Consider the following 125,059-nt stretch of genomic DNA (forward strand, 5'->3'; position numbering starts at 1 on the left):
TAAGTCTCTGTTCTTATTATGTGCAGACCTTATTGCGTCCTGCCACTCTGTTCTGGGTGGGCATGTGTCCTTCTGGGCTCCTGAGCAGCTAAGAGGGGTTAAGAGGGGCTCAGAGAACCAAGTGGACGCTGGCCTTGTTGCAGAACCAGTGGAAATACCTAGCAAGGAATATTGCCGTTATCTGAACAGGAATGGACCTGTCTGACCAGAGGAAATGGACAGGGTCTTTGGGGCTGTAAGCTCAGTCCCGTTCTTTAGATCCATGTCCCTCTTTGCTGATTAAACTGGTTCAGGGGATTATGTGAGTAGGTTTTAGCGATGGTCAGTTTGCCTCACCTGCTCCTCAAGAAGCCAGGCAAGCGTGAGATGGGGGTGAGGCATCCATCCTTGCCCTGTTTGACCTCTCTGCAGTTTTTGATACCATTGACCATGGAGTCCTTCTGGATTGAGTTTGATTGAGGGTGGGCGATAAGAGTGCTGCTCCAGTTCACTTCCTTTCTCCGGGGCTGATTCCAGGTGAGAGTAGTTGGGGAAGAGAGATCTGAGGGACTGCTTCTTCCTCATTATATGTGCTTGTCCTACCAGAGAATGCAGGCTGCATGTCCCAACTATTAGGGAATTAAACTTGGGTCTCAGAAGGCAGACTGTCTTTGGTGTGGCACTCCCATTTTGAGATATTTTACCCACAGAAGTGAGGCAAAGTCCATCCTGTTCAATATTCAAGTCCCTCAGGACCTGGCTGTACCATCAGACCTGGGGGTCCTAGCAGACTGGGGAAATCCTGTGATGCTATTGTCAGGCCTGCAGCCGATTCCTTTTAGGATCTTTGGCCTGCCACACTAATATTCTTTTCTACTATGCTGTTTCATTAGTAGGGAATTGGGAGGGGGAATAGTTAGAAGTAGAATGTATTGTTATCAAAATAAAATTCCTTTCTAGGAAGCCAAGGTCATCTTTTGTTCTCTACCTCTCTGAGCCTGACCGGAACTGGATGGGTGAAACTGCCAGCATGGCAGTGGAATATTGGACCATGTGATGGACTTGTGGGTGTGGAGGCAAGATTGTGAACTTTCAACTGGGTGCGGAAACCCAGGAAGCTTTCAGATTCAGGTTTCTACATATGTGCCAACATGTCTCTCTTAATAAATTGGAACTTTGAGGAATATTCTGCCTTGGACTCTGATTTAATTTTGGATGATATTTGGAACGCTGACAGCTATTTTACTGTGGCTCATATCATTCCCCTTGCTTGGGTGCCATTTTATTGTTTTGAAACATGACTGTTTTTAAATATTTATTGGTTTTTCTTTTTAATTCACTGCTGTATGCCATATTTGTGAGATTTGCAGGCATACAAATATAATAAGCAAATAAATACTCAGGCAGGCCTTGGGAAGAGTCAGTTCTTGGACACATTAGCAGTATAGTTTTCTCCAGGCTCAGTGTTTTTTACAGACAAATCGCATTAACTGGTTTACCTGCAAAGGGTGGACCAAAACAGCTAATTGCATTGACAGCCATCATAAATCCCCATGCAACAGGCATTCTTTCTGCTCCCACCAAATCAAATGTAAGGATAGGTAGGAGAACATAGTTTCCTGCGTCGAAAAATCCCAAAAAGGAGCAAACGACTACAAGAGCGGTAAAAGATGTGCAATGAGGAATAATAAAGTAGACCACACCTGAAAAATAAAACATGAAGGACACAGATTTCAATATGAACCAAATGTATTTATTTACTCTATAATGTAAACTAAGATAAAACAGCACTCATCAGGCTTTGCCACTGCTAATTTCCAATATTTTAGTTCTGCTTACCAAAAATTTTGTTTCTCAAGTATGATAGTAATGCATCTTCTGTGCCTCATATTAAGGAACCTATGCATTGGCTCCAAGTGCCCAAGTGTCTTCTGCTAGAGTGCCATAAAGAAATTACTGTATTTTTCAGAGTATAAGACGCACCAAAGTATGAGACGCACCAAGGTTTTGAAGAGGCAAATTAAAAAAAAAAGTTTTTGCACTCTGCAAACCTCCCAAAAATGGCCCATTTTTCACAAAAACGGGCCTGTTTTTTTTAAAAAGGTCATGAATAGCCCTTAGGAGGCTTGTAGAGTGTTCCTGGGGAGTGGGTCGGGGGCAAAAAATGAGCAAAAAACAGCCCATTTCTTGTGAAAACAGGCCCTTTTTGTCAAAAAAAGGGCATTAGAAAGCTTATAGAGTGCTCCTGGGGGCTGGGAGGGCAGAAATGAGCATAAAATGGCTCATTTTTTGCTCATTTCTGCCCTCCCCAGCCCTCAGGAGCTCTCTGAAAGCCTCCTACAAGCTATGCACGACCATTTTGGTGAAAGGGGTGGGGTTTCAGGAAGCAAAAAATGCTGTATTCAGTGTATAAGACACACCCAGATTTTCAGCCTCTTTTTTGAGGGAAAAGGGTGCATCTTATACTCCAAAAAATACAGTAGGTTCTCCCATGAGAACCCACCTGATGTGTCAGATTCCATTCTCCTAATTCCTAATTTCTACTCATCATGTTCCAGTGAGAACTGGAATTCAAGCCATCACACAAATGGCCTCAAGAAGATTTGGCAATAATTAACTTAAGGCACAGTGTTAACTTGTAGTTGTGCTGATATAACTCATATGTGCAAGAAATGACACTCTAGATGTTTCTAGGTCTAAAACCATAATTTCTCAGGCAAAAAACATTCAGAAGCTTATTGTGAAACTTACCAACAGATAATATGGATGCCTAGTTAACATAAAGTCGGTCGACACTTTCAATATCACAAATTTTTCCAAACAGAAGACAACTAATCATGCTGCTTACTCCAAATCCCACCATAATGTAGGATGCTTTTTCCACAGGAATACCCATATCGTCTGCAAGTTTCATCTGCAAAAAAGAAAATGAAGCACGATTTTTAATATGTCGGGTTTAAAGTATTCTGTTTAGTGAACACTAGTCATAATTAAGCTAACCTAGTAATTAAATATAGCCGCAAATTCAGTTATACTTGTTTAAAGATTTATGCAAATAGTTAGCAAAAAAAAATAATAGATGTAACTGACTGACCATTCAAACATTTCATACTCCTCTCCTGATAAGTCTATCTTCATTGGATACATTAGTGTTGTCCAATTTGGTGCCTCCATAATGCATTGCCAAAAATCAAACTGACAGGGGACTGTGGGATTTAATTCAATATATGAAGGCGGCACCAAATTTAGATCCTTTGGCAATGACACAATGTTTTCTTCAAAAATTATTCCTCAAAAGTAATTGACCAAGTATTATTCAAGTTTTGAAAGTTAGTACAGTCAAGACTGCAGTTGGTGTATCTGACACTATTGAAATAAATATACACTTGTTCTCAGTGGCCACTTACCTATTATGGACAAACGACAATCTTACAGCTACTAAAAATAAATCAACTTGGCCCAAATTAATGTAGCCCTTCTCCAAAATTGAGTTAAGGATTAAAACTGGTAAAAATTGAATGTTTAGCCACATGTCTTAAAATAGTTAGAATTAGCTGATAAATCGGGGTAGTCTGGGTATGTATTTATCCCAATCCTGTATTGGAGGGAGCCCCTTGTGGAGTACTGTGAAGCCGTTACCATGGCAACTCCACTGTGCTGTACAGTAGAAGCCATTTTAAGGCACAACATCTTTACAGAACTTGAATCCAAAAGGCATACATTCACTGTCAAAAGTACTGTGACTTGACACTATAGATATAATATAACACACTCCATTTGTGCGTGACCCGTCAAAAGCGCGTTCCACAAAAGCGCGGTCAACGAAATCGCGTATGTGACGTCATCACAACGCGACGAAAAAGATCGAAAAATTGAAATAAAAATTAAATTACAGCAAGCCGATTCACATAAAGGTAAGGGTTAGGTTAAGGGTTAGGGTTAGGGTTAGGTTAAGGGTTAGGGTTAGGGTTAGAGCGTTAGCGTTACGTTTAGCATTAGGTTAAGGGTTAGTGTTAGGTTTTTCGTTACGTTAAGGGTTAGGTTTAGGGTTAGGTTTAGGGTTAGGTTTGGGGGGGTTAGGGGAAGGTTTTAGCTTTATTTTTACATTTTTCGATCTTTTTCGTCGCGCTGTGATGACGTCACATACGCGCTTTCGTCGACCGTGATTTTGTCGTCCGCGGTTTTGTGGTAGAACCCCATTTGTGCAAATACCATGCACACATACCTACTGCTCATTTAAATGGAGCGTGTGTATGTGCTTGGCTGGTGCTCATGCAAGTGAAGATATGCGTGGACACACACACACACGAGCCGGCCATTACCATGGCCTGGTTGCAAACCCTCAAAGCCCACTAGTGGGTCATGGCCCACAGGTTGGGGACCCTCATTCCAAGCTATAACAGAAAAGCCAAAAAAAAAAAAAGATAATGGCAACTTACCATATGCACAAAAGGTATGTAGAATCCAAATTTTGCTAATCCAAGAGAACTGACCCATATCTCAAAAATACGATCTTTCCATAAAGCTAAATCGACTATAAACCCTCTTAGATAGCAATAGCAATAGCAGTGGACATATACCGCTTCATAGGGCTTTCAGGCCTCTCTAAGCGGTTTACAGAGAGTCAGCATATTGCCCCCAACAATCTGGGTCCTCATTTTACCCACCTCGGAAGGATGGAAGGCTGAGTCAACCCTGAGCCGGTGAGATTTGAACCGCTGAACTGCTGATCTAGCAGTAGCCTGCAGTGCTGCATTTAACCACTGCGCCACCTCGGCTCAAGAGGCGATGTGTTAAATTTTTCAACTACACTTGGATGAGTTCTATCTGTAAAATACAAAGTAAAAAAAAAGAGAAATTATTACTGTGTACGCAATACTGATTAATTTCACCAGAAAGCAATAAATACAACATTTATGTGCAACCCGGATAACATAAAAAGTGCATCACAAATGAGCACAGGACGGATTTGTGTGATGTTTAAGCAATTATTTTGAGGATGATTGCAAAAAATGATTTTATATACCACAAGAACCTCTGTTAACATGTCTTGCTGGACACAGCTGGAGCAGGTATAGGCATTAGAGAGAATGAGTTCCTTGTACACAAAAAGTTTACTTTTATCATGAATAGGAATCACACCGGGATTTTTTTTTCTACCCTGGTGCCTACAATTTCCGAAATGCAGCCAGTATGTTCGGTGGGAAAGGCATAAGGGAATGGCCTAGAAAAACATGAGGAAAAATACCAAGGCAACCATCAAACAAGTGTGGCTTAAGTCCATTCCAAGAAACTAATTTCAGTAATCATCTCAGACACACCCCTTTCTACGTCACACAAAGATAAAATGAGAGCAGAACGAAGCACATTGGGAATTGCAAGAATTTTTTACTGTAGCTCTTTGAATAAAAGTAATTTTAGACCTAAAGTATGTGGCATTGATTTCTAAGTCTAGTCTACTTGGCAAGGCTGACTGGATAACAGGAGCTGCAATTTACTGTATTTTTCAGAGTATAAGACGCACCGGAGTACAAGACACATCAGGTAAATTTTAAAAAAAGTTTTTGCACTCTGAAGACCTCCCAAACCTCCTGCATGCCTCATTTGTGAAAAAGAGCTTCAGAGGCCTGCAAAGTGCTCCTGGGGGCTGGAGGGGATGAGGAAAAAGTGGTCTGTATTTCGCCAAAAGAAAGGGCATGCATAGCCTTTAGGTACTCCTGGGGGCTGGTGGGGTGTAACAAGCAAAAAAGGGCTGTTTTTTTGCCAAAACAGGCCCTTTTGCCACAAAAAGGGCATACATAGCCTTTAGGAGGCCTGCAAAGTGCTCTTGGGGGCTTGGGGGGGGGGACGAGCAAAAAACAGCCTGTTTTTTGCTCATTTTTGCCCACCCCAGCCTCCATTAGCACTTTGCAGGCCTCCCAAACCCTCTGCACGTCCATTTTTGTGAAGGGGCGGGGTTTCAGAGGCCAAAAATGCTGTATTCAGTGTATAAGACACACCCAGATTTTCCCCTTTTTTCGGGGGGGGGGAGGTGCATCTTACATTCTGAAAAATACGGTAACTCAATTTTCCCTAGGTTAAGGAAATTTGTTCTAGATACTTGACACAACTACTTAGTTGCTTTCATTTGCAATTTGCATTCCTGGAAGCAAACAGCATGGGTGATTTAAGAAATGAATTGAGTTGCTTTAGTGCAGTCCTATGCCTCAAGTTCTGGGGTGTTAAACTGAAAACAGTCTTTTTTCCAAGCATGTGTTTACCCAAATCTTAACAGGTTTTACTGAAATGAAAAAGACAAGAAACATGAATTTCAGGAATTAAACTACAATATTTCCCAGAAGAACGGATTTGTCTTTTACCATAAGGCATACTGATAGGGTCTTTCCTAATTAATATGTCCCAGCTTTTCTGTTCCCCAAAGCTGCCCTATAAATTTATTAAATAAAATAAGCAGTCAGTGACAGGTCTCTTTACTGACAATAACTGAGCTAGCCCTTTCCTGAATTCTTATCATCTGAAAACCCAAATTAGATTGGAGACAGAATGATAAATGAGAGGGATGATAAAAGTAATTTTGGACGAATAGATGTTAACAAAAAATCTATAGTGGAATACCTGAGATCTGGGGGTAGGGATGGGATAAGGATCAAACACGCTGACTTCCTTAAGTTCTAGCTATTGCCAGGCCATATGGGTCTGATCTTGCATTTATATTCAGCTTCTTTAAATAGCTTTATCCTAAAGGAAATCAACCCTGACTGTCCTTTAGAAGGACAGATACTGAAGCTGAACCATAAATATTTTAGCCATCAAATAAGAAGAGAGGACCCTGATGCTGGGAAAGACTGAAGGCAAAAGAGAAGGAGACGGCAGAGGATGAGTGTCATTGATGCAGTGGGCATGGTTAGACTCTGGGAGACAGTGGAGAACAGGAGAAGACAGGGAGGTGCGAAATAATCTCTGATAGACAAATGTCACTACAATCATTAATAACCAGAATCTGAATTTAATAAATACATGGTTGTGAACACTTAAGATGTGTCAAGTTCTTATCTACTCACATGTCCAATGCATTTATGACTTACAAGACATACATTTTCTGCTCTGTTCCATATTATTAGCTGCTACATCACATCCACATCCAGATGCAGAAAATTTGAATTAGATATTACAAGACGAGGGAAACTAAACGTCGGAGCAGCCACCTTCTCGGTGGCTGCTCCAACCCTATGGAACGAACTCCCCGTGGAGATTCGTACCCTTACCACCCTCCAGACCTTCCGCATAGCCCTTAAAACCTGGCTGTCCCGACAGGCCTGGGGCTAAAGACTTCAACCCCACCCGAATAGTATGACTGTTGTGCTTTTTTTAACGATGTATTGTCTATGTGTATAACTTGTTTTGTACTTCCCTCCCCCTGAATTGTGAGTCGCCCTGAGTCCCCTCAGGGAAAAGGGCGGCATACAAATAAAGTTAAAATCAAAAATCAAATCAAATAAACTACCTTTTCAAAACAGTCCTAGGATGCATTTGTAATCCATCCTTCCGAGGTCGGTAAAATGAAGACCCAGATTGTTGGGGGCAATATGCTGACTCTGCCAACCGCTAAGAGAGGCTTTTAAAGCACTGTGAAGAGGTATATAAGCCTGGGTGCTAGTGCTATGATTCCATCTATAGTCAATGGTTACATATTACCTTATTAAAGACTTGCCCCAATTTAAATAAAATTAGAAAGGGTCTTTGGAAAACAGTCCATGAAAGGAAGCTGAGATAATGTAGGGTCACATTTTAATTTAAGCAATGCACCATTTGTTGTACCACTCATATAATTTCCATTTGCTGTATTACACTGTCCGTTGGGGCATTCAGTCTACAACCAGCATCCCAAATTGAGATCAAATTGCAAACATGGTTGCAATAGTCCAGTGTTTTTCAACCTTTTTTGTGCAAAGGCACACTTTTTCATGAAAAAAATCACGAGGCACAGCACCATTAGAAAATGTTAAAAATTTTTAACTCTGTGCCTATATTGACTATATATAAAGTAATTTTCCCATGGCACACCTTACACTATGTCACGGCACACTAGTGTGCCGCGGCACAGTGGTTGAAAAACACTGCAATAGTTGTCCTAAATGTTGGATTTACTTTCTTTTTATTCCCATGTTGCTACTTATTTATTGGGGGGGGGGGGGTCAGGGATGTATAGTTGTGTTTTGTCTGAGTAATTGTGTAGGAAAATTCAGAAACCTGAAAAGAACTCTTTGTGTTACTTTGTATCCTTATTTTACCCAATATGGATTCTCTCCCCCCCCACACACACAGGAAAAAGGAGATATTTAATTTAAAATGCCCAAAGCAGATACATACGTTTTTGAAGAGGCCTGTAGGCAAATCCAGCAAAAATACATATGGTTAGAATTGCACTATACACACGCAAACTATCTCTCCTTCCAAAATTCTGAATTAGATAATACTGAAGTCTATTCTGTACGAAAGTTCCTGCAGCCCCTCCAGCCATCACTAATCCAGTGGCAAATGAACGCTTTGTAGTGAAATAAAGGCTAACCATTATCAGGCCTATCAAGAAATAAACAGAAATTTAAAGTAGTTGTTTTATATTGAAGTCCAGTCACATCACCCTCTGTTTTATTTAACATGAAAAAGGTATCTGGGAAAGGAGAAAGCTTAAACATTGCTTTTCATCTGACACAATTAAAAACCATGCTACTATTTCTAATGAGTTTTGTTAGGAATTTAATCTAACAGTTGGGTTGGCAATATATAAATCATGTAGCAATGTTGTAATTGTTTCTTTAAATCATACTGTAAAATGTGATTGGTGGCTGTTTTTCCTCAATCGGCCATACGAGGGAGCCAGAATGACTGCTAGCTCTCTGTTTGTTAGATGCTGGGCTGATCTGATCTGAGTGTCGTGAGCTATTGTAAGTTTTGCAACAGTTAGCAAACGGACTGTTTGTATGATTATGGACTATGTTATTTGGATTATCCCTTAACTGAAAGACATTGATGACGGACTGTCTTATCTGCTTATGTCTTGGACTGTTTGATGGACTCTGATACCTCTATTTCCACGAAAGTAAAAGCCTATTTAAACTGCAGCGTCTCTGTATCAGGGGTGGGTTCCTACCAGTCCTTGCGGACCAGTTGGTCGGTGAACCTGGAAGCAATTAACTTCCGGGAACACCCCCTCTAAGATGCGGCTAGAACTGGCCACCCGCAAAGGACCTCCCCAGACTTGTTTTGTTGAGCACTGGGCGACTGACGGTAGTTTGCGCCGGCCGCTCAAACTAGCACCAGTCGCCCCGTTTTCAGCAAAGCAAGCCCGGGGAGGTCCTTTGTGGGTGGCCAGTCCTAGCCGCTTGCGCCCAGCACTGCAGCTGAGGTGAAGCCACAAAGCCCCCGCTGCCACCAGAATATCTTCTGCCGCCACCTCCTCCTCCTCCAACAGCACGGCCAGATTTGCCGTCCGACTCTGCGGCTGAGGTGAAGCTGCCAAAGCTCCCGCCACCACCCCCACCCATGGCAGTGACACATCCCCCTCCACTCGGAACACCTGAACTGGGCACCGCGTTATCCCGCTCCCCTCCTCCTTCGCCATGCTTTTGAGGAGCCATGAGGCTGCGGGAGCCAGTAAGAAGGCGGCGGAGGTGGTGGGAGCAGGAAAAAAAGGCCTCATGGCTTCTCAAAAGCACGGTGGAGGAGGAGGAGGAGGCGGCAGGGGTAACGCGGGGCCCAGCTCAGGTGCTCCAAGCAGAGGGGGAGGCGTCGCTGCCACAGGTGGGGGTGCTGGCAGGAGCTTTGGCGGCTTCACCTCAGCCACAGCATCGGGCGGCAAATCTGGCAGTGCTGTTGGAGGAGGAGGAAGAGGCGGCAGCAGATATTCCGGTGGTGGCGGGGGCTTTGGGGCTTCACTTCAACCACAGCACTGGGCGCAAGCGGCTAGGAATGGCCACCCACAAAAGGGGCTTACCAAGTTTACCCACCTTCTCCAAGAAACAACTCCATTTCTCTCTTTCTTTATCCCCTACGTTACTTCTTTTTCAGTTTGTACATGTTCCTGGGTGGTGTCTTTTTGCCCACCTAGGAAAATGATTGCGCCTGACATACTATCTCTTCTTAGTTGGTTAGTTGAAACCCACCACTGCTCTGTATGCTGGTTTGTGTGTTCTCCAACACAACTCTCACAACGCTTCGCTGAACGTACTCGCCCTCCCAATGGAAAGCTTACCTAACAAGTTTTCTCATGAAAAAGGGCTGCAAAGCAAAAGCAAAAGCAAAAGCAAAAATATGTTTTCAAAAACAGAAGAAATGTGTGACAAAATTTGATTTTAATGTAAAGCATTACCTGGAGTGTAGGCCAGACTTGATCCCACACCAACAATGATTCCATGTGTGAAAAACAGCATTTTTAACTTTTCATTATATGATGACCACACTAGACCACCTATGGTCACTAGATCTCCAACTATCGCCACTTTTATAGCTCCATACTTCACCAGAAGTTTTCCAGAAACAGGACCAAACATCATAATGAGAGCATAGCTGATAGATCCAATCCAAGCTTAAAAAGACAAATGCATTTAATTAAACATATAAAAAAATATCATAAAAAAAATATTATCAACTCACTTGTATGTTTTACTGATGTAAATGACACTAATTCTTGTGGATTTCAAGAGCATTGACATATAGTTTAAACCATTTGCTTAAAGACTGTTAATAAGCAAGACATAATTATAAACAAAACTGCAGTACAATATATCAAAGCTATGCTGGAAACCTTAATGTAACAATGACCTACCTATCTGCGAGTTACTTGATTCAAAAGTATCAAGAAGGGGCAGCATGTAAACACCAAAGGCACTGTGGAATCCACTGACAAGCAAGCAGTGAGTAGCAGCAGCCGCCACTACAACCCAGCCCCAACCTCCATCCGGAGGGGGTTGTAAAAAAGAGACATCCGACCTGATATCCTCCAAAGTACATGTTCTTCTTAATCTCCGTTTATTGAAGAAATCACGGACTTTCTTCATGACTGGGAACAAAGAATTGTAGAGAAGAAAAAAAGCATTATTAATCTCTCAAATAGAAAAGATTCAGCACACCTGTCCAATAATCAGAATTTTCTTACTAAAGCAGCATGCACATAGGAGCAGTGTTTGCATTACACCATGTCAACAAACATTTCAAACTTGTGGCGGTGCTCAACAAGGGGCACTTGCAATTGGTCTGCAGAGTTCTGGCCATCGCACCGTCTCTGCAGTTACACAATTGAGATCTGGGTTCTTGGCACTTGGTTTGCAATTGCAATGTTGCAGCAAGCTGCTATGGTGCTAGTGCAATTTCTGAAGTTTCCTGCTGACTTTCCAGTAGGAAAGTCAATGGGGAAGCGAGCAGGAAGTTGGAAGTCACTGTCATGTAAGGTCCATGTTTAATGATCCACACAATGGTCTCTTAATGATGAAAACTGGGATCGCCATCCCTAAGCAGCACAGTCACATGAAAATGCACCACTGCATTGCTTACCAATGGCAATTCCAGTCCCAATTGTCTTTATAACCCAAAAAACTATCTGTACTGCCTGCTGGCAAAGCTGACTTGACTATTTATTTACAACTTTTCATAAGTTATCTAAAAGATGTTACAAGTGTCAATTCCTAGAAGCATAATTTCACAATTAATTTTATAAGACTATAAAAGCTATTATATTCATCAGTGAACATTTCACTATCAGAGAAATGCTAGGTATAAGAGGATTTTTTTAACACATGCCTTGTTTTTGCTGATATTGTCAAGTGGAAATCAAGACATTCAGAAAGTTCACATGAGTAATAAAGATTTATTGCAAGCTTAAGCTCTCTACAAATCTGACCCACTAACAGTCAAGGGAAATGAGTAGAAGAGAAGCATTCAAGGTGGGCTGGACTTGCATGTCTTGTGAACATGCAGGGACTCGTAACTTATAACGCATTTGACCCTTCCCTCGGGCTCAGTCTGGTTATCTCCTGCAAATATTTCTGATACCAGACAAATGTTCTTAAATCATACATCGAATCTAACTAAAATATCTTCTACTTCAATTTGCTAACTTTAAATATTTTTAAACTGTAAATTGGTTTTTGATAAAAATAGAGAATATAGTTCTGAGAGAAATCTGTCCCTTAAGAAATCTTCTTTCTGATATTTTCCCCCTGAAACTATGGATCAATATACTTTTAAATATTTTGTACACATATACTCAAGTTAAAGACTGTTGGTTTACCTGAACGGTCGTTCTCAGGGCGCTGCGAGGAGAGTCCAAGTGTGGGTTAACACAGTCTATCTGCTCTAGGACTGAGTGAGTTTTTTCTCTTGGCCACGACTCCCTTTGCCTCCATTATTCAGTTTAAAAAACGAGGAACCACCGAGCAGGAAGCCCGTACAGTCATGTCCAGTCATCACCCTCGCATCCGCGAAGACCCGGAGTGGGATTGAACTCTCCTCACAGCGCCCTGAGAATGACCGTTCAGATAAGCCAACAGTCTTTCTTCAGTGTGCTGCTTGGAGAGTCCAAGCGTAGGACATGCCCAAGCTATAGTGTCCCCGGGTGGGAAGAAACTTGAGTCTCCGGAACATCCACAACCTTCTGTAGAACTTTTCGCCCAAAGGAGGCTTTGGCTGAGGCAAAGGTGTCAATCTTATAGTTCCTGATAAATGCAGTGGGAGAAGCCCACATGGCCGCTCTGCATACGTCGAGAATAGATGCCTGGGTTGCCCAAGCCGCAGAAGTGGCAGCGCTCCTCATCGAACGCGCAGTCACCCGGCTAAGAACAGACCTGCCCTGATGTTCGTAGGCAAGCTTGATGCAGGCCTGCAACCAACGCCCAATGGTGTGGGAAGACGCTTTGTGACCAAGCGACCCCAGATGAATGGCAGGTCCCAGGACGGGTAACGGTGAACAGCTCGGGGGCAGATGTTTGTCGCTTCCTTCAGGAAACTCTTGACCTGCGGGTGTTGGCTCAAGGGCCAGGAGGACCCCTTGATCAGGATGGTAGAAAGGGCCACAACCTGACGCTGGAGAGTGCTGGGGGCCAGACCCCTGTCCAAACCCTCCTGCAGAAAGTCCAGCAGCTGGGGAACAGACACGGACACATCCCTTATGCCTCGTTTCTGGCACCAGGAAGAAAATGCAACCCAGGTCAGCTTGTATATCCTGGTGGTCAAAGGCCTCCTGGAAGCCTGGATAGTGTGAATGACCATGTCCAAGATCTTCTGTCTCCTCAGGAGCTTCCCCTCAAGTGCCAGACGGCTAGTTGCAGCCACTGGAGATCCAGGTGGCGAACCGCCCCCTGGCAGAGGGAGATCTGCTCCTGAGGAATCCTCCACAGTCTCTGCATCGAGAGACCCACTAGATCCGAATACCAAGACCTCCTGGGCCAATGGGGGGTGACCAGGAGGATCTCCGCACCTTCTGCAATGAGCTTGGATACCATGTGCGGAATGAGAGGTAGAGGAGGGAATGCGTACAATAGTCCTGGAGGCCACTTGCACTTCAGTGCATCTGTCCCCTCCATCCACTGAGAACGGTATTGGGAGAAGAATCATGGCAGATGTGTGTTGGCATGTGTGGCAAAGAGGTCCACTTGTGGTTTGCCGAATCTCCTCACAATCTGTTGGAACAGGTCTGGATGCAGCTGCCATTCGGAGTGGTCTATCTGCTGCCTGCTCCTGATTGCTGGACCCTGAGATGTGGTCCGCTCTGATGTATGCCAGGTGGTGTTCTGCCCACCTGCCCAGAAATTCCGCCTCTGACATGAGCTTTTTGGAGTGGGTACTGCCCTGCCTGTTTATGTGAGCCTTCGTGGCCATGTTGTCAATCAGCAAGAGTACATGGTGCCCCGCAACCAGGCTCGAGAACTGCCTTAGGGCGAGGCTGGCGGCCCTCAGCTCCAACCAGTTTATGCTTTGGGAGGCTTCCCTCTGGGTCCACAGTCCTTGTGTGAGTTGGCCCTGACAGTGAGCCCCCCCACCCGAGGAGGCTGGCGTCGGAAGTCACCACAATCCACTCGGGTTCCTTGAAGAGGCACCCCTTCTCGACCGTCGCCGTCCTCCACCAGGCAAGGGACCAGATCACCTTGGGGGAAGGCATCACCCATCTTGAAAAGTTGCTGGTCTTGGCTCTCTGCATCAGCAGGAGAAACCATTGCAGCTCCCTGGCATGGAGATGTGCCCAGGGAACCACCTTCAAACAGGAGATCATGATCCTGAGGAGCTATGACAGCATGACAATCGGCACCAACTTGGATCTCCGACACTGCTGTACTCTGTGTCTGAGGTTCTGCAGGTAGTCTGGAGTGAGAAATACCTGACAGGTGAGAGAGTCTATGACCGTGCCTAGATTTTGGATGCGCGTGGTCGGCTCCAGCTGGCTTTTGGCCAGATTCACTGAGAAGCCGTGTAGACGCAACATGCGAATGGTCAGCTGGACGTCTTGCCTGGCCTGCTCCCAACTTGCGGAGTGAATGATGATGTCATCCAGGTAGCATTCTAGATGAATCGAGTGGTTCCTGAGTTGAGCCGCCACCACCGCTAGGATCTTTGTGAAGGTCCTGGGCATGGACGAGAGGCCGAACAGCAAGGCCCGGTTCTGGTAGTGCCTCCCGTCGTAGAAGAACCTCAGGAACTGTCTGTGAGTTGCGCGTATTGGTACGTGCAGGTAGGGCTCCTTTAGATCTATTGACGTGAGAAGATCTCCCCGCCTGATGCAGTGCAGGATGGAGTGGAGCGACTGCATCTTGAACCTCTTGTACGCCAGATGCTGATTTAGGCGTTTCAGATCCAAGATGGCTCTCCACCACTGTTCCCTCTAAGGTGCGTGGCTGCGCGGCTGCGCACGTGGCAAGAAAACCCGGGGCAGTTGTTTTAACTGCCGCGCAGTGATTTCTGCCAAAGCAAATGTGGGGAAATCCTTTGCGGGCAGCTAGAACTGGCCGTTCGCAAAGGACCTCCACAGACTTGTTTTGATGAGCACGGAGCGACTGATGGTAGTTTGTGCTGGCCGCGGCCGCTCAAACTAGCATCAGTCGCCCCTGTGTTCAGCAAAGCAAGCCCGGGGAGGTCCTTTGTGGGCCGCTAATCCTAGCTGCTTGTGCCCGCGCTGCGGCTGAAGTAACCCCCCAAAGCCCCTGCCGCCACCAGAATATCTGCTGCCTCCTCCTCCTCCTCCTCTAACAGCACCGGATTTGCCGCCCAACGCCGCGGCTGAGATGAAGCCGCCAAAGCTCCCGTCAGCAGCACCCCTGCCTCCCCCTCCATGCGGAGCACCTGAGCTGGCCCACACGTTATCCCTCCCCCTTCCTCCTCTGCCGTGCTTTTGAGGAGCCATGAGGCCACGGGAGTTAGTAGAAAGGCGACGGAGGGGGTGGGAGCAGGAAAAAAGGCCTCCTGGCTTCTGAAAAGCACTGTGGAGGTGAAGGTGGCGGCAGGGGTAACCCAGAGCCCAGCTGAGGTGCTCCGAGCAGAGTGGGAGGCACCGCCATTGCTGCCATGGGTGGGGGTGCCTGCGGGAGCTTTGGAGGCTTCACCTCGGCTGCAGCACCGGCCAGCAAATGTGGTGGTCCTCTTGGAGGAGGAGGGGGAGGCGGCAGCAGTTATTCTGGGGGGGGGCTCGTTGGCATCTTCAGCGGCAGCCCTGCCCCCTGTGAAAAAAACCCGAAGATGGAGCAGATCCATGCAGATGACATCGCCGCAACATGACTGGAGGAGGAATTCTGGGAATTGAAGTCCACAAGTCTTAAGCTGTCAGGTTTGAAGATCCCTGTGTTATTTTTCCCTAAAGGGTTATGGGTGCAAGGATCTTGTAACTTGACAGCTTTAAGACTTGCATGCTTCACTGCCAGAGTTTCTGAGCCAACATGACTGGAGGAGGAATTCTGGGAGTTGAAGTCCACAAATCTTAAAGCTGTCAGGTTTGAAGACCCCTGGGGTTTTTTTTCTAAAGGGTTAGGGGTGCGAGGGTCTTGTAACAACAGCTTTAAGATTTGCGTGCTTCAAAAGCCAGACTTTCTGAGCTAACATTTTGGTTGCTAAGCAGGAGCGTTGTTAAGTGATACTGATATTATATAACACTTTTAATTAAGCGGGTACCTTGAATAAACATAACTTTGAGTTTCAAATAATACTGATTTCGTTGTTGTCTTAGGTGACATTGTTAAAAAAATTCAGGTGCTCAGGCATGAAAATATGCCACTCAAACACTATACTTTTCTGCTCACACTGAAAAAAAATTAGAGGGAACATTGCTCTCCACCCCCCTGAGCTCTTGGGGACTAAGAACAGTATGGAATAGAACCCCTGCCTCTCCTGTTCTTGGGGAACGGGTTCTATGGCCCTGATCTGGAGAAGATGAGCAATTTCCTCCTGCATAAGGGACCTCTTCAGGGGAAACTTTGGGGTCGGGCACCGGATGAATGTCCTTTGTGGAAAAGAGAGAAATTCTAACACCAGGCCCTTCCTGATCGTGTTGAGGACCCAAGAGTCTGTGGTGATCTCCTCCCACATATCGGCGTATAACTGTAGCCGACCCCCTATGCGAGGACCCCTGTGATGGTCACTTGCCCTTACGGAACTGGCGGGAGTTGTTCCCACCACAGTACGGCTTCCAAAAGGAATGTTGCTGCTGCTGCCTGCCGTGTGACCCAAAGGAACCCATGTTCTGATTACTATCCCCACCCTGGGAATAGGGTCTCTGGTAGGTGGAAGAAGTGGACGGCTGGTTGGCGTCTGGAGCCCGAAAGGACTGCTTCCGAAGGGAACCAGAACCCTTGCGCTCGCCCTTCTTCAAGGTGGCCGGGAGAATCTTACGTTTGTCTTTCGTCTCGATGACAAACTTGTCCAGGAGCTCCCCAAAAAGCAAGCTTCCATTTGGCCTTCATGTCGGCTTGCCAGTGACGAAGCCACAGCAGCCGCCGTGAAGTGACATTGATGCCAATGCTCTAGAGGCAAATTTTGCGGTGTTCAATGAGGCATCTGCTGAGTATTCCACAGCCGTAATGATCTTGCTGAGGCCATGCTTCCACCGGGATCCCCCGGCGGGAGGCCTAGCCCTCAGTTGTCTGAGCCAAAAGATGATGAAGAAAGAGGCCGAGGTGGATGCCCTGATAGTCCAGGTGGCCGCCTGGTGCGTCTTATGGCAGGCCTTCTCAGAACATTTATCCTCCGCCTTTAGACCTTCCAGGAGGTCTGCTGGCAGGTTCAAGGTCGATGTTAAGGAAACCACTGGCGCATCCACCTCGGTCAGTTTCAGCACATCCTCCATTTTACCCTCCATGGAATAAAGGGATTTATCCGCTCCGCTAGGATTGGGCAAGGTACCAGGCTGAAGCCACTCTCTGGACTACGTCCCAAAACAGATCTGGAACTGGAATTAGCTCCTGAGTGGGAGCAGTCTCCTTGAACAGACCTTCCTTGGGATCCTTGGTAGAGGAGGATGCAGCAGCTGTAACCTTAGGGGTAGAACCTAAGTCAGTAGCCGCCTTGGCCTTATGCAATATGGACCTAAACAATGTTGGTTTGAACAATCCTGTAAAGGCTGGCTTGTCAGGAGGCAAATCCTCATCCTCTGACAATTCAAAACTTCCAGCCTCCCCCCATCCTAAGACCGACTCCTCTGTGGCGACCGAAGTGCCCGGAGAGGCTGGAGCCTGAGCCTGAGCGGAACTCGAGGTTCACTTAGACCTGGGGGTCCCAGATGCCCCCGCTTCCCTGTGCTTAATGCCTTCAGCGATCCCTTGGGATATGGCAATGGAGATGACCTCCTTCATCTCTGCAGACAAGGCCGAACCTTTGTCCTCCCTAGGCCGAGGCCTAGCTGGACCAGGCCCGCCCTGATGCCTCTCTGAGCTGGACCTCTCCTCAGCAGGGAGACCTTGGAAGGGCCCCAGCTCCTCCCTGACAGAGGAGCTAGGGGAATCGGGGTAACCCCAGGATGCCTCTGGGGAATCACCCCCAGATCTTTCGTCTATCAGGGAAGGGGACCTGCTGCCCTGGAAGGAGTGGGAGTCCTGCATTTCCCCATGCCACGGGGGCGAGCCCACCTCGTGGCTCATGTTCACCAGAGACCCTTGTGGTTATGGGGCCTTAACCTCAACAGCCCCCCCTGGTTGGGAACCTTCCCTGGCCCTGTCACCAGTCCCAGAAGTCCCCAGGGAGGCTTCTCTCCTTTACTTCCTACAGGCGCCCTTCCCTCCTTTACTTCCCTTGGTTTGAGGGGATAGCTTGCTGCGTTTAGCGGAGGGCCCTGCCTGCACCTCCTGTGCCTCCTTGCCATCGTCTGCCATGATGTTCTACGCAGACAGGAACTTTCACTGCAGCAGCTGGGCACTGGGCACCCTGCCAGCCGGCAAAGGTGTGCCCGCAGACCAAACGGGGAGGATAGGGCCACCCAAAGGCCAGATTCCCTCCTCCTGCCTCCCTCGGAGACTCCGAGCAGTGGGGAACAGGAAGGCAGGCCTGGCCGGTGCCCTGGACAAGGCCCGCTTTCCTGGCGGTGGTCTGCAGCTGAGGGGCTTAACAAGATCCTCTTCCTTGGTCCGACGGCACACAACTGCTCCCTCCGTCCACGAAGCTCAACCAAAATGGCGGCCGATATGTGCGTAGCTGCAAGCAAAAGCATGCAAACTACAAAAATGGCCACCGCCTTTCCCAGCCAAGAAGAACACCGCCGCTCTCGCCGGAGTGCTCAAGCTCACCGTGCGAGCTCACGAAGGCCCAGTGGGGATCAGCGCCATCCAGGAAGCTTCCCAATGTCCCCTTGCTGACCAGCCCTCGCCGGACAAGCGACCTCTCGTTCCTGCCCACATGTGACCAGCAGGTGAAGAAACGGCCCGGAGCCCTCTCAGCACATAAACTACCTGTAAGTCGATCTTCCGATCCTCATAGAACACCTGAAACAAAAAACTGAAGCAAAACTTTAATCTCAACTAAATGCAACCAATTTAGACTATATAGCTAACGTGGGGAGTCCAGTTATCTGTTCTAGGACTGGAGCGCTCCCCAGAACAGTCCAAACAGGCGGACTGAGTTTCTTAAACTGAATAATGGAGGCAAAGGGAGGCATGGCCAAGAGCAAAAACTCACTCAGTCCTAGGGCAGATAGACTGTGTTAACCCATGCTTGGACTCTCCAAGCAGCGCACTGGAGAAAAAATAGGGTTATTGTTTTAGTATATCAAGGCACTTACCTGGCTCAGCTTATTTACATAAAAAAATATTTAACTATTTTATATAGAAAATCTGTACAAGGTGGAAAAATACAAAAATTATGAAATCATTCTAGTGTAAATATTGGTTCCTGCTTTTTCTTAAAATTCTTCTTGCCTAAAAGCAGATATGAAAAATTATTGAGGGAATAGATTTTATTAAAAACACACAAACACATTCATTATCATGTTGTCTTACAATTTAGAAAGATGCAGCAATTTTATGCCCATTTAAAGTGGAAAAAGTATGGCTGTGCAGGCTTCTGAAAATAAAGAAATGCCCTAGAATACGCCAAGGATTAAAGGGGCACTAATGCTGCATTGGTTTGCAAGTCCTTAAAACAGCTACACTTTATTCTGGAATCAATCATACAGCTTCTGCACAAAAATGCATTTCATTTGAAGAAGTGCAGAGTTGCCTGCCTTCAAAAATCTGCGTAGTATTTTTAAAAGAAACGTAGCAGTTTACTGTTTATTTAAAACCAAAATGGGCAACTATCTGAACATAAACTACATTTAACACGTGGTCTAATTTTATACAACCCCCAACATGTGTTATTTTCCTTTCTTTCCTTTTCCAAGTAATTCATGGAAAACAAAGAGTACCAGCAGGTTGAAACTAGGATGCCTGTCACAGATTGTGGTGTTTATATTGTTCTCTGTTTCATGTCCTGCACAGCTTAGTATTTCCAAAGAGGTATTCAAATTCTTTTCTCTACCCATATTCCTCACCCACACAATATTCATAATTTCAGGCATGCCCCTATACAAGCCTGCAAGCAATCATTATTACTACAAAGCAAATTGACAGTCCTACCACCTTTACACCAAAGTTAGCATTTGAATTTTTGAACATTCCAACTGCTGTTGAACAATAAAATCATAGTCACATTCTCTGATTTAATGCATAGAATAATAAGGTTGGAAACGACCTTGAATATCTTTTAGCCCAACCTCCTGTTCAAGGCAGAACTTAATTTACCTAATTAATACATTTTGTAGGTGCCCAAAAGCATCTTGTTTCAGTTTTTTGAATATGCTACCAGTTTAAAAGTATCATGGAAATCATCAATGGAAACCATTTCTTTCCCTTTCTAATCAAAGTGTAGAAATGTCTAATAATCGTTAACAATGTTAACAAACCAAAGGTCCTTTTACCAAAGGCATTGGGACTTCGCTTTTCATATCTCATCCAAGAGGCTTCTTCAGTTCGGACCATGGATGAGAAGCGAAAGATCTTCAAGGGAAAAACAAAATGCAGCTGCCTTTTGAAAAAGCCCCTTTGGGCTAACCATGACCTGGATGGCCGAGAATCTCCAAAGCCATTAAGCGTTAACAACAGGATTTCTTAAATAACACATGCTTAAATCAGTGTTTCCCAAACTTGGCAACTTGAAGATGTCCGGACTTCAATCTTCAAGTTGCCAAGTTTGGGAAACACTGGCTTAAATAATGCCAAAAGCTCTGTGGCCAATCAGTTCAAAGTTGAGTTTCTCAATAAATGTGCTTCGGCAGGATGAATCCAGTGGTCGTACCAAGTCCAATTCAGTTCAGTCCCCGTTCCTGTTCCCATATACCTACTGTGTGCCTATCTTAATACCTCTTTCTTTTCGTTATACCCTACGATAACACCACCGCTAGTCTCCTCCTTTTGCGCTATTCCGTATTTCTCCTTGTCCCAACAGTTAGGCTAGCTAGACGACGGAGGGTGTCCCCGTTATTATGGGATACACAGCCCTCCAGCGCCTCCTTTGAAGAAGCTCGGGTCTCCCACGCTTCAATTTTACACTCCCTTCTCCGAGCCCAGCCTTCAAATGCCGCAGCGGAGGACGCTTAAGAGAAAAAAACAAACCACGGCTCCTGTTTTTATTCAAAAGCAATGACGTCAACTTTTAGAACGCTCGCTAGAAAAGTTGGTTGGAGGGGGGGGGGGCGGAGGGCAGGAGAGCGTCGAACTTAAGCCGCGCCGCAGTTCCATAACGGAGGCGGAAAGAAGAAAAAACGACCACCGTCCATAACAGGATTTCCCAACCGTGGCAACTTTGAAGATGTCTGGACTTTAACTCCCAGAATTCCCCAGCCAGCCAGCTGATGGTGTAGACCAGTGTTTCTCAACCTTAGCAACTTGAAGATGTCTGGACTTCAACTCCCAGAATTCCCCAGCCAGCGAATGCTGGCTGGGGAATTCTGGGAGTTGAAGTCCGGACATCTTCAAGTTCCCAAGGTTGAGAAACACTGGTGTAGACAGCTGGCTGGCTGGGGAATTCTGGGAGTTAAAGTCCAGACATCTTCAAGTTGCCAAGGTTGGGAAACACAGATCTATATGGAGATTCTCAGTCATGGTTGTCCCAAAGGAGCTTTTTTTTCAAGAGGCAACTGGATTTTCTGGGGGGGGGGGGGGTGTTTCTCCTTTCCTTTGAAGACTTTCACTTCTCATCCAAGAAATGAGCTGAAGGAACTTCTTGGATGACAAGCGAAATGTCTTCAAAGAAAATAACAACAACCAGAAAGTCCAGTTGCCTCTTGAAAAGCAGCCACCATTCTCCAATGAGGGTTTTGTGGAGGCAGCTTATAATTCACTAGCTTGGCTTCAGTGGCATCCCAGGCGTGAAAAGCTGTTGGAAGGGCGAAATAACTGTGAATGGGAAATAGCCGGAGGTTTTGAAAGCTGCCTTTCAATGTTGAGCCTGAGTGAAATTGCAAGGTCGGAGTGAACTCGGTTGTAAAATCTGTCTTTCTAGGCGTTGCTGCTGCTAGTACCATATCAAGCCTGTCATAAGAATGATGGTGTAGACACCCAGCCGGAGGTTAGCACGAACCTGACAAATGGTCAAAGTGGGACATAAAATAAAGTTCTTACTAGCAATAATATTCCACAAGAGTAATTTTTAGTTCCATTTCTGGAGAGCCACCAAGATATTTAAAGTCATAAACAGTCATCAACTACTATTTCTCAGTCGCCCCCTCCCCCACATTTCTATTCTTGCAGTGGGGATAATCATGAACTATATTGCAAAGCTGTGGGTAAATTGTTTACTTTTATCTGGAGCTTCTTGGGATGATAGAAATAGACAACGACAAAGCAATTTCTTAAGTGCACACAGTGCCTTTATACAAAGCCCAACAAAATCTTTTTGAGAGGCTGCTTTGTACAGTCACAGTTGTGCTGAATGCCTCTTTCCCTTTCACCACCATGTAAGCAGTGCAAATGCTGCAGGTATACAGGAGGTTCTCAACTTACAGCAGTTCATTTAGTGACCGAAGTTACAGTGGCACGCAAAAAAGTGACATGACCATTTTCCACACTTACGACTTGCAGCATCAACATGGTCATGTGATTTACATGGATACCTGACAGCTGGTTTAGATTTATGACAGTTGCTGTGTCCCGGCATCATGCGATCCATCCTTTTGCGACCTTCTGACAAGCAAAATCAATGGGGAAGCCAGCTTCACTTAACAACCATGTTACTAATTTAACAACTGCAGTGATTTACTGCAGGAAAAGTAGTAAAATCAGGCAAAACTTACTTAACAGATTTTTCACTTTACAAACACAGTTGAGCCCCGAATTTATGTTGCTAAGTTTAGGGCTACCTATACATGTGTAGCCAAGAAGCCCCCTCTGTAGATAATCAGCTTGTCAATTGAGAAATATGTCCTAATTATGTGCAAGTATTTGGTAGCACTTGTGGCAGATTGGCCGAAATGTGCTCAAACTGATCCAATCTTATCATTTACAGAAAACACTGCATGTGACATGGTGGGCAGGCTGGACTCAATTCTACATTTTCTCTGTATTACTGAAAAGGTGTTATGTGAGTGTCTTTGTTCACCAAAGCCATGATGGGCAACTGAGATCAATATTTGTGGGCCCAACTGTGATATACAGAAGGCTTTATACAATATAGGATGTAGGAAGAGTAAATGATAAATGGCATGGATTAACATATGGAATGGAAAAAAGAAGGGGGAAGGATGTAATGTTTCTGATTGAAAGTGGTCTGATCTTGTGGAGCAGAGTTGATGTGGTGGCATGGTGGTTAGAATGCAGTATTTGCAGGCTCTACTTCTGCTGATTGCCGGCTGCCAACAGTTCGGCAGTTTGATCCTGACCGGCTCAAGGTTGACTCAGCCTTTCATCCTTCCGTGGTCAGTAAAATGAGGACCCAGATTGTTGGGGGCAATATGCTGACTCTGTAAAGTGCTTAGAGAGGGCTGTAAAGCATTGTATATAAGTCTAAACGCTATTGCTATTATTAAACTGATTCCCTGACAGCTTACAGAAGGCAGTAATAATTTAACAACAGTTAAAGCATCTACAGTAACCTATAATCCATACATTTGAAAACTCTAATGAAGATATAGACTTAATATATAAGTGTGTGCTTTGCGCAAAAGTAACCAATGATGATCTTTATACTACAGGTGTCAAACTTGCAGCATCACATGGTCATCATGTGACATTTTGCGATGTTTCCCTCTTCTTGGAGCTGGGTGGGCGTGGCCTGTGTGTGATGCATTTGTCCCGCAGGCCGCCAGTTTGACACCCATCTTATACATATATGTAGTTGCATTATAAGTCACATTGTCTCATACTCAAGATGCAATCCTGTGTTGTGTGCAGTACTCAAAATATGTCCCACTGAACTAAGTAGGACATTTTATCAGGTGAATTGATATAGTACAACTTTAGTATTCCCTAGGAAGCTTGGACCACAGCTTCAGGGACACTTCATTCTCAACATGTGACCTGGAGCATATAGAAAATGCAGTGCAATACCAGAAAAACTTTAAAAGCTTTAAAAATTTCAGTGATGTAATTATATCACTACATGTAATTATGGAACTAGCTTAGGGCCTTTCAAATACCACTGGCTTAGTACTTGGTATTAACTGAGCCACTATAATCACAGCTTATGGCTTGATAGGAAAAGTGAATTTGGCCACAGAATGCAATGGAAACTTCTGACTTCATACTGAACTTCAGTAGATCCATCTTTTCCTAATACTTAATACCTAATGAAAGTATGCTGTATAAAACTCGATTATTTTTTGTGAGTCCTTTGCAGTTATTCTTCTCATATTTACCATCTAACTACAATAAATAGTAGTTTAGGTAGGAATAGATCTTTGAAAGTTCTATTTATAAAAGGAGAAAATGGAATGAAAACACAATGTCTGCAAATCTCAACACATTTTTTTTGTTTTAAGCTAAGTAGGGACTCTTGTTAAACAGTATTTATCCCACTTGACTCCAACCCACCAAAGCCCATCACAACACTAGTAACAGTTGCATGGACGTCAGCAACCGTAGTTGTATTAATTCATGAAAAACTATATAAATTCATTGTTGGTTTCACCAACTAAAGTGGCAAAAAAGTACACGCAAGTGTTACCTTCTGTAGAACTCAGTCTACCACAGAAACAAGATTTGGAGGGGAGGGGAGCCCAAAATTTAAATTTTCACAATGTTTCCACCATAAGTGCTTGTATGGAAAGGAATCACTTTGTTATTTAATATACTCAACAAGTAGAAAGCAGACTGAAACTAAAGCAGCCTTTCCTACTAATACCTTCCTCAACTGCTTGGCTATAATTCATATGAATTACAAATATCATGGCCTAACAAGCCAGTGGTGGAAGGCAACCTTAAAAATAAACTGCAAATCACAACCAATTTCAGTTTACTGATAGTAATTGGAATAATTTTAATAAAAAAAAAATACTTCAAAAGTTGTCAGTTTTTATTAAGGTGCACTAAGATGCTCAAAAAAATGGCCAAGGATTAATATAACTAAATCACAGATAATATATTGCTGAGTATCAATTAAAATTCTTGTACAAAGCTTATTAGTAAACACTGTATTTCTATATGTATTTAAACATAAGCATAGCCATATATGATATACAGACCACTTAGGTTTTATAACTTAAGGTGTCTAGAAGCAGGCTAAAGAAGGTTCATACTCAGCATTAAAAGACAAGGATGTGTGTGTTCCTTGTGCATTGATTTTACATCCTTTTTCGAGCCAGTTATACCACCTATTCCATATCTTGTGGTACTGTTTCCTCTCTATCTCTTAGTTCCATCGTAAACATAATGAAAAGAGATGGCATATAATTAGAAAGCAATAGAAATGGAAATATTGTATATAGATGTATATATTGTAAAAATGAGAAAATATGAAACAAAGAATATATATAAGATAATAGAATGGAAAATGGTAAACCCGAAATCAGAAAAAAGAAATACCGATAACGGAAAGCTGTAAAAATATAATTGTGATTTTAATGTTTAGAAAATGTCAAATAATACTTAAAAAAATAAAAGACAAGGATCACAAAGAGAATATTGAAAATTGAGGATCCCCTTGGCATAAACCAAATATTCTGTAACTGTGGAACCTCTCACTCACTCACTCACACACACATACACACACAATATAATTCACAGTAAGGACACTGGGGCTAATCTAAACAGCCCTGGGTTACAGGTACTCCTCAACATATAACCATTCATTTAGTCACCGTTTGAACGGCACTGAAAATGTGACTTCTTTCCAAAGAAAACATCTTGTTCAGCACTAGCCACAAATGACTGGGGATTATGGGCATTGGAATCCAATGAATCTGGGCAGCATCAGATTTTGAGAAGTTAAATCGCCGTTCTAAACTTAACGGAATTGAAAACATTGATACAAGCATCCTGGTTGGTTCAACCGAAAGTCAGCCAATCATATCCTCTGGGTAACAGGGTGGGAGGTTAGATGGCTCCCCGGTATAATCCAACAGGTCTCCGCTTGACTCATGACGTGCTACTGCAAAGGACTCCATATGTCTCCAGAAACAGTTTTTCAACCATGCATCCTTCGATGTGGCATGAAATGATACAGCTCTGGAAAGCTTTGGTACTACATTCCACTGAATTTAGCTTTTCAAACAATTTTTCTCAACTCTCGGGTTCAGATTTTTAAGTCTGCAAAACATTTCATTTCCCTTTTTTAAATACATTCAATGCATTCAACCTCCCAGCCACATATGTAGTTAGCTGTTACATCATAACTAAATAAGTTGATCACCATTGGAGAGAGACAGCTATAGCTCTTTCTCACTTTCTTCTTTCCTAGGGTGTACACCCGGCTCGCCAAGGCCCGGATTCTAGACTCCAGGATTGGATCCTCATGCTGGATTTCTTTGTTCTCCTTCTGCACTTTGGCAATTTTCTCCATGGTTTTACAGAGATTCTCCAGAGAACATAGACCCAGTCCTGGCATGGGGCGGGTTGCTGGCTGTTGTGCCTAGAAAATGAACATCTTGCAGAATAGAGCCGAGGTGGCGCAGTGGTTAGGGTGCAGTACTGCAGGCCACTTTAGCTGACTGTGATCTGCAGCTCAGCGGTTCAAATCTCACCGGCTCAAGGTTGACTCGGACTGTGGGGACAAGTTGCTGACTCAATTTGCTAAAAATTTGTAAACCGCTTAGAGAGGGCTGAAAGCCCTATGAAGCAGTATATAAGTCAAATAAATAAATAAATAAATAAATAAATAAATAAATAAATAAATAAATAGTAGAATCAGGATGCTCAGCCTTGGTCTTGCCGTAATGCTGTCTTCTTCTCCCGCTGATTTGAGGGCTTCCTCTGGACCAGTGAGGGGACTGCCATCTTTGTCGTGATCTACAGAGTATCCCCTCTGTCTTTGTCACCTCTTCAGGGTGATGTCGGTCCCATAGGACCTCCTGGGAGGTAGAATTCAGCATGATTTCATTGAGCCCTGCTAATCCACACTGCCGCCGCGACATCAGCTGCCCCTCCAACACATGACCCTTGTTCTCATTTACCCTCTGTCTTGGTACTGGCACCCTACCAACTTCCAGCTCACCTTACGCTTCATGCCTGATGGCCCGTCTGAGAGCTGCCCAATGCCTGGTCCATTAAACTGTCAGAGTCAATGGTGGACAGCATGGTGTGATCACTCTTGTTTCCTGGAAAGATGAAAGAGCTTGAAGAAATCCACTTTTTTAGGAACAATAGAAATCACCGTACTTTCAAATCTAGGCTATTTGTAAAGCTAGTCAATTTTAGGGAAAAATCAGTGGAATTGATTGAATGTGGCTTCTAGATGGCAATCAAAGCCAAGAAATGGGGGAGCTATGGTCAGCACAGAGTGGCCAGCAGATTATGGTCCTGGAATATTATGACGTGCACCCTGGGAAACAGTTAGCACTGATCCTTCTAGATGCACAAAAAGCTTTTGACAATTTAAATTGGCAGTTTATTATTCGACAATAAAAAATAAGAACTTTGGGGAGAAATTTGTAGGGATGATACAATCAATATACTCTATTCAAACAGCAAGAGTGATAATAAATGGGGAAACAACAGAACAATTTAACATAGCCAAAGGGTGTAAGATAAGGATGCCCTCTTATCACCTTTGTTATTTATTCTATCCTTAGAAGTACTATATTACTGGGACACATTAGACAAGAACAAGAAATAAAAGGCTTACAAATAAAAAAGGAAGAATAAAAAGTGCAAGCATTTGCAGATGATTTAGTATTTATCTTAGAGGAACCATTGGAAACAGGACCCAAACTAGTTCAGGAAATAGAACAATTTGGCAAAGTGGTCGGGCTTAAAATAAACAAGGATAAGACAAAGATAATAACTAAAAATCTTACCAATAAACAGAAAAGAGAACTAGAGTGAAAAATGGATAAGCAGATAACCAAGATAGTCAAATACCTGGGAATCTGGGTGATGGCAAAATGCTCATCGATTAAAGAGGATAATTACAATAAGATACTTCATCAAATAAAAATGGACTTCGACAATTGGAAAAAAACCTCTTCATTAAACAGAAGAATAGCCACAATTAAAATGAATGAATATATTACCAAAAATTCTACTTCTATTTCAAACTATACCGATAAAATGAGGGGTTTAATTTTTGTAGAAGCACAGGATAAGCAGGTGAAACATTCCCTGATTTCATTCAAACAATTTGCAAAGCCATTCTTGTGGTAGAGAAGTCAAACAGAAGTGGTTGAACAAGCAGAGATCAGCTCATTGATTGTTTATAGAAAACCAGCATACTTACCAGGTTCTAGGATGCGGACTTGGCACTCCAGTATTTGACATATATGGTGAATTTCCAGGTTGGCTTTTTGAAGTTTGGCAAATTTCTCCATGAGTCTGGAGTGGTTCTCCAGGTAGTGTAGTCCTGGTCCTTGCATGGGGCAGGATGCTGGCTGCTGTGCCTAGAAAATGAATATCATGCAGAATTCTGGAATCAGGACGCTCTCCAGAAATAATATTTTTTCTGGCCCTCACATAACGTGCGGGAAAACCAATTAAACTATCCAACATCTTCAACGTCTCCAGAGATGGGAAACTCACAGCCTTATTTAGTAGACTCTTGCCCTGTTGGAAAAGCCAACCTCTTAGTTGGTGGACCGTGGTCTTCTTGGACAGCTCTCACCATTAGAAAGATTTCCTTATGTTTAAACCAAGTCTAGGTAAGCTGCAACCTATACCAGATTACTATTACAGCTACAGTGACGTGCGGTGAGGTTTATGGCTGGTGAGGCACTGATGTCACACACACACACACACACACACACACACACACACACACACACAGAGGCAGATGTCACACACGGGCCCTTCAAAGACTAAACATTTTTTTTTTTACTGGTGGGGAATTAAAACTCCCCTTTTCCTCAATGGGAAATCATATTCAGACAAAGAAAATTATTAAAATTATCCTTTCCTTTCTGAAGCCTGGCTCTTTCTCTGCACCTATATTGGGAGGGGGGGAATAGGGGAAATGCAAGCGGTGAGGCCAGCCTGCCCCCTTCTTGTCTCCCACCCCCCCTTCCCAACGGGACAAGAAGGCGGAGGGCTGGTCTTGCAAACGGGGATCAGCGCACTCGCCGCCTCCCCCTCCCCTGGGAGGAGCTCTGCAGCGGGACAGACGAACGGAGGGGGAGATCGCCCCTTCCTACTCCGCGCCCCCAAACCCCATCTTCCCTGGCCTGCACCCCTGCGCTGGAAAGGCGAGCAAAACGTGCAACTCGATGCTATGCCATGCAATGCAAGCGATGCAATGCAATGAAACGCAACGCGCCCAGGCTCCTTTGGGTTCGGGGGTAATCTGAATAGAGGGAGCGGGGGATCCCCGGGGTGGAGGCCTCCCAGTGCAACGGTCTTCCGCAGCTCCGGAGCGAACCTTCGCCTTCCCCACCCACGATTGCAAGGCTGGAGGCCTCGGCAGCAGCCACCCCCACCCCCAGCCGGCCAACCCTCGCCCGTACCGTCAGCAGCGGGACCTGCGTAGTTCCTCTCCTCCCCGGCGCCAACCCTCGCCCGTACCGTCAGCAGCGGGACATGCGCAGTTCCTCTCCTACCCTGCAAGCGCTGGGTGCGAGTGCTGAATGGCCGGTCGGCATGGAAGGCATGCCGGCACTTTAGAGTACCGGCAGGGCTCGGCCGCCATTCAGCGAAACATGTTTAGCTGAATGGCGGCCGAGCTCTAAAGTGCTGGGTGGCCTTCCGGGCCGGCCGGCGTGGAAGGCAAACCGGCACTTTAAAGGCATGTTGGCACTTTAGAGTGCCGGCAGGGCTCGGCCGCCATTCAGCGAAACATGTTTCGCTGAATGGCAGCCGAGCTCTAAAGTGCAGGCATGCCTTCCGGGCCGGCCGGCCATTCAGCTGCTGAATGGCCGGCCGGCCCGGAAGGCATGCCAACACTTTAGAGTGCCGGAAAGGCTTGGCCGCCATTCAGCGAAACACGTCCTGGTTTGTGGCCAGGCGCCATGCTTGCATTTTAAAGTGCATGCCGCCTGGACACAAACCAGGACATGTTTTGCTCTATGGCGCGCCGAGGCCTCATGGCTTAAAAAAATTAAAAAATAAAAATAAAAATAGATGTGCCAGCCCGCGCGCCAGCAGGAAAAAAAACCACACACACACACACACAGAGACACACGCACATACACATAATAAAACAAATTACAATTACATTATAAATAAATTGAATTCCTCCCCTCTGCCCCCTCCCTCTGACCCACATACCTTCCAGCTGCGTCAAAAATGCTAGATTTGGTCTAGCTAGGGCCAGGCAGGCTAGGATAGTTGCTGCAAGAGTCAGCACGTGGATGACTCTGCTTAAATGTTTTAAAATGGCCTCTAAACGAAGTGCCCTCTGCAGGAGGAGGCGGGAGAATCACATGCCTCATTTGCATACAGATTTTTTTTGCTTTTAAACCCTTGGTTAACTCTTAAAAGGCGAAAAATTCCTTATGCAAAGGAGGCCCATAGTTCTCTAGCCTCCTCCTACTAACTGCACTAAGCAGACTCAGAGTCACTGTGACTTAGAGTCTGGGAGCAACTACCTTGGCCTTTTTAATTATTTTAAAAATTGTTTCCCTTTCCTCAGGAGACTGGTGAGGCCCCGCCTCCCCTGCCTCTAGTGACTGCACATCACTGTACAACTATCATTTCTGGTCTTAGTTCCTGTGGTAATGGAAAATAATTCTCGTGCACCTTTTCTGGAGTTTCCTTTTCTGTTCGTGAAGTCGCCTCTGCAGACTGAACGTCTGAATATATATTCTTCTTAAAGAAAAAACAAAATACATACAAATCAAAAGCAAGAAAAAAGAAAACAACTTTCCTCCATTTCATCAAGCATGTCGTTTGGTTACAAGTTTTTGTGCATCAATTCTTAAGATTAAAAATAAAATCACTGATTATCCATTAAATGTAACTAAATATTTCACTGTCGTTGAGCATTATGTGTTCAAATTACTATTAATATTCTTTCATTTGTAACAATCCTTATTTCCTTTAATTCATAATTATCAAGTAACAATAAGTCTTTAAAGTATTATACTATCGCCTTTCTCTAAAGAGAAAAAACAGAGATTATATCCCACTCTTATGCATTGGGATCATTATTGTTGTTTATATATATTGTGTGAATAGTCCTCTATAGCATAACAAGAAAAAACTTTCATAACAATAAATATAACTTTCTATTACTACATAAGTAAACAGTTTCATTCCCAGGTTTTTTTTATCTAACCATTGGTAAAACAGTCCCATACTTTATAAAATTGCTCATCCCCTCGTTCTCTAATTTCAAATGTAAGCTTACTCATTTCGGCACATTCCATTAGCATCAGGAATTTGTGCTAGCATTCCACACATTCCCTGTACACATCAAGTACTTATTGGAGAATCAGAACTCTGCTGCAAACTAGGTCAGCAGAGAAAGAGTCTCTACCTGCAGGGATTTTGAAAGGTGAAGACACGGGGACCCTCTAGCAAGAGGCAATGATGCAAGGCACCTTCACAGGTGGAATTCAAGAGCATTTCCCATACGAATCTAACCCAGTGGGAGGAGAGATTGAGTAGTCCCAGAGGGAAGACACAGCTAATAATGATCCTTGGCTCTCTGACCATGCCCATCACCAGGAATGCCCCTGCAAAGCCCCTCCATTTCCAGTCCCCACTGTCCCTACTCCACCAGAGCAGTTTCAGAAGACTCCTTGGGTCAACTTGATCCAAGTGGCATCTTCCCAACACTCACCTCTTCTTTTGTTTTCTCCTCCTTGAGGATGCTGCCAACCGAGGTTCCTTGACTGCATCCTCTGGAGTCCTCATCCTGAACCCCTTCAACATTCACTGGATTCCCGCCCTGCAATAAGACATGATTTATTGAACAAGCCATTAATGGCCGATTTGCATAATGGTAACCAACCTAAGTAATGTAGAAATTAGAGTATAGCCTCTTAAGAAGATAACTAAGCAGAAGAGAGCATTTCTATAGAAAAAAGGGACTTGAAATATTCTAGTTTGCAGCCATTTAGGACAGTGGAATTTATCAGTAGTGTCCGAATAGCAAATTTAAACCCAATGCTTTACAAGTATATTAGAAGATGCAGTACTTATTGTAGAATCAAAAACCTCTTTAAATTTGAGAATCAAAAGCAATCTTTGCTATAACTAAATCTTTGTTATACTCCTGTGGGATTTCATCAACAGGAATATAACAAATAAAGTGACCAGGATTACCCCAGAAACCTGAACTTATTATTTCCTTGCTAACTCAAGCACATGTTTTACTGATGACTAATTAATCATCCTTTTATTCTGCCGCTCCCCCATCCCTCCAAAATACAACCAGAAAGAGGAGGATCTTAGGTGGTGATACATGCAGATGAAAATAAGTTGTTGTAACCCAACAGCTATGCAGAACGGGAACACAATTTCTCCAAATGTAATTTTGGATCAGCCTGGAATTCAGCTCCCCATACCTAAGCTTCATTATCTCTTCAGCATCTTCCTGACTGCCAAAGATTTAGTCACTCCTTGGATCCCTGTGTTGTGTTTTGCTTTAGAGAGGAGCTATTCAAATAAATGCAAATTACTACACTGCTTTGGCAGAGAGATTTCCATTAAGGACCATCCAAGATAGAGATCCCATATCTAAACTGCCAAAATTCAGACAGCCACTAGGGAGCTGTGGGGCAACTCCCTCAGGCTTTCCCCACAGAAGCCTCTGCTATCCTATCCCCTTCTCTCCCTCAGCCTTGCCCCACAGAAGCCTCTGCTATGCCCTTCTCTCCCTCAGGGTTGCCCCACAGAGGCCTCTTCTCTCCCTGAGGCTTGCCCCACAGAAGCCTCTGCTATGCCCTTCTCTCCCTCAGGGTTGCCCCACAGAGGCCTCTTCTCTCCCTGAGGCTTGCCCCACAAAATCCTCTGCTATCCTATCCCCTTCCTCAGGCTTTCCCCACAGAAGCCTCTCCTCTTCTCTCCCTCAGGCTTGCTCCACAGATTCTCTCCCTTGGGCTTGCCCCACAGAATCCTCTCCTCTCCCCTTCTCTCCCTCAAGCTTTTCCCACAAAAGTCTCTGCTATGCCCTTCTCTTCTCAGGGTTTCCCCACAAAAGCCTCTCCTCTCCCCTTCTCTCCCTCAGGCTTTCCCCACAAAAGCCTCTGCTATCCTATCAGGGCTCTTTTTCCCTTTCCCTGTTAAAAAGGCTTCCCTCCCTATCCTTACCTTGGTTTGTTTTTCTATTTTCAGTCAAAACCTTCCTCCTCCTCTCACACTCCCTCCCTCTCTCTCTCCTCGCCAAAACCTTCCTCTTTTCTCTCCCTCCATCCCCCTCCCCACTGCACTTGAAAACCTTTCACTCCTAATCTGGGAAGCTTCTTCAGTTCTAGTTCTGAACTGAAGGAACTTCGGATGAGACGCTAAATGTTTTTAAGTGGGGGGGAGTAAAAGAGCTTTTTGAAATGCACCTTTGAGATGGGAGACAACCATGACTGAGAATCTCCATAGAGAGTCACAATCGCCTGGTTTATTAACCACTAGACCAGGGTTGTCCAAACTTGGGAACTTTTAAGACTTGTGGATTTCAACTCCCAGAATTCCCCAGCCAGCATTGGCTCTCATACCACAGCTATGTATTGATGTGCATAAATATATATTGTTGGTAAACATGTCACTTAGATGGTATCAGGTGAGTCTGTCTTTGTGCAGATGGGAACGATGACTTCTTTCTGTTGAGCAGAGATGACTTAATTGCAAGCTTGCGCCCTAATGAAAGGAGTGCAAAGAAGGAAGAGTCACAAGGCTTCAGGCCAAATGGGCAATCCACACTGTGCCTCCTGTGTAAATAGAATGCAGCTACTTTCAAAGCAACACATGATAAAGCATTCCTGTTGGTGTCAGAATAGCAATAGCAGTAGCAGTTAGACTTATATACCGCTTCATAGGGCTTTCAGCCCTCTCTAAGCGGTTTACAGAGTCAGCATATTGCCCCCAACAACAATCCGGGTCCTCATTTTACCCACCTCGGAAGGATGGAAGGCTGAGTCAACCCTGAGCCGGTGAGATTTGAACAGCCGAACTGCAGAACTGCAGTCAGCTGAAGTAGCCTGCAGTGCTGCATTTAACCACTGCGCCACCTTGGCTCCTGGTGTCAGAAGTGCCATTGTCTCTCCTATTCATTATAAAGCACACCATTCCTCATTCACAGCCCCCCCCCCCCAGGGACAAGGGGGCTGTCCAGGAGCAGCCTGGGAATCCTGCCATGTAATACATGCATCATAAAGCAGTAAGTCAGTCAACTTATTTACTTACTTACTCAACTTCAGAAGCCTCCTGTTCTTAACTGGGATTATTGAAGTGCCACCTTTATAACCAGCTGAGGTTCCTTCTTGTAGACTTGTATTCCAAGTGTGGCCTTACCAAGGCATTATAAAGTGGGTACTAGCACTTCATGTGATCTTGAGTCTATCTCTTTGTTATTGTAGCTTAGAACTGGGTTGGCTTTTTTGGCAGCTGCAGCACATTACTGGTTCCTATTTAAATGAGTTTTATTTCTTTATTTATTCCGTCAAGCATGTATTAGATAACATCTATAACTATAAACATGATTTGGAAAACATGAAATGGATACGAATAAAAGGGGACATTAGGACAGGGGCGGTAGGCACATTGGTGTACTTATACATGCCCCTTTCAGACATTTTGGGAATGGGGTGAGGTCAACAGTAGACAGTCTAAGGTTAAAGTTTTGGGGGTTTGGGGAAGAAACCACAGAGTCAGGTAGTGCATTCCAGGTGTTGACCACTCTGTTGCTGAAGTCACATTTTCTGCAATCGAGTTTGAAGCGGTTTACCTTAAGTTTGTATCTATTGTGTGCTCATGTGTTGTTGTGGTTGAAGCTGAAATAATCATTGACAGGTAGGACATTATAGCAGATAATTTTATACACTTAGGTCAAACCAAAGGTGGCGTAGTTCTAAGTTGTCTAAGCCCAAAATTTCAAACTGGTTGCATAAGGTATTCTGTTGCGAGCAGAGGACTCCAAGATCCCTCTCACAGTTACTACCTTGGAGCGAGGTACCACACTGTACCTGTACATTTTGTTTTTCTTGCCTAAAGGTAGAACTTTCCTTTTTTCACTACTGAATTTCATTTTATTAGATAGCAACCAACATTCAAGTCTGCCAAGATCCTTCTCTATTTTGAGCCTGTCTCCTGAAATGTTGGCTATTCCTGCCAGCTTGGTGTCGTCTGCAAATTTGAAGAGTTCCCCATCTATTCCCTCATCCAATTCATTGATGAAGATGTTGAAGAATACTTGGCCTAAAACAGGTGGCTTTCAAAGTACACATCCCCTTCAGAAGACTTTTTCTTGGTACCTTGGGAGTCCTTGGCATAATAGTGGAGGGGGTAATACAAAGATAATTTTCACTGGACAGAACTCGTTCTGTCTCCTGAAACTGCCAGTCTCAATGCGAATTCTCCTACAATCATCAGCGTGGAACTCCCATTCCTGGGAGTGCTGCAAAGCCACGTTTATTCCAGTTTGTCAATCATGTCCTTAAGTAGACAAGGTGACTTGAGCCCCTGGTATCTTCTAGGTCGTGTCACCAACCTTTTGGACCTCAGTGACCACTAAATTCATAATTTTAAATCCCATGGACCATTAATATGATCTGCCTAATGACTGGCTGGGTGGACATGGCTAGGTGGTCATGTGATTGGGTGGGTGTGGCCAACTCACTTCAAGGGGCCCCTCGCAAGACTACTCAATCCTCCCCACCCAGCCACTCCCCTCCCTGCCCGGGCTCCTTAGGGCCCCAACAGGAAGCAATTGTTGGAGCTAAGCAGCCACCATGAGAAAGAGTTGGCAAAACAGCTGGCACACTTCAAATTCTGACCGAGAAGGAGGTTCAGCAGAAACACCTCACTGAGGACTACAAACATAGGCTTTCCAAACAGAGGGAAGACCTGTGGGAGTGCAAGGCCAGGTACTGGCACCTGGAGGCTCACTGGGCTGAGATGATCAGCCAGTTCCAGGCCATGATGCAGTCCCACTGGAACGAGGCCCTCTGGCTCTTCGCCACCAGTGGTGCTTCCCTCCAGCCTTCGCCCAAAGCCCCCCACCAGGAGGCTGAAGCAGACCCCAAGTCAGAATTACTGCCCCCTTCCGACCGACACAAAAAGCCTCCGAAGGGGAAGACTCTGCAGCATCACAAGCATTCATTGTACGTATCCGTCCCATGGACTATAGTTTGAGGACCCCCAATTTAGTGCAATATAAAAAAATGCAAATAATTTTTCTGTGGACCACCAACATTTTCTCGTGGACCACCAGTTGGTGACACTGATCTAGATGCACCCTACATTCCAGGATAACCGACATGGTTTGTGATGGGATGAAAGCAGGTGAATGCAATGAATAAAACAAAAAAGATCTGTGTTTATCAGATTACTCCCCAAACTTGTAAACAGTAGAGTATCTAAGAGCATCATTCCAAAACACAAACTAATATGCTGAATGTATATTTAAAAGCAAGTTCTGTGTTGGAGGACCAGGAAGGATACAAAAGCTAAGGAATCTGCTGAAATATTGCAGCCAAGTGCACAATTCTTCTTTGTGACGAGCGCCCTCTACTGGCTAGCTGAATACACTACATTGAAAATGAATGTTCTGCTAACCAACTTTGTGATGCAGTGGAAGTTTTTTTACACTCTTGTTCATTTACAAAGAGCCATAGCATATATAGGTAATCCTCGACTTACAACAGTTCACTTAGTGACTGTTCAAAGTTACAATAGCACTGAAAAGAGCGACTGATAACTGTTTTTCAGAGTTACAACCTTCAAATTCAAATGCTGGGCAACTGACTCATATTTATGGTGGTTACAGTGTCCCCCGGGGTGATATGATCCCCTTTTGTGACCTTCTGAAGAGCCACGTCAATGGGGAAAACCAGATTCACTTAGCAACCGCCTTACTAACAAATGTGATGGTTCACTTAACAACTGCGGCAGGAAAAGTTGTAAAATGTGATAGACTCACTTAACAAATGTTTCATTTAGCATCGTAAATCTTAGGCTCGATTCTGGTTGTAACTCGGTAACTACCTATATGTGGCCCTTTCGGGGTTTCCTTTTCTTCAAAATATATACCTTTGCAGTATCCCCTGCAGTTTCACCATATGTAAATAATAAGATTTAATTGTTTTGTCTTGTTTTTAGGCAAAGATGCATATAAAGAGCTGGGACCAGGGGTGAAATTCAGCAGGTTCTGACAGGTTCTGGAGAACCGGTAGCAGAAATTTTGAGTAGTTTGGAGAACCGGCAAATACCACCTCTGTCTGGTCCCAGATTGGGATGGGAATGGGGATTTTGCACTATCCTTCCCCTGGAGTGGGGAGGGAATGGGGATTTTGCAGTATCCTGCCACGCCCACCAAGCCACGCCCACAGAACTGGTCGTTTTTTGCTCATTTATGCCCTCCCCAGCCCCCAGGAGCACTCTGAAAGCCTACTAAAGGCTATGAATGGCCATTTTGGTGAAGGGGGCAGGGTTTCGGGATGCAAAAAATTCTGTATTCAGTGTATAAGACGCACCCAGATTTTCAGCCTCTTTTTTGAGGGAAAACGATGTGTTTTATACTCCAAAAATAGGGTAGGTGGGAGCGAAAAAGAGACCTTGTAGAAAACATTAGGAGTCATAACACCACTCATTGTACATAGTGCAATTGGCACAATGGAAAACCACAATGCGTTTGAACCAGCACAAGAGCAGCTGTTTTCCAAGTATGGTTTTGAATAACTCAATGCCTCTGGAAATGGCATTCGGCCACCGGGAAGAGGAAGGATGGCAACTCTTGTTATGTATTCAATCAAAGGAAATGCAACCTCAACGCCCCATTGAACTCCTATTAAGGAAATGAGAACATCAGAAAGTGAACCTTGCAACTTAGCCTTACACAGGTGAGGTTCTCTCACTATTCAGGCAGGTAACCGAAAACAGCAGCACTTCAATGTGCTGAGCATTGCAACTGGCTAGAATACTTGACTGAAGTCACCTCTCTAATACCCTCCCCCCAAATAAAAAGAAAGCCAGCCACCTCATCACCCCCATACCCTGGGACATACATAAACACAGATAGTTCTTGACTTACGACTTCTCGCTTAGTGACAGTTTGAAGTTACACCAGACTCTCCACCCCCACCCCCCCAAAAAATTTCAAAGTTCTGACAATCACGTGATTGCATTTGGGGTGTTTGGCATGGCAACTGGCCCACATTTATGGTCATTTGCAGAGTCCTGTGGCGACACAACTGCAATGTATGGTGTTTTTTGTCTGTTTGTGTAATCCTCACGGCGTTTAACAGCTGTTTCAAAAAAGGTAAAGGCTGCGGTCATTTGGAGGCTTACTTAATGACTGGCAGAACTTACCATAATTCCTGGGCCTATTATGGCTGGAAGTCAAGGACTATCTTTGTGCAACTCCTTATTCTGCTCACCCTTGCCTCAGGTGATAGGGAAGCAATTACATGTCTGTCTCTCTCTCTCTCAATATCTCATTATATCCATATTAATAAAGAGCGTTCAGATGATCCTGAAGCAGTTATTGCAATAGCTTGCAGCCAAACCTATTTCATTTCATTTCATTTCATTTCATTTCATTTCCTATCTATCTATCTATCTATCTATCTATCTATCTATCTATCTATCTATCTATCTATCTATCTATCATCTATCCACCCACCCACCCACCCACCTATCTACTTATCCGGCTGCGTGTGTATGTTCCAGCAGAACGCTGGAATGGCTCAAGCAATTTCAACTGAACTTGGTATACAGATGACTTACTTTCTAGAAACAGTTACTGTGGGGGTAAGACACCCCTAAAACCTCTTGGGGGGTTTGTTGTGTTAAGATACAGCTTGTTGTGTCTTAAAATGGCTTCTACTGTACTGCCATAAAATGGCTTCTACTGTACAGCACAGTGGAGTTGCCATGGTAAAGGCTTCACAGTACAGGGGGGCTCCCTCTGGTAAGGGGGAAAATCCAACATTAGAAATTACGTTTGGTCCAAACATTTTCTCCCTATCCATAATATTCAGGCAACGCTGATGGGGCATTTACCTGTGCTAGAAATTATAAAAACTCCTTCCTGACTTCAGAAGGACATGGTTGCCAGGACGTAAGGAGCAAAGGCAGGCGTGAGGTGATTGTTTTATCCATCCTTATACATATACATACATATATATATATTATATTTCACATAGAGATCTGGCTTAATATCTTAAAGAGAAGCATCACAGGGAAAGTCAGCATTCGGAGTTGAATCCACGCCATCCAAGACCCAGGGAGATTCCAGTATTCCTTCAGTCTTAAAATTTGCATCATGGGGCAGGGAGTTTGGCAAACTGGGGCAAGACAGAAGTGCTTCCAGCCACAGAGCTGAGTAATTAAGAGAACCCCACCCCCCCATTGCTTCTGGGAGCTGCTGCCACCAAACCAGGATTAATACAAGCACAACAAATCACTTTCCAGAATCCAGGCACTCAGGCCGACTTGGCACAGCGGGAAGCATCATTCCTGAAGCTGTCAAAAGACAAATGTCCACACCAGCAAACATTTGTTTCTTGAAGAATGACTGATGAAACTATGTAGTTGAAAAGAAAAGAAAAGCCTTTTGCCTCTCCCTCCCTCAACGCCTTCCCCAAAGGTCCCTGAAAGGCATTCTGAGTTGCGATGGTGGTCCTTGCTGTCTTTTCCCCAAAACCTCCTTTCCTGCAGATGTCTTTAAAGGGCTGAATCGCGTTTCGCGAGAAGCAACTTTGAATAGATCCCAGGCGGCGTTCCCCTTCAGCCTCCCGAGCTCCGCTATCCTCTTAAGACTGGGAATAGACAGCCAGGATGGTGCCACCCTCTTCTGGGCTCTGGTAGCGCTGGCGGGCGTGTTTCTCGCAGTACATCTCTTCCCCAACCCAGAAATGGCCACGCATCTTCAGGTTGAGCCCACAGTCGGTGCAAACATAGCAAGACGGGTGGCGGTAGCGGTTCTCTTGAATTTTCACAGCTTGATATCTGGGGAAGACAGAGGAGAATCTCGTGAGAAGGACTAGCACAGTGTTGGCAGGCCTTTTCAGCACTGAGTGTTGAAAGGGGAGCATGCGTGCGTGGGGGAGTGCTGGAAATCAGAAGAGCAGTCCCCCTTCTCGCATGCGTATGCTGGGAAGCTGAGCTTCCATTTTCTGGTGTACGAATGTGCACCAGTCACCTAGTTCTCTGGTTTTTGGTGCACATGCGTGCACAAACAGCAGCTTCCCGGTACACGCATATGCGCCAGGGTTTCCAGCACTCCTGCGTGCACAAAGACCAGCTGGCCGGCCAGCATGTGTGCCAGATCACGGAGCAATGGGTGACGGCTGGTGTGTCCGGAGAGATGGCTTTGCATGCCAATTGTGGCACGCCTGCCATAGGTTTGCCATCACAGGACTAGCATCTACAGCAGGGGATGATGAACCTTGGCAAGATTTGTGGACCTCAACTTCCAGAAATTCCCAGCCAGCAATCCACAAGTTGAAGTTCTACCACCAACCAGTCAGTCCTGGAGGAGATTAACCCTGACTGCTCTTTAGAAGGCCAGATCCTGAAGAGGAAACTCAAAGACTTTGGCCACCTCATGAGAAGGAAGGACTCCCTGGAGAAGAGCCTCATGCTGGGAACGATGGAGGGCAAAAGAAGAAGGGGACAGCAGAGAAGGAGGTGGCTGGATGGAGTCACTGAAGCAGCAGGCGTGAGCTTCAATGGACTCCAGAGAATGGTAGAGAGCAGGAAGGCCTGGAGGAATGTTGTCCATGAGGTCCTGATGGGTCGGATATGAATTTGCAACTAACAACAGCAACAACAAGGAGTCCTTTGAAGATCAAAAGAAGAAGGAACAATTGTTCTGAAGGAAAACAGGTTCATCATCATTGCCATTGTTTATTGTTATTTTGGATTGATTTTTATCGCAATTTCCTCCTTGTGAGCTGCCCAGAGTCGCTCATTCAGCAGGCATAGATGTTTAATAAACTAGCTATGGAGATTCCTAATCGTCCAAGTCATGGTTGTCCCAAAGGTTTTTTTTTTATTTCCTCAAAAGACAACTGGACTTTCTTGTGGTTCCCCCCCCTTTTGAAAACGTTCCAAAGAACTGAAGGAGCTTCTTGGATGAAAAGCAAAATGTTTTCAAAGAAAAAAAAAACAAGTCCACTTTTGCAAAATAATTTGTTTAATAAATTATTAATATTAACCCCAAATAGCAATAGCATGTAGACATATACCTCTTCACAGTGCTTTTACAGCACTCTCTAAGTGATTTACAGAGTCAGCTTATTGCCATCAACAATCTGGGTCCTCATTTTACCCACCTCGGAAGGACGGAAGGCTGAGTCAGCTCTGAGCCTGGTAAGATTCTAACTGTCGTAATGCTGGAAGTCGGCAGTGAGCAGAAGTAGCCTGCAGGACTGCACTCTAACCATTGCATGCTCATGGCTCAAAAGCAGATAAGCTGCTCACTGTTTCAAAATAGACCCTTCCCCTTACCAAACCATCCCCAGCTCTTTTCCTTTCTGTGTTTTTTTTTCTTTTTAAATGAAAGTTTCTAGAAATTTAAACTTTCATTTAAAAGAAAGTTTTTCCTTTTTAAATGAAAGTTTCCTGCTAGAAATTCATTACACATTGTCAGGGCATGCTGGCCCTTCACACCCTCTGAAAACAGCTGCTGGATGGCTATAAATAACAAACCCTTTGCCCTGTTGAAGGGTGTAGAGTCAAATCCAATTTCCTGCAACCTGAAATTTTTTTTCATATACACAGGTAATCCTCAAGCTAGGACCACAAATAAGAGACTGGAAAGTTCGTTAAGCGACACGATCGTTAAAGTGAGGTATCCTACGGTTGCAGCTGATGTTGTGACCCTTTTGGATGTGGTCATTAAGTGATACATCACACGACTATGGCTTGCAACCTCCTGCCAGCTTCCCCCTTGCCGATTTGGAAGCCTGTTGGGAAGGTCACAAGGGATGATCATGTGACTGCAGGATGATGCAATGGTCATAGGTGTGAGCCAGTTGGCATGTGCCTGGACTGTGATCCGGGATGTTGTAATGGCCATAGGTAGAGGACAGATCATAAGCCACTTTTTTTCAGTCAAGTCAAAATGTTGAATGGTCACTATGTAAGGATTACCTGCAATGGACCAAGCTAGCATAATGCCCAGCCACAAAGGGCTGTAGTCCAGCCCATCAAATTGTCCCATGTTCTTCTCTTTGCTTACCAGAATAACAGAGCTGGAAGGAACCTTGGAGGTCTTCTAGTCCATGCCCCCACCCAAGCAGAAGTCCCTATAGCATTCAGACAAATGTCTGTCAAATCTCTTCTTAAAAACCTCCAAGGATGAAGCACCCACAACATCTGGAGGCAAGTCAGTCCACTGATTAATTTTTCTCACTGTCAGGAAATTTCTCCTTAATTATAGGTTGCATCTTTCTTTGATAAGAGCCAAGGTGGCGCAGTGGTTAAATGCAGCACTGCAGGCTACTGCTAGATCAGCAGGTCAGCGGTTCAAATCTCACCGGCTCAGGGTTGACTCAGCCTTCCATCCTTCCGAGGTGGGTAAAATGAGGACCCAGATTGTTGGGGGCAATATGCTGACTCTCTGTAAACCGCTTAGAGAGGCCTGAAAGGCCTATGAAGCGGTATATAAGTCTACTGCTATTGCTATTGATAAGGTTCCATCCATTATCTCAAAGGTGTTGTGGTCCGCCACCGGCCTATGGAGCTGGCAGCAGAGTCAGACAGAGAGAAGGTTGGGGAGGAACATGGTCCAGTTCTGGAGTCTGGGGAAGGCTCTGATGAAGGCTCTGCATCGGAGGCAGAGAGGGAGCCAGGGCCATCTGGGAGTTATGTGCTGCCTCCGGAGCCTCCAGAGTCGGACATCAGCAAGGTACAGGAATAGACTCCCTCTGTTCCCAGTCCGTGCATGAGCAGAACTGCCAGAAGGCAAGAGCACTTAAGACAAAAGGGATGACCCAGAAGTAAGGCTTGGAGGTGATTGGCTCCTCCCATAGGACATAAAAGATGAGCAAAGGCACATGAGCCTTTGCAGGAAGCAACTTAGTTCATGCTGGTCAGTTTACCTTCTGAAGCTTTGTTTTGACTTTGCTCTGTGTGGCCTTGCAAAGCTAATTGGCAATTAGGTCTTTGGCACCGCTTCAAGGGAGATAAAGGTGGGTGCTTATCAGCCTTATCCCGAAAGACTTTGGCAGACTTCTGTTGGACTCTTTACAAACTATTTGTGACTCATTACAGCTGTGAATGAACATAATTCATAGCCTCTGAAATAAAAAAGGGGTTTGGGGACTAAGTGTGTGCTTTTTACTGTCTCAGGAAGCTAGGACAGAACAAAAGGTGCTTTTTCAAGAGGCAACTGGATTTTCTTGTTTTTCTTTGAAGATGTTTTTGTTTCTCATTCAAGAAGATTCTTGAGAGGTGAAGAAGCTTCTTGGATGAGAAGCAAAACATCTTCAAAGAAAAACCAAGAAAGTCCAGTTGCCCCTTGAAACAGCACTTTTGGGACAACCGTGACCTGGATGACGGAGAATCTCCACAGACATTTCCATCCATTACTTTTTCTCCTGCCTTCAGGGGCTTTGGAGAGTAAGTCGACCCCCCTCTCTTCCATGTGGCAGCTCCTCAAATAGTTGAAATGGAAGGTCTCCCCCTCTATTCCAGTCCCTTTGGTATCAAACCCTATCTTTTTTTTGCAAAGTTTTTAATTTTTCTTATACATACAGTACATACATTTCACAAATATAATTTTCTCATAGATATTGTTAGCGTTATACATTGTCATTTAACATTTATACTTCCATTCTTCCCCTAAAGATATAATCATATATTCGAGAGTCTTACTGCCATCCCATACTTCCATCTTATATTACAACAACGTTACATCTTCTTCCCTCTCTTTCTCCTACCCTCCTTTTTTCTCTCCTTTCTTCTTTCCTCCTCTCCTTTCTCTTTTTCTTTTCTTCCCCTTCCTCTCCCCTACTCCTCCCCTCTTCCTGCCCTCTCTCCTACTCTTACTATCCCCTCCCTTCCTCCTCTCCTTTACCTTTTCTTCTTTCCCTTTCCCTCCCTCCCTTTCTTCTCCTCTCCTCTTCCTTGTCCGTCTCTCTCCTTTCCTTCCTTCCGTTGTTGCATTTTCATATTTTATTCCATCAGTATCAAACCCTACTTAAGGATTAGCCATACTCACGTGATGGGGCTGTCGCATTTCTCACAGGTGTGCAGCTTCTGAGCATTCCCTGTCGTAGCACTGCTAACCGGCTTGTGCAAATTGGGAGAGAGCTGGCTGGGGAAATGGGTGGCCATGCCCTCTGTCAAAGCATCACAGAAGGTACATTAGCAAACAGTAATTAAAAAAAACACATTACTGCTTTTAAAGAATGTACAATCCTATGTAGATCGATCTAGAAATGAAGTGTTTTTTCTTCTCAATGAAAAATCGCATCTGCAGCCTCAAAAAAAATATTTCACTGAATGAATGCTTTCATAGAATCACAGGGCTGGAAGGGACCTTGTAGGTCTTCTAGTCCAACCCCCAGTGTGGTATATATGTTCTTGCACCTTCATGAAGTACCGTATTTTTCAAACTATAAGACACTGGAGTATAAGATGCACCAAGATTGAAGAGGTGAATTTTTTAAAAAAGTTTTTGCACTCTGCAGGCCTCCCAAACCCTCTGTACATCTCATTTTTTGTGAAAAAACAGGCATGCAGAGAGTTTGAAAGGCCTGCAAAGTGCTCTTGGGGGCTGGGGGGGGGGGGGAAGAGGCCAAAAATGAACAAAAAACAGCCCACTTTTTGCAAAAATGGGCCTGTTTTTTGCAAAAAAAAAAACGGCATGATAATGCTTTGGGAGGCTTGTAGAGTGCTCCTGGGAGGTGGGGTGGGGAAATGGGCAAAAACCAGCCCATTTTTCATTCATTTTTGCCTTCCCCAGCCCCCAGGAGCATTTTGCAAGCCTCCCAAACCCTCTGCACAACCATTTTTGTGAAGAGGGCGGGGTTTCAGGAGGCCAAAAATGCTGCATTCAGTGTATAAGACGCACCCAGATTTTCACCCTCTTTTTTGGGGGGGAAGGTGCGTCTTATGCTCCAAAAATACGGTACTTCATATCTGTTCTCCTTTCACTGTCAGTGTTATCAGCTGAAGCAATCTCTGAATGGCCCATTGAGCAGGCCAATATATCTACATAGGTTTAGCAGGGAAATACAATGGTTTATCATTTTCTTGTTTCCTATGAACAAAAAATGGCATCCGTCAGAAACAGCCATGCCCTTACAATCTTAAAACTACCAATTAAAAGTTTGCCAGATGAAAGGTTTCGGCTGATTACTGTAGTCTGTCAACAAAGATTATAGCCCATCCAGAGGCTGACTTAAAAAGCTGCTTTACCTGCCTCTTGAATTTAGGTTTCCTCCCTTATTTGACCACACACAAAAAGAGCAGCAAACTAGATCAGCAATAAAAGGAACAAGATTTGTTCATATTATGATGAAAAAGCAAAAAGTTGTAATTTGATGCTGTTGCTTTCTTTTACTGCAACAGAGAGAATTGGAAGTCAATGCGTCTTTTTCTTTCTCTTTCTTACCTTTCCTTTCTTTTCCTCCCTCTTCTTCCTCACTGCTTTTCTATCTGCTTTTGTATTTCATATCTTACAATATTTTATAACTCAGTAAACAATGTTAAACTGGAAGGAACACGTCTTTTATCTCAGGAGATTATTATGAGGAAGCGATGAATTCTAAAGGCCGATCTATAGCAATAGCAATAGCAGTTAGACTTATATACCGCTTCATAAGCGGTTTACAGAGTCAGCATATTGCCCCCACAGTCTGGGTCCTCATTTCACCCACCCCGGAAGGATGGAAGGCTGAGTCAACCCTGAGCCGGTGAGATTTGAACCACTGAACTGCAGCTAACAGTCAGCTGAAGTAGCCTGCAGTACTGCACCCTAACCACTGCGCCACCTCGGCTCTACCACATGTAATGTTACCAAGTTTCTCATATTTTTCCCCCCAGCTGGTTTCTTCTATCTTATCTCCACCCTCACCTTGTGATTTTGAAAAGAACATGAGAAAACAAGCTCCTTTTACGCTACCTGTCCTATTACAAACATTTTCCATAATCTAATCTTATTTTGCAAGTGTGTGTTTCCATAATTATTACAGCAGAAAACTCTGGATTGGAATAAAGGTAAAGGTTCCCCTCACGCATATGTGCTAGTCATTCCTGACTCCAGGGAGCAGTGCTCATCTCCGTTTCAAAGCCAAAAAGCCAGCGCTGTCCGAAGACGTCTCCGTGGTCATGTGGCCGGCATGACTAAATGCCAAAGGCACACGGAACGCTGTTGCCTTCCCACCAAAGGTGGTTCCTATTTTTCTACTTGCATTTTTACATGCTTTCGAACTGCTAGGTTGGCAGAAGCTGAGACAAGTAACGGGAGCTCACTCTGTTATGTGGTGCTAGGGATTCTAACTGCCGAACTGCCAACCTTTCTGATTGACAAGCTCAGTGTTTTAGCCACTGAGCCACCCTTGGATTGGAATAGGTTTGGATTAAATGGATTGGAATAGATTTGGATGAAAATACAAAACGAATTGTGCCATGTATCTCCCTTCCTTCTATCCCTAGACAAGTGCCCTGTCCATCCTCTGCCTCTTTTACCTTTTTCATCCAATTCCAGAGCCACCTGGAGCAGGCGGAAAGTGCTGGATTGCCGGGGCGCAGCCCTTGTATCACGGTTTTCCTGCATCAGCTTGTACACCTCCGAGTCTCCTTCCAAATGGTGCATATTCGGTTCTGTATCCAAGCTGGAGAGAGACAAAACAGGTAAGGTCAGGCTTAGGATGAAGGAAACAAAAAACCCTCAAGGTTTTCATCCAGGAGGACAGGACAAACTAGTATTTCATCTCTTTACAGTGCCTGAAAGAAGAGGGATGGTTGGGACAGACCAGGGTAGGGGCTGAGCGTAGTCCTAGTAGGCTGCTCTTAAGCTGCAGGTCTCCAGAGGCACAGATGTTATCATGAAGCCACTTCTTTGACAATGGAACTCATGTAGGACTTTTTGTCAGGGTTCCAAATAGCATCCAAAAGTAAATCAGAGTCCCAGTCAAAGTATTGCTCAAAGTTCCCATTTATTAAGAGAGCCATGTTGGCACATCTGGGAAAACCCGAATCTGAAATCTTCCCGTTTTCCCCACCCAATTGAAAGTTCATGAACGTGCCCCACACCCACAAATCCATCATATATGGTCCAATCTTCCAGGCCTGCAGCCATATTCCTTTTGCATCTCCAGTACTTCTGCTGTCTATCTCTTCCAGTACCTCCAGTACATCTTCTGTCTATCTCCTCCAGTATATCCAGTACTTCTGCTGTCTATCTCTTCCAGTACCTCCAGTACCTCCAGTACATCTTCTGTCTATCTCCTCCAGTATATCCAGTACTTCTGCTGTCTACCTCCCCCAGTATATCCAGTACTTCTGCTGTCTATCTCCCCCAGTATATCCAGTACTTCTGCTGTCTATCTCTTCCAGTATCTCCAGTACATCTGCTGTCTATCTACTCCAGTGTATCCAGTACTTCTGCTATCTCCCCCAGTATCTCCAGCACTTCTGCTGTCTATCTCCTCCAGTATCTCCAGTACATCTGCTGTCTATCTCCTCCAGTATATCCAGTACTTCTGCTGTCTATCTCTTCCAGTATCTCCAGTACATCTGCTGTCTATCTCCTCCAGTATATCCAGTACTTCTGCTATCTCCCCCAGTATCTCCAGTACTTCTGCTGTCTATCTCCTCCAGTATCTCCAGTACATCTGCTGTCTATCTCCTCCAGTATATCCAGTACTTCTGCTATCTCCCCCAGTATCTCCAGTACTTCTGCTGTCTATCTCCTCCAGTATCTCCAGTACATCTGCTGTCTATCTACTCCAGTGTATCCAGTACTTCTGCTGTCTATCTCTTCCAGTACCTCCAGTACATCTGCTGTCTATCTACTCCAGTATCTCCAGCACTTCTGCTGTCTATCTCTTCCAGTACCTCCAGTACATCTGCTGTCTATCTCCTCCAGTATATCCAGTACTTCTGCTGTCTATCTCCTCCAGTATCTCCAGTACTTCTGCTCTCTATCTCTTCTAGTACCTCCAAGACTTCTGCTATCTCTTCCTCTCTGGAAACTAGATCCACCACAACCAGCAAAAGAAGTCAGTGAAGATCCAGCACACTCCTTGAGACATGTCAGTGGGATGGCAGCAGAGAGGCTCTCCCATTACCTGAGCCCAAGGAGAAAAGCTTATCTCATCCAGACATGTCCTTCAAAGCTATATGACTCACCAACAGAAAATGGATCCTTTTGTAGGAATGCACGAGTAATGTAGCACCTGCACCACTCACTTCTTCCTGCCAGAACCAGCCTCTGGAGTCTAACCAGATTTAGGAACGCAGCAAATTAACCCTCCCAACAATAGCTAATTTGGTAGCCCTCTCACCCCAATTTTTCTTCTTCCTCTGATCCTCAGAGTTGCTCGGAGTCCGTCTTGCTGTCTCTCCCGTTCTGAAGGAACAGGCAGAACACTCCCTCAACATACAATCTTAGACCTGCCCTGTCTCGACCTTCGTCAGCAGCTCTGACGAAGTGTGATTAACCCTCACACTTCCTGGCCCAATAAGAAGTACAGTAAAGGATGCCTAGAAAGTACATTTTGCAGATCTGGAGGGCTTAGACACAATATAACAGGAAGAGGGCTTCTTAAGAGGAAGGGTACTTTCCCCCAGCACCAAAATGAGTTAGTTAAGTTTACTTTATTCATTAGCCCTTGGGACATATCAAAGTTAATAGCACTTTATAATGCCTTGGTAAGGCCACGCTTGGAATACTGCATCCAATTTTGGTCACCACAGTGTAAAAAAGATGTGGAGACTCTAGAAAGAGGGCAGAGAGAGCAACCAAGATGATTAGGGGACTGGAGGCTAAAACATACAAAGAACAGTTGCTGGAACTGGGTATGTCTAGTTTAATGAAAAAAAGGACTAGGGGAGACATGATAGCAGTCTTCCACTATCTCAGGGGCTGCCCCAAAGAAGAGGGAGTCAAACTATTCTCCAAAGCACCTGAGGTTAGGACAAGAAGCAATGAGTGGAAACTAATCAAGGAGAGAAGCAACCTAGAACTTAAGGAGAAATTTCCTAACAGAACAGTTAATCAGTGGAACAACTTGCCTCCAGAGGTTGTGAATGCTCCAACACTGGAAGTTTTTAAGAAGATATTGGATAACCATTTGTCTGAGGTGGTGTAGGGTTTCCTGCCTAAGCAGGGGGGTTGACTAGAAGACCTCTAAGGTCCCTTCCAACTCTGTTAGTCTATTCTATCCTAAAGTGCAGTTCCAGATACAACTTTTATTACTAAAAATCTGATAAAAACAATTTAAAATGGAATTGGAATAAAATACAGTTTAAACTGAAATTGGAATAAAAGAAAATCATTTAACATATAGATAGATAAATAGGATACGATTGTATTTCGGTATCACCCCTACAATCTTCCCCGATCAGTCCCACAAAATAGGGCAAATACTCCTGGATAGAAAGTTGCATCTTTCCCATATATTGCCCATTTCCAGCAAAAGACACCACGGGAGATCAACTGTTAGCCTCTATGAGAAATTAGCAAAATTTACCAGCTTGGAGATAAACATAATCTCATGTTCCAACTACTTGGTGATTTAGAAACTTATGTTTTTACATCTCTTCTAAAATAACAGTTTGGCTGGTTTTTTGTGTGGGTTTTTTTTTTTGTTTGCTTTCTGGCAGAGGGGAAATCGATCTAAAATGGAAGTCATAATTTCAGAGATAAAATGACTACTCTACCAAAACTGAGGTGGGGGGAGAATTAACTGAGGTACATTTTCTGTTAAGATGGTAGTGGCTTTACTGTAAATTGTTAAGTTTTCTTGAACAATTAAGAGCCAGCAGGTCATAGCTAAGAAAGATCATTAGCAGAACAGAAACAAAGCATGGGGCACAGAGGTGGTATTCAGACGGTTCTGACCAGTTGTGGCAAACCAGTAGCGGAAATTTTGAATAGTTCAGAGAACCGGCAAATACCACCTCTGGCTGGCTCTGCCCCCGATCTATTCACTATCTCCCAAGTCCCAGCTGATTGGCTGGGTCTTCTTCTGTTTCACTGCACAGGAAAACAGGTTAGTGGAGTGGGGATTTTGCAGTAACCTTCCCCTGCCATGCTCACCAAGTCATGCCACGGCCACAGAACCGGCAGTAAAAAAAATTGTATCACACCACTGATGGGGCGCTATCGATGGCTCTCAACTTTTCCTGCGTCTATAAAGACTTTTAGAAGAACGCATTAAAAAGTATAGGTGGAATTGTCATCTTCCTTTTTCCTTTTTAGGATTCTAATTAAAAGAAAACTCATCAATATAATCGTTAGTGCAAACCAGGTGTAAAATGGGGACCACTGTTTCAATGCAACTTCCAGTTATCCACTAGCTCCTGTTTTGTTTTCCATTAATCTTATTAAGATTTTTAAAGAAAGAATAATAAAAGCTATAGGAAGGAAGGAAGGAAGGAAGGAAGGAAAAAAGAACCCACCCCTTTAAGGAAATAAGATTCAGATTCATTGCTGTCTTTTTATTTTGAAATGAAAACACCACAATTCATAAACATTAGGTAACACAAAATGCAGGAAGCTGCCTTATACTGCCAGGCCAATTGTCCCTATGGTGGTGTTTACTCCAATTGGTACCAGCCTTCCAGTTCCTATGTCTTTACTGTCATTGTCTGTGAGCAGGTGTTCAAGTATCCCTGAATAATGGCAGGAGTTGGTTGCCAGTTTTTGTTTTGAATGGGTAGTGAAGACTTGGAAAACCTTTCTCCAGAAAAACTATTGAAAGAAAGAGATGCTATTCCTGCTCTGAAAAATGAGCAATACCCCACAGAACTGCCATTTCTGATCATCTGAAAACATACAATATAGATTTAACTTGAGGAAGCTGAAAAACATCTATTGAAATACAACACACTGGAGCAGCATGGCAGATTGGGGTCCATTAGCTTCAACGAAGAGGCCTCCATCTTGGGATGGATTTATTTGAACTGGGCATATGACAATACTGTTACATGAGTACAGGGGTGGAATTCAGCAGGTTCTGACAAGTCCTGGAGAACCGCTAGCAGAAATTCTGAGTAGTTCAGAGAGCCGGCAAATACCACCTCTGGCTGGGAATGGGCTGGGAATGGAGATTTTGCAATATCCTTCCCCTGCCACACACACCAAGCCACATCCACAGAACTGGTAGTAATTTTTTTTTTATTTCACCACTGAATGACTGTACAAACTGCACTCCCACAATGGCTATGTTCATATATTTGGTTCAAGAGTACGCTACTACGGGTTCGGCCAGGTTCGGGAGAACCGTAGCTAATGTTATGGCCGGTTCGGAGAACGTCCAAATCCCACCCCTGGCTGGCCCCTCCCCTCCCAACATTCTTCACACGGCCCGTTTTGGATGTGAGGTAAATGCAGGGCCTTTGCGGCCCTCCTCTCTCTGAGCCTACGCGGAGGCTCAGGGAGGGGGAAAAACAGGCCTCCCGGAAGGCCTCTAGGGGCAGTTTTCACCCTCCCAGGGGCTCAAGGAAAGCCTCTGGAGTCTGGGGAAGGGGAAAAACGCCCCTCCCCCCATGCAGGAGGCTGACTAGGCCACGCCCACCATAACCACGCCCACTCAGCAACTGAGCAGAGAACCCATTGCTGAAATTTTTGAAGCCCACCCCTGAGTTCAAGGCAGTCACGCCCAAACCCTTGTCAATAGCTCTTTATGCTGCTTCTTGAAGAGACATGTACCAATAATAAAAAAAAGGCGAAAGACACACATGCCCTTCCTTTTATCAATAAGGAAGGAGCCGAAAACACACACAAAGGAAAGGGATGTGGTTTGGCAGTGGAAGTGGTGAAATTGGACAATTCCGATCAAAGTAGAGCTACCTTGATTGAGCAATTTCTGGCTAACAGACTCTTTAATCTACTGGCTAATAAACAGGGCCAAACAAGTTTCCCCTAACCAGGAACCCTACAAAAATATTGGATTCCGACTCTCCAGGTTTCGAAGTATTTCTCACAAGACTACCAGATTCTGTAACAGCTTTGTTCCTTGTGCCATCCATCGGGTAAACTCGCAAGATTCGTTTCTCTCGCCATGTACATGTATACATCTGAACGAGCCTGTGGTGTTTCCCATATACGTATGTGGGTATAAGTATTATTTATTTATTTATTTTGTAATTTTATTTAAAAAAAATTTTTTTGGTCTTTCAATGGCCCCATAATCCCTTGCATCGGGGTGGAATTGAGGCAACTGAATCTATCTTTCCCTTGCTCGTCTCTTCTCTCTCTCCCTCTCCTCTCTCTCTCCCCTCCCTCCACTCTCTCCCTCCCTGTCTCTTTCCCTCCCTCCCTTCTCTCTCCCTCTCTCCGTGGGTGTACACACCTACACTTCTGGTTGCTTTGCAGGTCCAGAATTAATGATGGACACGGAATTCCTGGCACAAACCATCAGAACGATGAGATTCTCCCTAAGACTTTAGAAGGCCGACTACAATCAGGCCAGACAATCAAACTAAATAAATTACTGGTTTGACTCCCGGAATTAAATCAGATCCAGATGCAACTTATCCCCCAACTGCATCTCCTCATAACTTGCTCTGACTTCAATACTAAGTGGAAACCTGGAAAGGGGAAGATCTTCAACCCTTCTTTCTCTCCAGCTCCCTGTACTTATTTCCTCCTCTGGCTCACCATTAAAATGATACCGTTGGGGGGGAAATTAGTTAAAATAATTCATCCGTTTATATTTCTCCCACTCCTCCATGGAAACTTGGAAAGGCAATTTAAGTCCTTTTTAAAAAAAACCTAACTCCTATAGCTATTTTTAAGTAAAGCAAAAAGTGTTGGAAGAACTATAGATAGAGGAGCCTTTGGCAATCTCTAGCATAAGGTAAAGGTAAAGATTCCCCTCACACATATGTACTAGAGGTTCCTGACTCTAGGAGGCGGTGCTCATCTCTGTTTCAAAGCTGAAGAGTCGGTGCTGTGCGAAGACCTCTCTGTAGTCATGACTCAACACCGAAGGCGCACGGAATGCTGTTACCTTCCCACCAAAGGTGGCTCCTATTTTTCTACTTGCATTTTTTACCTGCTTTCGAACTGCTAGGTTGGCAGAAGCTGGGACAAGTAACAGCTCACTCTGTTACCCAGCACTAGGGATTCGAACTGCCAACCTTTCTGATCGACAAGCTCAGCATCTTAGCCACTGAGCCACCGTGTCCCTTAGTCCATATAGTGCATATGTTAAGTAATTATTATGGTCGTTCAATGCTAACCCAGCATCATTTCTATATGGCAAGAGAGAAAAAACTTTCTTGGAGCAAACAAGCTGTAGTATACTGTATTTTGAACACAGATCTCCTAGGCTAAAAGTGTACAAACTTGGCAACTTTAAGACTGGTGGACTTCAACTTCTAGAATTCTCCAGCCAGTCATGAAGTCCATCAGACTTAAAGTTGCCAAGGTTGGAAATCTTTGTCCTACATTCTCCTATTTCATCCATTAGAAAGCATTCAAAGTTACCTGTAACTGCGGTTATAGGAAGATGGACTTCTTTCCTGGTCCTTCCTGATCTCCCAAGGGTTGGAGAAGGAGTATCTACCAGGAGATGGAGAGCCGTTTAATGGAGGCAGCACAGTCACAGGGGACTCCCTGGAATGGGTGAAGTTCCTTTGCTCTTGTATCTGAGGTAGTGGAAAAGAGACAGTGGGATGACATTACATAGAGAAGCCCACTAGGATTGCTAACAAAGACGACTGCCACAATCAATCATAAAATACTTTGCAAATATTAATTTTTATAACACATAGAACTAAACTGATATGTGTGGGTGAGTATGTGTGTGTGTGTGTATCTATATATCTCCATCCATCCATCTGTTCGTCTATCTATCCTCTATCTAGCTAACCATCATCAATCTATCATCTATCATCTATCATCTATCATCTATCATCTATCATCTATCTATCTATCTATCTATCTATCTATCTATCTATCTATCATCCATCCATCCATCCATCCATCTATCCATCTATCTTCCATCTATCATCAACCAATCAATCAATCAATCTATCCATCCATCCATCTATCATCTAGCTAGCTAGCTATCCATCAATCTATATCTATCTATCCTTCCTTCCTTCCTTCCATCTATCTATCTTCCATCTATCATCAATCAATCAATCAATCAATCAATCTATCTATCTATCTATCCTTCCTTCCTTACATCCATCTATCTATCTTCCATCTATCATCTATCTATCTATCTATCTATCTATCTATCTATCTATCTATCTATCTATCTATCTATCTATCTAACTAACTAACTAACTAACTATCATCTATCTAGCTATCCACCATCAATCTATCACTATCTATCTATCTATCTTCCATCTATCATCTATCTGTCTGTCTGTCTATCTATCTAATCTATCATCTATCTAGCTATCCATCATCAATCTATCATCTATCTATAATTTATTATCTATCTATCTATCTATCTATCTATCTATCTATCTATCTATCTATCTATCTATCTATCTATCATCTATCTATCTATCTATCATCTATCTATCGTCTGTCTGTCTGTCTATCTATCTCTATTTTACCTATATAATCTATCTAGCTATCCATCCATCTACTTACTATCTCTCTCTCTCTCTCTCTCTCTCGCCTATTATTTTTATAAATAACTCAAGTCAGCGAACATACGTAACACTCCTTCTCCCTCCTCTTTTCCCCACAACAAAAACAATCCTATGAGGTGAATTAGGCTGACTTTCATGCCTAAGGCAGGACTTGAATTCACAGTTGCTCAACTTGCTACAGCAGAGAAACTCCCCAATTACAGTTATTTAGGTTTTGCAAACTTTCATTATTAAACCTCCGGGGACCAAGCTGTTTGTCTTTTTAGGCTAAACAATGGTGATAAATTCCAATAATATAGGCATAAAGCTTTTAGCTTTATGCCTATATTATTAGGCAGATTTTAGACAGATTGATCCCTGGGCGTTTCAGCAGTCTGTCCTGCAAAAATATACAACAATCTCACAACCCACATTCTCCTAGACCAAGGGTGTCAAACTCGCAGTGAGTGTCATCTCATCACATGATGTACCACAACTTTTTTTCCGCCTTCGCTAAACTGGGGGTGGGGGCAGCATGTGACGCATCTGGTCTAAGGGAAGTGAGTTTGACACCCCTGTCCTAGACCAACGGTAGTGAACCTTTGGTTCAGAATTCTCTCTCCCTCCCTCCCTCCCTCCCTCCCTCTCTCACACACACATACACAGACAAAAGAGAAACAATTCTCTATCTCCCACATATCTTTTTTTTTAAAAAAATAGTTTTTATTAAACATTTTACCTTTAAAAACAGAAAAAAATGCAACAAAAAAGAAAAAACAAGACATACATAGCAATATACAAAATAGTTATGCAGCCTTCTGCATCGGCATACATGTTTAGCCTTTGTAGTTTTCCATTTTACACTGCCTTCCTATCTGTTTTAACCTCTGTAATAATGTAATAACAGTTGTACTAACAATTACGATGATATTAATTGTTCCTATCGCCATATCTAGAACTGCACCACTTAGCTTTGGGTGTTGATGAATGCTGGAATCTCACCCAAAATGTCATGGTGTGTGTCACCTTTGACAGGTAAGTCATGGGTTTGACTTACCTGTCAATCACTCTCCTAGACCCTAATTAAAAAAACGAAAGCTACTAAGGCTAGGTTTAACCAAAAAATCCAAATTCTGCATCAAGAAAAGGCAAGATTTGGCAACCTAAATAAACGATGCGAAGTTAGATAAATAATCACAGAGGGAAGGAAGGAAAATGGGACACTTAAAAGGGATATGAGATAAAATGTCTCATATCATATAAAATGTCCCATTCTCCTCCCCCCCCCCTCCCGCCCCAAACCACAGGAATGCAATCTGGCCAACTGGTTGTTAAGATTTCAGTCAGACTTGTCAGCAACCTTTCAGATAAATCTTCTCAACCAGCCACGGAAGCTAGAAATATGTTTTAACAAAACTTTACAAAACTCTGCAAGACTCAGGAGGCCAACTTGTGTAGCCAATATCTCAGGTTTTTTTGCACCCTTATAAGGGTTAAGTAGACACATAAACACAGATGGTCAAGTTCTATCAAGTCTAAATGTTCCTCATAGAACCAATTCACCCTTATCCTGTAATCCCCTGATAAGCCAAACTCTTTCCTACAGAGTAGAATGCAAGCTTTCTATTGTGAGTAGAATCATCAATCTATCACCTGTCTGTCTGTCTATCATCTATCTATCTATCTATCTATCTATCTATCTATCTATCTATCTATCTATCTATCTATCTATCTATCCATCCATCCATCCACCCACCCACCCACCCACCCACCCACCCATCATCAATCTATCAATCTATCGTCCATCCGTCCATCCGTCCATCCATCCATCCATCCATCCAACCAACCATCCATCCATCCATCCATCCATCCATCCATCCATCCATCCATCCATCCATCCATCCATCATCTATCTATCTATCTATCTATCTATCTATCTATCTATCTATCTATCTATCGTCTATCTATCTATCTTCTATCTAGCTATCCATCATCAATCTATCATCTATTTATCATCTATCTATCTGTCTGTCTTGCCTTTATTATTTTTACAAATAATTCAGTTTCAGTTTCAGTTTTGGTTTATTTGTATGCCGCCCTTCTCCAGGAGGGACTCAGGGTGGCGAACAACTCAAAGGGGAAAGGGAACATAAACAACAGTACACATAATTAAAATACACAAAAATCACACAGCCATACCAGTCAAGAGGGGAGGGGAACTCATCAACCCCAGGCCTGCCGGCACAGCCAGGTTTTGACGGCTTTCCGGAAGGCCTGGAGAGAGGTGGGTGTCCGGATCTCCGCAGGGAGTTCATTCCAAAGGGCCGGAGCAGCTACAGAGAAGGCCCTCCCCCGGGTAGTAGCCAGATGGCATTGGCTGGTGGACGGAACCCAGAGGAGGCCGACCCTGTGTGATCTGACGGGTCTTTGGGAGGTAATTAGCAGCAGGCGGTCTCTCAAGTACCCAGGTCCAATACCATGAAGGGCTTTATAAGTTACGACTAGCACTTTGAAGCATATCCGGAGACCGATCGGTAGCCAGTGCAGCTCGCGGAGGATAGGTGTAACGAGGGTGTACCGAGGTGCACCCACAATCGCTCGCACGGCTGCACTAATAATATTATTAATAAATAACAATTGGGTTGGGGTTTTTTTTGGGGGGGGGGTGGACACGAAACTAACAACCGAAAGAAATTTTTCCTTAAGTTTTATCACAAAACAGAAGGAGAATCTCATCAATGCTGTTTCAAAAGCTATTAAACATTTTTAAACACGTATTTGAGAAAGAGAGGTATTAAAGATACCGGCTTATCCTGGCTTATTATCGATAATTTATTAAGACTAGCCAAAGGGAGAAATCTTGAGAATTCTGTACAGCTCCTACCATTGATCTTACAGGATTTTAACATTAATTGCAAAGACGAGCAATGAAGATGATTAAAGGCCTGGTGGGTAAAACCTATTAAGAATGGTTGGAGGATTTGGGTTTGGCTAGTCTAGAGAAAAGGAGGACATGATAGCGGGATTCCAATATTTGAGGAGCTGCCACAGAGAAGACAGGATCAAGCTATTCTCCAAAGCACCCGAGGGCAGGACAAGAAACAATGGGTGGAAACTAATCAAGGAGAGAAGCAACCTGGAATTCAGGAGAAACTTCCTAACAGTTAGAACAATTACACAATGGAAGAACGTGCTTTCAGAAGTTCTGAATGCTTCATCAGTGGAGGTTTTTAAGAAGAGACTGAACAGTCACTTGTCTGAAATAGTACAGGACAGTGATAGCTGACCTTTTGGTAAAGGTGTGCCAAAATTGTGTATGTGTGTGCTATCACGCACATGCCCATAGCCACACCCACAATTCAATGCACCCTGCCCACCTGTGCATGCCCGCACGACACCTCTCTGTGGGGGAGGGGTTTTTTGCCCTCCCCAGGCTCCAAAGGCTTTCCTGAAGCCTGGGCAGGGTGAAAATGGCTTCCCCCGGCCCTCCGGAAGGCCGAAAATCAACGCCAGAGCTGACAGCTCACGTGGCGGCAGATATGGCTCCATGTGCCACAGGTTCCTCATCACAGGGTATAGGATCTCCTGCTTGAGCAGAGGGCTGGACTAGAAGACCTACAAGGTCCCTTTCAACTCTATTCGGATTCTAATTTTTTTTAGATCGGGTGATGGAAGGCACACAAAGGCTTCAGTAACAACAGCTCTTTATTGCAAGTAAGGTAAACATCTGGCTGAGGAAGGGTCAGACAGCAGCCCCTTTTAAAGGGATCTGTCAGACCCTTTGGCCAATGGGATTAAACCTCTGTTCCCACCGGAACAGAGGACCTTGGTGGAAACCACTGTCAGTGAGGGGGAATATCTAACAAATTTCATAGCCAAAGGCAATCAAGCAAAGAGGGAAGGTTGTCATGTCAGACATATCTTACTCCATTCTTCGTGCAGACGCTTCGAATGCTCTTATTTCATTCTCAGCTCCCTCCCGGCAGAATGCCAAAGGGATGGAAGGGCGTCCACGCAATACCAACTGCTAACTCCTGTGCAAAGATAGTTAACGGTAGCAGAGGGACCCCCACCAGAGCATCACAAAGTCAGCCACAATCAGCCTTCCCATCCATTTCCACAGGCTTTGGAACGGGCACGTTACCTCACCGGAAGAAAATGTGTCCTTTATTGCAAAGGCCTTTGAAGCAAGCTACATTAGATAGTATTATCGGAACAAAGGCAGCTACTTGTGCTAGCTAGGGAGTATTCCAGATTGGCTCCTGAATAGTGCTAAAATTAAACATGTAACCCACACTGAACTCATTTCCTGAAAGGGTGCGTGTAGGGGGGTGGGGGGAGAGACACATTCTTGGATGGCTACTCATCCTTGCCCTGAAGCCCTGGGTGGACCTATCTGATGGCCTGATGGGGCAACATATAGTTCAAAAGTCATCCAGTTGGAGCTCTCAGACAAAGCCAGCTCTTCACCAGAAGAGGGCACTCAAACTTGTTCAGTTTCTCCAGCAAAGATGGGAGTATGGCTAAAACCAAATTAGAAAGAGCTACAGTACCAGCAACAGCGAGGAAAGAACAAAAAGTGAACAGTTTAATCTACTGAGTATGCTAGTAGGAGAAAGTATCTTAGGTAATATTACAGGGTGGGATGGGAGGTGTGTGTGACAACAACTCCTAAGTCGACTTACAACAGTTTAATGACGGCCAAAGTCACTGAAAAAGTGACTTATGACCAGTTTTTTTCACTTATGATTGGAGCCGTCAATCAAAAGTATAGAATCAAGATCACGTGAAGTGTTAATACCACTTTATAAGGCCTTGGTAAGGCCACACTTGGAATCCTGCATTCAGTTTTGGTCGCCACAATGTAGAAAAGATGTGGAGACTCTAGAAAGATTGCAGAGAAGAGCAACAAAGATGATTAGGGGACTGGAGGCTAAAACATATGAAGAACGGTTGCAGGAACTGGCTATGTCTAGTTTAATGAAAAGAAGGACTGAGGGAGACATGATAGCAGTCTTCCAATATCTCAGGGGTTGCCACAAAGAAGAGGGAGTCAAGTTATTCTCCAAAGCGCCTGAGGGCAAAACAAGAAGCAATGGGTGGAAACTAATCAAGGAGAGAAGCAACTTAGAACTGAGGAGAAATTTCCTGACAGTTAGAACAATTAATCAGTGGAACAGCTTGCCTCCAGAAGTTGTGATTGCCCCAACACTGGAGGTCTTTAAGAACATGTTGGATAGCCATTTGTCTGAAACAGTATAGGGTTTCCTGCCTAGGCAGGAGGTTTGACTAAAAGACCTCCAAGGTCTCTTCCAACTCTGCTATTGTATTGTATTCGCAGTCATCCAAGTCTCAGTTGGTCCAAAGGTCCAAACTTGGGAATTTTAAGACTTGTGGACTTCAACTCCTAGAATTCCCCAGCCATCAGCTTCAAAGAAAAATCAGAAAGTCCAGTTGCCTCCTGAAACTCACCTTTGGGACAACCATGACCTGGAGGACTGAGAATCTCTACAGACCTTTCGCTATACAGTTTGGGATGAATGCCCTTGGAATGGCGTGGGAATAGGAATAGATTTTCAAGGGGGAAATTGCAGACTACAGGAATTATTAGCACCACTCAGGTGACCCTGAGGACACAGATAAACCTCCAAGTGCTTTAAGGACCCTCTAAAGCAGGGGTGTCCAAACTTGGGAACTTTAAGACTTGTGGACTTCAACTTCCAGAATTCCCCAGCCAGCCACAAGTCTTAAAGTTCCCAAGTTTGGACATCCCTGCTCTAAAAAGATGCAAATGACCAGCTGTCTGCAAGGAATATAAATCCTTCCATTCCCCACTATCCAGTCAGAGCTGAAGAAGCTTCTTGGCTGAGAAGCGAAATGTCCTCGAAGAACAACCAAGAAAATCCAGTTGCCTCCTGAAAAAAAGCACCTTTGGGTTATGATTGTAGCCGCATCCCTATGGTCACATGATCAAAATTCAGATGCTTGGCAACTGGCTCATATTTATGATGGTTGCAGTGTCCCAAGGTCACCTGATCCTCTTTTGTGACTTTCTGACCGGCAAAATCAATGAGGAAACTAGATGCACTTAACAACTGTGTTACTAACAACTGCGGTGATTTGCTTAAGACCTGCAGCAAGAAAGGTTGTAAAATGGGGCAAAGCAGCTGCCTTTCTTAGCAACACAAATTTTGGGCTTAATTGTGGTTGTAAGTCTTAAATACTATCTGTATTTAAGATGGGAAGCATCAGCTGGAAAGTTGTCTAAAGCTTTGGAGGTATGAACCCTACAAAAGATCCCTTATCATTGTTTGCTGGAGTATTCAAAATCTGGAATTTGGCTGTTGTCCACCCTCCACAATTCCTTTTAGCCCCTATTTCAATCTCCCATCTTCTATAACTATACTAATTTGCCTTTAAAAGGTAACGGTTCCCCTTGCACATATGTGCCAGTTGTTTCCGACTTTAGGGGGCCGTGCTCATCTCCATATCAAAGCCGAAGAGCCAGCGCTGTCCAAAGACGTCTCCATGGTCATGTGGCCAGCATGATTAAAGGCTGAAGATGCATGGAACGCTGTTACCTTCCCACCAAAGGTGGTCCCTATTTTTCTACTTGCATTTTTTACCTTTCAAACTGCTAGGTTGGCAGAAGCTGGGAGAAGTAATGGGAGCTCACTCCGTTATGCGGTGCTAGGGATTCTAACCGCCGAACTGCTGACCTTTCTGATCGACAAGCATCTTAGCCACTGAGCATCTTAGCCACTGAGCCACCGCGTCCCTTTATTGATAATTTGCCTTAGCAATAGGTATAAGCTACTTTCACTCTCTTTTAGAAGTGTATCAAATTGAGCTTTGGTTGGTTGGTCTATTTGTCTGTGTATCAAAAGCAATTTCCCTAAAATGCATCACTGTTAACCAGAGCTGGTAATGGTGAACTCGTTTGCCGAGTTCCCAAAATCCAACTAATATTCCTTGGCCAACTTGGGTGCCACAAGAGATACAAAATCTTTGTATCAAGGTTATCACAAACAGCTATCCTCAAAGCTGTTAGCAAGACTAGCCAATAACAAAGTTCTCCATACTAAACAATCTCAGGTACAATCCCCGGCATCTTCAGGTAGAAATATCAGAGAGGCAAATGATGCAAAAGATCTTTGCTGAAGATCTTGGGAGAATTAGACAGAGAGTCTGACTTTCTACGTTCAATACAGGGAGGAAATTCAGCAGGTTCTGACAGGTTCTGGAGAACCGGTAGCAGTAATTTTGAGTAGTTCATAGAACTGACAAATAACCATCTCTGGCTGGCCCCAGAGTGGGGTGGGAGAAGGAATGGAGATTTTGCAGTATCCTTCCCCTGGAGTGGGGAGGAAATGTGGATTTTACAATATCCTTCCCCTGGAGTGCGGAGGGAATGGAGATTTTGCAGTATCCTTCCCCTGGAGTGGGAAGGAAATGTGGATTTTACAATATCCTTCCTCTGGAGTGCGGAGGGAATGGAGATTTTGCAGCATCCTTCCCCTGCCACGCTCACAGAACCGGTAGTAAAAAGAATTGAATTTCACCACTGGTTCAATACCAATTTTACTCCTACAGGGCAAAGAAAGAATTTCCATTCCTTCTTAAGAGATGCTGTAAAGTTTCAGATTCTACTGTTGAAAATATTACATGGAAAGTAAGCAAGATAAAAATCACTCCCGATTAGGAAAATACCTAATAGCGAAACGAGAGGTAGTTTCACCCATGACTCAACCTTTTCGGAAGTTCTGAATTGCTCGACCAGGAAACAAGAATGCTTTGGTGACTGCTGCTGTGGCTATAGGTTCCTTGGCTTAATTTGTGCCAACTCCACCCATTTCTAGCCAAAAAACAGAGGTGACGCATCATGGCATTGCTTTATCATGACTGAATTATTAGAAGTGGCTCCACATGGAGCTCCCTTTGAAATACATGCAGAAATTTCAAAGGTCCTATAATGCTCTTGACTGGAATTAGTCATGATGCAACTCCCTTAGCTCAGTGTTCACAATTTACTTTGGGTCCAATTCAAAACACTAGTTGGCTTCTAATGGCTTAAAGGTGGGGCTACTGAAAGGATGGCTTCCTCGCCTATAAACTCCTTGGCTCACTAAGATCTGGAAATGTTGGGGCATGTAAGGATGCATAACTATATAAATATAATGATGAGAATAGCTGGGAATCGTAACCAGGTCTACATCTCAGCCAAAAATAGGCTGGGTGTGTGTGTTTTTAAAAATACAATTACTATATATGTATCCTTTTTTCTTTTTAAAAGAGGAGGAAGATATATGTTAAAATTAAATATGTATATTGAAAAGGAATTATAAATACCATCAACATAAAATGGAACTTGCTCAGAGGCTGAAATACACCAAGTAAATGAGATGAAGAGTGTGAAGGAGACGGGAGAGGTAAGGGAAGAAGAGGATGGGAGAGAGGTCGGGGGGGGGGAAGAGGAGGAGAGAAAGGAGGAGTGGAAAGGGGAGAGAGGAGGAGGAGAGAGGAAGGGGAAGTAGAGAAGAGAAGGGCGACAGAGGGAAGAAAGGAGGTAGGGAGGGGGAGGAGAGAGGGAGGAGAAAGTGATGGATAAGGTACAAATACGATGTATGGAGAGCAGAAGAGCCAATAATCGTTTTTGGCAGTTGATAGTAAGACGAACTGATGTAAACATTTAACAATATAATATAATGTTGGTTATGTAATAGTATACATGTGGTTATTTGTTATGAAAATGAAAAAATAAAAAACTTTATAAAAAAAATAGATCCCCTGGAAATGCAGAACTAGCATTGTTTACACAAGACAAAACATCTGGATAGGACTAGGGACACCCCAGAGATCTGACTTAAGGAGGGTTGACAAAACCAGAGGGTTACACACCATTGGCTTGTAGTAGGTGGTTCCTGCTGAGATGTTTTAAAAACATTTCTGAAACTAGCAGAAAATGGCACAATCAGGGTGTTGTTCTCCCCCCCCCCCATGATAACATCTGCTTAATTTCAGCAATGTAATTGGCAAGAGCAGAAAAGAAATGGCTTTGAGGCTGCAATTTTTCCCCTCCCCTCATGTAAACCATTGTATGCTTGAAGAATTCTGATGAATGAGAATTGTCTGCAAGGATTTAGGAGGGAGCCTTTGAGAAGATAATTCTCACTCTCCCTTTTTAAGGCCATAAAGGGCTGCAATAGGTATGTGGAAGAGTCACATTAATGGACTTGTTTGCATAGTATGCAGGATGGAGTCAGGCCTACATTCCTGCCTTGTGTTTTCACTGCTCCCTAATTTGGTTGGCTAACCTTCTCCAAGTCACCAAGGAATTGCAGCCTATTATTATTCTCCCCTTATTCCTTTTAACTGTTAGAAGAGTTTGGATGAAAAAAATGATTTGCTAAATAGGAATCTGATAAGATAAAAGTTCCCCTCTCACATACCCGACTCTAGAGGGCAGTGCTCATCTCCGTTTCAAAGCCGAAGAGCCAGCGCTGTCCAAAGATGTCTCCGTGGTCATGTAGCCGGCATGACTAAACGCCGAAGGAGCACGTAATGCTATTAACTTGCCACCAAAGTAGTCCCTATTTTTCTACTTGCATTTTTTACGTGCTTTTGAACTGCTAGGTGGCAGAAGTTGGGATAAGTAGTGGGAGTTCACTTGGTTACACAGCGCTAAGGATTCGATCCGCCGAAGTTTCTGATAAACAAACTCAACGTCTTATCCACTGAGCCACCACGTCCCTGATAGGGATCTGATAATCTGGTATAAATTCTGTGTTCGAACCATGATCCTGGCTCATATATCTTCTAGGATTGGTTTTTGGACTTGAGTTATCCCCCCAAATCAAAGACCCGTCAATGACAATCACAAAACTTCTATCTCACTTTCTTCAGCGTTTACATTTCTGGGTTTCCTGACCAGCCTGTTCCTCTCCTGGCTCCCAATTTGAGCCGTTCCTTAACTAAATACCACCCCCACCAGCAAATTTGCTTGCCAATAGAAGCCAAGAGCATTGTGATGTGGGCCAGCTGGCAGCAGGCCACATCCATTTTAACTACCCATATCAGCCTCCACAGAGCTCCCACATATGTTTGAGATTCAGCTGGCTGCTGTAGAGGATTTAATCCAGCATCAAACAACAGGGACTGCTGGAGAGGCCTACCAGTGAATGCATAATATTCATGGAAGCTCTAATGGGACACTGACCCTCTCCAGCTTTATGTTAGCCTTGGTAAAGCCGGAAAGGTACACAGAATGACAGTTCTCCATGTATTTTTCGGAGTATAAGACACACCTTTTTACCCCCCAAAAAAGAGAGTGAAAATCTGGGTGCATCTTTTAAAACTGAATACCATCCCCCTTCGCAAAAATGGATGTGCAGAGGGTTTGGGAGGCTTGCAAAGTGCTCCTAGGGCCTGGGGAGGGCAAAAACAAGTGAAAAATGAGCCGTTTTTTCCTCGTTTTTACCTCCTGCAGCCCCCAGGAGCACTCTAGAAGCCTCCCAAAGCCTATGCATGCCCTACTTTTTGTGCCCGCGCATGCCAGAAACTGGAAGGGGAACTGCTCTTCCCGTTTCCGGCACTCCCGTGCGTGCAAATCAGGAAGCTAACCTTCCAGTTTCTGGTGCTGCCCCCTGCGCGTGCATGTCCTCCCGTTTCAGCACTCGGTGCTGAAAAGGTTTGTCAACAATGCTGTATATCCATGATGACAAACCTATGGCATGTGTGCCACAGGTAGCATGCAGAGCCATTTCTTAGGGCACGCGAGGTGTTGCCCTGTCAGCCCAACGCACAAACCGGAAATTCGGGAATGGACTTCCGGGGTGCACCTAGGGCCGCTTTTTGCCCTCCGGAGGCTTCAGGGAGAAAAGCAGTCCAACACGCAAAACGGAAGTCAGAAAATGACCCATTTCCTGCCTCTGGAGAGTTTCAAGGGGGGCGGGGGAGGCTGCTTTCACCCTCCCCAAGCACCTAGAAGCCTCGAGCCTGGGGAGGGCGCAAAATGGATCCATGGTGCCATTGCGTGCCAAAATCAGGGGGAGGGCAGGGTTCACACACGCATTCATGGGAGGAAGGGAACATAGAATTATGGATGTGGGACACACACGCATGACCCCCCTCGTGTCCCCTGCTTTAGGCATGCAATGGCAAAAAGGTTAGCCATTACTACCCTATAACATTCTGGACAAATGGCACTCCAGGCTCTCCTTAAAAATCTTTAGTGATGGAACACGCTCAGCTTCTGGAGGCAATCCCTCTTGTGGATTAATTGTTCTCACTGTCAGGAAATTCCTCCAATTTCTCTTTAATGGTCCTCCATCTGTTACTTCTTATCCTGCCCTCAGATCCTCAGAAAAACAGGTTGATCCCCTCTTCTCTGTGACAACCCCTCAAATATTGGAAGACTGGTATCACGTCACCCCTAATCCTTCTCTTACTTAGTAGACTAGACATACCTACCGTATTTTTCACACTGTAAGATGCACTGGTCAGTGGTGGGTTGCAGGTACTACGCCCTGGTACGGGCGTACCGGAGCCTGCCCGGAGCACTGGATACCGTTCCGGTACAGTGCTCTGGAGGGCCCACCTGCTTGCCCAAGCTCCTTACCGGTCTTTTAAGTCTTCGGCGCTTCTGCTCAGGTGAACGGAGGCTGTGCGATGCTCCGCTGAGCAGCTGGAGCATTGTGGAGGCTCGCGGAGGTGGTAAGACGCATGCTCCCAGGAGCATTCTGCAGGCTTCAGCAGGGCTGGGGGAAGGGAAAAATGCCCCCGTTTTTGCAACATTTCCACACTCTTTTAGGGGGAGAAAGGTGCATCTTATATTCCGCAAAATACGGTAGTTCCCTCAGTTAGGTGGATTTTACATGATGCTTCCTCCTTTTTGACCTGCCATCTTTTAATGCTTTAAGTATATTGGGGGTGCTTTGCCCCTTTCTCTTCCCAACCTCTAGCAGCTTCTTAATCTAAAGACATTTTTTGCTAGACAAATAGTAAATCGTCCTTGGCACTCCCAGCTGCTCCTGCTTAAAAACCTTGGAGACAGAAGGGCGGGGGGAGAAGTCCTTCCTAAATAAAAACAAATGTTTCTGGGAACGTCAGACTGCAGGAGGCTTGATAGAAAGACCCACATCAGCATTGCCTATGATCTTCCTTAGCCCCCCCCCCCCCCCGCCCAAAGAAACAAAGGAATTTGTGAGAATAGACAATTTCAAAAGGGACAGCCTGGTCTAGCCTTCCTCAACTTGATACACTCTGATCTGTTAGGTCAGACATCCCATCAAGCTTTTCCTCTTGAGTGGCCTCCTTTCCTCTCTAGTGAGTACCTCTGATTCTTGACCCCAGAATACCTACCTATCTTACATGCCTATAAAGCTAGCTTCAGATTAACTCAGGGGCGGGATTTAAAAAATTTAGCAAGCGGTTCTCTGCCCAATTACCGTGTGAGCATGGCCTACTCAAGCCTCCTGCACCAAGGCGGGGGAGGGGGGATGTTTTTGCCCTCCCCAGGCTCTGGACGCTTTCCTTGAGCCCTTTGGAGGTGAAAACGGACTTCTGGGAGGCCAGGCTCCGGACAGGCCCTGCACTTATGTGGCATCCAAAACGGGCCGCGTGGAGACTCCTGGGAGGAGCAGAATGGGGTGGGCGGGGCCAGCCAGTCCCTAGAACTACCAGTTCAGCATACCAGATGTAAAATTAACATCCAGTTTGCCCCAACTGGTCTGAAACGGCTGAATCCCACCCCTGGGTTAACTCTCTTTCATCAGTCTTTTACATTTGGTGTGCCCAAATTGCACCGAATCAGCCCACCCCTGTCTGGAATGCACTACCTGGCTGTGGTTTTTTTCCCCAAACCCCCATAACTTTAACCTTAAATTGTCTAGCGTGGACCTCACCCATTCCTAAGAGGTCCCAAAGGGGGTCTGCATAAGCACTCCAGCATGCCTACCAAAGCTGTCCCACTGTCCCCATTTATTCATACCCATTTCCTGTTTATACTTATACCTGTTATCTCGTACATATTTGACAAACTAAATAAATAGATCAGTTCACTCTCCTTATGAAAAAATGTCAGGCGCTTTAGTGGGGAGCAGGACTGGGGGGCTCTTTTGGTGGCCCACGGATGCATCTAACATTTTGGGAGAGTAAAAAGCTTCAAATTAGATGGGGCTTACCCCATAAGCCGTGGGGACTGCTTTCAGTGAGGCTGTGATATGCCTATTTTTGAGAACTGTCATTTTCATTTATTTCTGATCCCCAAATGAGAAAGAAATGCTGCCTCTAATTTCAGTAAACTTGGTTAGAAGACTGCACGGAGAGGAAAAGGCAAGGAATCTGTTCTCCATTCCCCATGTTGGTTTAATATAGGGCCACTCAAGGAAGCAAGTTGGCAATTGATTCAATGCAGTCAAAATAAATCTTCAGCTAAACCCCAAGTCGTGCATGGAATTTTCTGCCACAGAAACAATATGGCTACCGACTTGGAGGTCTAATCCTTTTCTCATTTATTCCCCCCTCTTTTCTTATTAGGTTATTTTTTTTAAGATCGTAAGCCCAACAGTAGGCTTCCTATGTTATATTTTCAACCCTTCTTCAGGCTTTCCTTTGAGCTCAGCCTTTCTTATGGAAGCCTACAGAGATACATAGGAGGATGTAAGATTCATTTAATCCCGGGTTCAACTAAAATCTTGGCCAGGTGATGGCCTTTACCAAGTGACACTTAGTAAACATAAAGTGCTGTGCAGAGGTGGTTCTGACCAATTCTAGAGAACTGGTAGCTGAAAAAAATGTTTCTGAATAAATAAGAACAAATTCAGAAAGGAGGCATGCTTTCCGCCTTGCTACATGGCACAAGTAGTGGGATTCAAAATTTTTTACTACCGGTTCTGTGGGCATGGCTTGGTTGGCATGGCAGGGGAAAATTTCCATTCCCTCCCAAACTCCAGGGGAAGGATACTGCAAAATCCCCATTCCCTCCTGATCAGCTGGGACTGGTCGATGGGGGCGGGGTCAATCAGTGGTGGTATCTGCTGGTTTTCCGAACTACTCAAAATTTCTGCTACCGGTTCTCTAGAACTGGTCAGAACCACCTCTGCACAGCACCTTATGTTTACTAAGTGTCACTTGGTAAAGGCCATCACCTGGCAAAGATTTTAGTTGAACCCAGGACTAAATGAATCTTACATCCTCCTATTATCTCTGTAGGCTTCCATAAGAAAGGCTGAGTGCCAAAGAATGGAGGCCTTTGAACTCTGATGCTGGAAAAGACTCCTTACAGTCCCTTGCACTGCAAGGCAATCCAACCGGTCAGTCCTACAGGAGATCAACCTTGACTCCTCCTGAAGAGGAAACTCAAATACTTTGGCCACCTAATGAGAAGAAAGGACTCACTGGAGAAGAGCCTAATGCTGGGAATGATGGAGGGCAAAAGAAGAAGGGGACGACAGAGAATGAGGTGGCTGGATGGAGTCACCGAAGCAGTCGGCGTGAGCTTCAATGGATTCCAGAGGATGGTAGAGGAGAGGAAGGCCTGGAGGAACGTTGTCCATGGGGTCATGATGGGTCGGACATGACTTCGCAACTAACAACAACAACCTAGGCTTCCAAACTATCTGAATATTATGAGAAAAAAGGACATCTATTCAGTGGTAAAGTTCAATTTTTTTAACTACTGTTTCTGTGGGCGTGGCTTGGTGGGCATTGCAGGAGAAGGATACTGCAAAATCCCCATTCCCTCCCAACTCTGGGGCCAGCCAGAAGTGGTATTTGCCCATTCTCTGAACTACTCAAAATTTCCGCTACCGGTTTTCCAGAACTGGTCAGAACCTGCTGGATTTCTCCCCTGCATCTATAGCAATCTAGAGGAGGTTCTTCCTTGTTCTGGAATTCAAGCTGAACAGAGCGTTCTAGAAGTCACATTAATTCCCGTGGTCCCCCTTTCTGGGAAGCTGCCCTGCTAAGGAATTTTTCTGGGGGAAATAAGATAAAGGAGAGCCGGCCAGGCTCAAGCATCAGCTCATTAGCCTCCAACCTTCAAATCTGAGCCTGCAGCTCAAGGCAACGGCTGGGTTGGAAGAGGTCAACCAAAGCAGGGCCAAGAACTAAAGCAAATAAATATTGGAAGGGAAAGAAAACGATGAGGAGAAAGCAAGACCTTGTAGAGCTGGGATGACTAAGATGCCAGCTGGCAAGCAGTATGTTTTGGGCCAACTTCTCCTCCCAAAAATTTGGGCTTGAAAAACAGTCCCCAGAATATATCAAAAACGCAGACAGACCAGTCCAAGGAGCCAAAGCAAGCAAACAAACAAGAGTTCCAACCCAAAAGAGCAACAGCAGAGGGAAATGCCAGGACACGGGCATGGAGACAAGACCTCAAAGACCATAAGAGGAGAGGCAGAAAGTCCCTCAGGCAGGGCAGAAGCATTCCAGAAGATCACCCTGGAAAGCTGGCTTACAAAACTCAGAAAACCTTCAGTACAACTGCAAGGAGAAAGTGCAGCCACGAAGTTACATCCATATCGTGGAAATAATCACAATGATAATCGTAACTACAAGTCAACCACAACAAAGTTCATTAACTCGTTGTCGTACTCACAAAAAGACATTTCGTGAATTATCTTCTCCCTTTGTGCAGGTAAGAGACCGAAGCTGAGAACGTGCCTAGTCTAAGGCCACCAAAGTAAGTTCACAACCCACATTAAATTCAAAATGGAGCTTCAAAGCTCAGTCCTGCAGCCATGACACCATATCAACTTGCTGTTGTTTTTAGTTGCAAAGTCATGTCCGAACCATCGCGACTCCATGGACAATGTTCCTCCAGGCTTTCCTGTCATCCTCTGGAGTCCATTTAAGCTCACCCTGACTGCTTCGGTGACTCCATCCAGCCACCTCATTCTCTGTTGTCCCCTTCTTCTTTTGCCCTCAATCGTTCCTAGCATTAGGCTCTTCTCCAGGGAGTCCTTTCTTCTCAATAGGTGGCCAAAGGATTTGAGTTTCTTTTTCAGGATCTGCTTCTAAAGAGCAGTCAGGGTTGATCTCCTCTAGGACTGACAGGTTTGATTGCCTTGCAATCCAAGGGACTCGCAGGAGTCTTCTCCAGCACCATCGTTCAAAGACCTCCATTCTTTGGCGCTCAGCCTTCCTTATGGTCCAACTTTCACAGCCATCCATTGCAACTGGGAAAACCACTGTCTTGACTAGACGCACTTTTGTTGGCAGGTTGAAGTCTCTGCTACATCAACTTGTATTCTCATTTAAATATTGTCCCCTAAATCAGGGCTTTCCAACCTTGGCAATTTTAAGACTTGTGGGCTTCAACTGCCAGAATTCTTTGCTGGCTGAGGAACTCTGGGAGTTAAAGTCCACAAGTCTTAAAGTTGCCAAGGTTGGAGACCCCTGCCCTAAATGATCTCCATGTTCCCATTTATGGCCATCGTCTGGCAAAAAGAGAGGGAGAGAGGGAGAGAGGGAGAGGAAGAGAGAGGAGGGAGAGAGAGGAGAGGGGAGGGAGGAAAGGGGGAGGAAGGGAGAGAGAGAGGGAGAGAGGGGAGAAGGGGGAGAGGGGGGGAGGGAGGGAGGGAGGGAGGGAAAGAGCAGCATTACAGAATGAACATTCTTGAGTGCTACCAACTTGCCAAATCCAGATTGAACAACATACAAAAGCATTAAGTCCAACCAGTTTGATGCGTCCTTCAGGGCTCAGGATTACATTGACTAAGGGTGGAGAAAAATGTTGAGTTGAATATTTTTGTTAGATTATAGTTTCACAGGGCAGGGCAATCTCTTTTCCTTCTGACATCTGCTTAAAGCCTTCGGGATGTAAGCAATTGATTTATGGATTGAACTGAACTATTGATTTGAACAAACCCATGGCGTACAATGCAGCTACTGAAACTGCACGAGGGAAGCAGATTTGTTTTAGCGGATTTAAATCTGAATGCTTCATTTCAGGATTACACAATCTCCAATTGTGTCGAACCCTTTTGTTTTATCCCCCAGTGGAGACTGGAACTGATCTTCATCAAACATAAGAAGGGGGTGGGGGTAGGGGGGTAAGAGTGACTGAAAGTTTTCTCGTGGGAAAATGCTTTACACAGCCTAACTACCAAAGTGGTCCTGATTTCCAAGAAATTAATAGCAGATATCCATTTTAAAAGCTTCATGGGCCCCAATCCAGTGAAAAGACGGAATGGGCTGTGATGGTGAACTCATGGCACAGGTGGCACGCAGAGCAGTATCGGTGGGCACGCAAGCTTAGCTCCGGCACACACATGCGCGCACCGGCCAGCTGATTTTCGGGCCTTCTGGGCCCACCAGAAGTAGGGACACAGGCCGTTTTCGACCTCCCCAGGCTGCTCAGAAAGGCTCTGGAGCCTGGGGAGACCAAAAAATGGGTTGTGCAAGGGGGTTGCGCGCACACATGTGCGAGGGGGGGGCAAATAGAATTATGGGGGTGGGCTTGTGTGCATGGGCACGACGCCCCCGTGCTCCCCCTGCTTTTGGCATGTGATGGACTAGGGTGACATGACAACAGTGTTCCAACATTTGTGAGGCTGCCACAAAGAGGGGGGGGCAGTCAATTTCCCCAAGCATCAGAAAAAGCATCAGACAAGAAACAATGGATGGAAACTAAACAAGGAAAGAGCCAACCTAGGACTAAGGAGAAATTTTCTAATGGTGAGAACCATTAGCCAGTGGAACAGCTTGCCTTCAAACATTGCCATAAATGGAGGCTTTTAGCCACTTGTCTGGCCTGGTATGGGGTCTCCTGCTTGAGCAGGGGGTTGGACTAGAAGACCTCAAGGTCTATTTCAATTCGGTCTCCCTGTTCTGGTTATCATAGGAGAAGTTAGCAATTTCCATAGAGATAACTGGATTTTTTATAGAAGTTCTATCATGCTTAATTCTATTAATTATCAGCTGATAACCCAGTGTTGCCTGGATATTTATCTATAGGGGGGAAATGTCTAGACCAAACGCAATTTCTAATGTTGGATTTTCCCCCTTATCAGAGCCCCCCCCCCCTTGTGGAGTACTGTGAAGACTTTACCATGGCAACTCCACTGCGCTGCATGGTAGAAGCCATTTTACGGCAGTACAGTAGAAGCCATTTTACGGCAGTACAGTAGAAGCCATTTTAAAGCACAACAGGCTGTATGTTAGCAGAACACACACACACACACCCAAGGGTTCTTAGGGGTGTCTTACCCCCACAGTATTTGTTTCCAGAGAGTAAGTCATCTGTATACCAAGTTTGGTTGAAATTGCTCGAGGTGTTCCAGAGTTATGCTGGAATACACACACACACACACACACACACACAAAACACATTTATATATATAGAGAGATTACATCCACGGCCACCCTGCCCATATCTGCATCAATATCCTTCAAATCCCATCCCACTAAAAAAAAAAAAGCAGGCCAATATTCCTTCTTACTGAATGAGAAAGAGAACCACAATTATTATTCTTTCCTTTTTAGAAATAAAGTGATTCAGAAATATTTTCAAGCAAAAACAGGGGATGCAGGGATGGCCAATCAAAGGCAATGCGTAATATTTCTGATGACGTAGGGAAATCCTAGTGGACAAGAAAGCAATACAAGATGAGTGGGGCCAGATCATATATGTGGGCAGAAGAATCAATATTTTTCATCTATTTTCCAAGAAGTTTGGTAGGGATGTGTAGGTTGGCTCCAATTTGGAAATGTGCAAAGCCTATTTTAGGATGGTATAGCTATTGTGTAGAATGTGGCCATTCAATTTTTGAGAAGGCTCTGAGAATTGTAAAACTGACAGCAAGGAACCTTGGTCTAGAATCTTTCTTTCTTTTCTTTTTCTTTTATTAGGATTTATAGGCCGCCCTTTTCCCTGAGGGGACTCAGGGCGGCTTACAATCATAGGGAAGGGGGTGAAATGCAAAAACAAACAATATGTGAATAAAATAAAATGATAAAAACACAACTTGCATTCAACACTCAACACTCGGGCGGGGTGAAATTGGAAACCTATCCCCAGGCCTGTTGGGATAGCCAGGTCTTAAGGGCTGTGCGGAAGGCCTGGACGGTGGTGAGGGTGCGTATCTCGACGGGGAGGTCGTTCCACAGGGTCGGAGCTGCAACAGAAAAGGCTCTCCTCCGTGTAGTCGCCAGTCGGCATTGACTGGCGGATGGAATTCGGAGGAGGCCCAGTCTGTGCGATCTAATCGGTCGAAGGGAGGTAATCAGCAGAAGGCGGTCTCTCAAGTACTCAGATCCACTACCATGGAGTGCTTTGAAGGTGGTCATCAACACCCTGAAGCGCACCCGGAGATCAACAGGTAGCCAGTGCAGGGTCACCAACCTTTCAGACCTCAGGGACCACTACATTCATAATTTTAAATCCCGCGGACCACTAATGTGATTTGCCTAATGACCAGATGGGTGGGCGTGGCTAGGTGGTCATGTGACTGGGTGGGCATGGTCAACTTGATGCTGCTCGAATCAGGGGCACCTCGCCAGCCTCTACTCGCCCCTCTCCTACCAGCCACTTCTCACCTGCCCACCCGCCCGAACTTCTTAGGGCCCCAACAGGAAGCAGTTGTTGGAGCTAAGCAGCCACCGTGAGAAAGAGTTAGCAAAACAGCTCAGTTCAAATTGGATCTGACTGAGAAGGAGGCTCAGCACCTCACTGAGGACTACGAACATAGACTTTCCAAGCAGAGGGAAGACCTGCGGGAGTGCAAGGCCAGTACTGGCACCTGGAGGCTCAGTGGGCTGAGATGGTCAGCCAGTTCCAGGCCATGATGCAGTCCCACTGGAACAAGGCCCTCCAGCTCTTTGTCACCAGTGGTGCTTCCCTCCAGCCTTCACCCAAAGCCCCCCACCAGGAGGCTGAAGCAGACCCCAAGTCAGAATTTCTGCCCCCTCCGACCCTCATAAAAAGACCCCAAAGGGGAGACTCTCTGCACCATCCCAGGGGTTGTAGTTTGAAGACCCCTGATTTAGTTCAATATTAAAAAATGCAAATTATTTTTCTACGGACCACCAAAATTTTCTAGCGGACCCCCAGTTGGTGACCGCTGGTCTAGAAGACGACAAACAATTGTTGATGTTCTATTTACAACTATTTACTTCCCTCATGAACTACCTGTGAACTGGTAGGTCTCTTTGGCTGAGGCAATCGTGGATGTACTTGCAAAAGATACTTTTAATAGGCCTCAGGAGGAAGGACTTCACCCTGTCCCTTGTGTAAAAGATGCACGCAGCATCTCCCCAAACTGGTTTGGCCTCCCATGGATCCCACTTGTTGCTTGGAGACATGAGGCAGGAACAAGCATGCGTCCCCAGCCAGCTAGCCAGGTGCGCAGTGGGCCTCAGAGACTTGTGCAGGGTTAGCAGCCAGTTCAAAGCAACAAGATCAACAGCTGAGACATTAAGCCTGAAGGGCCAACAAAGGCTACAGAAGTCCCTTGGCTAGCTGAGGGCAATGGAGTCATGAAGGAGTCATGAGCTGAAGAGATGATAATACAAGTTCTACAAAAAGGAGAAGAGAATCGCAGGTCGGATCAGTGTTAAGTGGAAATAAGTTTCCTCCCCCCCCCCCACCTCTTTGATCACGTTACAAAAATATTAGCTGACTATGCTTCTCTGGGTATATGGCTCCAGTTATGATGGCTCCCTGCTGCTAAAGCTATTTAAGAAGCAAAGAATTCAGCCAAGTCTGTGGATTTAACGGCATTTCTTACAACCTCCCCCTCTACCTTTTCCTTCCATGCTCCTTCTGGTTTTTTCCCAAAGTCAAACCGTTTCCTATAAATCACCTGTGCCACAAATATGCTGTTTTCCAGAACAAAGTGCTCAGAGTAGCTGTGTATGTATGTATCATCCCAAGATTCCAGAATCCCAAAAAGAGTTTGAGCTCACACACTTTTTACCTGTCTGTTGCTTGACTCTTGCTGACTCTGAGGTGAAGTCCCCATTGACTGGAAGCTTTAAAAAAGAGCACAGAAACATGGAAATTGCTTATTATGGATAAGAAATAGGAAGAAGTATGTGCTTAGGGCAGTGTTGCTCAACTTTAGTCATTTTCAGAGGTGTGGACTTCAAGTTCAGATGGCTGTATACACATTAAATAACAATGGAAATCTTAACATTAAATAATGAGATCAAGAGTGAAACTTATAACTAATATGTAGTTTAGAGTTTCTATGTTGACGCCTGATAGCTCACTTTATGACTGCAGCAACTTATGACAGAATTCCAGTCCCAGTGTAGTGTAAGTTGAGGACTACTTTTATAAACGTTAAGTAACAATAGGAATCTTAACATTAAATAATTAGTTCAAGAGTGAAGCTTATAACTAATTTGTACTTCGATGTGAATTGTAATGGTTCTTTTTAAATTTATTTTACACTCAACTTTGGATGAAAAGTTAAATAATTGTATGCCTGTAATTCTCAATGGCAATTAGTATTGATTTTTTTAAAAAAACAATTCATGTTATTTTCAATACTTTAAGCAATACTTTAAAAATAATAGAATCTTAATAATTCTAATCATTTTATGTATACTTCATTTACTATTATTTCTGGAAGTTCTCCATTATCACTGATTCCCCAATTAAACAAATATATTAATTTTCTGCATTTACATCCTGCCTTTTCTTCTGAAAATTGAAGGAGACTTTTTTTAGATATAGGACTGGAAATCTTTCCTTCCCAGTCAAGCAATTCTGTAAAATAGGCTAGATATGGAAGATATGGCTGGCTTAGAATTCCGCAACTCTGGGAGTTGAAGTCCACAAGCGTTAAAGTTGCCAAGGATGGAGAGCCCTGTCTTAATGAGCTCAACTGTCTATTTGAAGATGGTTCTCCTCATTTCTAGTCCAACTTGTTCAAAACTATAAAACAATTCTTCATGAATGCACCTTCAATGAAAAGGATTCATTGTTAATGAAGTGGGGTGCCAGATAACATAATTACATGCACGTTCCTCCTGATCTAAGAAGGTGCATTTTTCATCCTACTAGCTTTGGGTGGATGATTGCCAAAGATTTTGTTCTCCACGTATTTCGACGTTTCTATGGGCAGACTCAACATACGTTTGGTCTGATTCAGTTCCTAAAGATGTAGCCTACCTGCGGCTGTTTATCATAGGCTCCCCTCTGATCTCTGTGGGCAGACTGGGTCTCACTGGGCTGTATGGGCTGCCAGGTCGATACCCAGGAGATGAAGGACTGTAGGGGCTGGTGGGACGTGGGCTGATGGAAGCTGGGCTTGAGTAGGAAGATCTCACTGAATTATGACCATTGTCTCTAGTTCTCACCACATCCTGTTGGAAAAGGCAAATATAATTTAAAAAAAAAACAAGTTGAGAAGAATAGGCTGTTTACAGAAAATCAGAGAGACAACAACACAGTAGGCACAAATTAATACTAGCAATTCTTTTATAGAATCCCAAAATTGGATGACTAAGATCACTCTTCTTCCCTAATAATAAAAAGAGCCAAGAAATTAAAAGACGCTTGCTCCAGGAGAGGAAAGCTATGGCAAATCTAGACAACATACTAAAAAACAGAGTCATTACCCTACCAACAAAAGTGTGTATAGCCAAGGCTATGGTTTTTCCAGTTGCAATGGATGGCTGTGAAGGTTGGACCATAAGAAAGGCTGAGCACCAGAGAATGGAGGCCTTTGAACTATGGTGCTGGAGAAGACTCCTGCGAGTCCCTTGGACTGCAAGGCGATCCAACCGGTCAGTCCTAGAGGAGATCAACCCTGACTGCTCTTTAGAAGGCCAGATCATGACTAGGAGACTCAAATACTTTGGCCATTTAATGAGAAGGAAGGACTCACTGGAGAAGAATCTAATGCTGGGAAAGACTGAGGGCAAAAGAAGAAGGGGATGGCAGAGAAGGAGGTGGTTGGATGGAGTCACCGAAGCAGTCAGCGTGAGCTTCAATGGACTCCAGAGGGTGGTAGAGGACAGGAAGGCCTGGAGGAATGTTCTCCCTGGGGTTGTGATGGGTCGGACACGATTTCTGAACTAAAAATAATAACCCTGACTGGCTTCTTCCCACATATTGTTAACTTCTGAAGAAAAGTCATGGTACCAAAAAGACCAGTGATGTGATTACTACCCAGGCCAGTACTGGTTGTACCCATATAGCTCCTCCCCCACACATAGGCAAAACCAAGTTGCTGTGGGAAGCAGTGTAATTTGTGGCTCTCTTAATGAAGTTGGATTGATTCTCATCCAACCCCATCTAGCAAGCTGGAATGAAAGGAGTCCTTACCTGAAATCGTATGGCCAACATCTCTGGGGAACTTTCGCCATTGGTCTGGCTGGGAGAAAACTGCTGTGACCTTTGATAAGACAAGAGGACAAAGGCAGATAGTTAAGAACAAAAGTATCTTAAGCAATAAGTTGACTGACAGGTTCACCAACCCACTTGCGAAAGAAGGGACCGCTAACAAAAATATTGAAATTGATGAGTTCTGCCAATTTCCCCGTCTAGTTCAAGAGGAGGAGGAGGAGGAGGAGAAGGAGAAGATGAAGAAAAAGAAGACGAAGACGAAGACGAAGACGAAGAAGAAGAAGAGGAAGAAGAAGAAGAACCAACAACAACGTGGTGACTGTGAGGGGTGAGAAGGCATCAGGTCCAAGGCAGACATTGTCAAGGGAAGGGCTCAGACAACAGACCTCTCATTGGAAGCAAGGTCTCCTCCAAGATTGAGAAAGTGTGAAGTCCTTGGTTCTCCTCTGAGCTTCATGAAAGAAGGCAAATATAATTCCTTCCTTCATGAAGATTCAAGATAATGTTCCAAGATTGAATCTGAGTCAGTCACTGGGAACAGAGGTTCACTCTTCTGAGCTAAAGATCATCGGGCCCCTTGTCAGTCAACAGGAGTGCTGGTCCACGTTATCAAGTACTTGGAAGCAGAGGTCTTGGCAGCCCAAGGAAACAACAGCCAATGGCCAGTAATCAACACACCAATCAACAAGTAGGAACACACCACATAAATACGACTCACAGAATAGCCCAAAGCACTTATTCCAGTAGAGACAAGATGGCCTTCAGTAGGAATCCGAAAGCTCAGAAGAGAAAATCTCTCATTCCGGTGACCACCCACATTCAATCTCTCCAAGTTTGGTTGTTTTCTTGTAGACGTCTCACTACCTAACCACTACCCAACTTTCATTACCTAGTTTGGAAATGAAATAACATGGAAGAAAACAGGCAAGCTCAGAGAGCACCAAGGACCTCACAGTGCAAGCCAGAGCTACAAAAATAGTCTCTTCTATTGGGGAAGGAAAAATAATCAGTGCTTTCTTTCTTGGCACAAATAAAGAGGCAACTAAAAGCGGGAGAGCTTGGCCAACATCACTGCCAAAACCGAAAATGGCCTGGAATCTTCTCCTCTGTTTCTCTACCCAGCTTCAGTTTCAGGGGAACTGCCACATCGGAGACCCCTTAGGTATTCTTTCATCTCACATCAGCACCCCACCATAAATAAATAACCCTTCCTGAACCAAGACAGTTTGCCTCTCCCACAGGGTGTTGACTCCAAGCGCTTTCAATGAAGCACAGATGGCACAATTAAGGTCTTCCCTAATAGCTCTTTGCTCCAGCCAAGATGCGACAGAGACGGCTTCTTAACCATGGATTAAAAGAAGGTTCTGTCACTCCCAATTATCTTACATCAGAAGAGATGCTGACTCCGGGCCCCAGAACAAGGGGAGGTTTGGGATACACTCACCGCCCTGTCCCCCTCCCCCCCGACTCTAAAATTGGGAGCAGAGAGTGGGTGAGTGGGACAGAGTGGTTCCTTTTATATTCTCTCAAGAAGAATGCACTTTGATGTAGCTGAGAGCTGGAATTCATTAAGGAGAATGGAATTATGGAGGGGGTGAGCGCAAAAGAACCCAACTGCATTGAGAAGGAGAAGAGGGCAGGCTATAGAGCAGGGGTGTCCAACTCTGGCAACCTTAAGACCTGTGGATTTCAATTCTGACTTCCAACTGCTGAGCTGTCTCTTCTCCTAGCAGAATAGGCTGGGTGTCAAGTCTGCAGCCATCTTTTCCTTTGGATCTTTGGCCTGCCACACTTTCTATTATTCTATTATGCATTTTCTATTGTGGAAAAAAGGGAGGGGGGAATTGTACGGAGTTAGATGCTATGTAGCCATAACAAGGTTCTTTCTAGAAAGCCAAGGTCATCCTTTGTCTTTCCACCTCTTCAACTGACCAGAATTGGATGGGTGGAAGCTACCAGCATGGCAGTGGAAGATTGGACCATGCAATGGTCTTGTGGGTGTGGGGGCAAGATCATGAACTTTCAACTGGGTGAGGAAAACCGGGAAGCTTTCAGATTCGGGTTTTCTCAGATGTGCCAATAGGGCTCTCTTAATAAATTGGAACTTTGAGCAATACTTTGCCTTTTGGATGCTGTTTGGAACCCTGACACTGGGATGACACTTTGCAGACATCATGCTACTCCCGATCCATTTCATGGCAAGTGAGAAAAAGAAGGTAAAAATCTCACTAGCAAAAGCAAGACCTTTAAGTCAACCATCAATAGAGCCTCTACACCAGGAGTGTCAAACTCAAGGCCCGAGGGCCGGATCCAGCCCACAGGGTGCTTAGATCTGGTCCACAGGGCCGCCCTGGAAACAGCAAAGGACCAACCTGTGGCACGTCTGCCAGCAAAAATGGAGCTCAGGAGGGACCCTAACCCTCCCGAGCTCCCTTTTCACTGGCAGAGGCTTGCGGGAGGCTGTCACAGCCGAAAACGGAGCCGATTTTTGCTGGCAGAGCACACAGGCCACAAGAGGCACTCCCAACATGAGTGACATTGAGCTGGCCATGCCTACCCTGCCACGCCTACCTCAGTCCCCCCAAGGTCCAACACAACCGTGATGCGGCCCTCAATGAAACAGAGTTTGACACGCCTGCTCTATGCCAGGTGTCCAAGACTTTTGGATTTCCACTCCCAGAATTCCCCAGCCAACCTTGATCCTTAGTCAAACACTTAGTCCTTAGTCCAGTGTTGACGAACCTTTTCGGCACCGAGTGCCAAAACAGGAGCACATATGCACACACATGCCAGAAACAGGAGGAGGAGCCACTGGGGTGCGTGTGCCTGCGCATGCTGGGAAGATGCTCTTCCAATTTCCAGCATGCACATGCACACCAGCAACTGTTTTTTCATGCCCATGCTCACCAGAAACTGGAAGACCAGGTAGTCAGTGCGCATACGTGTGCCGGGAACCAGAAGATCATCTTCCCAGCATGTGCATACCCACAAGGCAGCTGCTCCTCTGGTTTCCAGCACTGCTGTGCATATGAAGACCAGATGGCCAGCACACCAGAATCCGAAAGAGCAATGGGCAACGGCTCGCATGCACGGAGAGATGGCTCTGCGTGCCACTTCTGGCCTGCATGTGATAGGTTTGCCATCATAGCTTTAGTCTAACACTGTTGATGGGAAAGGGTGTAAGCTAAGCCTAGTAATTGAAGCATTTTCTTGGAGGCGAGTCAGGTTACTACAGTGACTAGGAAGAGAATGGGACAGGGACCAGCAATGCAATTACAGCCTCTTTCACAACATACTTTTTATCAGTCCTGGAGAACGTTCCTTGTGGGGTGTTAGAGGATTCAGACTTTGGCATCTAACACTGCTAGAAATACACAAAGTCACTCTTGCAAATCTGAAGCTCTCGCATTCCTCTTTTCTCCTGTAATTACATTTGAGGAGGGGGGCTCAAAGTGCCCCAAGTGAGGAGGAAGGCGTGGAGGGCAGATTTAGACTAAATGTTGCCAGACGGGAGGTCCGACCTTCGTTAACAGCAAGACTTTATAGCAGCACAATTATACAAAGATGGGCTCAACTTTATATGGGTAAAGGTAAAGGTTCCCCTCGCACATATGCATTAGTCGTTCCCGACTCTAGGAGGCAGTGGTCATCTCCATTTCAAAGCCGAAGAGCCAGCGCTGTCCGAAAAAGTCTCCGTGGTCATGTGGCCGGCATGATTAAATGCCGAAGGCGCATGGAACACTGTTACCTTCCCACCAAAGGTGGTCCCTATTTTTCTACTTGCATTTTTGCATGCTTTCAAACTGTTAGGTTGGCAGAAGCTGGGACAAGTAACGGGAGCTCACTCAGTTATGTGGTGCTAGGGATTCGAACTGCCGACCTTTCTAATCCACAAGTTCAGCGTCTTAGACACTGAACCACCCTTTTTATATGGGAATAACTGACACATCAGGAATGTTATCTCAATTATCATTAGCCTGACAACCCGAACAAGTGGCTAGATAACCATCTATCTGGAAGACTTTAACTGACCGGTTGGACTTGGAATTCCAATTACCAAAATCTATGAAAACAAATAATTCCAAGATCTACACTTTAAAAGGAGATATAATAAAGGGGGAAAATGCTCAGGTTGAACAAGGAAAAGAAACACAAAAAGAGAATGTTTGTTTTTTCTAAGCTTCGCATGTTTATAAAAAGCTATCCATGCCGTGAAAGATATCTCCGAAGGCATGCGATGCACGTAATCCTACAAGAAAAATGAAGACTCCTCCGGCATCTTCAAAACCAACATGTCAGGTGCCAGAAAATTCTTGTTTTTGGAACAAGAGATAATATCACTACCATTTTGAAAAGTGTTTGTCTCATTTGTTTATAGAACTGGCATCCCATCAAATTATAACAGTCTGATCAGTTCATAATACACCACACAATCAGTTCAAGCATGCTTAAGCTTCTTAAAAAAAATAAGAGTAGAAATATAAAAGTTTGGATTAAAAGGCAGAACATAAACAATGTTAAGTGGAATGCACAAAGCCGGATGTTAACCTCCAAAAGCTTGTTTAGAAAAGCCAGATCTGAACGGGGTCTTCGATGACAAGAGAAAGGGACCTCTGGATCTTGGAAGGTAGTACGTTTGTTCCAAAAAATCAGTACAGTAAGAGTCAAGAAGTGCCCCCCCCTCTGAATTTCAGCCTTTCCAAATCTGAAACCCTTCAGATGAACGATGATTACAGCTCATGGAATCTCAACCCACCTGGCTAGGAATTATGGGAAATGTAATCAGAAGAGATTCCAGCTGAGGTTTACACAAACCACAAGGTATAAATGAAGCACTATTTATAACTTCCAGTTGTTATTGCAAAGTCGTGTCTGACGCATCGCGACCCCCTGGACAACGTTCCTGCAGGCCTTCCTGTCCTCTACCACCCTCTGGAGTCCATTGAAGCTCACGCTGACTGCTTCGGTGACTCCATCCAGCCACCTTGTTCTCTGCCATCCCCTTCTTCTTTTGCTCTCAATCATTCCCAGCATGAGGCTCTTCTCCAGGGACTCCTTCCTTCTCATTAGGTGGCCAAAGTATTTGAGTTTCCTCTTCAGGATCTGGCCTTCTAAAGAGCAGTCAGGGTTGATCTCCTCTAGGACTGACCAGTTGGATGGCCTTGCAGTCCAAGGGACTCGCAGGAGTCTTCTTCAGCACCAGAGTTCAAATGTTTACATGGTCAGAAAATAAATTATTTTTTAATCTAAGTGTCTCATACTATATTGCACAAGATATTCCTTTCCAGGTTACAAAACTTACAGCCCTAGAAGAGAGAACTAAGTGAAACCAAAGAATTTGGAACCACCAATCCACTTCCTGTTTCCCTTTAGCCCCCGGTCTTCCTCTGCCTGGAATACACGAGACACACAGTGTGCAGAAATGCAGCATTTTAGTCTGTGACTAGGCATCACCATACTGAAAACAAATTCAATGTTACACCTTAGAAGTCCATTGTCTTTATTACTGACAGTTTTGGGATGATGGGGGAAGTGCTTACCCTTAAATCCTGAATTTGTCTTGTTTTCCATATTGCAATTTTCAACTTGGGAAGAGTTCCCTATCTCCATGACCACCACCATCCTACCAAACCAAAGTCTTCTAGGCCAGTGGTCACTAACTGGTGGTTTGCAGACCACCAGTGGTGCATGAGAAAATTTCAGTGGTGCACAGTAAAGTTATTTCTATTTTTTATATTGCACTAAATACTATTTCTCTATTTTAAAAAATCATATTATTGGTCTGCAGGATTTAAAATTATGAATTTAGTGGTCCCTGAGGTCTGAAAGGTTGGTGAGCCCTGCTCTAGGCAGCCCAAGAGTTTATTGTTAAGTACAAATTTAAATTTTTATCTTGCATTTCAAAGTGGCATTCCATAAGAAGCTGGACAAAAATACCAGGAGCCAAAAGAAGAATACAGCAAAACATGTCAAAAACAGGAGGGAAGTTATTAATGAAATACCAATGTAAATTTTTAAAAAATGGGCTGTCCATCCTGTTAGGAGAAAAGATGTAGCCATGGCCAAGAATTTGATTACATAACTTCCTTTTTTACCCATAATGCAGACGTGACTACTCTAAATGGCAGTTGTTTACTTCATCTATCCCTCACCATATGAGAAGTTATATTGTTTGCTGCTGGTTTTACAATCCTGTTATGGCCTACGTCCAAGATGGAAATCAATGTCACCTAGACCAAATCTCCATACACCCATTGTAGACCCAGCAATAACTAAGATAATATTGGGGGGAGGGGTATGTTGGTGGATAAGATAGATAGATAGATAGATAGATAGATAGATAGATAGATAGATAGATAGATAGATAGATAGATAGATAGATAGATAGATAGATAGATAGAAAGATGTGGGTGGGTGGATGGATGGATGGATGGATGGATGGATATGAGAGAAAGAGAGATTAATACATAATACATAAAGCAGATAGGATTTGTATCTGCCTGCCTGTCTGCCCGCCCGCCCGCCCGCCCGCCCATCCATCCATCCATCCATCCACCCACCCACCCACCCACCCACCCATCCATCTATCCCTGCTAACCTGGGTATCTTTGCCTGCCTGCCTGCTGCCTCTCTCTCTCTCTCTCTTGTATATGTATAAGTATATGTATAAGTATAAGTATATGTATAAGTATATGTATAAGTATATGTATAAGTATATGTATAAGTATATGTATAAGTATATGTATAAGTATATGTATAAGTATATGTATAAGTATATGTATAAGTATATGTATAAGTATATGTATAAGTATATGTATAAGTATATGTATAAGTATATGTATAAGTATATGTATAAGTATATGTATAAGTATATGTATAAGTATATGTATAAGTATATGTATAAGCATAAGCATAAACATAAGCATAAACATAAGCATAAATAAGAACATGATGATAATCTCATTTCATGCCAAACTAAGACAGGGCATATATACCTATTTTAAGAGTAAGACACAAGAAATGTGTTTACAACTTTTTCCCCTGGGTGTCCTCCAGATGTATGAAGGGCCACTGCTTGAAATCTCTCACGTTGAGGAAGGCTATCCTGATGGGAACCAAAGGCATTTTTTTGCTAAAATTGTCTCACAATTAAGCAGGAAAATCCTCAGGGATTAATAGGAGGAAGGAAATATGCTCGCTAACTAGAATAAAGCCCTAAAACGTGCACAATAAATTCCAACCGGGATTTCTGGTATGGAGATTTCTGAAACCAGAAAAATCAGCCTCACCACAGCTGAAGAAGTCAAACCAACTGAACACATGGAGCCAACTTCACAAAGCTGCAGGTGCCCCAGGACAAGGGTTGGGAGCAGGAGACAATCAGCAAGTTCAAAGGAGGAGAGAAGAGGATGAGCTGAAAGCCCCAGGAATGCCAGGAATGTTGCTTGATGAACTGCTCAAGTTCAGTTTGTCAGTTTTGGGATGGTGCCAAGATGCCATTAGGGCTCCCTCGGTCCTCTTGCATCTACCATACAACAGAAGATGGCACGGAGAGAAGGCACAGCAGTGAACTAAGATGGCTGGTTGGTGAAGCTGCTGTGGACCGATGGCCGTAACACACCTAGATTCTCCAACACACACACACACACACACACACACCCCACTCTGGCGCACACATAGATACAGCTGCATACCAAACATGCAAGCCAGAGCACGCAAGGAAAGAGTGCAACAAGATCTTGCCAAAGCTCACACAGCAGGTGCAAAATAAGTACATCTTACCTCTAAAAATTCCAGCAGAAGAGTAAATTGAGTTAGGGAATTCACTAAGCTTCCCTTCACTGATGGGGGTCACCAACCTTTTGGACCTCAGGGACCACTAATTTCATAATTTTAATATGAATTATTGACGGGACGGGGTCCTTCAGGCACTTAGCTTGGCCACCTGTTAGCAGAGAGAAGTGCCCTGGGTCCACTCTAGCTTTGCTGTCCATTGCAGCTAGGAATCTCAAATACGACCAAGAATGAATGTTTGTCTCAGGAGGCCAATATAGCCCAGGCGCTATATTGGCCTCCTGCAAACACCATCTCCCAAGGATCCCAGCTGATACTTTTGTGCGCCGCTCGCTGAAGCGTCTGGACTCCCAAAGAGGGAGGATAGGGCTGGAGTTATTAAACAGGTGACCAAGCTAAGTGCCTGAAGGACCCCATCCCGTCAAGGAGCAGGATTAATTGCTTTGGTGGGCTGTATCCGGTCTAGGGGCCATAGTTTGAGGATCCCTGATTTAGCGCAATATAAAAAAATGCAAAAATGCAAAGACTGCCAAAATTTTCTCACAGACCACTGTTTGGTGACAGATGATCTAGATCATCTGAGGCATTGGACCAAGCTCTACCATAATCCGGTTGAGGGTGTGTGGAAAGAGGATTTCTGAATCATCCCAATAAATGCCACACCCTGGATTGTCTCCTGCTCATAAGGGCATAGTTCATTTCACTCAAACCAGGGTAGAGTAGGTCTTGCCTTTCACTGAAGACAATTGCTTTCTTCACCACCTTACATGATTCTGCCAGTCTTTTCTCCTATCCAAATGCTTGATGCACTACTTCACCAAAGGGTAACCTTCCAATTACATCCAGGACATAGAATAATAGAGTTGGGAGGGACCTCGCAGGTCATCTGGCTCAAGCAGGAAACCCTATACCAGGGATGTCAAACTCAAGGCCCATGGGCCAAATCTAGCCCGCTGGGGGACTTAGATCTGGCCCAAGGTGCTGCCCTGGAAATAGTGAAGGCCCGGCCCTACCGTGCCTCTGCCAGTGAAAATGGAGCTCGGGGGGGGGGGGGGCATGTGTGGCCCTCCTGAGCTCCGTTTTCTCTAGCAGAGAATTGCAGGAGCTCATTTTCCCTGGCAGAGTGCTTGGGCAACATACGCACTGACACAAGTGATGCACACGCTTCACCAAACATGCCTGACGCACGCTGTGCGTGCATGCATGCTTCACAGCAAAACAGCTGAGGTGCAGCAAGCCACTCTGCTGCGCCTATCAGCTGGGCTAAAATACAAGGAAATATAGGTAAGTATAGCCCAGGGGCAGCGGACAGGGGGGCCCACCTGAAGTTCGGAGTGAACTGGTTCACTCGCAGCTGATCTTCGGAGCTACTGGTTCACCCGAACCAGGCCAAACCGGTAGAATGCCACCTCTGATGCCCCCCCCCCAGATCAAACAAAACCCTGATGCAGCCCTCAATGAAGTCGAGTTTGACACCCCTGCCCTAGACCCTTGATGGCAAACCTGTGGCACGTGGAGACCAACTCAGCTCCACCGCGCATGCACCTCCTGCAGGCCAGCTGATTTTTGGGTCTCTGATTTTCAGGAGACATGCATGCATGTGCAGGGCGGTGCACATGCATGCAAGGGAGTGGGGTGTGTGCATGGGGAGGTGCAGCCCCCCGCCGCGCCCCATTTTTGGTTTCAGGAGGCTTCAGAGATTCCTGCTAGGCCCAACACAGGGTACAGTGGGGTCCCATGCAAGTAGAGGGGGAGCACAGGGGGCTGTGTGCATGTGTGGGGGGAGCGTGAAGGGGGTAATGCACACATGCACAGGGGCGCATTGTATCATGCGTGCTGTCGCGCACGCACATGCAAGGAGAAAAAAATTATAGCCATCACTGCCTTAGATCATTTCAGCAAATGGTTGTTTAGACTCGTATGGATCCCCGAATTATTGCAGCTGATGCAAGAGGCCCAGGACAACTCCGATAACAGTCCCAGTCGATGTGACATCTCATGTTGTGTTAATCAGGAGTTCTCCTACCCCACATGTCCTAAAAAGGCCCTGTTAGAAAGAGAGGAAATCTGGGCTCTTCCAGTCCTTTCTCCAAAACAAATATCAATTGCCACCACTGAGACTTTATAGAAGGACGTTTGGTGTCAGCCAGCAGAGCGTTGGCAAGCTGAGTTTGGGTGTTGATTTGGCCTGTGACTCCATAACAGAAAAGGCCTTGCCCAACAGCTTCCCAGAAGAATACACCCTGTCCTGGCGAAAGAGGTTCTCACACATCCTTAAGAGAAGAGAAATAAGTTGCATAAGCCAACAATTAGCGATTCCTGGTTAACTGGGGGGGGGGGGGAGAGAGAAGAGAGGTTAAGGAAGGAGAGGAAATGGGTTCTTTGCTTTTTTATAACTCGGCGCTCACCGTCAACACTATTTCAAGTGTATACACATGGAAACAAGCTAAGCTTTAGGAATGCCATCCCATCCTTTTGTGGAAAAAGGCAGTTCTTCACACAAATATAAAAACCTTGCCAGACCGATCCTCGAATACAGCTCGTCTGCCTGGAATCCACACTGTATATCAGACATTAATGCAATTGAGCAGGTCCAGAGGTATTTCACGACAAGAGTCCACCACTCCTCTGCTCACAACACAATCCCTTATGGCACCAGGCTCGAAATTCTGGCTTGGACAATCTGGAACTATGCCACTTGCGGTCTGATTTAAGCATAGTAGACAAAATTGTCTGCTATAACATCTTTCCTGTCAATGACTTCTTCAGCTTCAACCACAATAACATACGGGCAAAGAATAGATACAAACTCAAGGTAAACCACTCCAAACTCGAGTGCAGAAAATACGACTTCAGCAACAGAGTGGTCAACACCTGGTATGCCCTATCTGACTCCATTGTTACATCCTCAAACCTTCACAGCATCAACCTCAAACTGTCTACCATGGACTTCACCCCACTCCTAAGAGGTCCATAAAGGGGGCGTGCATAAGTGCACCAATGTGCCTACCATCCCTGTCCTGCTGTCCCCATCTATTTGTACTCATTTCCTTCGTTCATGTCCGTGTTTATACTTATACATTATCTCGTACATGTTTGACAAACAAACAAACAAACAAATTAACATATGGAAAGTGCACAAATATTTTCACAATGGACAAAGGACAACTGAAATGAGAAAGGAGACTGGAGACTCAAAAGCAAATCATGTTTTGACGAAGACTTTTCTCCCTCTCTCTTCGCTTTTCTCTCAGTAAAAATCATCCTATATGAACAGCAGAGCTCAGCATTATTCTGGATAAAAATCTACCCATACTGAAATAAACACAGTGTAATAAACAACGCAGAGTGGCACACAACCATTTCAGTGATCGGATTTGGCTTTCTTGGGCACAACCTGTGTGAACAAGTGTGAAAGGCCCAAAACAAAGAAATGCAGATCTTTCATCAAACATGTAAGGACCTTTCCCATCCAACCAACACTTCCCAAGTCCTCAACACCCAACAACAAGAAGAATAAACAAGAGCACAAGCATAGGAACCAGCTGGGTGGAAAAAGTGCCAAAATTGCTTCTCATCCCAGTTAACCCACCCCGGTTCAGCTGCTTGCTGCTTTCCAAACCACCAACAAGCTCTCACAGCCAAAAAGCAGCTTACGAACACGGTGGAAGAAAAAAAAGACACTGTCTGACAAACAACAACACCAAAAAGTCACTGAGACCCAAAAAAGAGTGCAGAGAAGAGCAACAAAGATGATGAACGGTCTGGAGGCTAAATTAGAATAGAATAGCAGAGTTGGAAGGTACCTTAAAGGTCTTCTAGTCCAACCCCCCCCCCCCCCGCCTAGGCAGGAAACCTTGTACCCTTGTATTCAGACAAATGGTTATCCAACATCTTCTTAAAGACTTCCAGTGTTGGGGCATTCACAATTTCTGGAGGCAAGTTGTTCCATTGATTAATTGTTCTGTCAGGAAATTTCTCCTCAGTTCTAAGTTGCTTCTCTCCTTGATTAGTTTCCACCCATTGCTTCTTGTTCTACCCTCAGGTGCTTTGGAGAATAGTTTGACTCCCTTTCTTTGTGGTAACCCCTGAGATACTGGAACACTGCTATCATGTCTCCCCTCATCCTTCTTATCCACTGACATACCCCCCCACCCCAATATTATCTTAGTTATTGCTGGGTCTAAAATGGGTGTATGGAGATTTGGTCTAGGTGACGTTGATTTCCATCTTGGACGTAGGATTGGTGGTATTATTATTATTATTATTATTATTATTATTATTATTATTATTATGTTAATCTTTGGTGAGATTCACAGCCTTTGGGGCTGGTTGGTAGCTCAACAGCTCGAATCCTAACCAAGGACCTAGGAACTCTTAAGGTAACATCGGAGGATAGAAGCTGTTCCAAGTAGGGTGATTTTTTGTAGAATCAGAATGTTCAAGTCTGATAAATTTAGAATATCCAAATAGCGAGGTAGCCCTTTGGGTATTGCTCCAAGGACTCCAATTACAATCGGGACAACACACGATTTCTTTTTCCACAGTCGCTCAACTTCAATTTGCAAGTCCCGGTACTTTGTGATTTTTTTCTTGCTGTTTATCTTCAATTTGTGCATCTCCAGGTACTGCAATGTCAATGAACATATACTTTTTTCTTTTCAACTATTGTTATGTCAGGTGTGTTGTGGGCCAAGTACCTGTAACAATATTATTATTAATTCTCTGCTATGAACATACATTGAAAAGCCTTACAGGATGCATCATGTTCTTGGTTGATTCATCTCCAGAACTTCTGATTCTAGCTATTATTTTTACTTCCAAGGGATATATGTTATTTAATACTACACTTATACGTCTCACATTTTCTTTATGAGCTCAAGACACAACATGGAGGGATTTCACTTCATTTTATTAACACAATGATTATTTAATAAGCTAGACTGAGGGATAAGAAAACTGCTTCCACCATCCCCTCAATTCTAGGATCAGGTGAAGGCCTAAAAAGGATTTCTCCAGTCTGTGTCCAACACCTTGGCCACTAAGAGTCCTTCCAAGCATAGGGAAAAAATGGGCTTTAGGAGGTACTCCTGGCACTTACACAGCTCTACTTGAAATACAAGTATCAACCCTGAAGCTGGCCTGGCTGCAGCCATCTTGGAACTTCAGTGCTGTCAGAAGGGGATTAGAGATAGCTGGGACCGTGTAGTCAAAACAAAATACTCTTGAGAATGAAAGGAAGATGGTGGAAAGAAGAAAGAGGTAAGGAGAGGAGGATGGAAAGGAGAGAAAGAGGAGGAGAGAGGGTAGGAAGGGGAAGAGGAAGAGCAGGAGTAGGAGAAAGGTACAGGAAGAAGGAAGGGAAAGGAGAGGAGGAAGGAAGAAAGTAGAGAAGGGAGGGAGGGAGAAAAGAAAGGGAAAATAAGGTGGTGTTACAACAGGAGGAAGGGATGGTAAACAAAGCAACCCAAACTGTATATTATAACCTATTAAATGAAATAATAAATGTATAAGAATGATAAATGTTAAAACACCTGTAACCAAATGACATGCTGTATGTGATGATGGGGTTTTTTTTGTGTTTTGTTTTTTGTTTTTTCATTGTTGTGTGTATGTGTTGTCTATGTAATAAAAATTAAAAAAATTTATAAAAAAAATAAAAATACTTACTCTTGGAAACCAAGGACATTCTCTGGCCGGAGGAAGGAGGAGTGATGTCACCAGACCAGCGGGCACTGTTTTGATTGGGCCATATGACTGATTGTTTGGGATTGGGGAAAATCTTTCACTTTTAATTAGGTGAAAACCGAGGGATTCTTTAGCGTGAGTTGTCACTAGATACCCTGTTCCCCCAAAATAAGACCTCCCCAAATAATAAGCCCAATTGGGCTTTTGAGCCCATGCGCTAAAAAATCCCTCCCCTGAAAAGAAGCCCTCCCTGAAAATATTGCAACACAGCAGCAACCATGAGGTGACCACGCTCGCTGCCTCCTGCACCTCAAAAATAATAAGACCTCCCTGAAAATAAGGCCAAGTGCTTATTTCGGGGGTCAAAAGAAAATAAGACCCTGTCTTATTTTGGGGGAAATACAGTATGTGCCAATATAATATTTCATATTGCTATTCTTTGAGGAATCTACTTGCCTCAGAGTTTTTGCTCACAATGGATCTATTACTTGGAACCCTGACAACAAGAGAGTTTGTCTCAAGCAACCAAAAACTTCACCTTTACGCTACTACAATTAGCCCAAAACAAAATTCTTTTCTCTTGTGTCTACCTGCATCCAAAAGGACATACAGGTTTCCTGACCATGGTTCAGCCATTGGACAGACCGTGTCCCATCTCCAGGGGTGGGTTCTGGCAGTCACTACTGCCAGTTCACTCGTGGCCACACCGCGCTTGCGCTTGATGTACAAAATTGTTCTGTGCATGCGCAGAAGCATAAAACAAGATGGCGGCACCTATGGCACTGCCCGGAGAACCAGTTTGGAGATGTGGCAGAACTGGGTCATTGCCAGTTCCACCAACCCAGGCCGCCAAACCACTACCGGTTCAGCCAAATCGGTCCGAACCACTGCCCATCTCCTAAGTAAAAATGACGGCAGAGGCACCCTTGAGTTGAGTTGCTCCTGGTGATGATATGGACAAGTTCATCACGGTTTCTCATTTGACAGTACCAAAATACAATACAATACAATACAATAGCAGAGTTGGAAGGGACCTTGGAGGTCTTCTAGTTCAACCCCTTGCCTAGACAGGAAACCCTATACCATTTCAGAAAAATGGCTAGATTAAACAATGACTGTGATTGTAAATTTTAATTGTTGGCACAAAATATTTGTACCCAGATGACACATGGTTTAATGGAAAATGGATTGTTTATTTTAAAATAAAATTTAAAAAATTAGCACCAAAAAAGACTATTAGATCGGTATCAAAGGACATTGCATTCTATTTTTGCACACAGACCTTAAAATACCATTAAGAGCAATCTTCCCTGCAAGACAGTTCACAAACACTCCTTTAATACAATACAATACAATACAACACAACACAACACAATAGCAGAGTTGGAAGGGACCTTGGAGGTCTTCTAGTCCAACCCCCTGCCTAGGCAGGAAACCCTGTACCATTTCAGACAAATGGCTATCCAACATCTTCTTAAAGACTTCCAGTGTTGGGGCATTCACAACTTCTGGAGGCAAGCTGTTCCATTGATTAATTGTTCTGTCAGGAAATTCCTCCTCAGTTCTAAGTTGCTTCTCTCCTTGATTAGTTTCCACCCATTGCTTTTTGTTCTACCTTCAGGTGCTTTGGAGAATAGATTGACTCCCTCTTCTTTGTGGCAACCCCTGAGATATGGGAACACTGCTATCATGTCTCCCCTAGTCCTTTTTTTCATTAAACTAGACCTACCAAGTTCCTGCAACCGTTCTTCATGTTTTAGCCTCTAGTCCCCTAATCATCTTTGTTGCTCTTCTCTGCACTCTTTCTAGAGTCTCCACATCTTTTCTACATTGTGGCGACCAAAACTGAATGCAAATATTCCAAGTGTGGCCTTACCAAGGGCTTATGAAGCAGTATCAACACTTCGGGTGATCTTGATTCTCTCCCTCTGTTGATGCAGCCTAGAACTGTGTTGGCTTTTTTGGCAGCTGCTGCACACGGCTGGCTCCTATTTAAATGGTTGTCCACTAGGACCCCAAGATCCCTCTCACTTCAAAATGATTGAGGCTGGCTTGCCTCCAGGATGTTCTCTCACTTCATTTCCCAATCTAGCCTCCGCCTTTTGAGATTCCTTGGTGTCTCTCATCCAAGAACTAATCAAGCCTGATAGCTCAGTTTCCAAGCCCAGAAAACTTCAGTGAGGTTCTGAAGCCTGCTGAGGCCTGCCTGCCGTTCACTGGATTTCAACCATAGCAATGGGAATCCCAGGGAGATCACAAGCCAAGCTTCTTTTCCATTGGAAATGGCTAATTAATCACACCATAACATCATATTTCACAAATGATACCTCTTAAGGTTGAGTTCTTCCTAAAGTCCCCTGTGAGAAAGAATACCGGAGCACGTAGCTAAGTACCGTATTTTTGGAGTATAAGACGCACTTTCCCCTCCCCCCTCAAAAGAGGGTAAAAAATTGGGCATGTCTTATACAACAGATGTAGCCCCGCCCACCCACCGGCCCCCAGCCTTTGGCCCCCGTGCATTGTGTTTTAGACCTGTTCCAGGCTACAAGGATTGCCACAGTTCTGCCCCCCCCCCCCCGTGCCTTGCACTTTCAGCCTCTGAATTCTATGTTTCAGACCCATTCAAGGATGTGGGGATTGTCAGAGCACATTGCCACCTCCGCAGGCCCATTTTTGGCCTCTGCGCCAGTGGTGGGATTCAATTTTTTTTACTACTGGTTCTGTGGGCGTGGTGTGGTGGGCGTGGCATGACTTGGTGGGCATGGCCTGGTGTGCGTGGCAGGGGAAGGATACTGTAAAATCTCCATTCCCTCCCTACTCCAGGGGAAGGTTACTGCAAAATCCCAATTCCGTCCCGATCAACTGGGATTCGAGAGGCAGAGAATAGGTGGGGGTAGGACCAGCCAGAGGTGGTATTTACTGGTTCTGCAAACTACTCAAAATTTCCACCACCAGTTCTCCAGAACCTGCTGAATACTACCTCTGCTCTGCGCGCCATGTTTTTGGGCGGTGATCGGCAGATGTGCTCACAACCAGCAAACCTATTGCTAAAGTTCACCTCGGGGAACAGCTGGTTGGGGGTATTCTGGGAGGCCGATCCACCCGCCAATCAGCTGCTCATGCTGAATCAGGCTGCGATAATGTGCTGAAGCTGGCCATGCTGTTTGCTAAGGACGCTAGCCAGATGAACACCGATGAATGCTGGTAGGCAGAGGCAGAATTATTTTTTTCTCATTTTCCTCCCCAAAAGCTAAGGTGCGTCTTATATGGGTAGGTGATTTAGTCTTTTACTTCTGATAGACTCACCTGTCCACTTGCAATTGCAGCTTCCCAGAGCTCTGCTTTATCTTGTTCTGTGCCTCCACGTTGAGCATCTCAGAGGTATTCTCCCCATTGATGGAAATGATGACATCTCCAGATCGAAGGTCACCTAGGGCTGCTTTTCCATGCTCTATCACCTGTGTGTAGCACACAAAGCAAAGAAAGCTGCAATTGAAATGTGTTGGTTGGAAACTACATTCCTATTTCCTTAATCACACCAAGGCAGAATCTTAGAATGTAAGGGCATTTCCCAATAGCCCAGGGTTGTGTAACGTTTGCAACTTTATGACATGTGAGCTTCAACTCCCAGGGAATTCTGGGAATAGAAATCCACACATCTTAAAGTCATTAAAGTTGACAATTATTATTATAATCAAGGGAAACAGAAAATTGACACTCTTTTTAAAAAATCAAACATGTCCTTCTTCAGCATCCAAAACTAGGACATCCCTCCTCCAGTATCCAGACAAGGATCTGTACTAAGTATTTCTCAGGATTAATTAGTAGTGTGGGCTAAATTAACTCCTTCAAGAGTCTGTCAATGAGGACTCCATCATCCAAGCTCAATCACCCAAGACTCAATCATCCAATCTTGTTAAGAAAGTTTGGCCCAGTTGCCATAAATCAACCTTTAGATCCCTTTAAGAGTCCCTCCACTGGAACGTATTAATACCTTTGCACAAGGTGCATTTGATTTAAATCAAATCAGTTTAAATCATTTATTTAAATCACTAGTAAAAAGGCTTGATTTAAATCAACTCAAGTTGAATTATAATTTTTAAAGAGCAGCTGTCGTCTCTGTCCCGCAGAGGCTCCTCTGATCCGCTGCTGACTCACCGACAGTCACTATATTGCAGAATACACAGCCTCGTGCTACATCACTAAGCTCCATTTTATGCTGAATAAACTAAATTATTAATGTATGTTAACCGGAAAACTATATTTTAGATAGATTTTTATTCCAAAAGCATTTCATTAAAGTAAATTTGGTAAAATTTTAAAAAAATCTGATTTAAATAGAACAAATCTGATTTAAATTTTTAAAAAATCCATTTTTTAATTTTTTTAAAGAAATCGACTTTTATCCATCCTGACTTTGCAACGCTATATTTCATTATAAATCCTAATTCTTGCTGACCGACTCCCTCCCAAAACATCCAGAACTAAATTTGCAAAGCATAAAACAAGAGTTCCTTTCTGAGAACTACTTATACCTCCTGGCAACATGCATTTTCCCCTCCATGCACATTTTTCTCTCCTCTACATTCCCCAGTAACGTAAGGTGAACCTAGCAGGCCATTGCATTTATATCTGGAACGGAGAATGTGATGCCCATATGTGCATGGCCTCTGGCTTGAAATTCTGTGAGCTATAGCACATCAAGAGGAGACTAGATTGGAATTCACACAAAGCTGTCCTGTTCCTTAATTCAGGGTCCAAGATCAGCCTTCAAGTCAGAAAGGGAAAAATTTAATCGCCAGGTCAAGTAGCCTAGGGTGAATCAGAACTAACTCACTTCTCTCTTCTCTCTCTAACTGCTCTCTTACACACAAAGAGTATTTTGGAGACAACAGTAAGCAGGAAATACAAAAGGTTTTTTTTTTAAAAAAAAAATGTGGTCTCTTCTCTCTTTGCTGGTTTTCTAGACAAATAATTGTGTAAGCAGAAGCAGACTGAAACTTTTATGCAAAACTGCTGGTTAAAATGCAGAGTTTTTGTCCTCCAAACAACTAAGGCACACGGGAAGGAAGGTAGCAGGAAAAGCACAATTTCTCAAATCACCCCAGGTATGTAAAGAAGCCCTTGCCATCCCTAACAGAAAAATGAAAAGGCTACAACCAACCAATTTAGAAAGTTTTTCTTTAACTGCCTTCGTTTAATTTACCAACTCAAGGAAGGGGCAGAAAGAATTAACTTGAGGAATGAGAGAATTACATCCAAGAAAACAGCCAGATAAAGGAAACCTGAGTTTGGGCCAGAACTGCAACCCAAGAAAGCATCTCAGATAAAACCCTCCCTAGTTCTCAGATGGGTGGGGGAGGCACATTCAGACTTACAAGATTACATTATTTTTCCTTATAATAAAAGTAGTACTATCAGGCAGAGTCCGTACAAACCAGAGCAGCAGTGAGAAGGTATCCCAGACCACAGGTGAAATTCAATTTTTTTTTACTACCAGTTCGGTAGGTGTTGCTTGGTGGGCATGGCAGGGGAAGGATACTGCAAAATCCCCATTCCCTAGTTGAATGAAAAGAAGGACTAGGGGAGACATGATAGCAGTCTCCCAATATCTCAGGGGCTGCCACAAAGAAGAAGGAGTCAAACTATTTCCCAAGGCACCTGAGTGTAGAACAAGAAGCAAAGGGTGGAAACTAATAAAGGATAGAAGGAATCTAGAACGAATGAGACAGTTAGAACAATTAATCAGTGGAACAACTTGCCTCCAGAAGTTATGATGCTCCAACACTGGAAGTTTTAAAGAAGATGCTGGATAACCATTTGTCTGAAATATGTAGGGTTTCCTGCCTAAGCAGGGGATTGGACTAGAAGACCTCCAAGGTCCCTTCTAACGGTTCCACCACAAAACCGCGAAGCCCTTATCCGCGCCGACATAAGTGCGGAGGCAAATCCGCGCCGTGCGAAGCACTAAGAAAAACTCAACCCTACCGCGATGACATAACCGCGGAGGGCAAATCCGCGCCTTCCGAAGCACTCAGCACCCTAACCCTAACCCTAACCCTAACCCTAAACCTAACCCTAAAGCAAACCCCTAAACGTAATCCTAACCCTTACCTTAATTTAAATCGGCTTTCTGCCGCTGCGCTGTTTTAAAGCGCCCTTCTGTCGCCGCGCTGTTGTTGCGGCAGTGATGACGCGCAGTGATGACATCACGGCTTTAGCGATACGGTTTTATCACCGCTATTTTGACGAGCGCGGTATTGTCGTGCCACGCCTTCCAACTCTGTTGTTCTGTTCTATTCTGTTCTGTCCCGTTCCATTCTATTCTAATTAGACCAACTAAGGCAGCACATCTACTCTATGGTCCTTTCTCAATCTTTGCTTTGGGGCTGATCAAGGGAGCTTCAAGCAAGATTGAGAAAGAAATATCTGAAACTCCTCTTGCGTGCAGCATATCCACACTTTGAGACCATTCCAGGAGAAGACTTCTCATTTAAACGATGTTGAACAGGATCTGTTCTCTCCATTAGCCCGAAAGGTCACACTTGGCTCAATGCCCAGCTGAGTAGACCTCTCTGACAAGTCTTTGGCCCAACCAAATTTGGAATCCCTGGAGACACAAGAAATGTACAAGCATTCCAGGATGTCCTGCACAAATCCCACAAACACTCAAGTGCAGGAACTGCCAAGCAAGTCAAAGCTCTTCTCGTTCACCTCTCGGTAGGAAATTCCATTTGGAGCTCCTAGCAAAAGAATCTTGTGGGCTGGGGAGAAAATGAAAACCCTGTCTTGGATGAAGGCTCGCTACAGCTTCCAACTGCGATTTCAACCAAAATCTAGGTCTGTGCACAACGACATCACAACATTTGCACTCACTAGTTCTATCATACTTTTGTTTATTTTTGCTTCAACAACATACACGTTTGGTTTACACATCATGATCATTCATAATGCTCTGTATTTAGTTTGGATTTACCGTACTTTTCGGAGTATAAAATAGACCAAGATTTTGAAGAGGTAAATTAAAAAAAAAAAGTTTTTGCACTCTGCAGACCTACCAAGCCCTCTGCATGCCTCATTTTTTTGTGAAAAATGGGACATGCAGAGAGTTTGAGAGGCCTGCAAAGTGCTCCTGGGGGCTGGGGGGCCAAAAACAGTCTATTTTTCGCTAGTTTTTGCCCTCCCCAGCCCCTAGGAGCACTTTGCAGGCCTCCCAAACCCTCTGCACATCCATTTTTGTGAGGGGTGGGTGGGTTTCGGGAGGCCAAAAATGATGTATTCAATGTATAAGACGCATCCAGATTTTCACCCTCTTTTTGGGGGGGGAAAGGTGCATCTTATACTCTGAAAAATACGGTAGATGTAGATGTAGATAGATGTAGATAAATTTATTTATAGGCCGCCCTTTTCCCTGAGGGGACTCAGGGCGGCTTACAACGTATAGGGAAGGGAGTACACACAATGACATATAAAAACAGTACATAATTAAAAGTAGAAGCAACATTCATTCATCATTCGGGAGGGGACGGATTATAGTCTTTAACCCCAGGCCTGACGGGATAGCCAGATCTTGAGGGCTGTGCGGAAGGTCTGGAGGGTGGTAATATGTTGTGTAGGTCCATCCATTAATAGTTGGAAATCATGGCTTCTAGCTTATTGTGATTTGTGACTCCAGTCATGGGGGTCAGAAATAGCATCGTAGTTTATAAACTATAATTCCATGGCTTAGTTGATTATGGGAACCCAGCCAACGGTGGCTTACTTGGCAAATCTGGCTTGAAGAAACCTTAGCTGAGAGTGCTATGCCAAAGCCGAAACAAATATGCCAAACCTGTTCCATTAGTCATAGCACAAGGTGCAAACCAGCAGAGCAATCCATAATGGTGGGGAAGATTAACTCCCAACCGTTGCTGAGATATATAAGAAAAGATGGAACAGCTATAACTTCTCAATCGGAGCATCCTCTAAATGTGCCAGGATTGCAATCTTCAGAATTTTCCAGCAGGAAATTCATGGAACTTCAGTCAAAACACCTGGGAGGCCATAGGTTTGAAGAAGATTGCCCCAAACCTTAGGAGAAACAAGGACTACACTGCAGTAGCAATAGAACAGCACTTAGACTTATATACCGCTTCATGGTGCTTTGCAACCTTCTCTAAGCGGTTTACAGAGTCAGCCTCTTGCCCCCAACAATCTGGGTCCTCATTTTACTGACCTCGGAAGATTGGAAGGCTGAGTCAGCCTTGAGCCTGGTGAGAATCAAACCCCTGGCTGTGGACAGATTTAGATTTAGATTAGATTTAGATTTGTTTTATTTATATGCCGCCCTATTCCGGGAGGGACTCAGGGCGACGAACAACTCAAGGGGGAAAGGGAACACAGAGTACAATACAAGTAGTTAAAATAGCCAAGAATCACACAGCCACACGGTTGAGAGGGGAAGGGAACTCACCAACCCCAGGCCTGCTGGCACAGCCAGGTTTGGATGGCTTTTCGGAAGGCCTGGAGAGAGGTGAGGGTCCGAATCTCTGCGGGGAGTTCATTAGACAGAGTTAGCCTGCAATACTGAATTCTGATCTGGGAAGGAAGGAAGGAAAGAAGGGAGGGAGGGAGGGAGGGAGGGCAATAGCAATAGCACTTAGGATATATATACCACTTCACAGTGCTTTACAGCCCTCTAAGCAGTTTACAGAGTCAGCCTATTTTCCCCAACAATCTGGGTCCTCATTTTACCCACCTCGGAAAGATGGAGGGCTGAATCAACCTTGAGCCAGTCAGAATCGAACTGTCAAACTACTAGCAGTCAGCAGAATTAGCCTGCAATAGTACATTCCAACCACTGCGCCACCATGGCTTTTCTCACCCTTGATAAATTTAAGATATGTGGACCTTCAACTCCTGTAATTTCCCAGCCACCACATTTGTTCACTGGCTGGGGAATCCTGGGAGTTGAAGTCCACACTTCTTAAAGTTGCCAAGGTTAAGAAACATTGGCCTTGAGATAAGAATTATCCTGGCAGGAAACGAAGGGACTTAGCGTGCTATGGCTGGGTCGAAAGCTTCTTACTTCCTTTCAATCTAGGGCAAGTCATAAAAACAGTGTGTGTGTGTGTGTGTGTGTGTGTGTGTGTGTGTGTGTGTGTGTGTGTGTGTGAGCAGAGACAGCAGATATGGAAGATATGAATTTTCAGACAAAAGTGCATCAAGTTTAAGAATAACTCAATGTCTGCTGTGAATCCAGAAAATGAGTAATTCAGTTACACGGCCAGAATTTCCCCATAAAGGATATTTCTCAGAGTTCAAAAGCTAGAATTGTCTACATAATATGGATGGCCAGGAGGAGAACAGTATGGACCATCATCAGAACATTAGAATTCCATCTGTGTCCCAAAGTTACATACTCAGACCAGTGATGGGATTCAAAAAAATTTATTACCGGTTCTGTGGGTATGGCTTGGTGGGCATTGCTTGGTGGCAGGGGAAGGATACTGTAAGATCTCCATTCTCTCCCCACTCCAGGGGAAGGTTACTGCAAAATCCCCATTTCCTCCTGATCAGCTGGGAATTGGGAAGCAAAGAATAGATGGGGGCAGGGCCAGCCAGAGGTGGTATTTGCTGATTCTCCGAACTACTCAAAATTTCCGCTACTGGTTCTCCAGAACTGGTCAGAATCGGCTGAATCCCACCTCTGACTCAGACCCTTTTGATTTTGAAAGTAGGGTTGGTTTGCTTACCTTAGATACGATGATGGGTTTTCGGAAGTCTCTTCCTCCCGTAATCCGGAACCCCCAGGGAGCTGGACCAGTCAGATTCACGCTCACCGACATGGCAGCTCCACTAGAGGCAAGGTGACCACAGCACCCTGCAGGCCTGAAGGAAGAAAAGAAGACATAAGAACTGAAGGCTGGAAAATATTTATGTGAAAAGCATACAATAAAACAGGGGTGTCGAACTCAATTTCATTGAGGACCACATCAGGGCTGTGGTTGACCTCAAGGGGAGCATGGCCAACTGGGTGGGTGTGGCCAACTGGATGGACATGGCCAGACTGACGCCACTCACTGGGCATGGCCAACTGGATGGCCTTGGCCATCTTGACACCATTCCCCAAACTGTTGACCCAATGTTTCCTCTTTGCACTAGGTAGATCAGGCCGAAGCTGCATTGGGTAGACCAGTTGGAAGCAATGTGGGCCAGTCCCTTATATTTTCCAGGACAGTCCCACAGGCCAGATCTGACCAGATCACGGGCCTTGAGTTTGACATCTCCACATTAAAAGAACCGGTCAATCATGAGAGTTGCCTAGGGAAGATCCAGGTGTATTTATATGCCATAGGAGATTCTTTTTTCCATATGTACAATAAGGTACCATCTATTCGAGTGGGGATTGGTACTAGAGTTGAACTGGTGTTGGAGAAGACTCCTGCAAGTCCCTTGGACTGCAAGGTCAGTCCCAGAGGAGATCCACCCTGACTGCTCTTCAGAAGGCCAGATCCTGAAGATAAGACTCAAATACTTTGGCCACCTAATGAGAAGGAAGGACTCCCTGGAGAAGAGCCTCATGCTTGGAAAGATGGAGGACAAAAGTAGAAAGGGATGGCAGAGAATGAGGTGGCTGGATGGAGTCACCGAAGCAGTCGGTGTGAGCTTAAATGGACTCCAGAGGATGGTAGAGGAGAGGAAGGCCTGGAGGAACATTGTCTATGGGATCGCGATGGGTTGGACACGACTTCGCAAGTAACAACAAGAACATTGGAGTTGGGAAACCATCGACCCCCCACAATACATTTTCTCCAAAATCAAAAGGCAGCAGAAGACAGTTTTATTGACAGACGTTACAGATTAATACAACTAGCTCATACATGAGATCAAAGCCCCCACAAATGAGCCAATTGAGCCAAGAGTATTTACCAAAACTGGATCTGGTTTGTAAGTAGGATGAACAAGCTAACCAGAACAAAAAAAGAAGTTCAAATCAGATCAATTTTCCCTGCCAGTTCATTGTATCAAATATTTAAAAAATGCCTTGCAAAAAAACCTTCCATTCTGCTTATAAATCCTTCATTCCCCCCCCCCCACTGCATTTTCTCTTCTGCGATACATTAACTCAATGAACAAAATACTAATTTTGGTAAAAAGGAGGAAGCAACAGGCCAAGAGAATTGGAAGAGTTACAAGCAAGCACTTTCTTTCCTTTAATAATCAGAAAATTACTTTTTAATGTTTTTTAAAATGCGCCACAAATTCTCCGTCCTCTGGAAGCATTAAAATTGTGGGATACAACATATTTTCTTGTGGGGATGAAGTGTTCTAACAATTCAAGAAGAATTTCCCCCATTCCCCCACAGAAAGAAAGAAAGAAAGAAAGAAAGAAAGAAAGAAGAAATCCTTTAGCAGTTTTTTTCTCCAAATAAATGTTGAAACAAGCTTCTTTGAAAGCATTCTCTAGCCCCATGATGGTGAATCTATAGCACACGTGCCAGAGGTGGCACACAGGGACCTCTCTGTGGCCAAGCGCCGTCACCAACTGCTCTTCTGATTTCCAGCATGCACATTGCCAGCTGGTCTTTGCACTCTGGAGCACTGGAAAACATCCTCAAAATGTTTTCTGGAGCCTGAAAATGGTCTGAAAACAGCTCGAAAAACGCCCTGAAAATGGCCCTGAAAATGGCCTGAAAACAGGCATGCCCGCGCCGGCCAGCTGGTCTTCGGGTTTCTGTTGCCCAGTCGTGTGCAAAGACCAGCTGGCTGGCGCACATGTGCGTACTGGAAACCTGAAGGCCAGCTGGCCGGTGCGCGTATGTGTTTCCGGTGCTCCGGCGTGAACACATGCACATGCGTTCTGGTTTGAGCACCCGGTGCCGAAAAGGTTTGCCACCACTGCTCTAGCCCTTTACACAATACACGAGTTCACTCTGTACCCACTTCGCCATCATGAAATTCCTCATTTCTTCACAAGAACCGAACCCCTAAATCTCATTCCTTCACATTCTGCAGACGGTGTGAGACACCCCAATTCCCAGTCTTGTCTTTACAATTCTCCCTCCCCCCCTGCAAAAATACCAAGAACCACAGGTATTTCAAGTACCTCCTGAGTACGTTGTGAAGCCTAGCTACCGCCTTGCGTAGCTGCTCAGGGTGCCTTTTAAAAGGGAACTAGGAAATGAGTGGTTTCCTATTGAGCCACATGGTGTGTCAAACATTTGCCTTCCTGCCTTCACTTCTGCCAATCAATGAGGGCTGCAAGTTCCTTTTCACTAGCCGCAATCACCCAACCAGGAAACAAGCTCGGTGCAAAAAGCTCTCTGCAACCCTAATCACTCTCAGGATCACACCTTTGTAATGTGGCCTATCCAGGTTGCACCGTATCCAGTGATGGGATTCTAAAATGTTAGCAACCAGTTCTCTGCCCGGTTGCTGGGAGGGTGTGGCCATGGTGGGCGTGATCTACTCGGCTTCATGCACCATAGCAGGGGAGGGCGTTTTCACCCTCCCCAGGCTCCGGATGGTTTCTCCGAGCCTCCGGGAGGGTGAAAATGGCCTCTCCGGGCTCCAGAGGCACCCCAGAAGCTGGAAATGGGCCTGTTTCCAGACTTCTGGTAGGCCCGTTTTTCGCCCTCCGGAGGCTCCCCTGAGCCTCCAGTAGGGTGAAAACAGCCTCCTCCGGGCTACGGAGGCCCTCCGGAAGCTATAAACAGGCCTGTTTTTGGACTTCTGGAAGGTCCGAGTTTTGCCCTCCCAGACCCTCCACGTAGCCCCTGCACTTACCTGGCACCCAAATGTGTGGAGACTCCTGGGAAGGGCAGGGGGAGCAACGGGTCCTTCTAACTACCGATTCGCCTGAACCGGCCCAAACCAGCTGAATCTCACTCGTCCCTAACATACAGGGGCATGAAAGCAAAGTTGGGAGCTATTTTGGAAAGGTAAGTCAAGGTAACCAAGGTAAGCCCCACCCTTGATTTGGGGAAGTTGCAGGTCCAGAATATCTCATTTGGGAACACTGAAGCTTCATCCAGCCATGGACCGACCTCTAATTTCCTAACATGGGATCATCCAGACATATTGTGCTCCTAGTATTCTGGAAAGCAAAACTTTTGAGAGTTCTGGAAACCTTTCTTCCCAAAGTTGGGGAAGGCTGAGGTATCCAACATATTTAGAGAAACCAGTCCTAATTTTACAGATTGTGAAGCCACAGTTCATTTTAATTAGGTTTACTAAATAAGCCACTGGCTAGCTACCGTAACATGACATGCTGAATCATTGTAGCCAACCACATTTTGGTTTAACTCAGCTCATGAGGTTGCTTATAGTTCAATACATCATGCAAACACAGAAAACTGGATTGACATAAACCATGATTGAGTTAATCTGAGATAACATGTTGACACAGCCACTGAATTCACCCAATGCGCTAAGCCAGTTTGTTTTGACCATGATCTCAACAAACCACAGAGGTCTAGTCCCTACATAATATTTGACTATTATCCTGATTTACAAAGCCACAGTGATTGGGTACATATTGAAGCTAAAGAAAAGAAAAATACTTTTGCAACTCAGTGTGATATGTGATCACTAACGATATTTCGAAAGCTTTGTAGGGCAGTGTTCATTAATTATAACAGATTAACAGAATTGGAAGGGACCTTGTAGGTCATCTAGTCAAAAAAAAAACCCTCTCCGCCCAAGCAGGAGACCTTACACCATTTCTGACAGATGGCAGTCCAGTCTCTTCTTGAAAGTTTCCAGTGATGAAGCTCCCACAATTTCTGAAGGCAATTTCTATTCCATTGGTTGATTGTTCTCACTGTCAGAACATTTCTCCTTATTTTCAGATTGAATCTTTCCTTGTTCAGTTTCCATCCATTGTACCTTATCTGGGCTTCAGGTCCTTTGGAAAATAGCTTGACCCCTCCTCCTCTCACTGGCAGCCCTTCAAATATTGGAAGATGCTATCCTGTCTCCCCTGGTCCTTCTCTTCACTAGACTAGCCATGCCCAGTTCCTGCAACCGTCCATCATATGTTTCAGCCTCCCGTCCCCTAATCATCAATATAACAACAATATATGTTGCAGCCTTATGGCAAGCTTTGGTTTGAGCAATGTTTCTCAATTTTGGCAACTTCAAGTTGCATGGACTTCAATTCCCAAAATTCCCCAAGATGTGTGGACTTCAATTCCCAGAATTTCCCAAACAGCCACGTGCAGCAATCTGGAAACTGAAGTCCAGACCTCTTAAAGATGAGACGGTTGAGAAATGCTGGCTTAGAAGTACAGAAAAATTCTCCGAGTGACAAAATCTTATTAGCCAATATAGTTTTTCAACATACCAAGTGAAGGTTTCACTGACCACAGAAACAAGCAGCAGAGCATGCTGTGATGGTTCCCTCTGCAATTACATTTTTTGGGGAGGATTAAAGAATGCCTACCCCTCAGTAAACAATTCTTCTGAAATATAATAATGTTTAGCGAATGTAGTTGGCGGTTTCAAGTCTGCTTCTTTCTCTGTATAATATTTAGCTTATAAGTGCATTTGATACTTGGTTATTTCACAGGAAGTCTAAAGCCAAAAGCTGCAACCACCATTGCCTATCCTTTCTGAACTACAAAACCTGTTAGGAGCAGCTGTCTTCAGAAGAGCAAGGTGGGATAAGGCCTGTAACTCTAGCCACGCTGCTATAATCCCACATCTTTCTCTCCCCTTGTCTGAATGATTTTTATTATTATCTAAACCAGTAATGGCGAACATTTTTGGCACTGAATGCCCAAACGGGAATGCACAAAATCCAGCTGGCTGGTGCACAGGTCTATTTTGTCGCCGTTTTTCGTGTTGTTTTCATGCCGTTTTATGGGCCGTTTTCAGGCCAAAAACAGCCCGAAAACAGCCAAAGAACAGGCCGTTTTTGAGCCCTTTTCATGCCATTTTGAGAGCCGTTTTCAGGCCAAAAATGTCCTGAAAAACAACCTGAAAATGGCTTGGTTTTTTGGCTGGTTTTGGGTTCATTTTCAGACCATTTTTCAGCACCCAAGCCCCCGGCCATGCCGGAAACCAGAAGAGCAGCTGACAATGGCATGTGTGCCCACACAGAGGGCTCTGCGTGCCACCTCTGGCACACGTGCCATTGGTTCACCATCATGGATCTAAGCTCTGCCTTGGGCAGGATCATCTCACCGATTCCAAGCTACCAAGAGGTGGAGAACAACAGAGGCATGAGATGTTTAAGAAGTTGCCCAAGATAGGAGAGCAGAGAAAGGAAAACTGTGAGGCCTTTTTCCTTCATTCCAATCATGGCAATCCTAATTGCTCAACTGAAATAAATAGCGGTGCAATCAGAAACACAATGGCTGCATAAACAGACACACACACACACACACACAGACAAACACACACACACCATCAAGCAAAATCCGTTGCAACATCCTTTTGGCATGGTTCAAAATCTTGGGCAATGCAAGACATGCCCTTTGATTTTTCGACGGAACTTTCCGCAACTAGACGTCACCTCGTCTCTCTCCAAAACTGCTCTGCGTCCGAAGTCATGGCACTATGGTTCCTCCAATCAATGTTATTATACTAAGGGGTATTTTTCTTTTTGTTTTCCAAATTTTCAATTGAAGTTCACCCATATCACTCAATGGAGCAATCAAACAACAAGCATGTCAACCAGGGGTGTCAAACTCAAGGCCCGGGGGCCAGATTCGGCCCACGAGGTACTTAGATCTGGCCCGTGGGGCAGCCCTGGAAACAGAAGGACCGACTTGCGGTGCTTCTGCCAGCGTAAACAGGCTCCCGAGCTCCATTTTCACTGGCAGAGGCCTTGGCAGCTGAAAACTGAGCTCGGGAGCCTGTTTTCACTGGCCAAGCACTTGGGACACCACAGGTGCCCCCGATTTGAGTGACGTTGAGCTGGCCACGCCCACTCTGAGGTCAAACACCACCCTGATGCAGCCCTCCATGAAATCGAGTTTGACACCCCTGATGTAACCCATTCATAAAGCAGCCCAAGGCTTCATCTATTATGCTTACTCAAAAGCATTTACTTTTTAATTTGGTTTCTAAGCTTTATTGATCATACACCAAGGGACCTGGGGAAGATAAATTAAGATGTTAAAACCAGGTTTTTAAAAGTTTGTGCTAGGAGGAAATGTCTTCAGGGACTGGTCAACATACATGCACTACAGGTAGTTCTTTCAACAGTTCATTTAGCTACTGCTGGAAGTTACAACGGCGGGGCAAAAAGTGACTTATGACCGTTTTTTATGACCCATGGTCACGTGATCAAAATTCAGACGCTTCGTAACTGACTCATATTTATGTCCTAGTGTGATTTCCTGTTATGACCTTCTGACCAGCCGAGTCCAGGGAAAGCCAGATTCACTTAACTACCGTGTGACTAACTTAACATCTGCAGTGATTCACTTAACAACGGTGGCCAGAAAGGTTGTAAAAGGGGGCAAAAGACAACCAATGTTTCGTTTAGCAACATAAACATTAGGCTCCAATGTGGTCATAAGTTGAGGATATTAACCCTACCAAAGATAGAATGCAAGATTTAAAACAAAAGGAAAGAACCCAAGAAATGTAGTTTTTGTCAATGAATTTCAGTAACTTAAGTTTCAAAAGTTTTGAAAAGTTTCAGAATGCACACAAATGGTTTTTGAGGGAGGGGCTTAATATCTATCAGTTACAGGTAGTCCTCAAAGGACAACAATTGGTTTAGTGCAGTGGTAAGTTGCAGGCGGTACGCCCCAGTACGGGCATACCGGAATCTGCCCGGAGCACCGTTCCGGTACGGTGCTCTGGAGGGGCCACCCACCCGCCCGAGCTCCTTACCAGTCTTTTAAGTCTTCAGCGCTTACGAACACACACATGGCGCATACAGCGCCTGTGCGACCCTCTGCTGAGAAGCTGTAGCATTGCGGAGGCTTGCGGAAGCGGTAAGATGCCTGCACGCCCTGCGCGTGTCCATGTGGACGACGCCGGGCCTGTTCCAGCTGTACCGGTTGGAACGGGATTGGGAACCCACCATTGGTTTAGTGAGAGAAGTTACAATGGAACTGGGAGGTATTTACAGTGATTGCAGCATCCCAGAGTCATGTGAAAGCCATTGGTGAGTTTCCCAGCTGGCTTCCAGCAACCAAAGTCAATGGGGGAAAAGTCAGCTTGACTTACCAACCATATTTCGCTTAACAACTGCAGTGATTCACTTAACAACCATAAAACAACATACTTAACGGACTTGATTAGCCACAGAAATTCTGTTTTCAATTGTAATCCTAAATCGAGAACTACCTATAAACTTCGAATCTTTTTGAAAAACAAAGAAGTCCTTATCAACACACACACCCTACCCACCATTCTGCACCTTGGTAACATTCACTGGGATTCCCAATATCCCAACAATCAGGCAGGAAGGAAACACCCCCCCCCAATTGGTTGAAACTTAGGGGTGTAAAATCATGTCTAAGAATAAAAAGGTAAAGGTTCCCCTCACACATATGAATCTAGTCGTTCCTGACTTTAAGGGGCGGTGCTCATGTCAGTTTCAAAGCCGAAGAGCCAGTGCTGTCCAAAGCCATCTCCGTGGTCATGTGGCTGGCATGACTAGATGCCAAAGTTACACGGGACACTGTTACCTTCCCACCAAAGGTGGTCCCTAATTTTCTACTTGCATTTTTACATGCTTTCGAACGGCTAGGTTGGCAGAAGCTAGGACAAGTCACAGGAGCTCACTCCGTTACGTGGCACTAGGGATTCGAACCACTGAACCGTTGACCTTCTGATCAACAAGCTCAGTGCCTAAACCACTGAGCGTCCCTTGTCTAAGGATACCGTCTCCCAAATCTCAGCTTCAACCTTGAATGAAGAGGGTGTCCCCTTCCATAGAAAAAGATGCAGCAGGAATGTCATGGCCAAAAAAAAAAAAAAATGCATCTAGGAAGACCAGAGATTTCCGAGAACCAGGAACATCAGCGAAGAGCAGGAGTCATTAAACAGAAAACCAAGATGTTCTTTTAATTAGAAGAGTGAAGAAGGGGCTCATTGAGAGGCACAATAGTTACTGATTCAGAGAGGGGAAGCGAAGTCTCTAGAAACATGTCAGCACCAGACAGTTGGTGCCCTAGGCCATCTCCTATGACTTTCCACTCATCAGGAAGATATTTGGGGGGTGGGGGGTGGGCGGGGATAGAGAAAAAAAGACAAAAGTTTAAGACTAGCACAGGGAGTCCACAGCTACACACTTGGTCTCTACATTTGTTTCACAGCTGAGTGTGAAAGATTCGCTCAGCTGCCCCATTCTCCCAGAAGAACAGTCTGGGCCGACACCTTGCAGATCAAGCTACACCTAATCCATTTTGGGGAAACAAGGGAAAAATCTGACTAGCAAAAGCTGGACCTTTGAAGTCAACCATCAGTAGAGCCTCTACACCAAGTCCAAACATGGATAATTGTTGTCGTTGTTCCTAGTTGCGAAGTTGTATCCGACCCATTGCAACCTCATGGACAACGTTCCTCCAGGCCTTCCTGTCCTCGACCATCCTTTGGAGTCCATTTAAGCTCACACCTACTGCTTTGGTGACTCCATCCAGCCACCTCATTCTCTGCCATTCCCTTCTTCTCTTGCCCTCAATCATTCCCAGCATGAGGCTCTTCTCCAATGAGTCCTTCCTTCTCATTAGGTGGCCAAAGTATTTGAGTTTCCTCTTCATGATCTGGCCTTCTGAAGAGCAGTCAGGGTTGATCTCCTCTAGGACTGACCGGTTGGATCGCCATGCAGTGCAAGGGACTCGCAGGAGTCTTCTCCAACACCAGAGTTCAAAGGCCCAGAATTCTAGGAGTTGACATCCACAGGTCTTACAGTGGCCAAGGTTGGACACTTCCTGCTCTACTAGAGTTGAACCATAACGTCACAGAAGCAAAGTGGAGATCAGCAATTTCACTTTTAGCAATAGCAGTTACTTATATACCGCTTCATAGGGCTTTCAGCCCTCTCTAAGCAGTTTATAGAGTCAGCATATTGCCCCCACAGTCTGGGTCCTCATTTTACCCACCTTGGAAGGATGGAAGGCTGAGTCAACCTTGACCCGGTGAGATTTGAACCGCCGAACTGCAGCTTAGCAGTCAGCTGAAGTGGCTGCAGTACTGTACTCTAACCATTGCGCCACCTCGGCTCTATATACTTTTATTTCTGCATGAATTCTCCAGTGAGTTGTAATGTTTTGACAACTAGAAACCACCTGCCAGAACTCCCTGTTACTCATAGGTGAATTGATTAGATGGAAATTAAGGACACCAACACAGCAGGGTGGTCAAAAACCACGGAGACTTTTTCCCCAACAACAAACCAGAGATATTGATCGAGCTGGGCTGGGATAAATTCAGAGAATTTGCTTATACTGTACTTTGTACCCAGTTTGATTTAATTTACTGCTGACTTTTTACTCACTAGATTGACTTAGATTCAACCTGGAAATAAGAAGAAATTTTCTGACAGTGAGAGCAATCAACCCATGGAACAGAAGTTGCCTTCAGAAGTTGTGGGAGCTTCATCCTTGGAGGCTTTCAAGAAGAGACTGGGCTGCCATCTGTCAGAAATGGTGTAGGGTCTCCTGCTTGGGTGGGGGGAGGGTTGGACTAGATGATCTACAATGTCCCTTCCAACTCTATTGTTCTGTTCTGTTCTGTTCTGTTCTGAATTCTGGAAAAAAACAGATAAGGAAACGTCCAGAGTCCTTCAGAGAGGTGGGAGTTCCTGAATCTGATGAAGTGGATGACAAGGTTTCTAAGAAAAGATACAAGGTGTTGCAAGTTGCTTGGTTGTGAGTTGTTGGGGTTGTGGGTTTTTTTGTTTTTTTTTTTGAGATGAAAGAGCAACAGCGCAACTTCCCCAAAACTGTTTCCAGCTGCAGGATCTCTCCCATAACGGCTAACCAGAAATTAGCTTGACACAAAGACAGCCTTCAAGGGAGAATTTCCTGAAGTTACGTGTTTTCTGCTAGCAGGAAACTATCTCCCAGCCCAGCCAAGAATACAAATAACCTCTGTCTCTAATAGGAGGAGGGGGAGGGAGGAGAGGGGAATATCTCCCACTCACCCCCCAAACCTGAAGGGGACAAAAATAGGAGGGCAAATGATGGACTTCAGTCGCAACACAAAGTACACCAGTGTTCTAAGTCTCTGTGGTCCTAAACTCTTCCTTCAGGAGAAGACCAAACACTGAGTTAAAGTCCTCAAACCCAAGAGATGCACTTGATTGAAATGGTACACACACATGGACAACAGCTTATTCATTTAGAAGTGTCCAGTGTTGTCCTAAGCAAGGTTTATGAGTAGCACTGAAGTCAAGGAGATCCCTCAGAAAATTCCTGGTAAGGACACAGAGAACTGGTGGCAGTGTTTGCATGATCATCTGGGGTGCAGGGAGATACCAAGGAAAATAGTCCTTGACTTACAGCAGTTCATTTAGTGACCATTCAAAGCTACAATGGCACTTTGTGATCTGCAAGCGGCCAGAAAAGCTGGCAGTACATTTGGACAGTGAGGAGGTTGGGGAGGAACATTGGACAGTGAGGAGGTTGGGGAGGAACATGGGTCAGTCCTGGAGTCTGGGGAAGGCTCTGATGAGGGCTCTGTGTCGGAGGAAGAGAGGGCGCAGGGACGTATGCCAGTTATCAGCTGCCTTTAGAGTCAGACAACGAGGCAGATGAACAGCTGGAGCCTGTTCCCTGTGTGTGCATGCACAGAGTTCCCAGACGACGGGAACAGCTAAAGAACAGGGGGCAACTTGGGAGTAAGGCCACAGGTGGACGATGAATGGCCCCTCACAGAGGAAATAAAAGAGGAGCGAAAGGGGAGTGGAGTTTGCAGGAGACAATTACTTCATTTAATTGGTTTGTGACTCTCCGAGACTCCTTGCCAAGTTTTGCAGATATCAACCTGTCAGTTCTCCAAGCCAGATAAAGTCTGTGACCATAAATCCTCCCTTGAAAGATTTTGCTGAATGTGAATGAGCAGAATTTGCAGGAAATAAATAAAAGGGTTTTTTGTCGGGACAAGGAGTTTGCTTCAGGCTCTTGGGAAGCCTCGGTCAGAAGAGGCATGCAAAATAGTGACTTATGACCATTTTTCACACTTACAATCATTGCAGCATCCCCATGGTCACGTGATCCAAATCCTTGGCAACTGACTCATATGTATGACGATTGTCGTGTCCCAGGCATCATGGGATCCCCTTTTGTGATCTCCTGACAAGCAAAGTCAATGGGGGAAGCCAGATTCACTGACTAACTTAATGCTTGCAGTGTTTCACTTAACAGTTCTGGCAAGAGAGGTCATAAAATGGGGCAAAACTCACTTTAACAACTGTCTGGCTTAACAACCGAATTTTGGGCTCCACTGGGGTTCATACGTCGAGGACTACTTACATGATTAAATGTATTTAATGTTGGTTTGCAACATTTAGGATGACAATAGTGATTAAGCCAAAAATTGTGATCAAGAAATAAATATGTGGTGCACTTGAGCATGTGGGAATGCAGCTAATGGTTGAAAGGAAAATCATCTGTGACGATTTGACTCGAAGTAACACAGAAAAATGGTAGCTCTATGCAAGTTGCTTCCCAATTATGTGCTGCACTCTCATTACCCCAACCAGGAAGGCTAAGAATGATCATTACAAGCTTCTAACTCAAGATGTATGTTCTGTTTAGATTTCCTTGGATTTATTTTTACTCACTAGGATGATCAAGGCTTAAATTTTTTTGTGGGGGAAAAAGGTTGCCTCTGAGTCAGTTGGAGGCTACATGAACAAGTCCCTGTGGGGACTTTTCTTGGCAAGATGTGAGACAGAAGTGATTTGCCATTGCCTGGGGCTGAGGGCATGTGGCCGGCTCGAAGTCACCCAGATGACTAGAACTCAGCCTCTAGTTTCTAGCCTGATGCTTTAACCACTACACCAAATTGGTAGGGTGATGTTGTGGCCCACCAGCGGTCAGCAGAGCTGATAGCCGATTCAGACAGTGAGGAGGTTGGGGAGGAACATGAGCCAGTCCTGGAGTCTGGGAAAGGCTCTGATGAGGGCTCTGTGTCGGAGGAAGAGAGGGGGCCAGGGACGTATGCCAGTTATCAGCTGCCTTCGGAGTCAGACAATGAGGCAGACAAACAGCTGGAGCCTGTTCCCAGTGTGCGTATACGCAGAGTTGCCAGACGAAGGGAACAACTAAAGAACCGGGGTCAACTCAGGAGTAAGGCCAGACAACGAATGGCCCCTCCCAGAAGAAATAAAAGAAGAGCAAAAGGGGAGTGGAGTTTGCAGGAAGTTCGCTTAATTAGTTCATGACTCTCCAAAACTCCTTGCCAAGTTTTGCAGATATCGGCCTGGCAGCTCTCCAAGCCAGATAAGGTCTGTGACTGTAAATCCTCCCTTGAAAGAACTTGCTGGATATGAATGAGCAGAATTCACAGTATTAAATTAATAAAAGGTTTTTTTGTCGGGACAAGGAGTTGCTTCATGCTCTTGGGAAGAGGAGGTCACAACAGGTGAACTGAATTATACCATACCAAAAAGATGTACCTTGATTCACAACACACATGCTCTATGGTTGGCTTAACCATGAGTCATTGAATAAGCCACCGTAAATTAAATTTGCACAAAGCACCACTAAGTTAAACCAACAGTGACCTGAACCATGGGGATTAACCACAGGTGAGATGAATGTTAAGTACTGCTAAATGGGTGGCAGAGTTGGTTTTGTTCCATTATTTCCTCTGTAAAAAACTAAGTATGTTAGATATTTTCGACTTTATCCATTCAGCACCTTCCAGTTGAATCAGGTCCTGGAAATGGCCCATCTTTGCTTCATAAAATTATTTTCTCGAAGAATCGACTCCCACTTCCCTGATAGGGTTACCTGGAGCTAGTCCCAATTTTAAACATTTTATTAGGTTATAAGATAAGATACAAAATGCAAAAGTAAATAGGAAAACAGTGGGGGTGGGGTGGGGGTGGAAGAGGGGAAAGAGAAGTGAGGCAGGGCTGGGGAAAAGAAAAAAAACCTATTGATTTCCAACTGCCTCCGTTGCAGTGAAATTAGGCATTAACATCAAACTATAACTTTTTGCTTCTCCATTTTAATATAAACTAACAATTTCTATAAACATCTATCAATCTAATCGGTAAAAGCCAAAATCCAAGTTTCATTTTTCCCTCCACCCCAAGGACAAAGTTCAGAAGCGGTTTCCAAGTAGAAATGAAACTATTTGTATTTTTTTTCTTTAGTTCAAATAGTCAATTTAGCCATTTCTGCCAACTCCATCAGCTTCTGCAGCCATACAGCCATGGTGGGAATCAAAGTGTCCTTCCATTTTTGTGCGTTATAGTATTCTTTCTGCTGTCAAACCCTGGAGCTAGTCCCAACCACATCTCCAATATGAAGTTTCCCATTTTTTGGAACATTCTCAAGGTTGTGTAATTAACCTTGTCTGTAAGGTAGGTCAATTATTTTGCCAATGGAAAAACAAACTTACAATGGATGCTGCAAGAAATTTACTCCTCGTCTGGTAAGGTGGGAGGAGGACTAGATTTACAGCAGCTCAGCCACAAGTCTTAAGTTTTATGCTAACAGAAGCAAAATTTAGACTTTGTGCTCCCCGTTACTTTGGGTCAAACATGTCCCTGCCTCCGCACTGCTTGTGGCAGTCAGTCCAGAGTTTAATTTCTCCCTGTTTTGGGGAGTGCTGCATTCCCCCTCCCCAAGCATAGATAAGGGCAGACTGAAGAGACAAAGGAGGATTTGGATAGACTCTGAATTGTATAATACTTCAGAGGAGGGGGATGCTGTAACTTGTTTAATGTCACGAGAATTTAGGACCTTCTTCACTCATCTGCTTATTCTGCATAATTCAGACTGCTTAAACAGCAAGGCGAGACAAAGAATCTTGCAAGGCCTTGAGCACTCCACGTTTGATTAAAGCAATGTAGGCAACATTTGGCTGGTTCAAGACAGCCTTAATGATTTTAGTTAGCTCTTTGTATCCACATCCCCCCCCACAACTTGGCTTTGCTAAAAGGTTAATATTACGAAGTTAGATTTAGACTGCAGGAGGCATGCCTAGAAGGCAGGCCGGGAAGGTATGGCCAAAAAAAAGTCAAAATGGCATCTTCAAAGTGTTTGGAACTCTACCACATTCTTGATCTTTTCAACCATAAAAAAATCCATCCTTTCAGCTATAAAAAAGAGGTTGAGACTCTAGAAAAAGTGCAGAGAAGGGCAATCAAGATGATGAGGGGGCTGGAGGCTAAAACATAGGATGAACGGTTGCAGGAACTGGGCCTGGATAGTCTAGTGGAGAGAAGGACGGAGGAGATATGATAGCAGTGCTCCAATATTTGAGGGGCTGCCAAATAGGAGGTCAAGCTATTCTCCAAAGCCCCTGAAGGCCAGACAAGGAATAAAGGATGGAAACTGACCAAGGAGAGATTCAACCTGGAAATAAGGAGAAATTTTCTGACAGTGAGAACAATCAGCCAGTGGATCAGAAGTTGCCTTCAGAAGTTGTGGGAGCTTCATCCCTGGAAGCTTTCAAGAAGAGAGTGGACAGAACTAGTGTAGGGTCTCCTCCTTGGGCAGGTTGGTCTAGATGACCTACAAGGTCCCTTCCAACTCTGTTAATCTGTTAAAACCATACCCTACGGATATTTTCTTAGAACCAGAAAACATTCAGCTCAAGCGCCACTTGATGCAAGAGCAGAACAGTCAAAATATACGCTCCCTTAGATAGGGAGGTGGAATTAAATATGCTAGTTAGAGAACAATCATGTAACTACTTAACTTTAATGAAATGTAAATGAAGTCAAATCAAAAGTTGCTTTTGCATTGGTACATCCCATCACTTTTCCTTTACTTGTTTAACTCCGTTCTTATTTATTTATTTATTTATTTATTTATTTATTTATTTATTTATTTATTTATTAGATTTATATACCGCTTCATAGGGCTTTCGGCCCTCTCTAAGCGGTTTACAAATTTTTTAGCAAATTGAGTCAGCAACTTGCCCCCACAATCTGGGTCCTTTAGCAATGCAACTGGGACAGGCAACTCAGGTGCTAAGTAGTAAACCCCAGCTGTGTTTATAAGCTTATTTCTGCAAGTCATCCTCGACTTACAACAGTTCATTTAGTGACCATTCAAAGTTACAACAGCACTGAAAACAGTGACATGATCATTTTTCACACTTACGACCATTGCACTATCCCCACGATCCCATGATTTACATTCAGATGCTTGATAAGTGACTCACATTTATGACGGTTGCAGGGTCCCGGGGTGTCGTGTGACCATTTTTTGGCCACCTTCTGACAAGCAAAGTCAATGGGGAAGACAGATTCACTTAACAATCGTCTAACTCAGTGGTTCCCAAACTTGGCAACTTTAAGACTTGTGGACTTCAACTCCCAGAATTCTCCAGCCAGCAGAGCTTTAAGACTTGTGGACAGAGCTGGCTGGAGAATTCTGGGAGTTGAAGTCCACAAGTCTTAAAGTTGCCAAGTTTGGGAACCACTGGTCTAACTTAACAACTACAGGGATTCATTGAACAAATACAGCATGAAAAGTCGTGAAATGCGACGACACTCACTGAATAAACAGCTCACTTAGCAACATAAATTCTGGGCTCAATTGTCGTCATTAAGTCGAGGACTACCTGTACTTCCTTCTGCTTTGCTGATTTGCAAAAGCCATAAAGGTGAGAGGATTGGTAGTAAAGTTATATTTTCCAACACCATCGTAACTGCAAATGATTACTAAATAAGGCCTCAATTGCTCCAAGGCTACACAATCCCACTCTTGATAACTGACCTTCACTGAGGTTCCTGGAAGAGAAGCCAGGCTCACAAGGGACAACTTTGGGGCTGAAGGAGGGGTTTTCCCCTGACTATGATGAAGGCACTACTGTTGTGGCCCACTAGCAGAGCTGGTGGCAGACTCAGACAATGAGGAGGTTGGGAGGAAGATGGGCCAGTCCAGGAGTCTGGGGAAGGCTCCGATGAGGGCTCTGTGTCGGAGGCAGAGATGTGGCCAGGACCTTCCAACAAATATCAGCTGCCTTCTGAGTCGGAGATCAGTGGGGCAGAAGAACAGCTGGAGCCTGTTCCTGAAGTTCGTAAGAGCTGCCATGAGAAGGGAACAGCTCAAGAACAGGGGTCGACTCAGGAGTAAAGGCACAGGTGGAGGGTGAATGGCCCCTCCCATGGAGAATAAAGAGGAGCAAAAGGGGAGGGGAGTTTGCAGGAGGCAATTAGTTCACTTAATTAGTGTGAAGATTTGTTCGTGATTCTCAGAGACTCCTTGCCAAGTATTTCCTTGTACAGCTTTGCGTTAGGAAGATATCAGCCTGGCAGCTCTCCAAGCCCAATAAGGTCTGTGGTTGTAAATTCACCCTTGAAAGTCTGTTTGCTGGGACTTTGCTGGATGTGAATGAGAGGAATTCACATCAGCTTCATAAAAAGGGGTTTTGTCAGGAGGAGGAGTCTGCTTTGTGGTTTGGTGAAGCCTGAGTCAGAACAACTACAAAGACAGTCTTTGCAACAGGAAAAAAAAATCAACATTTTTCAAAGCAGAGCTCCATCCTTGCTACATACACCCAGGACCTAAACATAAAAGCAGCCAGAAAAAAAGGAGAACTTATATCTACAAATGGGAGCTTCCTGGAGGCATCAGCCCATCTCGATTTGTTTTTACCCAATTGGCAAGGAAAGTTTACACCCTTATCTTTAACCAGCCCTGAACTCTGAAGCACGCAAGCAAACCTGCCTCATACTTTTCTGACTGGAAAAAGCTGGCAAGCTCCGAGGGCTGCAAGAAACACGCCCTGGGTGTGTGTGAACCAAGGCACATGCAGCAGAATCACCAACCCTCGAATACATTCTAACCACTGAGAGGGAGGGAGGGAGGAAGTAAAATAGCAATAGCACTTAGACTTATATCTCGCCTCACAGCCCTCTCTAAGCAGTTTACAGAGTCAGCCTCTTGCTCCCAACAATCTGGGTCCTCATTTTACCCACCCTGGAAGGATGGAAGGCTGAGTCGACCTGAGATAGATGATAGATAGATAGATAGATAGATAGATAGATAGATAGATAGACAGACAGACAGACAGACAGACAGACAGACAGACACACAAAGAGAGAGAGAGAGAGAGAGAAATATGAGGGAGGGAGGGAGGGAGGGAGGGAGGGAGAGACAGCAATAGAAATAGCACTTAGACTTATATACCACTTCATACTGCTTTTACATCCCACTCTAAACAGTTTACTGAGTCAGCCTATGGCCCCCAGCAATCTGGGCCCTCATTTTACCCACCTCAGAAAGATGGAAGGCTGAGTCAACCTTGAGCCTGGTGAGATTTGATCTGCCAAACTGCTGGCAGCCGGTGATCTGCAGAAGTAGCCTGCAGTACTGCACTCTAACTACTGCATCACCATGGCTCTTGTTCTCTCCCCTTGCCACGATGCCCATCCTGCCAAGCTCCAGACTCCTGTCATTACCCCACAGCATAAAGATCAGCCTATGATGGTCAAGCATAGTGGGGGGGGGGGGCAGTCTGGAAATTAAAGGTAACTGGACTTGGGAATCTTCCTTAATAGCCTGTTGTCTTCCACAAGAACCTGTACTTATTTCCAAAGCAGGTTTTGGTTTGGTGAGGCAGGCTCTTGTTACATTATCATTAGGCCCAGGGGGTGTGCGTGAGAGTGCGTGCACTCTGCATATACTCCAAAGTTAGACTTAGGCACAACGAAAACTCCAAAGAGAGAGGAAACCTATCTTCCCTAGATTTCTGGGGTCATCTTTAGCCTAAAATGGCCACTTCTTATGGCAGAGGTCTCCAAACCTGGCAACTTTTAAGACTTGTGGACTTCAACTCCCAGAATTCCCCAGCCAGCACCTTGGAGACTTTAAGACTTGCAGACTTCAACTCCCAGAGTTCCCCAGCATGGGTGGGGAATTCTGGGAGTTGAAGTCCACAAGACTTAAAGGCACCAAGGTACTGGCTGGGAAATGGCTGGCTGGAGTTGAAGTCCACAAGTCTTAAAGTCTCCAAGGTGCTGGCTGAGGAATTCTGGGAGTTGCCAAGTTTGGAGACTCCTGTCTTATGGTCTAGCTTAACCTCTTGCTGAAGAAACACTGGGAGTCTTGCAAGACAATACATGGCATAACCTCACAGGGTTGTTGTTTGAGGGGGTTGAATTGGAATAGGAAGGAATATGAGGGATGTTCACTGCCTTATTTCTAAAGGAACAAAAGTGGGATACATAATTAAGCGACCGGTTCTACCACCTTAAAGGCCCTACAAAAATCACAAGGGGATGTTCCTATCTTACCCAAATAGAAACCAGAAGGAAAATCAGAAAGATGGCTGGGTGGCTCAGTGGCTAAGACATTGAACTTGTCGATCAGAAAGGTCAGCAGTTTGGTGGTTCAAATCCCTAGTACAGGACTCCTGTGTGAGCAGGGGGTTGGACTAGATGACCTCCAAGGTAGGTTTCTTCCAACTCTGTTACTGTTTATCAAATGATGGGGGAAGGGAGAATAACAGGAGCCTAGGCAAACTTCCCCATCTCTCCCCCCCACACAAAAAAAATCTGCTGCTATAAGCCTGGCAGACTTCATCTTCCAGAATTCCCCAGCCAGCAAAGCTGGGAGTTGAAGTTCACCAGGCTTAAAGTTGCCAAAATTGGAGACCCCTCACCTGGTTTAGGGATCTGCTGCAGATCTGTTTTTAAAAGACTAGACAAACAATGATACTCTTGAAATTTTAAAACTAATGCCAATTTATACTGATTTTTTTTGGGGGGGGGGAGATGGGGAAGTTTGCCTAAGTTGGTGTTATTCTCCCCCCCTCCATCATTTTATAAACAGTAACAGAGTTAGAAGGGACCTACCTTGGAGATCATCTAGTCCAACCCCATCTAGACCCCTGCCCTAAACGACTAATGGCCAACGCACTCTTTTCAAAAGGGAAAAAAACCGCTCCCTAGGAAAACCCGAGTCTAAATAGAAGCGGTCAAGAAACAAGACAAGATTGACAGGCAACACCCCCCACCCCCCCAAAAAATAATTAAAAACCCCTGGCAATTAAAACAGGAGCATCAGAAACCAGGTGCAAAACTACATCTCGCTTCAGCCCAGGTGCTCTCGTGAAAGCCAGGCGGGAAAAGCGAAGTTTTCTGCCAAGTTCAAAAGTTCGCTCCCATCCCCGCGAGGGGCTCTGCGTTCCGACGACCGAGTGTTACTAGCGGGCGAGAGAGCGCAGAGCCCGTATGTCCCCTCTTGGGACAGGCAAAAAGAGAGATGGACAGATCGACAAAGTAGGAGGGGACCTTGTAGGTCATCTAGTCCAACCCCCTAGATACAAACAGGAGACCCTTCACCATTTCTGAGCTCCAGGAACCGTCCCCTTGTAACAGCGCCGTTACTCTTTCCTATGGAAAGCTAAAAAGAAAACGCGGAGAACAGTAAACCACAAGCGGAGTCGGGAGAAGAAAGAAAAATCTTTCTCAAAAGTTGCAAATAACAATCCTAAAAGTGCTCCGCACCTTACTCGAAGGAGTAAAAACCGCTCTGGACGCCGAGCTCGGACCCAGACTGAGCCCTAGCCCTCCCCGTAGGTTCCTTCCAACCCTCCCGGCAAAGACAAGCGAGAGAAGCACTTACTCCGCCGAAATCCCGAGGCTGCCTCTGGACTACTCCGAAGTTACTCGCGGGAGGGAAAGGGGACGCGCAGAGATGCCGCCAGCAACGCAGAGGACAGAGCTTCTCCGCTGTCTCTCGCCCAGCGCAGCGCTAGTCCTAAATCTATAGTATTAACCACCCTCCTCCTCTCCTCCTCCTCCTAAGGGGCCGGCGATTCCCTCTTAGGGTTCTTATAGGATCAGCCTGGGACAACTAGGCGGCGCCCGAGCGACCCCTGCAGGCTCAGTGGCGACCCTGCAGACTCCAGCGGTTCACCTCCGCCAAGGGAGGTTATTTATTTATTTTATTTATTTTATTTATTTTATTTATTTTATTTATTTTATTTATTTTATTTATTTTATTTATTTTATTTATTTATTTATTTATTTGATTTATTTGATTTATTTGATTTATTTATTTGATTTATTTGATTTATTTGATTTATTTGATTTATTTGATTTATTTGATTTATTTGATTTATTTATTTGATTTATTTGATTTATTTGATTTATTTGATTTATTTGATTTATTTGATTATTTATTTATTTGATTATTTATTTGATTATTTATTTATTTGATTTATTTATTTATTTGATTATTTGATTATTTATTCATTATTGTTTGTTTGTTTATTGTTTATTTGATTATTGTTTATTTATTATTTATTTTTATGTATTTGTTTTTAGATTTATTACCTTTTATTTATTTATTTATATATTTATCTATCTATTTATTTATTTATGGTTTGTCATGCATGTATGAGAGAACGTATAAGTAGGGCATGGGCGAGGCGGAGGTGGTGGTGTTGGGAGTTCTAGCATGTGCCTCGCTCCGCCCTGTGAGCCTGGAGGGTTCAGGCTGTTAGGGGTGGCTGGAGAACTGGTTTGCTTAACCGGCTTGAAATGCAAAGCTCTTTCAAGACAACGAGTGATTCTCAGCCTGTGGGCAACGTTAAGAAGTTCAGCTCAGACTAGGAGTTGAATTCAACACAACTTAACAGTTGCGAAGGTGGCAAGACACTGTTGAAAGGATGCCAGTTTATTGCAATGTAAGTCCTCAGAATTTAACCAGGTTAGTTGTCAAGGTTGCAAGACGCTGATGGGAGGATGTAGGTTTATTGCAGTGTAAATCCTCAAGAGTTTAACCAGGTTAGTTGCCAAGGTTCCAAGACGCTGGTGGAAGGATCGAGGCTTATTGCAATGTAAATCCTCAGAGTTTAACCAGGTTAGTTGCCAAGGTTACAAGACGCTGCTGAAAGGATGCAGGTTTATTGCAGTGTAGGTCCTCAAAAGAGTTTATAAACCAGATTTCTTATTTATCCTAATACAGGCAGTCCTCTACTGCAGTGTTTCTCAACCTTGGCAACTTGAAGATGTCTGGACTTCAACTCCCAGAATTCCCCAGCCAGCGAAATTCTGGGAGTTGAAGTCCAGACATCTTCAAGTTGCCAAGGTTGAGAAACACTGCTCTACTGCCTGTATTAGGGTAAATTGAGCCCCAAATTTCTGTTACTAAGTGGGACATTGGTTGAGTGAGTTTTGCCCCATTTTATGACTTTTCTTGCCACAGCTGCTCAGGGAATCCTATCACGACCAACCCATGTTCAAGTAAACCATCAAATGTTAACTCGGTCAAACGGTTGTTAAGTGAACCTGGCTTCCCCATTGACTTTGCTTGCCCGAAGTTCGTAAAAGAGGGTGACATGACCCCAGGACACTGTAACCGTCATAAATATGAGCCAGTTGCCAAGCATCTGAATTTTGATCAAGTGACCGTGCTATGGCCGTGTGAAAGATGGCCATAAGTCACTTTTTCCAGTGCTGTTGCAACTTCAAACGGTCACTAAATGAACTGTTGTAAGTCGAGGACTACCTGTAACAGCAAAATGAGGCGGGGGTGCAAAAAAAAGAGACAGAGAGAGAGAGACCTTCTGATGAATGGATCCTAGAGATTATGATGGAATGGCAATTTAGCCTCAGGATTGAACCCCATTCTAACTAACTTTGCCCAACCGACTGAAATTACATCTTCCCTAATTTCCAGACAATGCAGTGACTGTACTCACACTACACAAGAGTGAGTAGACACCCACTGTCCTCTTGCCTTTTGTAGGACTCAACTCAAAGCAATCACCATCTGAGGTTTACACAATGTGTAAATGAAGCACTATTTATAACTTCTGGTTGTTGTTGTTAGTTATGAAGTCGTGTCCAACCCATCACGACCCCATGGACAATGTTCCTCCAGGCTTTCCTGTCCTCTTCCATCCTCTAGAGTCCATTTAAGCTCAGGCCTACTGCTTCAGTGACTCCATCCAGCCACCTCATTCTCTGTCATCTCCTTCTTCTTTTTCCTTCCATCGTTCCCAACATTAGGCTCTTCTCCAGTAAGTCCTTCCTTCTCCTTTGATGGCCAAAGTATTTGAGTTTCCTCTTCAGCAACTGGCCTTCTAAAGAGCAGTCAGGGTTGATCTCCTCTAGGACTGACCAGTTGGATCGCCTTGCAGTCCAAGGGACTCACAGGGGTCTTCTCCAGCACCATAGTTCAAAGGCCTCAGTTCTTTGGCGCTCAGCCTTCCTTATGGTCCAACCTTCACAGCCATCCATTGCAACTGGGAAAACCATAGCCTTGACTAGATGCACTTTTGTTGGCAAGGTGATGTCTCTGCTTTTTAGTCTGCTGCCTAGATTTGCCATCGCTTTCCTCTGCAGGAGCAAATGTCTTTTAATTTCTTGGCTGCAGTCCCCATCTGCGGTGATTTTGGAGCCCAGGAAAATAACATCTGTCACTACCTCCATTTCTTCCCCATCTATTTCCAGTAGATTTCTGTAAATCCAACATAATACCCACTCAGTCTTCATGTAACCAAATAAGCCTATAGCTGTGTTGACATATCATGACTAACTTATTTCCAAGTAAACCAGAATTTTCTGATTTCTGTGGTTTATTGAACTTATGGTTTACAATAGGCTCAACCATAAAGTAACCATACTGCACCACAAAGTAGCTGGCCAGTTTTAGCATGTTGTATATAACTAATTTTTGGTTAAAGTCTGGCAACATTTTTGGGCTGTGACCACAATGTTTTTTTTCTCTGCAGAACCAGCAGGATGAATGAAGTTCAAACGAGGACTTTTAAAGAAACCCCTCTGGAATTAGGATGCTTTAAGTGTGATTGATGCGGTGGCTCAGTGGCCAAGACACTGAGTTTGTCTATCAGAAAGGTCGGAAGTTCGAATCCCAAGCTCTGCATAACAGAGTGAGCTCCCGTTACTTGTCTCAGCTTCTGCCAACCTAGCAGTTCGAAAGCATGTAAAAAATGCAAGTAGAAAATAGGGACCACCTTTGGTGGGAAGGGAACAGCGTTCCGTGTGTCTTTGATGTTTAGTCATGCCGGCCATATGACCACGGAGATGTCTTCGGACAGCGCTGGCTCTTCAGCTTTGAAAGGGAAATGAGCACTGCCCCCTGGAGTCAGGAACGTGCAAGGGGAACCTTTACCTTTAAGAGCGGGAGAGCTCATCCGATGGAGCCTTGTTGCACTTAAATTATTACCCTAAATTTTATCGTTTTTGACAAGCAAAACCTACAAGGTTTTCTGCAGTCACGACATAAGCCTAAGA

The 125,059-nt window shown here is 44.6% G+C and overlaps 1 protein-coding gene and 2 long non-coding RNA genes across 3 annotated transcripts in view; all 3 read right to left on the reverse strand.

Annotated features, from left to right (window-relative positions):
- LOC116517127 overlaps positions 1-1,669 on the reverse strand; it is a 4,300-nt gene extending 2,631 nt beyond the window's left edge. Inside the window, exon 1 of the long non-coding RNA XR_004256422.1 lies at positions 1,479-1,669. This is a non-coding gene — a long non-coding RNA (uncharacterized LOC116517127). The remainder of the gene's footprint in view (positions 1-1,478) is intronic.
- A 25,199-nt stretch (positions 1,670-26,868) lies between these two features.
- LOC116516446 lies at positions 26,869-28,790 on the reverse strand. Its single transcript, XR_004256350.1, has 3 exons — positions 28,345-28,790; positions 27,124-27,226; positions 26,869-26,980 (listed from the first exon to the last, which is right to left on the reverse strand). It is a non-coding gene; the product is annotated as an uncharacterized LOC116516446 (long non-coding RNA).
- A 10,497-nt stretch (positions 28,791-39,287) lies between these two features.
- PDLIM2 (PDZ and LIM domain 2) lies at positions 39,288-121,589 on the reverse strand. Its single transcript, XM_032229190.1, has 10 exons — positions 121,419-121,589; positions 101,445-101,580; positions 95,017-95,168; positions 78,208-78,277; positions 77,050-77,243; positions 75,848-75,902; positions 53,824-53,984; positions 46,851-46,996; positions 44,377-44,497; positions 39,288-40,157 (listed from the first exon to the last, which is right to left on the reverse strand). The coding sequence occupies exons 2-10, from the start codon at positions 101,535-101,537 to the stop codon at positions 39,962-39,964; spliced, it is 1,188 nt and encodes a 395-aa protein (XP_032085081.1). The 5' UTR covers positions 101,538-101,580; positions 121,419-121,589; the 3' UTR covers positions 39,288-39,961.
- Between the last annotated feature and the right edge of the window lie 3,470 nt (positions 121,590-125,059).

This window comes from Thamnophis elegans, chromosome 13 (genome assembly GCF_009769535.1).
Source record: "Thamnophis elegans isolate rThaEle1 chromosome 13, rThaEle1.pri, whole genome shotgun sequence".
Taxonomy (NCBI): domain Eukaryota; kingdom Metazoa; phylum Chordata; class Lepidosauria; order Squamata; family Colubridae; genus Thamnophis; species Thamnophis elegans.

Coding starts and splice junctions, on each gene's coding strand:
- PDLIM2 (XM_032229190.1), bottom strand. CDS start 101,537: ATGTCGGTGAGCGTGAATCTGACTGGTCCAGCTCCCTGGGGGTTCCGG. Junction 77,244..78,207: donor TGTTGGCCATACGATTTCAG/GTAAGGACTCCT, acceptor CTTTTCCAACAG/GATGTGGTGAGAACTAGAGA. Junction 46,997..53,823: donor TCCTATAACCGCAGTTACAG/GTAACTTTGAAT, acceptor GTCTCTCTCCAG/CTTGGATACAGAACCGAATA.